Below are 144179 nucleotides of genomic sequence, written 5' to 3'. Positions count from 1 at the left end.
TGAGTACAGAATAAAAAAAGGTGAGAACAAAGGAGGTAAGGGGAATGGGGGAGGAATGGGATGTATTTAGGGAAGCAGTGATGGCTTGCGCAAAAGATGCTTGTGGCATGAGATGCGTGGGAGGTGGGTTGATTAGAAAGGGTAGTGAGTGGTGGGATGAAGAAGTAAGATTATTAGTGAAAGAGAAGAGAGAGGCATTTGGACGATTTTTGCAAGGAAAAAATGCAAACGAGTGGGAGATGTATAAAAGAAAGAGGCAGGAGGTCAAGAGAAAGGTGCAAGAAGTGAAAAAGAGGGCAAATGAGAGCTGGGGTGAGAGAGTATCATTAAATTTTAGGGAGAATAAAAAGATGTTTCGGAAGGAGGTAAATAAAGCGCGTAAGACTAGGGAACAAATGGGAACTTCAGTGAATGGGGCTAATGGGGAGGTGATAGAAAGTAGTGGTGATGTGAGAAGGAGATGGAGTGAGTATTTTGAAGGTTTGTTGAATGCGTTTGATGATAGAGTGGTAGATATAGGGTGTTTTGGTCTAGGTGGTGTGCAAAGTGAGAGGGTTAGGGAAAATGATTTGGTAAATAGAGAAGAGGTAGTAAAAGCTTTACGGAAGATGAAAGCCGGCAAGGCAACAGGTTTGGATGGTATTGCAGTGGAATATATTAAAAAAGGGGGTGACTGTATTGTTGACTAGTTGGTAAGGTTATTTAATGTTGGTATGATATATGGTGAGGTGCCTGAGGATTGGCTGAATGCTTGCATAGTGCCATTGTACAAAGGCAAAGGGAATAAGAGTGAGTGCTCCACTTACAGAGGTATAAGTTTGTTGAGTATTCCTGATAAATTATGTGGGAGGGTATTGATTGAGAGGGTGAAGGCATGTACAGACAATCAGACTGGGGAAGAGCAGTGTGGTTTCAGAAGTGGTAGAGGATGTGTGGATCAGGTGTTTGCTTTGAAGAATGTATGTGAGAAATACTTAGAAAAGCAAATGGATTTGTATGTAGCATTTATGGATCTGGAGAAGGCATATGATAGAGTTGATAGAGATGCTCTGTGGAAGGTATTAAGAATATATGGTGTGGGAGGCAAGTTGTTAGAAGCAGTGAAAAGTTTTTATCGAGGATGTAAGGCATGTGTACGTGTAGGAAGAGAGGAAAGTGACTGGTTCTCAGTGAATGTAGGTTTGCGGCAGGGATGTGTGATGTCTCCATAGTTGTTTAATTTGTTTATGGATGGGGTTGTTAGGGAGGTGAATGCAAGAGTTTTGGAAAGAGGGGCAAGTATGCAGTCTGTTGTGGATAAGAGAGCTTGGGAAGTGAGTCAGTTTTTGTTCGCTGATGATACAGCGCTGGTGGCTGATTCATGTGAGAAACTGCAGAAGCTGGTGACTGAGTTTGGTAAAGTGTGTGAAAGAAGAAAGCTAAGAGTAAATGTGAATAAATGCAAGGTTATTAGGTAGAGTAGGGTTCAGGGTCAAGTCAATTGGGATGTAAGTTTGAATGGAGAAAAACTGGAGGAAATAAAGTGTTTTAGATATCTGGGATTGGATCTGGCAACGGATGGAACCATGGAAGCGGAAGTGAATCATAGGGTGGGGGAGGGGGCGAAAATTCTGGGAGCCTTGAAAAATGTGTGGAAGTCGAGAACATTATCTCGGAAAGCAAAAATGGGTATGTTTGAAGGAATAGTGGTTCCAACAATATTGTATTGTTGCGAGGCGTTTGCTATGCATAGAGTTGTGCGCAGGAGGGTGGATGTGCTGGAAATGAGATGTTTGAGGACAATATGTGGTGTGAGGTGGTTTGATCGAGTAAGCAATGTAAGGGTAAGAGAGATGTGTGGAAATAAAAAGAGTGTGGTTGAGAGAGCAGAAAAGGGTGTTTTGAAATGGTTTGGTCACATGGAGAGAATGAGTGAGGAAAGATTGACCAAGAGGATATATGTGTCGGAGGTAGAGGGAACGAGGAGAAGTGGGAGACCAAATTGGAGGTGGAAAGATGGAGTGAAAAAGATTTTGAGTGATCGGGGCCTGAACATGCAGGAGGGTGAAAGGCGTGCAATAAATAGAGTGAATTGGAACGATGTGGTATACCGGGGTCGACGTGCTGTCAATGGATTGAACCAGGGCATGTGAAGCGTCTGGGGTAAACATGGAAAGTTCTGTGGGGCCTGGATGTGCAAAGGGAGCTGTGGTTTCGGTGCATTATTGCATGACAGCTAGAGACTGAGTGTGAACGAATGTGGCCTTTATTGTCTTTTCCTAGCGCTACCTCGCACACATGAGGGGGGAGGGGGTTGTTATTCCATGTGTGGCGAGGTGGCGATGGGAATAAACAAAGGCAGACAGTATGAATTACGTACATGTGTATATATGTCTATATCTTTGTGTGTATAGATATGTGTAAATTGAGATATATAGGTATGTATATTTGCGTGTGTGGACGTGTATGTATATACATGTGTGTGGGGGTGGGTTGGGCCATTTCTTTCGTCTGTTTCCTTGCGCTACCTCGCAAACGCGGGAGACAGCGACAAAGCAAAATAAATAAAAATATATATATATATATATATATATATATATATATATATATATATATATATATATATATGTATACACACACATGTACCTACTCATACTTGCTCACCTGGCGCTACCCCGTCCCACAGGAAACAGCATCGCTACACACTCACATGCAAAAACCTTATAAAGATAAGCCCTCCATCCCTTCCCAGGATTCTGTGTACATACACAGCAAGTGTTGCCTTAATGACGATCAGTCGACTGTCCCCTTAGTCGGACGACCCTCAGACGCTCATTTGACTGAAGCTTCGAATGGATCGAACTGAAGAGAGAGAGAGAGAGAGAGAGAGAGAGAGAGAGAGAGAGAGAGAGAGAGAGAGAGAGAGAGAGAGAGAGAGAGAGAGAGAGAGAGAGAGAGAGAGAGAGAGAGAGAGAGAGAGAGAGAGAGAGAGAGAGAGAGAGAGAGAGAGAGAGACTTCCGTTTCATGCGAGAGAAATGAACCTTTGACTGTCACCTGTTAATACCGAGTAACAGGGAAGGAATGGAACAGAAAAAACACAGGAGAGGGGACGAGAGTGAAAGACATGAAGGAAATGGAGTAAAGGGGAGAGGTGAAAAATGATAGGAACCAGAGTAGGAGGAGGAGGGGAGGAGGAGGAGGAGGAGAGGAGGAGGATGGGGAGAAGGAGGAGGAGGAGGAGGAGGTGAGGAGGAGGAGGAGGAGGAGGAGGAGGAGGAGGAGGAGGAGGAGGCAGGATATACAGAGAGAGCGGGAAGGTGAGGGAGGAGGGTGAATGACAGGGCGGGACGTGGTGCGCGAGGAGCCAGGAAGGAACGATGAGGGAGAGAGAGAGAGAGAGAGAGAGAGAGAGAGAGAGAGAGAGAGAGAGAGAGAGAGAGAGAGAGAGAGAGAGAGAGAGAGAGAGAGAGAGAGAGAGAGAGAGAGAGAGAGAGAGAGAAGAGAAACCCTTCCTCATGAAATGATTCCAGTGTTACTAACTCAGTTATCTTTACACGACAGTGACCAACTTAGAGAGAAATATATCTAACAGACAGACCATCAAGATAACAGCCAGACAAAGCTGATATCTTTTAGATAATCACAACACGGGCTATCGTATCTTCCATTATCTTCACCACAACATGGGCTATCGTATCATCCATTATCTTCACCACAACACGGGCTATCGTATCGTCCATTATCTTCACCACAACACGGGTTATCGCACATTGCTTTCCCTGTCATACAAGTTTATTCGTTTGTTGTTATGGTCGTGTTATGTTCCCTGTTCCTCCTGTACACTGTATACCACACGTTCCTGACACATTTCGAGATGATGCTGTGTTTCATTTTCCTTCACTACACTGTTCCTTGTTCCTCCACTACAATGTTTTTTGTCCCTTCACTACATTGTTCCGTGTTCCTCCTCTCCACTGTTACATGTTTCTTCTCTAAGTTGTTCCAATTTCCTCCTCTACATAGTCCCGTTTTTCTCCTCTATGTTGTTCTATGTTCCTCCTCTACACTGTTCCCGTGTTCTCCTCTACACCGTTCCGTGTTCCTCCTCTACACTGTTCCGTGTTTTCTCCTGTACACTGTTCCGTGTTCCTCCTGTACACTGTTCCATGTTCCTCCTCTCCACTGTTACCTGTTCCTCCTCTCCACTGTTACCTGTTCCTCCTCTATGTTGTTCCGTGTTCCTCCCGTACACTGTTCCATGTTCCTCCTTTCCATTGTTACCTGTTCCTCCTCTTTGTTGTTCCGTGTTCCTCCTGTACACTGTTCCGTGTTCCTCCTGTCCATTGTTCCGTGTTCCTCCTCTAACACAGTGTACCAGAGTTTTATAAAGATAATTTAAAGGTCCCAGTTGTAAATCGGCCAAGTGTTAAATTAGTTTGTGCTACATTTTACGGACGAGTTGCATATTCCATTCCACCATAGCCCAAGTTGATGCGCCTCGCCCATGTTGAAGACTGAGGGAAAATATTACGAAGACGGTAATTAGCAGGTGGACACAGCTGTTCAGTAATATATAACGAACAATAAAGAAGACATAACTGAAAATGGCAGAAAATGATAACTACAAGTTATTCAGATATGAATCTCTCATGACGAGTGATGGCAGTATGCAACAAGGACAATAGTAACAGGTTGATCAGTATATGCAAAAGAATGAATGCAAACAGTGATAGTTGAATTGATCATGTATGTTGACTTGAACGTGGAGAGGGAGTGTATAGAAGTAATTGATTATTAGCATATATATATATATATATATATATATATATATATATATATATATATATATATATATATATATATATATATATATATATATATATATATATATATAATACAAATATCCAACAGCCAGGATGGAACCCGGGACTCCTGTGCAACAGGCGGGAGCGTTACCGCTAAGCTATGATCGCCCCATGAATATTGATATGGCGCACTTTAGCACAGAATCATCGTCACTGATATATGTTAGAAAATGGGTTTGTCCTATTAAGCCTGATCCCTGTGGCACGCCACTTGTCGCATCTTACTTGTCTGAGGATTGGTCCGTAATGGCTAACCTTTCTTAACAAAAGGGTTCCTGCATCCAAAGAGAGATGACGTATCATATGTTCGGCAATATGCCCGCTACGGAAAACCTCACGGAACTACCACAGTCTTCACGGAGCTGCCACAATATTCAAGGACCTGCTACAGTTCTGACGGAGCTGCCACAGTCCTTAAGGAGCTGCCACAGTCCTTAGGGTGCTGACAGAGTCCTCAGGGAGTGGCCACAATCCTCAGGGAGCTGCCAAAGTCCTCACAGAACTAACAGAGTCCTCAGGGAGCTGCCTCAGTCCTCAAGGAGCTGTCAGAGTCTTTAGAGGGCTGCCATAGTCCTCAGGAAGCTGTCACAGTCCTCAGGAAGCCATCACAGTCCTAAGGAAGCCGTCACAGTCCTCCGGGGGATGCCACAGTCCTCCGGTAGCTGCCACTGTTCACAGTATCTTCAACGCTGGGGAACCAGAGGCCAAGGGTGCTGCAGATGGTCTGGCTCGTCACAGTAAAATGTCTCCGAGAATCTTTCTCCACTTGTGGCGTCTGTTGTTATGGGGTTTATCTCGACGATGGGCCAGTGGGTCTGAAGGATGTGAGGTTCCCTGGGGTTATGTGGCAAGTTAGATAAGGGGGAGGTAAAAGGCAAGGTAAGGGCAAGAATAGAGCAGATGACAAGTACTAGACTGGAAGAAGGAGAAGAGACAGAAGAGAAGAGAGTCAGAGGAGAGCAAAGGCGAGAAGATGGGGCAGCGTAGGAGGGAACAGAGTAAGGAGGAAGGGAATAGAGGTAAGGGAGATATGGGAAGAGATGATGAATGAAACGCAGTAGAGAGGTGGATGATGTTAGAGGACAGGGAAGGACCAGAGAGAGAGAGAGAGAGAGAGAGAGAGAGAGAGAGAGAGAGAGAGAGAGAGAGAGAGAGAGAGAGAGAGAGAGAGAGAGAGAGAGAGAGACCACGACCTGGCCACTGTCAGCAATGATCAGGCAACAGCCACCTGCACTGTCAGAATTGCTCCCCGTCAGTTTGTGCTGACAACAATGGCTATCAGCACCTGGAGAGCACGTGCTGACAACATCCACTGGCAACATTTGGACAACAGGTGAACACAACAGTTACTGACAACACCTAGATAGCCCTTGGTGACAGCAAACACTTGGAACACTTGCAAGAGCAGGTCCTCACAACAGACACTGTCAACATGACTTAGACAATACGTGTTGTCAGCTGTTGTAGTCTGCCATCACCAACAACATTGGGGGAGGTCATTTAAATATTCATATGGTAATCAATGAAGGAGCTGACCAGCTCCTGATGACGTCTTTCCAGGTCATATCCCGGGCGTCGATAGTGAGTGTAGGGGAGAGGGAGAGAGGGAAGGAGAGTTGAAGAGAGGTAGACATAAGAGGAAAGTACAGCTTGGATCTAGACTATATGCCCAGATGTACCATCCGTCTCTATATAACCTACATTACTTGATGGGGTAAATGTAAAGAAAGTCCTGGTTTGAAAAACTGACCTCATCTAGGGAACGACTGTGGCACAGACACGACCTACCACATGCCAATCTAACCATCCTTATCGTACGTGTACTGCAAGATGTCTCTTATCTCTGTCATCTAAGTTACGCTGATAAGAATTTTTCATGATTTACCTGCGCTGTGTATGAAATCTATCTTAATCCTTTTAAGGCAGTGCTTACTATAAAACGGTGATCATGTCTTCTGTCTGTAGACACATTGAGGAAATTGCTATACACACGATGACTAACCCCTCCTACCAAAATGTCGACAGTTTATCTATTTATATCGACAAGATGGAAATTTCTGCTTATAGAGGTGTACATGTTATCGGGCACATGTGTTAGTGCTGTACTGAAAGGTTGTCCAGGTAATATGGGAGGTATGGAGGTGGGAGGGCTCATGGTAGGGATGAGTAGTTATACCAGTGGACAATGCCATTTTGCCGTCCTCCGACGAAACACAACAGTGGAAGTTCGACTTCAGAGATCAATGGCTAGATGGTCACCAGCCCCCCATCCTTCTGCAGGAGCCAACATGCAAGGGCAAGACGGCTTGAAACTACTGGTGTTGACCAAAGTCCTGACCATTTGTGATGGTTTCTTCTCGAAGGTTTCCATTCTACAACTTGCTCGTTCAACCGAGCTGTGATAATCAAGTTGACTTCTTTCTGTCAATCTCTCTTTTGACTACTGTTTACTTTGATTTATCAGAACCCAAAGCACCAAAGTTATATAATTGGATATGAAGTTATATAATTGATTACTTGATGATGTTTGCCAGGTAAATTATTATGGATACTTCAGGTAACAATGTTAAGTACCAGTGCTGGCTGGAGGCTGGTGAGTTCGCGTGTGCCTCATTTCCCCCGAGTAGTGTTTGAGCTGTGAAATATGAAACTGGACAACAGCAGCAGCGGTCAATATTTACCGTGCCATCCACCTGAAAATTAATGATAAACACGTTTTCACGAGACGTGAGAGAGACCTCTTCACTGTCTCTTTTATAACTGTCTATATACTCGCTTTAATGGAATAGGTTGATGGTATTCAGTTGCAGTGTGTGTGATTGTTGACCACGTCTTTTGGAACAGTGTAAGTGGGACAGAGAGTGTGTGTGTTTACAACTGTGATGTGATATAGATGTTGTCTGTCTAATGGTATTGTTGAATATCGTCTCCATATTTCCAGTTCCAGCCTGACCTGGAGGAACTTCGTGGTTATGGTGGTGGTGTACAGTGGGTCATGGTTACAGTACTCTCGGTTCCAGTCTATGGTGAAGGGTAACAGTGGGTCATGCTTACAGCATTTTCAGTTCTCCAATGCAGGTGATGTTCAGCAAAGATGATGTTCTGTAAAGATAATGTTCAACGCAGGTGATGTTCAGCACAGGTTTACGTCCGACGCAGGCGACGTTCAATACGTGTGATGTTCAACACAGATGCTGTTTAACGTAAGTGACATAATCACACAAGATGACTTGCCCACCATTAGATAATGTTCACCAAGATGTTCAGCAAACACATGATGTCCACTAGAGATAACGCTCACCACAGATTATGTTCAGCACAGAGGGCATTCAACACAAGAAATACTAAACAAAATTGTTCAACAGAAGTGCTAAAGAACATTCAAGTTATTCATCGTGAGAAATGAACAGCATACGCATGGTTCACCACAGGTTATGTTCAACACAGGCCCATGTCGAATGAGGTAATGCCCATCTTTGTGTATAAAGAAATGTTCACTCCAGGTGATGTTCAATGCAGGCTAAGTTCATCTCTGGTACTTCGTGAGGGCAATCAATCCTCATCTCCATGGCTCCTTACCAACACCTCATCTTCGTGTTCTTCCTTTATTTCATTCTTCATCGTCATCGATAGAAAATGAACAATACGGTGAGTCACCTTCATTACAGAAGCATCAGTGTCAGTTGCCTTCTCCTCACCCAAGGGCGTTAACTAGCAACAACCACTTGTTAACATTATCTCCACACCTTAACAACACTGATGCGCTGATGCCATTTGCAGAAGATTACCGTCAATTTCCAGAGCTCAGCAGCACTAATGCGCGATACAACGTCGAACAGCATTATTGATCAAATCATCTCATGCTGAGCCAAGATGATTTGCCACAGTCATGATACTAATGCTCAAATGCATCTATGTTTTGAGTCCTTAGAAACACGTCTTACATCTTGTATCATCGTCCACACAATCTATTCTACAGACCCATCCACTCTAGCATCCTCGATGCGATCCCTATTCTACAGACCCATCCACTCTTGCATCCTCGATGCGATCCCTTTTCTTCCACAAAAACACATCTTACACATCTCACTATCGTCCACATAATTTGTTTAATATTTCCTCCTAGTGCCGTAAAATCTAGCTAGCCACAATGATGTATCCTCATCCCTATTCATTCCATATGTAATATTCCATATGTAATATAACTATCCACTTTAATAATATTCCATTTAGCCACAATAATATACCCATCCACTATCCTAGTATTCCAAATAGCCACAATAATATACCCATCCACTATCCTAGTATTCCAAATAGCCACAATAATATACCCATCCACTATCCTAGTATTCCAAATAGCCACAATAATATACCCATCCACTATCCTAGTATTCCAAATAGCCACAATAATATACCCATCCACTATATTAAAATTTCATCTAGCCTCAGTAAAATACCCATCCACTATCCTAATATTCCAACTAGCCACAATAGTATGCCCATCCACTATCCTAATATTCCAACTAGCCACAATAACATGCCCATCCACTATCCTAATATTCCAACTAGCCACAATGATATGCCCATCCACTATCCTAATATTCCAACTAGCCACAATAATATACCCATCCACTATCCCAGTATTCCAAATAGCCACAATAATATACCCATCCACTATATTAAAATTTCATCTAGCCTCAGTAATATACCCATCCACTATCCTAATATTCCAACTAGCCACAATGATTTGCCCATCCACTATCTTAATATTCCAACTAGCCACAATAATATACCCATCCACTATCCTAGTATTCCAAATAGCCATAATAATATACCCATCCACTATATTAAAATTTCATCTAGCCTCAGTAATATACCCATCCACTATCCTAATATTCCAACTAGCCACAATAATATGCCCATCCACTATCCTAATATTCCATCTAGCCACAATGATGCACCATACGCCTATTCTTTCCATAAAACAAATGGTTCCATCCCTCACAAGTTACCATGGGACAATATTCTTCAACTTCCGTGTGTGTTATCGTTACGTGAGGATTTACTTCAGTCCTCGTACTCCCAGTTTTTGGCCAGAGCATCGACCACTTCATTTTCTCTGGAGTCTTTCAAATACAGCAAACAAACATATGCGACGTATCTTCCCTTAAAGTTTTCATAAACTCCTAATTGCCTGATTGTCTTAGTAAGCATATATCTTCTTATATAATATCCTTTTTTAAGTTTAAAATGATCTCACAGTCTCTTATTACTCAAGGACTGATTTCAAACCTCCATCTCTTTCTCATCCATTTTAAGAACCTCATTTAATAGTTCAGTCTGTGTTGAGGACACTCCATCACTTAGTTAACCGTAATTCTTCTTTCTTTTCTTTATTTTTTTTCCATCCCAGACTTCATTTCCAGGCCACAGAATCCCATTACCACCGCTGTTCACCATGGTCAGGAAAGCTCCCCATATCAATGTTGTCGTTGGTGAGGTATGAAGGCGAGGGTATAGCCCGTGACCTCATGTTCCCCTGCCTGATGTACTGTACTGATGATACACCAGAGGAACGGCGTCGAAGGGCGTCTATCAACCGACGGGGAAATGTAATCCCTCAGTGGGGGGCAAGTCCTCACAGACCCCCGACGAACGGAGGTTTGGTCATGTACAGTGGATATCGATATAGTACAATACAGGTGGTAAGTACAACACAGGTGGTAAGTACGTACAAAACAGGTGGTAAGTACAAAACAGGTGGTGCATTTCATATAAACGTTGCAGGTCATCTGTTCTCGTGAGGTGGGGAGCGCATCAAGTCTACAGTCACTCTTCTGCAAATCCACAGGACATGGTATTCTTCTCTGCAGCCTCAAAAACAACGTTGCAGTTGTGTCTTAATAGTCGAGACACACGACCACTGACGGTAGAGTTTCCTTAGAATAAACCATACATTTCATATATAAATGGGAATCAGACTCTGGACAGATGACGGTGTGGACAATCGCGATTCAAAATAAAGACTCCAAGATTTCGTGGCGATGTTTGGCCTCCTGCATATTGCACGAGGGAGCCTGAGAACCCCAGGAACGTATAGACGAAAGACTAGACAGCCCACCCCCGAGGACACAGCCAGGTATGTCAACACTAACTGTTGACTGAATACCTTCCAGTCGTGACGAAAGACTGTCTCACGCTGGCTTCCCACAGGCCGTGTTATCATCATCAGCTCATCAAAGTGTAGGAACCAGAGGCTTGAATGGGCTTGAGCAACGCAAGACATAATGTGGTGTCTAATTGCTTGAAAGCTTCTTCAGATGATGGCAGTCCTGTGTGTGTACCACACTCTGCTCTCTCACTCGTAAACAATAATGACCCAGTGATGTCCTGTTGACTTGTAAGTGTTACTGAACATTGGACGATTGAGAAACCATGGCACATGTATCAGTAGCATCAAGTGAACATATCTACAAATATGACTGCACGAAAAAGGTGTCATACCTTGATATGGAAATCAGATGAAATGTAGGACTTGAGGTATGAAACATCCATCATGTTCTCCACCAGTGACCTGTCTCAACCGTTCCTCACTCCCTGGTCTGTCATCAGCAACTTTCGTGGTTGTGATCCCTTCACCTTATGACTTGGTCCTGAGCCAGGCGTCGGTGCTCTGTTGTCTTACAGACGTATTTTGATTTTTCCTTTTGCGCTTCGCTTGTCCCTCACCTTCTTCATCTGATGTTGCCATTTCTGGTCATAATGGATTGCTTAAATCTCTGTTTTCCATAGTCGTTCCTGTGTGTGTGTGTGTGTGTGTGTGTGTGTGTGTGTTTGTCTCCCTGTGTCCCACCTGCATGACTACATTTTCGACTGAACCATTCTTTCAATCCTTTCTCCAGTCCTCTCTCTCTCTCTCTCTCTCTCTCTCTCTCTCTCTCTCTCTCTCTCTCGTGGTATATTTCTCGCTACGTGTCTCTCCACGCCAACCTGGTTGTGGATCTCGCACCCAACATGACCCTGCACTACATTTAGTCCATAATGGAATTCGACCCATCTGTCTGCCTGAAGAAGGGGATTGGGGATGACGTCTTTACCTTCATTATATCATACGTAGCACTGACTTCCTGTCTATATGCGAGTCTTCCTTCTTTCTAACACTCCATCTCGAGCGCTGAGTGCTCGGCCTTCACCCTCATAGGGATTTAGAAGGTGAAATATTCCATCCTCTAAGCTACTGAGCTCGAATATTCAAATCCCACTTTGATAATGGTATTATCCGCCCTCCTAACACTGGAGGCACCACTACTACTTCCACTGTTATCATGCACTCAGTGGGCTACCACCACCACTACCACAGTCATCCAGCACCCACTGGGCCACCACCACCACCACTACCACAGTCATCCAGCACCCACTGGGCCACCACCACCACCACATCCACCGTCATCCAGCACCCACTGGGCCACCACCACCACTACCACAGTCATCCAGCACCCACTGGGCCACCACCACCACCACCACCACCACCACCACCACCACATCCACCGTCATCCAGCACCCACTGGGCTACCACCACTACTACCACAGTCATCCAGCACCCACTGGGCCACCACCACCACTACCACAGTCATCCAGCACCCACTGGGCCACCACCACCACCACATCCACCGTCATCCAGCACCCACTGGGCCACCACCACCACCACATCCACCGTCATCCAGCACCCACTGGGCCACCACCACCACTACCACAGTCATCCAGCACCCACTGGGCCACCACCACCACTACCACAGTCATCCAGCACCCACTGGGCCACCACCACTACCACCACATCCACTGTCATCCAGCACCCACTGGGCCACCACCACCACTACCACAGTCATCCAGCACCCACTGGGCCACCACCACCACCACATCCACCGTCATCCAGCACCCACTGGGCCACCACCACCACTACCACAGTCATCCAGCACCCACTGGGCCACCACCACCACTACCACAGTCATCCAGCACCCACTGGGCCACCACCACCACTACCACAGTCATCCAGCACCCACTGGGCCACCACCACCACTACCACAGTCATCCAGCACCCACTGGGCCACCACCACCACCACATCCACCGTCATCCAGCACCCACTGGGCCACCACCACCACTACCACAGTCATCCAGCACCCACTGGGCCACCACCACCACTACCACAGTCATCCAGCACCCACTGGGCCACCACCACCACTACCACAGTCATCCAGCACCCACTGGGCCACCACCACCACTACCACAGTCATCCAGCACCCACTGGGCCACCACCACCACTACCACAGTCATCCAGCACCCACTGGGCCACCACCACCACCACATCCACCGTCATCCAGCACCCACTGGGCCACCACCACCACCACATCCACCGTCATCCAGCACCCACTGGGCCACCACCACCACTACCACAGTCATCCAGCACCCACTGGGCCACCACCACCACTACCACAGTCATCCAGCACCCACTGGGCCACCACCACCACCACATCCACCGTCATCCAGCACCCACTGGGCCACCACCACCACTACCACAGTCATCCAGCACCCACTGGGCCACCACCACCACCACCACATCCACCGTCATCCAGCACCCACTGGGCCACCACCACCACCACATCCACCGTCATCCAGCACCCACTGGGCCACCACCACCACTACCACAGTCATCCAGCACCCACTGGGCCACCACCACCACTACCACAGTCATCCAGCACCCACTGGGCCACCACCACCACCACATCCACCGTCATCCAGCACCCACTGGGCCACCACCACCACCACATCCACCGTCATCCAGCACCCACTGGGCCACCACCACCACTACCACAGTCATCCAGCACCCACTGGGCCACCACCACCACTACCACAGTCATCCAGCACCCACTGGGCCACCACCACCACTACCACAGTCATCCAGCACCCACTGGGCCACCACCACCACTACCACAGTCATCCAGCACCCACTGGGCCACCACCACCACCACATCCACCGTCATCCAGCACCCACTGGGCCACCACCACCACTACCACAGTCATCCAGCACCCACTGGGCCACCACCACCACTACCACAGTCATCCAGCACCCACTGGGCCACCACCACCACCACCACCACCACCACATCCACCGTCATCCAGCACCCACTGGGCCACCACCACCACTACCACAGTCATCCAGCACCCACTGGGCCACCACCACCACTACCACAGTCATCCAGCACCCACTGGGCCACCACCACCACTACCACAGTCATCCAGCACCCACTGGGCCACCACCACCACTACCACAGTCATCCAGCACCCACTGGGCCACCACCACCACTACCACAGTCATCCAGCACCCACTGGGCCACCACCACCACTACCACAGTCATCCAGCACCCACTGGGCCACCACCACCACTACCACAGTCATCCAGCACCCACTGGGCCACCACCACCACCACATCCACCGTCATCCAGCACCCACTGGGCCACCACCACCACTACCACAGTCATCCAGCACCCACTGGGCCACCACCACCACCACCACATCCACCGTCATCCAGCACCCACTGGGCCACCACCACCACTACCACAGTCATCCAGCACCCACTGGGCCACCACCACCACCACATCCACCGTCATCCAGCACCCACTGGGCCACCACCACCACTACCACAGTCATCCAGCACCCACTGGGCCACCACCACCACTACCACAGTCATCCAGCACCCACTGGGCCACCACCACCACCACATCCACCGTCATCCAGCACCCACTGGGCCACCACCACCACTACCACAGTCATCCAGCACCCACTGGGCCACCACCACCACTACCACAGTCATCCAGCACCCACTGGGCCACCACCACCACTACCACAGTCATCCAGCACCCACTGGGCCACCACCACCACCACTACCACAGTCATCCAGCACCCACTGGGCCACCACCACCACCACATCCACCGTCATCCAGCACCCACTGGGCCACCACCACCACTACCACAGTCATCCAGCACCCACTGGGCCACCACCACCACTACCACAGTCATCCAGCACCCACTGGGCCACCACCACCACTACCACAGTCATCCAGCACCCACTGGGCCACCACCACCACTACCACAGTCATCCAGCACCCACTGGGCCACCACCACCACCACATCCACCGTCATCCAGCACCCACTGGGCCACCACCACCACCACATCCACCGTCATCCAGCACCCACTGGGCCACCATCACCACCACATCCACCGTCATCCACCACCCACTGGGCCACCACCACCACCACATCCACCGTCATCCAGCACCCACTGGGCCACCACCACCACCACCACATCCACCGTCAGCCACGGGACACCACATCTTCGTCAGCGAACCTCTGATTAAGAGCGACCTTGCCCGCCAGATTTACCTTTGAACGTGATCATATTTTTTCGTGACTTTTTTACCAGGTGATGAGATTTAACGAGACCATGTTTGTCTGGTGGAGTTTTATCTCGGGCAAGACGATGATCATAACATTGTCTGGTGCAGGGAATATTACGCGCCCCATCCACGAGGGTACAAACTGCTTAATGAACAGCAGACTCCTGTAACCAGACGCCAGGTTGTGTGGGGCTCCGGGTCCTGTATCCACCAGTCAGGGATTCTGGGGCTCCGGGTCCTGTATCCACCAGTCAGGGGTTGTGGTGCTCCGGGTCCTGTATCCACCACTCGGGGGTTGTGGGGCTCCGGGTCCTGTATCCACCAGTCAGGGGTTGTGGGGCTCCGGGTCCTGTATCCACCACTCGGGGGTTGTGGGGCTCCGGGTCCTGTATCCACCAGTCAGGGGTTGTGGGGCTCCGGGTCTTACCGTCACCTCGACTCTTCCCTTCATCAACGGCCGTAATTATGTTCCCGGTCGTTAAAGTCTTCATCAACAGCCAAGATCCTGTTCCCCACGTCGACGCGTCTTACACAAGCATCAACACCTCCCGCAAGGACGTCAACACATGTTTTACACGGACATCAATACATCTCTCACACGGACGTCAACACACATCTCACACGGACGTTATCACATCTGGCACACGGCACACACCTCCTCCAAAGAACAACATATCTTTAGCTTCACTCACTTCTCTCACTACCCGCAACCTCCTCTCCACCATATATATATACACACACACACATATATAATATATATATATATATATATATATATATATATATATATATATATATATATATATATATTCCCCCAGATCCATTTTCCGTGACAGGTATTGCTTCTAACCCCCTCCTGACCCCGGGACCCCTTCCCAACAGCACCAAAATATCCTACAGATTTATTAAGACCCGGTTGCTTCAGGATTGGTCATTCTGAGGTCAAAGGTCACAGAGGGATAGTCGACATTAGTGAGTTTCAAAAGAAAAAAAAGAATTGTTCTAAAGTCTTTAATTTTGTGTAGTTATGTGCATAGTTTCATATATTCATATGTATGTTATTACACACACACACACACACACACACACACACACACACATACACACACACACACACACACACACACACACACGTCACTGCCCTAGTGTTTTCCAGTGACAGTTAATCTTCTTGATCATTATGGAGGCATGGAATGCCTGCTTACGTTTGCAGATGATACAACAGTGATGAGAGAAGTGCAAAGCACAGAGGACTGCATCAGCTTACAAGGGGACCTAGACAGGCTCTAAAGCTGGTCTGATACATGGCTGGTGGCAAATGTAAGGTAATGAAAATGGGACAAGGTGAAGAAAGACCTCGATATGATTGTTACTTAAGGAAATAAACTTCAGGATTCTCTGTGTGAGAGAGACTTTGGAATTGACATTATCCCTAACCTTAAGTCAGAGTTCCTCGTTGGGAAAATAATAAAAGACAAATTGATTCCTAGTAACTGTCAGAATCTCCTTCAATATCATGAATAAGGAAATATTCAGAAAACTGTACGCCTTTTTCATGAGGGCAAAATTATGATATTCTTCTCATATTTGGTCACCTTACTACAGAAGCAGAGTGAGCTAACACGCAAGGTATGATGGCGGGGTTAAAGTTGGTACCAGAACCAAGAGAGATGAGTTACAGAGAAAGGTTATAAGCCTTAGATTTGCCCACTATGGAAGAAATGAAAGTGAGAGGTGACCTGATCACATCCTTTTAAGGTTCTGATAACACCAATGATGGTCGTGGCTCATAGATCCAACTCTCTACACAAACTGTTCCTCACCCTTCCTCCTCCCCATCTCCTAGTATCTTCCCTTGAACCAATCTTCCCTTACTCTTCTCCCTCATCCTGCACCTGCCTCACTCTCTTTCCATAACCTGCCTCCTCCTCAATATTCCTCATATTACGTGCCTCGATTTCTCACATAACAGTAAGATGACACCAGGTCGACATCCTCTCCTCAAAAAACGAAAAAAAGAAAAGGATCCAAAGACTTAGAACAGCAGTCCCCCACAGTACGTGGGTTGTGGGTATCCTCACGTCTTGTTTGCTGATGTGAAGTATACGTTAAACATAACTACTACTGATGTCTTGACCTACTGACCTCCACCTGAAGATATAGACTTGACCTTGGCTGCTTCTGTGTCATGACACACCTGTCCCTCCTGAGTAGATGACACACCTGCCCCTCCTGAGTAGATGACACAACTGTCCCTCCTGAGCAGATGACACACCTGCCCCTCCTGAGTAGATGACACACCTGCCCCTCCTGAGCAGATGACACACCTGCCCCTCCTGAGCAGATGACACACCTGCCCCTCCTGAGCAGATGACACACCTACCCCTCCTGAGCAGATGACACACCTGCCCCTCCTGAGCAGATGACACACCTGTCCCTCCTGAGCAGATGACACACCTACCCCTCCTGAGCAGATGACACACCTGCCCCTCCTGAGCAGATGACACACCTGTCCCTCCTGAGCAGATGACACACCTGCTCCTCCTGAGCAGATGACACACCTGCCCCTCCTGAGCAGATGACACACCTGTCCCTCCTGAGCAGATGACACACCTGCCCCTCCTGAGCAGATGACACACCTACCCCTCCTGAGTAGATGACACACCTGTCCCTCCTGAGTAGATGACACACCTGTCCCTCCTGAGCAGATGACACACCTGCTCCTCCTGAGCAGATCCTCCCCAGACCAAGCCTCAAACTTGCTACACACACACTTGTCTTTGTAGGTCTCAGATATCAGCAGACGTGTTTGTGATCTTTATGTAACCAGGTTACCTGCAAAGGCCGCCCACTTCTGTGGGCCCCGTGTGATCTGTGTGTGTTGCTGTATGTGTTTGGGTGAGAGGCTGGGACATGGATGTGTGTGTGCGTGTGTGTGTGTGTGTGTGTGTGTGTGTGTGTGTGTGTGTGTCTGTGGGTGAGAGGCTGGGACAAGGTTTCCCAGCTTGGGATCCTCAGATCTACAGGACATGACGACGTCAGACCTTCCCTTTAAGTCTTGGTTGTTCCTGCAGACTCTCTTGCCTGACGCTGGCTGACATCTTTGATCCCGTGCAATCTTTTCTTCAAACGCCAGCTATGTTATTAACTGGGCGACGGAGGGAGGCACGACGCTGGCATTAAACCATCTTCCCTCAGAAGGCGTCTTGCCTCACCATCTCCACCACCTGCACGACCAGACGGAGGTGGAGTGAGGAGGTGGTGGTGTGGTGAGGCGTCTGCCCATCCACCACCTCCCTCTGGCGACGTCCTTGGTCGTCAACGAGCCGGCCCCCACTCAGCAACAAAGCGGTCCCCCTCCCTTGTCAGGTGTCATTATTGGCCTGTGGGCCAGCTGGGCCACCAGTGGCGCGGAAGGCCAGGAACACCATGAGAGAGGGGGTGGGTGTGTGGAAGACGACCTCAGAGGCTGGATTACGGATTGAATTACGAGGGCGTCGTGCCTGACAGGCGGCCAAGCCAAGGACGATGACGGAAGGAGTTGGGCCAGAGAAGCAAGGGACGGGATCTGGGTCGTCACTAAGGAAGAAGTGGGACAAGAAGGAGGAGGAAGCTTCTACCCCCGTCTGTAGTGGTGTTGTAATGACCTGAGTGTACGGTGCACTGAGGCGCCCATATGGTGCACTGAGTAGACCATATGTGCGCCCATATGATGCACTGAGGCGCCCATATGGTGCACTGAGACGACCATATAGTGTACTGAGGCGCCCATTTGGTGCACTGAGACGACTGTATGGGGCACCTACAAAAAAAAAAGAAACAGAGTACGCCAGACTGGGGACTGATCCTGTACACGCCCACACTCTCCCATTTCATCATGAACCCACGGCTTAGAGTGAGACAGAACAGCGCATCAGTAAGGACATAACCCGAATTTCTTCTTGAAAATCTCACTTGTCCGTCCTTGGCCACTAAGGACCCACACACACACACACCATACTGGTATGAACACACACCCTTGATGCACTCGTGTCGATTTCAGTCGTTCTTTCTTCTAGACGTAACTTTACACATCGCAGAAGAGCCCATCACCTCAAGCCGCTTAAAATGCTTCACTACCAATGGTGTTCGAGCGTTCGAGACAAATGACTGAGACATGGGTGATTCGGTGAGTGTTTCGAGCTCACCCACATAACCCCACAGGGTGTGGCTTCTTCCTCATAGTTATATATATGGACTGACAAATCATGGATTTATTGTTAAGAGGCATGATAGCCTGCTATATCCATACCAGCTGAGAATATATGACCATTTCATGCATATAAACAGTTTAATATTCAAATATCATACATACATATGTTTATTCTTTTAATGTAAAATATCTATTTTCAGCCCCGAAAACAGAATGTAGATTGTTATGGCTAAAAATTCTTTAACAGAGAGGCAAACGTGGTTGCTGAACTGTGCCTGGCTCCGAGATCAAAGTGCACGTATTCCCAATAATTTGCATATCTTTTATGTTTCAAGCCTCCCCTCACACACTAATAAAAAAACATTGAGAGAACAATGACAAATATAAGGGCTTATGGTTATCACATGAAGTGTAGATAAGATAACCAAGGAACACGATACACGAATAGCTGTAGGTCAGATACACGAACAGGAGCACTTCAGATACACGAACAGGAGCACTTCAGATACACGAACAGGAGCACTTCAGATACAGGAACAGGAGCACTTCAGATACACGAACAGGAGCGCTTCAGATACAGGAACGACAGTAGTTCAGATATACGAACAGGAGTAGTTCCAATACACGAAAGACAGTAGCTCAAACACACGAACAGTAGTAGTTCAAACATACGAACGACAGTAGTTCAAACACACGAACAGTAGTAGTTCAAACATACGAACGACAGTAGTTCAAACACACGAACAGCAGTAGTTCAGATACACGAACGACAGTAGGTCAGATACACGAACAGGAGTAGCTCACGAATAGCAGCACTTGAGCCACACGAACAACAGGAGTTCAGAGACTACATTTGTCTCCAGCCTGTGTGGCTGCAGCGCCATATGTCTCCATAACCCCTTTATCTGTCGCAAGTCTCCTTAAAGTCCTGGCCAGCTGTTTTTATAATGTCTCTCCAGAGTGCCGTTTAAACCGTGGCCGTCCACCCGACACCCACTGGATTGGGTCTGTGCCCAGTGGTGGTGGTGGGGGTGTGTTACTCAGTGGTGGTGTGGTGGTGAGTCTCTCTTACAGTGGCAAGCGTCTCTCACGACTGCTGTCATAGTGCCACTAATCTCTTTTTACCACTACTTACAGTGACAGAGTCTCTCAGTCCTGCCTTTATGATGCCACTATCTCTACCTACCACTAGTTATAGTGACAGTGTCTCTTAATACTGCATTTATAAGGGCTCTATCTCTACTTACCACTGGGTATGGTGCCACTCTCTCTCACTGCTGCTATTATAGTGCCACTGTATTTCTATACCTCTGATTTTAGTGCCAATTTCTCTCATTTTAATCAATATTGTGCCACTATCTCTCCTAATATTTGGTTATAGTGCCACTAACTCTCATTAATGCCTTTATAATGCTACTATCTCACCATACCTCTGGTTATACTGCCATTATCTCTCATGAATGCAGTTATGGTGCGACTATCTCACCTTATCTCATCATATTGCCAGAATCTCTCATTTAACTAATGCTCTTCATCCTTGTCACGTCGGGCCATATCCATCACGACAGCAACACCTTAACCACACATTTCCCCTCACATCAGAGGGTCACTGTCCACCACATTAGCCACACAGGTCCCCTTACATCAGAGGACCACTGCCCACCACATCTGCCACCTCAGAGAGAGGTACGTACACATCCTTCCACCTCCTAACGAGCTACCGGTCATCACCAGTTCTGTAATTACCAGGTCAACCGTCGTCAGCAGCCGCCACCAGACGAAGATAGAAAAAAAAGATAACGAAACAAATTAAGCAACGAAGAAACTTTTCCACGTCAGGAACTATAACCAGAAGTTGTCTATATTGTCAGGAAGTTAGTCTCTACCAGCTGACGTTATTATTGTCTCTCCCAGCTGACGTTATTATTGTCTCTCCCAGCTGACGTTATTATTGTCTCTCCCAGCTGACGTTATTATTGTCTCTCCCAGCTGACGTTATCATTGTCTCTCCCAGCTGACGTTATTATTGTCTCTCCCAGCTGACGTTGATATTGTCTCTCCCAGCTGACGTTATCATTGTCTCTCCCAGCTGACGTTATTATTGTCTCTCCCAGCTGACGTTATTATTGTCTCTCCCAGCTGACGTTATTATTGTCTCTCCCAGCTGACGTTATTATTGTCTCTCCCAGTTGACGTTATCATTGTCTCTCCCAGCTGACGTTATTATTGTCTCTCCCAGCTGACGTTGATATTGTCTCTCCCAGCTGACGTTATTATTGTCTCTCCCAGCTGACGTTATCATCGTCTCTCCCAGCTGACGTTATCATTGTCTCTCCCAGCTGACGTTGATATTGTCTCTCCCAGCTGACGTTATTATTGTCTCTCCCAGCTGACGTTGATATTGTCTCTCCCAGCTGACGTTATCATTGTCTCTCCCAGCTGACGTTATCATCGTCTCTCCCAGCTGACGTTATCATTGTCTCTCCCAGCTGACGTTGATATTGTCTCTCCCAGCTGACGTTATTATTGTCTCTCCCAGCTGACGTTATTATTGTCTCTCCCAGCTGACGTTATTATTGTCTCTCCCAGCTGACGTTATTATTGTCTCTCCCAGCTGACGTTGATATTGTCTCTCCCAGCTGACGTTATTATTGTCTCTCTCAGCTGACGTTATTATTGTCTCTCGCAGCTGACGTTATCATTGTCTCTCCTAGCTGACGTTATTATTGACTCTCCCAGCTGACGTTATTATTCTCTCTCTTGTACCTCACCTTGTTCTATAATCATTACAAAGATATAATGGATGTGAAAGATATATTGTGCTAAGATGAACATAGACCAGTGGTTTTCATAGAGTAAATAATATTTTTATTGTATTTATTTATTTTGCTTTGTCGCTGTCTCCCGCGTTAGCGAGGTAGCGCAAGGAAACAGACGAAAGAATGGCCCAACCCACCCACATACACATGTATATACATACACATCCACACACGCAAATATACATACCTGTACATCTCAACGTATACATATATATGCACACACAGACATATACATATATACACATGTACATAATTCATACTGTCTGCCTTTATTCATTCCCATCGCCACCTCGCCACACATGAAATGACAACCCCCTCCCCCCTCATGTGTGCGAGGTAGCGCAAGGAAAAGACAACAAAGGCCACAATAGTTCACACTCAGTCTCTAGCTATCATGTAATTATGCACCGAAACCACAGCTCCCTTTCCACATCCAGGCCCCACAGAACTTTCCATGGTTTACCCCAGACGCTTCACATGCCCTGGTTCAATCCATTGACAGCACGTCGACCCCGGTATAAGACATCGTTCCAATTCACTCTATTCCTTGCACGCCTTTCACCCTCCTGCATTTTCAGGCCCCGATCACTCAAAATCTTTTTCACTCCATCTTTCCACCTCCAATTTGGTCTCCCACTTCTCCTCGTTCCCTCCACCTCTGACACATATAAGCTCTTGGTCAATATTTCCTCACTCATCCTCTCCATGTAACCAAACCATTTCAAAACACCCTCTTCTGCTTTCTCAACCATACTCTTTTTATTACCACACATCTCTCTTACCCTATTATTACTTACTCGATCAAACCACCTCGCATCACACACACACACACACACACACACACACACATATATATATATATATATATATATATATATATATATGTATATATATATATATATATATATATATATATATATATATATATATATATATATATATATATATATATATATATATATATATATATATATATATATATATATATATGTATATATATATAAATATATATATATATATATATATATATATATATATATATATATATATTCCTTCCTTCCTTCATACCATTCGCCATTTCCCGCGTCAGCGAGGTAGCGTTAAGAACAGAGGACTGGGCCTCAGGAAACATCCTCATCCAGCCCCCTTCTCTGTTCCTTCCTTTGGAAAAAAAAAAAGAAAAAAAAAGAGAGGGGAGGATTTCCAGCCCCCCGCTCCCTTCCCTTTTAGTCGCCTTCTACGACACGCAGGGAATACGTGGGAAGTATTCTTTCTCCCCTATCCCCAGGGAATATATATATATATATATATATATATATATATATATATGTATATATATATATATATATATATATATATATATATATATATATATATATATATATATATATATATATATTTTTTTTTTTTCTTTTTAATTATACTTTGTCGCTGTCTCCCGCGTTTGCGAGGTAGCGCAAGGAAACAGACGAAAGAAATGGCCCAACCCCCCCCCATACACATGTATATACATACGTCCACACATGCAAATATACATACCTACACAGCTTTCCATGGCTTACCCCAGACGCTTCAAATGCCTTGATTCAATCCACTGACAGCACGTCAACCCCTGTATACCACATCGCTCCAATTCACTCTATTCCTTGCCCTCCTTTCACCCTCCTGCATGTTCAGGCCCCGATCACACAAAATCTTTTTCACTCCATCTTTCCACCTCCAATTTGGTCTCCCTCTTCTCCTTGTTCCCTCCACCTCCGACACATATATCCTCTTGGTCAATCTTTCCTCACTCATCCTCTCCATGTGCCCAAACCACTTGAAAACACCCGGGGTTTGGGCCCCGATCACACAAAATCTTTTTCACTCCATCTTTCCACCTCCAATTTGGTCTCCCTCTTCTCCTTGTTCCCTCCACCTCCGACACATATATCCTCTTGGTCAATCTTTCCTCACTCATCCTCTCCATGTGCCCAAACCACTTGAAAACACCCTCTTCTGCTCTCTCAACCACGCTCTTTTTATTTCCACACATCTCTCTTACCCTTACGTTACTCACTCGATCAAACCACCTCACACCACACATTGTCCTGAAACATCTCATTTCCAGCACATCCATCCTCCTGCGCACAACTCTATCCATAGCCCACGCCTCGCAACCATACAACATTGTTGGAACCACTATTCCTTCAAACATACCCATTTTTGCTTTCCGAGATAATGTTTTCGACTTCCACACATTCTTCAAGGCCCCCAGAATTTTCGCCCCCTCCCCCACCCTATGATCCACTTCCGCTTCCATGGTTCCATCCGCTGCCAGATCCACTCCCAGATATCTAAAACACTTCACTTCCTCCAGTTTTTCTCCATTCAAACTCACCTCCCAATTGACTTGACCCTCAACCCTACTGTACCTAATAACCTTGCTCTTATTCACATTTACTCTTAACTTTCTTCTTCCACACACTGTACCAAACTCAGTCACCAGCTTCTGCAGTTTCTCACATGAATCAGCCACCAGCGCTGTATCATCAGCGAACAACAACTGACTCACTTCCCAAGCTCTCTCATCCCCAACAGACTTCATACTTGCCCCTCTTTCCAAAACTCTTGCATTTACCTCCCTAACAACCCCATCCATAAACAAATCAAACAACCATGGAGACATCACACACCCCTGCCGCAAACCTACATTCACTGAGAACCAATCACTTTCCTCTCTTCCTACACGTACACATGCCTTACATCCTCGATAAAAACTTTTCACTGCTTCTAACAACTTTCCTCCCACACCATATATTCTTAATACCTCCCACAGAGCATCTCTATCAACTCTATCATATGCCTTCTCCAGATCCATAAATGCTACATATATATATATATATATATATATATATATATATATATATATATATATATATATATATATATATATATATATATATATATATATATATATATGTATATATGGGAACTGTGGTTTCGGTACATTATTACATGACAGCTAGAGATTGAGTGTGAACGAATGGGGCCTTTGTTGTTTTTTCCTAGCGCTACCTCGCACACATGAGGGGGGAGGGGGCTGTTATTCCATGTGTGGCGAGGTGGCGATGGGAATGAATAAAGGCAGACAGTATGAATCATGTACATGTGTATATATGTATATGTCTGTGTGTGTATATATATGTATACATTGAGATGTATAGGTATGTATATTTGCGTGTGTGGACGTGTATGTATATACATGTGTATGTGGGTGGGTTGGGCCATTCTTTCGTCTGTTTCCTTGCGCTAACGCGGGAGACAGCGACAAAGCAAAATAAATAAATAAATAAAATATATATATATATATATATATATATATATATATATATATATATATATATATATATATATATATATATATATATATTTTTTTTTTTTTTTCTTTTTTTTCATACTATTCGCCATTTCCCGCATTAGCGAGGTAGCGTTAAGAACAGAGGACTGGGCCTTTGAGGGAATATCCTCATATGGCCCCCTTCTCTGTTCCTTCTTTTGGAAAATTTAAAAAAAAATGAGAGGGGAGGATTTCCAGCCCCCCGCTCCCATATATATATATACATATATATATATATATATATATATATATATATATATATTTATTTATATATATATATATATATATATATATATATATATATATATATATATATATATATATATATATATATATATATTTATTTATTTACATATATATATATATATATATATATATATATATATATATATATATATATATATATATATATATATATATATATATATATATTTATTTATTTACATGTATATATATATATATATATATATATATATATATATATATATATATATATATATATATATATATATATATATATATATATATATAAAGCAGTTAAAAGTGCTTTTTGCTCTTTGTTAAGCTGAAGGCTTCAGTCCGGGAGAAAAGAAGAATAATCTCTGAATTTTTTTTCATAAAGGCTGGAATCCCGTCTGTTTTTTTTGTGGAAGAAAAGGTCAGGTCACAGATATGCAGAGAAATATGAGGTTTGTATTTAGATGAAGAAGTGGAGAAAGAATGGGTGAGATTTGGAAGCGAAAAATGAGGAAGGCAAGTGCATGGTGGGTGGCGTTGTGTGTGTAGGCCAGTAGCTTAGTTTTAATGTGACAAATAACATCAATACTCTCACGTCAGGAGGGCAGTACTTCCCTGGGGCGACTGCTGGAGGGTAGTACTTCCCTGGACGGCTGCTGGAAGGTAGTACTTCCCTGGGGCGACTGGTGTCTACAACCTACTGACACGGAAGGTGTAAGATGGTTCCCGACTATCACTTCAACACTCCTATATACTTTCCAAATCTTCTCGGGTCATGGTCTCGTGTCTATGTCAATCATACGTTGCTCTGGCCTGACCAATTAAGACTTCTTACCCGCATATCCTGGACTTTGTGAGGTAAATCCTTAACATTGTTTGAGTCATGCCACCTCGGACTGGGTGGGACATTTGAATAGCCTTACAAACTGCAGCTCAGCAACAGTATCTCGTTTAAGAGGGGCTGGGAAAGGTACACAGATGCCTTACAGACGATATGATGCTCCTGAGCATTATCATAAGGACCGGAGGACAATGTCTTGGCGTCATCATCATTTCTACTGGACCTTCCAGGAAAGCACTCGCACAGCTCTGTTGGTAACACTGACTCACTCTCTCTCTCTCTCTCTCTCTCTCTCTCTCTCTCTCTCTCTCTCTCTCTCTCTCTCTCTTACCAGCACGTCTCACTCGTCGCCCAGCAAGGCCCCCTCCGGCTCCCGCTATGTGTGAACACAATATACCTGAGCCACATCAGCTGAGCCAGGGTTATGGTAGGCAAGTCATCCCCTGTGGCGTTGCTCTGTATGTCTTGGGCCCAACACAGCCACCACACGTCTGGCTAATGTCACACCCCAGCAACCCTCCCCACCAGATGACCAGCTTGAACCAGAGAATATTCTGTTATTGTTATCCTAGTATTTTGTTTGTCTCTGTCTCGCTATTACGAATTATCAGTTCGTGTGTCGTGCTCTGAGCTCCTTACGAATTATCAGTTCATGTGCTGTCCTCTGATCTTCCAGGTTCTGAGCCACATCATCCACCATCACATGCATTGCGTAATACAAATTTCCAGCTGCTCTACTGTTACTTCGCGTCTCATATCTACCAATTGTGACCCCCAGTTCTTCAGTTCAAACAGCTTATCTTGTACCATTACAATTATGGAAGTCGTGGTCATCAACTGCATGTCTTTCCCCTGATAACTGTCTGTTCATGATTGTTAACAGTCATCTGATGATAAATGCCTGTTTATGAATAGTCAGTCTGCAGCCACTAACCAAAAGCTTCATGATCACTCTCTGACATGTTCGTGGACTTCATCTCCCCATGACCACTAACCACCAGTTCAGGGCCACTACCCACCATCTTATGGCCACTGACTATCAGCAGACGCCTATCAACTCGCAGGTCACGGATAAAGGGGAAGAATGTATTGGAAACGTCCTGGGCATAAAGTCAGGGGTTGGTGAGAGGACAAAGGCTAAGGAAGGAGTAACACTACTCGTGAAGCAGGAGTTGTGGGAGTGTGTGATAGAGTATAAGGAAGTATATTCTGGATTGATGTGGGTAAAACTGAAAGTGGATGGAGAGAGATGGGTGATTATTAGTGCTTATGCACCTGGTCATGAGTAGAAAGAGGCAAGTGTCTTGGGAGCAGCTGAGTGAATGTGTCAGCAGTCTTGGCGCACGAGACTGGTTATTAGTGATGGGCGATTTAAATGCAAAGGTAAGTTTTGTGGCAGTGGAGAGTATATTTGGTTCGCACGGGGCATTCAGTGTTATGAATGGAAATGACGAAGATCTTATGGAGCTGTGTGCTGAGAAAAGACTGGTGATTGTGAATAACTGGTTTAAAAAGAGAGGTATACACAAGTATACGTATATGCATGGGATAGACGATCAACAGGCATTATCATATTAAGTATCAATTGACAGGCGTACAAAAGAGAGACTTTTGGATGTGAATGTGCTGAGAGGGGCAGTTGATGGGATGTCTGATCACCATCTTGTAGAAGCGAGGGTGAAGATTTGTAGAGGTTTTCCAAAAGAGAAAATGACGGGGAGAAGAGAATGGTGAGAGTAAGTGAGCTTGGAAAGGAGACTTATGTAAAGAAACATCAGCAAAGATTGATTGCCGAATGGCAAAAGGTGAGAGCAAAGGAAGTGAGGGGAGTGGGTGAGGAATGGGATGTATTTAGGGAAGCAGTAATGACATGTACAAGAGATGTATGTGCTATGCGAAAGGTGGGAGATGGGCAGTTTAGAAAGAGTAGCGAGTGGTGGGATGGAGAAGTAAAGTTGTTAGTGAAAGAGAAAAGAGAGAAGTTTGGACGATACAAGGAATGAGCGCAAATGACTGGGAGATGTATAAAAGAAAGTGGCGTGAGGTCAAGAGGAATGTGCAAGGGTTGAAAAAGAGAGCAAATGAGAGATGGGGTAAGAGAATTATCATTAGATTTTAGGAAAAATAAAAAGATGTTTAATGTTAATTGGTATTTGTTTGCTACCATCCCCCTGCTCTCATCCATTTCTTAAATATACATAAAGGGTAATGGATAATATGATGTACCTTCCTGCTGTACCTTGACTGTACCCGCAGCAGTCTATCATGTACCTTCCTTCTGTACCCTACTGTACCCGCAGCAGTCTATCATGTACCTTCCTGCTGTACCCTACTGTACCCGCAGCAGTCTATCGTGTACCTTCCTTCTGTACCCTACTGTACCTGCAGCAGTCTATCATGTACCTTCCTGCTGTACCCTACTGTACCTGCAGCAGTCTATCATGTACCTTCCTGCTGTACCCTACTGTACCTGCAGCAGTCTATCATGTACCTTCCTGCTGTACCCTACTGTACCTGCAGTAATCAATATATCGTGTGTCACCCACAGTCGGGGTTTTAATGTCAAAAACATTGGACAAAGTGGAATCCATATATATTTTTCATCCACAAAAATATGTTAATTAATTAATTACCTGCAGGTAATTCATGAAAGACAAAAAGTTCGATCATTAGTCAAGCTAATCAAGACTTCAATGGCGCCATTCATTAGCAATTCTAATTGGTAAAAGGCTTAATGACTCTACGGCACAGTAGGCAACCATATACAACACTCAGTATTATATGACACAATAGTCAGCATTGTATTATACAATAGTCAGCATTGTATTACACAATAGTCAGCATTGTATTACATAATGGTCAACATTGTATTACACAATGGTCAGCATTGTATTACACAATAGTCAGCATTGTATTACACAATAGTCAGCATTATCACACAATATTCAGCATTGTATTACACAATAGTCAGCATTATATTACACAATAGTTAGCATTGGATTACACAATAGTCAGCATTATATTACACAATATTCAGCATTGTATTACACAATAGTCAGCATTATATTACACAATATTCAGCATTGTATCACACAATAGTCAGCATTATATTACACAATAGTCAGCACTGTATTACACAATAGTCAGCAGTGTATTACACAATAGTCGGCATTGTATTGCACAATAATCAGTATTGTATTAACCAATAGTTGGCAATGTATTACACAATAATCAGCATTGTAACACAAGACAGTCAGCATTTGTATTACACAATGGGAAGCGATGTACCACACAACAATTAGCATTGTATCATACAGTAGTCAGCAATACACGACACAGAGGTCAGTCCCATATGACACAATAGTCAGCAGCGCATGACACAATGATTAACAACATATGACATAACACGAAGGTCAGCAACATATAACACGAAGGTCAGCAACATATAACACGAAGGTCAGCAACATATAACACGAAGGTCAGCAACATATAACACGAAGGTCAGCAACATATAACACGAATGTCAGCAACACAAAACACAACTGTCAACATTATATAAATGTCAGCAGTCTATAACATGAGTGTCAGCAACACATAACACGAATGTCAGCAACACAAAATACAACTGTCAACATTACATAAATGTCAGCAGTCTATAACATGAGTGTCAGCAACATATAACACGAATGTCAGCAACACAAAACACAATTGTAAGCAATATCATATCAATGTCAGCAGCCTATGAGTGTCAGCAACACATAACACGAATGTCAGCAACATATAACACGAAGGTCAGCAACATATAACACGAAGGTCAGCAACATATAACACGAAGGTCAGCAACACATACCACAACAGATAGCAACACAAAACACAACTATCAACAACATTATGTGAATGTCAGCTGTCTATAACATGAGTGTCAGCAACACATAACACGAATGTCAGCAACACAAAACACAACTGTCAATATTATATAAATGTCAGCAGTCTATAACATGAGTTTCAGCAACACATAACACGAATGTCAGCAACACAAAACACAACTGTCAACATTATATAAATGTCAGCAATCTATAACATGAGTGTCAGCAACACATACCACAACAGATAGCAACACAAAACACAATTGTAAGCAATATCATATAAATGTCAGCAGCCTATGAGTGTCAGCAACACATAACACGAATGTCAGCAACACAAAACACAACTGTAAGCAATATCATATCAATGTCAGCAGCCTATGAGTGTCAGCAACATATAACACATATCAATAACTTTCTCTGTCATGCTAGATTCGAGAGTTGCCTCCCACCTTGCTGAACCCAACAGCAGGGTTGCAGTGTGTGGTGTGATGCAGTGTTGTGTAGACGAACAACATGATAACTAAATCATTCCACTTAACCTCGTGAAATCCCATACTTACTTCACTTAAGTAAGTTGTGTGTGTGTGTTGAATTTCCTTCTTTCATTCCTTCCTTCCTGTGGCTGTTCGACTGTTGTAGCCAGAGAATACAGTAGAGGTTCTGAGGTGAAAGCCTTTCTTTCATTTCTATATATACTTTCTATAGATCAGCTGCAGATAGAACCAGAATTCTATGTACCCATATCATAACCAGGCTGGCCTCCTGTTTTCTGTTTGGACAATGTGCTCCTTATGTGTTGTTTTGACTGTTTCTCTTTGTATTCGCTCAATTTTTCAGATATTTGAATAGTTCTCTTGACCCCGGGATGCGTAATTTCTACGATATGAAAATGAATGATATTGTGCGTATATGTTTTGGCTACGCACTAATGTTAGATTCACCGTTGCGTATATGTTTTGTTTACGCACTAATGTTGATTCACAGTGACTGACGGTTGTTGTATGGGGAACAGTTAGGAAATTTCACGAATTATTAACCCTACATGATGACTCTGATGCATACATTTATCCTGATTATGTGAAAGATAAAGAATTGATGACACACACACCGGGCGAACGTCCATTATCTCGACTGATGGATGATAGTCCCAGGTATCATCTATGGTCGCTTGGGCCTTATGGTCACCCAGGTTTTTATGTCCCCAGATGAGTGGGGTTGTGTACGTAAGCCTTCGTTAACATCACACATGTTAAAAGTTAATTTATTGTACTTTCCCTACAGGATGTATGCACGTCTGATGTAGAGGAAGGAAACTGATGACCTTTCAGGTAATTATCTGTTCTGAAAACGTGTTACATTACAGAGACAAGTCTACAGAAAGATGTTGAAGTTGAGAAGCAGAGGGTAGAGATGGTGTGGCGCTGTGGAATAGGAGGGTGGAAGTGGTGTGGCAGCTGTGAAACAGGAGAGTGGAGGTGGTGTGGCAGCTGTAGACTAGGAGGGTGGAGGTGGTGTGGCAACTGTAGACTAGGAGGGTGGAGGTGGTGTGGCAGCTGTGACAGGAGGGTGGAGGTGGTGTGGCAGCTGTGGAACAGGAGGATGGAGGTGGTGTGGCAGCTGTGGAACAGGAGGATGGAGGTGGTGTGGCAGCTGTGGAACAGGAGGATGGAGGTGGTGTGGCAGCTGTGGAACAGGAGGATGGAGGTGGTGTGGCAGCTGTGGAACAGGAGGGTGGAGGTGGTGTGGCAGCTGTGGACCAGGAGAGTGGAGGTGGTGTGGCAGCTGTGGAACAGGAGGATGGAGGTGGTGTGGCAGCTGTGGAACAGGAATGTGGAGGTGGCTTAACAGCTGTGGAACAGTAGGGTGGAGTGAGGACGACGTGTGGAGGTGGGTCAGTCTCTGGTGGAGTCAAGGACGTTATGGGGAGGTGGAGCAGGCTCTGGTGGGGTCGAGGAGGGTGGGGTAATCAAGACGCCTCACAGTCTGGATGCCTCTTTCAAGACGTCCAATCACTTTTTAAGTCATTTCCTCTCACCTCAGGGGAAGGAAACACATTTCTCTAAGTGCTGAGGACCCATTCCGGACGCCTGGCTGCTGAAAAGCTTGAAGTGGAAGGACCAGAGGTTCTAGGAAGTACCCCATTGTGGCAATACGTAAAATGTGAGAAATACTTGTAGAACAAGACGATACATCTATCAGGAAACCCCTTGTTAACCAAGATGAAAAATGTGAAAAATGAGAGTAAAACAGGAAGATGAGCTTGAAAACATACATGCATGACCAAGCGATGAATACGAGAAATCCTTCTCTGGTAGAAGGATGGTCGAGTTAGTTCACCGTGAACTGATAACAGACGAAGTGAGATATGGAACCAAGTGAGGATATGTTGTTGAGCTGGACGCATACGGTGAGGAGAGGCGATTGTAAACTAGTGTAGGAAGGCTGTTGTCGAGGGTGGGGGAATGTGTGAGTACAGCTTGCTGAAGTGTGAGTTGGAAGCAAACTATTTGTACTTCAGGGTTGGCGGAGTGGGTATAGAGTGGTCGGGATGTAAAAAGGGTCTCGGGCTGTGGCACAGAAGTGAGTGCCGAATATATTGAGGTTAGATTTGACTGGGAATATTTTCGTTTGGCTGTCCAGGGTTCTGGATGCTTGTGGTTGCCAGGGAGATGGCGGTTGTGCAGAAGGGGGGTCCGTCTTCTTGTGTGGTTTGCGACTTGGTTGCATTTGCTCTTGACGTGGTGGATGGTATTCATGGTGGAGGGACTGAATCACTTGTGAGGGAGGGATACTGATGGATTCTTTACTTGTCCAGGTGAGGTACCTACAAGTGTTCTTAGGGCGGGTAGTGTGTATCTACTCTCTGTACTGATGTGTGTGGCGAAGTGGGGATGAATGTCGGTCGTGTGGCTTACCCACTGTGGCTGAGGTTCTGGTGGCTGACCAGGGTGACGGGAAGATCAGGGTGACGGGGAGACTAGTGTGAAGGGGAGACCAGTGTGACGGGAAGACCAGGGTGACGGGAAGACCAGGGTAACGGGAAGACAAGTGTGACGGAAAAACCAGGGTGAAGGGAAGACCAGGGTGACGGGGAGACTAGTGTGAAGGGGAGACCAGTGTGACGGGAAGACCAGGGTAACGGGAAGACCAGGGTGACGGGGAGACCAGGGTGACGGGAAGACCAGGGTGACGGGAAGACCAGTGTGAGGACCAGGGTGACGGGATGACCAGGGTGATAGAAAGACCAGGGTGACGGGAAGACCAGGGTGACGGGGAGACCAGGGTGACGGGATGACCAGGGTGACGGGAAGACCAGGGTGACGGAAAAACCAGGGTGAAGGGAAGACCAGGGTAACGGGAAGACCAGGGTGACGGGAAGACCAGGGTGACGGGGTCGGGTCGGATTCGTTGCGTATTGGGGGTTTAAAGTGTGACGGAAGATGGTTGTGGTGACGCAGATCTTGACGTTGAGCCAGTGTTCTGACACCCGTCATGTACGACGCGGGTTTGGTAGCGTCAGGCGACTACGATGTGATCGCCTGTGGGAGGTGATGGGAAGGTAGGTAGGTAGTTTAGGGAAGGGAGTGAAGAAGGTTGGAAGCAGGTGGATCCTCTTGTGAAGGACTCTTAGCATGATAGCCTTCGTGTGGAGAGCGGTATTGACTACCTTTTGTGTGAGGATTTACTTCGGGTGGAAGGAATCAAATGCTTTGCATAACCATCTCTTAACCTGCCTGTACTCCAGACACAGTCCTTATAAATGTCTTGGTGGCTGTAGAGTAAGTCCATGAAATCTCTCTTGATAGCAGATTAGAGGGAAAGGTTTTGGGAGTGGAGGAGTCTGGGAGGGGTTTGTTGGAGAGCTCGTGGGGCTGTGGGAAGGCGGGGAGGGAGAGAGAAAGATAGGGAAAGTGAAGGAAAGGAGATGAAGGGCAGCAGGTCCTGGGGCTCAACCAGAGGGTTCCACCGTGACGATCGAGGTGGAAATAATAAATCTAATGTGTCACAGTAACTTCGCCCAGGTGGGGATGAGCGAGACGTGTGTGCGTGTGTGTGTGTGTGTGTGTGTGTGTGTGTGTGTGTGTGTGTGTGTGTGTGTGTGTGTGAGTGTATGTGTGTGTGTGTGTGTGTGATGCTTCGTCAAGATTAAGCCTGGCACGGGACATTGTCAATAACAGGTTGTGTGTGTGTGTGTGTGTGTGTGTGTGTGTGTGTGTGTGTGAGTGTGTGTCTGTGTGTGCGTGTGCGTCTGTTTGGGGCGCTAGTACTGGCACAAGGTGGCCGCCCTCATATAACTGTAGTGTAGTAGGCATCTATGTGGGATATGTGTGTGTTGTGTACAATGTGAGAACTGCTTCCACTTAAATCAACTCAGACCATGTAAAAAAAAAAAAAACGACACGTAGATAGTTATTGGACAAACAAAAGAGTATTTTATAGATGACTTTTCTACAACTATATAATTTCTATTCCATTCAGCAATTTTCGGTAAATGTTTTTCTAAATACACATAAAAAGCAATGATTACTTTTTACACTGTGACTATGCGTTTTCTTTTGGCCATCGCTACATGATGAGTCTACTGACTCTATATTTCTTACGAAGTGAAGAAAACGGAGGAAAAAAATGATCCAGACATTAACTCCGTCTATAAATTAATTTCTTTGATTCTTTCTTCTTTTTTTCCCCGAGTGTTACAGCCATGTACAGCTGGTGCCAGCGAGGTTGGGCCTACCAATGAAGAAAACTTAAACAGGGAAAAAAATAGAATGAAAAGAAAATATATGAAAATCTGAACCGAACTTCTCTTAATGTTTCTATTGGGATGGTAAACTTGTTTCTAAAAAAGAAAACGGAGTTAAGTCATACAAATGATTAAGATACATAGATTTTGAACTGAATAGAAACGTTCAAAATGTCTGTCTTGTAATTCATTTTTATCAATAACTTTAACGAATAGCTTTGTTTCCCCTTTCTGTTATCTTTTATCTGACTGAACGTGACATGAACGTTATCAATGGCATAAGTATCTGATATTAATGTTTTCCCTGATGCATGAATACGTGTGTTTGTTTAGCATCATTAGCTTCTGTCATTATTCTTCACAGTTATCGAATTGTAATCAATTCTCATGTGTTCAGGTGAAGTGAACCAATGACTATCAGTTATCGCATAAATTATACGGTGTAAATATAACAAAAACTCAAACAAATGTTATTTTGCCTCGGGTTATAGAATGAATTATCCATTTTCGTTGACTAATGTAAAAAAAAAAAAAGATTAAAGGGGAGACTCCTGAAAGTAAACACATCCATTTTCCAAATTTTTCTGTGAAGTATTTCGGGGAAAAATATCATTTGATACATCACAATAACTCAAGCTCCCTCTTTGTATTAATCATGTGAGCATGTGTGTTAGTGAGACGGAAGCTGAGGTATTAATCCTTCGTGAAGTGATTAATGTTGTATTGTCTCTCGTCCATCACCTGCTACAATGATAATGACCAGCGTAGGAAACACGAGGTTCTTCTCTAGGTAAATGGCACACCAAAGCCAATAATGTTCCAAACAAGATTTCACAATACTTTTCGTAGAGAGTAATTGGGTTAACTGCCGGAAGTGGGGGTGTGAGGTCGTGTGTGTGTGTGTGTGTGTGTGTGTGTGTGTGTGTGTGGTGTAGTCTGTCAATCGCTCCTTTATGCTTTTTTTTGTGGCCAAGAGGTCGTTTGTGTATGTGTGTGTGTGTATGTGTGTGTGTGTGTGTGTGTGTGTGTGTGTGTGTGTGTGTGTGTGTGTGTGTGTGTGGTTTAATCTGCCATTCTTTCCCTTAATTTTTTTCTTGTGGCCAAGATCACATCTCCCTCCCTCCCTAAGGCAACATGATGCATGGTTCGCTTCTCCGTTGGTGACGGGTTGTGTGATCATGTGGATATGTCATCATGGTGTTCTTCTGCTGTTATCTTGGGTTATGAATGATCTGGGTGAATTTGTTATCTTAACACGACTGTGTCTTATCTCTCACATCATGGGTGAAGCTCTGCGTGTGTTATCGTGTTATCAGCGTGACTGATAATGCCATACGACTCTGCTGGTGTTATCAACGGGATCTCCGTGTTGTACATTAATCAATGATAGTGTCATATAAGTGTTGGTGTTATCTTGTCATCATGACTGATGATGATAGATTGATTTACAGGTTTTACCCTGTTATCATAACTGATAATCTTATATAACTGTGCAGTTGTTATCATAGTGGCGCCTGAGGTGATTACTATGAAAGTCAACTTCGAATGTAAAGCTCAGCTTGGCCATACAGGTTGGCCATACAGGTTGGCCATACAGGTTGGCCATACAGGTTGGCCATACAGGTTGGCCAGGCCACACAGGTTGCCACACAGGTTGGCCCAGGTTGGCCCAGGGTGGCCCAAGTTGGCACGCAGGTTGGCTCAGGTTGGCCCAGGTTGGCACACAGGTTGGGTCAGCTTGGCACACAGGTTGGCCCAAGTTGGCCCAGGTTGGCCCAAGTTGGCACTCAGGTTGGCCCAGGTTGGCACACAGGTTGGGTCAGCTTGGCACACAGGTTGGCCCAAGTTGGCCCAGGTTGGCCCAAGTTGGCACTCAGGTTGGCCCAAGTTGGCACTCAGGTTGGCCCAGGTTGGCCCAGGTTGGCCAAACAGGTTTTGTGATAGATTTCTGACAGGTTGCAGCAATACTAACTCCCAGTCTCTCTCTAATAACAACGACCCGACGTATCTGGTGTGTGGGGTGACAGATATGGATCAGTGGAGCGGCTGCTGCTCTGGGAGTGCCAGAAGTGACAAAACTAATATCAACTGGACAGTACGATGTCACCTTCGGCGAGGCTGAATAATCGTTAATCATTTCTCTGCTACTGATTGTAGAGCAGCTACGGAGCCCCATAAAAAAGAGCCAGTCGTACCTAGTGCCCTTGTAATGCAGGCGCCTCACTCTGTTGTGGCTGGGGTCCCCAGACTCTTGAGAAATGGATTTTTGAAAGGAGGAAATCCTGTTCCTCTGAAACTTTTTCGATCAAAGAATACGTGGTACATCCTCTTCCTTCGTGTCACCAGGGAGGCTGTGAAACGCGATACACACACACACACACACACACACACACACACACACACACACACACACACACACACACACACACACACCCACACACACACACACACACAAAGCAACAGCAGCAACAGCAGCAACCACAACTCAGAGACCATCCCTAATAGTTTCTAGACAATGATAATTATTCCACAGAACATTTTTGATAGCCTCCAGAGCACCCTAATTACTTAACAGAACATCCTTAACGACCTACACAATACGTCTCAACAGCCTCCAGCACGCCCTTAACAGCCTCCAAGACGCCCTTAACAGCCTCCAACACGCCCTTAACAGCCTCCAAAACAAACACATATACGCCCTCCGGACCGCACTTTAACAGCCTGCAGATCTAGGCCACCGCCAATCCAACATCACCATTAATTAAAGACCAGGACCACACTCAGTCCCACCCACCTCACTCCCATCCCGTCTCCCTCTGTGTACACCGTCTCACTACCTCCTATCTTCCGTCTCCCTGGCCCTCCATCCTTCCCCTAGTCTTCTCCTCCTCCAGCCCACCGGGCGTTGCACTGTCGCCCTGCAGGAGAGGCCAGAGTGAACAGGAAGCCGTCACCACCACCACCATCATCATCATCATCACATCCACCAACTATCGTGTCTAGAATTCGTCTCGTAAATTCGTGAAGGCCAGACTCCCCGCGTCTGAACTCCAGAACAGCCACAAGCCTAGCACTCGTCCTGAACCCACCTATTGCCTTCCCTGCCTGGCTCTTCTTCTTGTCCATCACAAAGCACGGTCAACTGGATACTACATCACTACCACTACTACTACTACCACTACTACTACTACTACTACTACTACTACTACTACTATCACTACTACTACCACTACTACTACTACTACCACTACTACTACTACTACTACTACTACTACTACTACTACTACTACTACCACTACTACTACTACCACTACTACTACTACTACTACTACTACTACCACTACTACTACTACCACTACTACTACTACCACTACTACTACTACTACTACTACTACTACTACTACTACTACTACTACTCTACTACTACTGCTACTATTACTAATGATACTACTACTACTACTATTACTACTGCTACTCTACTACTGCTACTACTACTACTATTACTACTATTACTACTTCTACTACCACTACTACTACTACTACTACTACTACTACTACCACTACTACTACCACACAGAATGTATACGGTCTAAGAGAGGTAGATAGACAGATATTAAGTCTATATATACACACGTATGGCTGAAGACTTCAGCTTTATGATAAATGGGTTCGCCCGGCTCTATAGACGGCATTGTGTTGCCTGAGGAAGACCTGCCGAGGGAAGACCCTAATGGAGGCCTCTTTTATCTTCACCACTGAGGCCTAGCGGGGGCCAGGCTCTGCCCCTGGTGAGGGCCATGTAGCAGATTGATCTGTGAGAAAGTAGTCTGGTGAGAATAGCGTGGGAGAATGACCTGTGTGTGTGTGTTAGTGGTGTATCAGAGCGTTCTAATGCATTGGTGTACAAGGGAGCTGGATTGTGAAAGTGGTGTCAGGCTGGTCTGTGAAAGTGGTTTGCGAAACTGTTCTGTGCGAAGGATGTGTCGAAGTGGTCTGCTAGAGCAGTGAGGTATACCGGTCTGTTAGTAGCTGTGTGTTGTGCTGGTCTGTGGGAACGTCGTGCCGTACTGGTCTGTGTGAGAGCGGAATGTGTAACTGGTCTATGAGAGTGGTCTGTCAAACTGGTCTGTGAGACGCCATCAGACCTACGTGGGAGGGAAAGTGGTGTCGTCAACGTCACCTCACAGCGCTAGGCGGGGCATCATACAGTGTAAGGGTTCCCCCGCTGCGTTGTTGTCCTGCCTGTAGACATGGTGGTCAAGATTGCGAATATAGACGACCTTGCAATGTCATATACGATCGTAATACATTGTCAAATGTGAGGCCTGGTGCTGGACTGTGGGCTAGATTTCAGTGCATTACACATGACAGTTAAAGAGTGGATGTGAGCGAATGGCGCCTTACTTCGTCTGTCCCTGGCGCTACCTCGCGGAAAAGGATGAGGCAAGAGAAATTTCCTCTTGCCTCGTTTTGGTTAACTTTTAAAGCTAGGGAGAGTGTGAGCCCATAACATCACTCTCCATATGATCGGAAGATAGATCATCATTGTCAGGTAATTCAGGACCATCTGCTTGGGCCTCTAAATCTAGCTAATAGCCATTTAATGTTTTTCCGATATGTGTATATAGATTTTGCGCGTGATCTAGTATTTGCTGATAACCACAAGGAAAATGAAACACGATAAGTTCTCAAGTGCACTTACGTATATTACTTACATCGTCAGGGGAGATATAAGAATGAGACAAAAGACGTAGAACACTTAGTTTATATACAAAGAAGAGTCGGAGCTAAGACGCCGTTGGTAGACAAGTGTTTCCGGGTGGTGGTGTTCGGGTCTGGCACTGCACCTCTTATCAGATTTTATCATGTGGACAAGACAGGGAACTGTATACAAATTCTTGACTACGATAAAGCTATCTGGTTTGTATAGACCTTCACTAATATTCATGTTACAATCCATTGTGTATTTAATAAGAAAAGATGAAATGGTATTTCTCTTGGTCAAGGGTTTTGTTATAAACTGATTTAACATTTTTATTCAGTTCAGTGGTCATAGATTTTAACATGATTACACAAATCATTTGATTCTTGTCCTGTTCTTATACTATATTAATGTTACTTAAGTCTGACATAGAGATCCCTACCAGTCTGCCCAATATTGAAAATATTACAGCTTTTACAAGGTATGCTGTAAACACAGCCCGTAGAATTTTCTGGCGAGTTCTTTATTAAGATATACTCAACAGTATTATCATTGCTGAAGGCTACATTTACATAGAATAATTCAAGCAAGCTGGGGAGTAATATAAGATTATCACTCAATTTGAGAACTAGAATATTCTTGGTATGAAGAGGAGGTTTCAGATTAACTCTATAAAATGATCTTTGCCAACTTAAGAAATTTATCAATGAAATATCTAGAATACTTCAACTTGGATCCAGTAGAATTTATCTTCTCAAACTCATCATTAATGAATTCTGGACTGCATATATGTAATGACCTATGAAACATAGACTGAAATTATGCTAATTTAACTCTCTCATGTTGAGCTGAGTAATAATGAATATATGAACAAACATTGGTAAGTTTTCTGTGTACGCTAAACTTATAAATTTTTCCAATCTAAAATGGTAACGTACAACTATCTTCCACTTCCACAGTATATTTGATAGAAGGAACTAAATTGTTTAGTAAAGGGAGAAATGTATGTAAATTTTCGCTTTGGCTAAACACAAAGAACATCATCTACATACGAGTATTAAGTATTTAGTAATCTTTTCATGGAATTCTTTGGAAGAAAATTACTGAGAGATATCTTACCCTCTAAGGCAATCTGGTTTAGGCATGTAGATGATGTTCTTTGTGTTTGGCCATTATTGCTCAACATGACAGAGTTAAGCAATTATCATTCCAGTCTTATGTTCCTCAGGGCATTACTTATATGCAGTCCAGAATCTATTGATGATGAGTTTGAGAAGATCAATTCTACTGGATCCAAGTTAAAGTGTCCTAGATCCTTCATTGATAAGTCGCTTAGTTGGTAAAGAAATAATTTTATAGAGTTAACCCCAAGAATCTTTTATATTTCCCATTTAGTGATAATATTATGTTGCTCCTCAGGTTGCTTAAATCCTTTAATGTGAATGTAGACTTCAGCAATAACAATATGTATAAAAATATCTTAATCAAAAAAGTCGTCAGAAGATTCTGCGGGCTGTGCTTACAGAGTACTTTGTAAAAGCTGTAATATGTTTTATATTGTGCAGACCGTTAAGGATCTATATATTAGACTTAATCAACATTAATACAGTATAGGAACAGAACAAGAATCAAATGCTTTGTTGAATCACGTTAAAAATCATGATCTTTGTATTGTCTGGAAAAACACTTATTCATCTAATAACTGTAACTCTTTAACCAAGAGAAATATCATTGAATCGTCTAAAATCAAATAGCACAAAGAACTGTAACATGAATGCTAGTGAAGGTCTATACAAACTGGACAGCTTTGTGGTACGCAAAAACTATACGACGGTCATAGTGCCAGACCCGACCTCCACCAACCGGAAACATTTGTGTAGCAACAGTGTCTCAGCTCCGCCTCTTCCTTGTATATAAACTGACAGTTGTAAGTCTTCAGCCTCATTCTTGAACATCCCCTGACGATGTAATCATTAAACGAAAGTATAAGTTTGTTGAGTATTCCTGGTAAATTATATGGGAGGGTATTGATTGAGAGGGTGAAGGCATGCACAGAGCATCAGATTGGGGAAGAGCAGTGTGGTTTCAGAAGTGGTAGAGGATGTGTGGATCAGGTGTTTGCTTTGAAGAATGTATGTGAGAAATACTTAGAAAAGCAAATGGATTTGTATGTAGCATTTATGGATCTGGAGAAGGCATATGATAGTGTTGATAGAGATGCTCTGTGGAAGGTATTAAGAATATATGGTGTGGGAGGCAAGTTGTTAGAAGCAGTGAAAAGTTTTTATCGAGGATGTAAGGCATGTGTACATGTAGGAAGAGAGGAAAGTGATTGGTTCTCAGTGAATGTAGGTTTGCGGCAGGGGTGTGTGATGTCTCCATGGTTGTTTAATTTGTTTATGGATGGGGTTGTTAGGGAGGTGAATGCAAGAGTTTTGGAAAGAGGGGCAAGTATGAAGTCTGTTGGGGATGAGAGAGCTTGGGAAGTGAGTCAGTTGTTGTTCGCTGATGATACAGCGCTGGTGGCTGATTCATGTGAGAAACTGCAGAAGCTGGTGACTGAGTTTGGTAAAGTGTGTGAAAGAAGAAAGTTAAGAGTAAATGTGAATAAGAGCAAGGTTATTAGGTACAGTAGGGTTGAGGGTCAAGTCAATTGGGAGGTGAGTTTGAATGGAGAAAAACTGGAGGAAGTGAAGTGTTTTAGATATCTGGGAGTGGATCTGGCAGCGGATGGAACCATGGAAGCGGAAGTGGATCATAGGGTGGGGGAGGGGGCGAAAATTCTGGGAGCCTTGAAGAATGTGTGGAAGTCGAGAACATTATCTCGGAAAGCAAAAATGGGTATGCTTGAAGGAATAGTGGTTCCAACAATGTTGTATGGTTGCGAGGCGTGGGCTATGGATAGAGTTGTGCGCAGGAGGATGGATGTGCTGGAAATGAGATGTTTGAGGACAATGTGTGGTGTGAGGTGGTTTGATCGCGTAAGTAACGTAAGGGTAAGAGAGATGTGTGGAAATAAAAAGAGCGTGGTTGAGAGAGCAGAAGAGGGTGTTTTGAAATGGTTTGGGCACATGGAGAGAATGAGTGAGGAAAGATTGACCAAGAGGATATATGTGTCGGAGGTGGAGGGAACGAGGAGAAGAGGGAGACCAAATTGGAGGTGGAAAGATGGAGTGAAAAAGATTTTGTGTGATCGGGGCCTGAACATGCAGGAGGGTGAAAGGAGGGCAAGGAATAGAGTGAATTGGAGCGATGTGGTATACCGGGGTTGACGTGCTGTCAGTGGATTGAATCAAGGCATGTGAAGCGTCTGGGGTAAACCATGGAAAGCTGTGTAGGTATGTATATTTGCGTGTGTGGACGTATGTATATACATGTGTATTGGGGTGGGTTGGGCCATTTCTTTCGTCTGTTTCCTTGCGCTACCTCGCAAACGCGGGAGACAGCGACGAGGTATAAAAAAAAAAAAAAAAATATATATATATATATATATATATATATATATATATATATGTGTGTGTGTGTGTGTGTATTTATCATACAAACCTACAACAACCAGGATCAAACCCGGGACCCCTGTCTAACAGGCGGGAATGCTATCGCAAGGCTATGGGCCTGGCTAATAGGAAATAACTATTCGAATACCATGTACTCGAATACACTTCATCTCACGTTGGTGAGCAACGGAGTCTACACCGGTCACCTCCCAACAGGCGCACATAGCCAGCAGATAGCATTTTACCGAACCTAACCGTACATAGTATTCGATTAGTTATTTCCCATTAGCCAGGCCCATAACCGAGCGGTAGCACTCCCGCCTGTTGCACAGGGGTCCCGAGTTCGATCCCGGCTGTTGGAGGTTTGTATGTTCTATGAAGGTGCGCGTTCCTATGCACTTTGTTCGTGTATATATATATATATATATATATATATATATATATATCCCTGGGGATAGGGGAGAAAGAATACTTCCCACGTATTCCCTGCGTGTCGTAGAAGGCGACTAAAACGGGAGGGAGCGGGGGTCTGGAAATCCTCCCCTCTCGTTTTTTTTTTTTTTTTTTTTCCAAAAGAGGGAACAGAGAAGGGGGCCAGGTGAGGGTATTCCCTCAAAGGCCCAGTCCTCTGCTCTTAACGCTACCTTGCTGACGCGGGAAATGGCGAATAGTATGAAAGAAAAAAGATATATATATATATATATATATATATATATATATATATGTGTACGTGTAGGAAGAGAGGAAAGTGATTGGTTCTCAGTGAATGTAGGTTTGCGGCAGGGGTGTGTGATGTCTCCATGGTTGTTTAATTTGTTTATGGATGGGGTTGTTAGGGAGGTAAATGCAAGAGTCCTGGAAAGAGGGGCAAGTATGAAGTCTGTTGGGGATGAGAGAGCTTGGGAAGTGAGTCAGTTGTTGTTCGCTGATGATACAGCGCTGGTGGCTGATTCATGTGAGAAACTGCAGAAGCTGGTGACTGAGTTTGGTAAAATGTGTGGAAGAAGAAAGTTAAGAGTAAATGTGAATAAGAGCAAGGTTATTAGGTACAGTAGGGTTGAGGGTCAAGTCAATTGGGAGGTGAGTTTGAATGGAGAAAAACTGGAGGAAGTGAAGTGTTTTAGATATCTGGGAGTGGATCTGTCAGCGGATGGAACCATGGAAGCGGAAGTGGATCATAGGGTGGGGGAGGGGGCGAAAATTTTGGGAGCCTTGAAAAATGTGTGGAAGTCGAGAACATTATCTCGGAAAGCAAAAATGGGTATGTTTGAAGGAATAGTGGTTCCAACAATGTTGTATGGTTGCGAGGCGTGGGCTATGGATAGAGTTGTGCGCAGGAGGATGGATGTGCTGGAAATGAGATGTTTGAGGACAATGTGTGGTGTGAGGTGGTTTGATCGAGTAAGTAACGTAAGGGTAAGAGAGATGTGTGGAAATAAAAAGAGCGTGGTTGAGAGAGCAGAAGAGGGTGTTTTGAAATGGTTTGGGCACATGGAGAGAATGAGTGAGGAAAGATTGACCAAGAGGATATATGTGTCGGAGGTGGAGGGAACGAGGAGAAGAGGGAGACCAAATTGGAGGTGGAAAGATGGAGTGAAAAAGATTTTGTGTGATCGGGGCCTGAACATGCAGGAGGGTGAAAGGAGGGCAAGGAATAGAGTGAATTGGAGCGATGTGGTATACAGGGTTTGACGTGCTGTCAGTGGATTGAATCAAGGCATGTGAAGCGTCTGGGGTAAACCATGGAAAGCTGTGTAGGTATGTATATTTGCGTGTGTGGACGTGTGTATGTACATGTGTATGGGGGGGGGGGGGTTGGGCCATTTCTTTCGTCTGTTTCCTTGCGCTACCTCGCAAACGCGGGAGACAGCGACAAAGTATAAAAAAAAAAAAAAAAAAAAAAAAAAATATATATATATATATATATATATATATATATATATATATATATATATATATATATATATATATATATATATATATATATATATAAACGCCCATTCACGTACATATACATATCAAGGTATACATGCATATACATACGCAGACATACATATATACTCAAGTACTTATTTAGTAGTTGCTGCCTTCATCTATTTCCGTCGCCACACCGCCATACAGGAAACAGCATTCCCCCTCCATATTTATATTTATTTATCTATTTTGCTTTGTCGCTGTCTCCCGCGTTAGCGAAGTAGCGCAAGGAAACAGACGAAAGAATGGCCCAACCCACCCACATACACATGTATATACATACACGTCCACACACGCAATGATACATACCTATACATCTCAATGTACACATATATATACACACACAGATATATACATATATACACATGTCCATAATTCATATTGTCTGCCTTTATTTATTCCCATCGCCACCCCGCCACACATGAAATAACAACCCCCTCCCCCTCATGTATGCGAGGTAGCGCTAGGAAAGACAACAAAGGCCCCATTCGTTCACACTCAGTCTCTAGCTGTCATGTAATAGTGCACCAAAACCACAGCTCCCTTTCCACATTCAGGCCCCACAGAAACTGTCCATGGTTTACCCCTGACGCTTAACATGCCCTGGTTCAATCCATTGGCAGCACGTCAACCCCGGTATACCACATCGCTCCAGTTCACTCTATTCCTTGCACGCCTTTCACCCTCCTGCATGTTCAGGCCCCGATCACTCACAATCTTTTTCACTCCATCTTTCCACCTCCAATTTGGTCTCCCACTTCTCGTTCCCTCCACCTCTGACACATATGTCCTCTTTGTCAATCTTTCCTCACTCATTCTCTCCATGTGACCAAACCATTTCAAAACACCCACTTCTGCGCTCTCAACCACACTCTTTTTATTTCCATACATCTCTCTTACCCTTTTATTACTTAGCCGATCAAACCACCTCACACCACATATTGTCCTCAAACATCACATTTCCAGCACATCCACCCACCTGCGCACAACTCTATCCATAGCCCACGCCTCGCAACCATACAACATTGTTGGAACCACTATTCCTTCAAATATACCTATTTTTGTTTTCCGAGATAATGTTCTCGACTTCCAAACATTCTTCAAGGCTCCCAGAATTTTCACCCCTTCCCCCACCCTATGATTCACTTCCGCTTCCATGGTTCCATCCGCTGCCAGATCCACTCCCAGATATCTAAAAGACTTTACTTCCTCCAGTTTTTCTCCATTCAAACTTACCTCCCAATTGACTTGACCCTCAACCCTACTGTACCTAATAACCTTGCTCTTATTCACATTTACTCTTAACTTTCTTCTTTCACACACTTTACCAAACTCAGTCACCAGCTTCTGCAGTTTCTCACATGAATCAGCCACCAGCGATGTATCATCAGCGAACAACAACTGACTCACTTCCCACGCTCTCTCATCCACAACAGACTGCATACTTGCCCCTCTTTCCAAAACTCTTGCATTCACCTCCCTAACAACCCCATCCGTAAACAAATTAAACAACCATGGAGACATCACACACCCCTGCCGCAAACCTACATTCACTGAGAACCAATCACTTTCCTCTCTTACTACACCTACACATGCCTTTCATCCTCGATAAAAACTTTTCACTGCTTCTAACAACTTGTCTCCCACACCATATATTCTTAATACCTTCCACAAAGCATCTCTATCAACTCTATCATATGCCTTCTCCAGATCCATAAATGCTACATACAAATCCATTTGCTTTTCTAAGTATTTCTCACATACATTCTTGAAAGCAAATACCTGATCCACACATCCTCTACCGCTTCTGAAACCACACTGCTCTTCCCCAATCTGATGCTCTGTACATGCCTTCACCCTCTTAATCAATACCCTCCCATGTAATTTACCAGGAATACTGAACAAACTTATACCTCTGTAATTTGAGCACTCACTCTTTTCCCCTTTGCCTTTGTACAATGGCACTATGCAAGCATCCCGCAAATCCTTAGGCACCTCATCATGAATCATACATACATTAAATAACCTTACCAACCAGTCAACAATACAGTCACCCCCTTTTTTGATAAATTCCACTGCAATACCATCCAAACCTGCTGCCTTGCCGGCTTTCATCTTCCGCAAAGCTTTTACTACCTCTTCTCTATTTACCCAATCATTTTTCCTAACCCTCTCACTTTGCACACCACCTCGACCAAAACACCCTATATCTGCCACTCTATCATCAAACACATTCAACAAACCTTCAAAATACTCACTCCATCTCCTTCTCATATCACCACTACTTGTTATCACCTCCCCATTAACCACCTTCAATGAAGTTCCCATTTGCTCCATTGTCTTACGCACTTTATTTACCTCCTTCCAAAACATCTTTTTATTCTCCCTAAAATTTAATGATACTCTCTCACCCCAACTCCCATTTGCCCTGTTTTTCACCTCTTGCACCTTTCTCATGACCTTCTGCCTCTTTCTTTTATACATCTCCCACTCATTTGCATTTTTTCCCTGCAAAAATCGTCCAAACGCCTCTTTCTTCTCTCTCACTGATAATCTTACTTCTTCATCCCTCCACTCACTACCCTTTCTAATCAACCAATCTCCCACGCTTCTCATGCCACAAGCATCTTTTGCGCAAGCCATCACTGCTTCCCTAAATACATCCCATTCCTCCCCCACTCCCCTTACCTCCTTTGTTCTCACCTTTTTCCATTCTGTACTCAGTCTCTCCTGGTACTTCCTCACACAAGTCTCCTTCCCAAGCTCACTTACTCTCACCCCTCTCTTCACCCCAACATTCTCTCTTCTTTTCTGAAAACCCCTACAAATCTTCACCTTCGCCTCCACAAGATAATGATCAGACATCCCTCCGGTTGCACCTCTCAGCACATTAACATCCAAAAGTCTCTCTTTCGCACGCCTATCAATTAACACGTAATCTGATAACGCTCTCTGGCCATCTCTCCTACTTACATACGTATATCTATATCTATATCTATATCTATATCTATATCTATATATATATATATATAGATAGGGGATAGGGGATTAAGAATACTTCCCACGTATTCCCTGCGTGTCGTAGAAGGCGACTAAAAGGGGAGGGAGCGGGGGGCTGGAAATCCTCCCCTCTCGGTTTTTTTTTCAATTTTCCAAAAGAAGGAACAGAGAATTGGGCCAGGTGAGGGTATTCCCTCAGAGGCCCAGTCCTCTGTTCTTAATGCTACCTCGCTAATGCGGGAAATGGCGAATAGTTTGAAAGAAAAAGAAAAGATATATATATATATATATATATATATATATATATATATATATATATATATATATATATATATATATTGCATGTCACAACAAGTGAATATTCGCCAAAAAAACATTTCAAATGATGTACAACAAACAACCATTTATTCCAGCCTTATCATGAAGGCTACAGATACGCTCGTTGATGTGATGAAACCTGGCAATTAAATCCCTGATCTCACCATAGATAGAGTCAGGGTGAGCGTCATTGTAACACAGTGGAGACTTTATCTGAGAGTTGCATCATGCCCTGAAATACTTGCAGGTGTGGCGAACAGGTCTCCCTGTGTCCAGTTGCAACACCTGTAGCTGCAGTGAGCAGTTTACCCCGTGTGACTACCTACATTTGTGGTAAGCATGTCTGTTAGTGCCTACCTGCAGCCACGACCACCTCCCTGGCATGCTCCTCGCCCGATGTTCCTCACTCGTGTCGGGTCGACCATCGCGCTGTAGCCGCCTTCACCTGTGTGGCAGGTCTGACGACCACATGGTTCAGGATCTGTTCTCGTTCACTTACTTCTCAAAAAGTACTTCACTCTTTCATGTTGTAAACACTACAGCACAGTAATGGGACCTTGACTACCTGATGTGTTGACCAGGTGAGTGATTGCGATTGGCGAGGAGATTTTTACGTCACGCGAAACCTGGTTTCTGATTGGTGTATGGAGCGTAAGAAGGGGGACGACGGGAGGTAAAGGGGCCAGATGTTGAGCCTGGTGGACAGTTGGTGTGTGGCCGCCGCGCGAGGCACGTCGACGGTGTGTTGCTCCTGCCAGACGGCTGACACGTGGCACCCAGTGCAAGACGAGGTGCCACCTTACTAACACACCTGCTAGTTGCCATGGCAGTGCTAACACAATGAGCCATATTGCCATACTGGAAGCCCATGAAACATGAAGTAACTGAACATAACTATTATTGTGAAGTGAATCTGGCCTCGTTGGTGAAGCGTCCCGCACACACCTCACCAGTTACCAGTACCTTACCTGGTGACACACCTGAAGACCATGACGAGCCATGCCGGGCACATGCTGCTGGTGCCTCCACCACCACACACTGTGCCGTAGAGCCCGGCTGCTGTGGCTGTGGTGGTAGAGGTTGGTGCTGTGTCAGGATGGGCGGCTTACTGTGCCGTGTGTGTGAGGCTGTGACCAGGAGGAAGACTGTCGACCCACCAGCCCCTGGCCTTCAACATCACCTCACCTTACTCGACCTGGCCGCTGTAGGTACGTTGACCCTTATAACCTCCCTATCCTCCGGATCTTGTCCTGTTACCAGGTACACACAACCTGGCTCTGAAAGATCATCCACCTTCACCACACTTAGAATTTGGGAAGTGAGGTGGTCCAGCCTCATCTCTCTTTGATAACTTATCAAAAAACACTTTATCTTTACGATTTTGATTATATTGACCGTATGGATTTGGCTGATATGTCGTAATTTTTGGAAAGAGTCAACACTCCGTTTGTTCTCATCCACGATAACTGAAATCAGACCCAAAAATTCAACTCTGTCGTGAAGTATTAGTTACCCTTTCGTTATAAGTGGCAGCACTCTGTCGCCACTGCTCCTTTAACTGTTGACAGGAAGGAAACTTCCTGATCTACTCCTGCAAGTATAAGTGTTGTGACATTGTTCCTTGATCCTCCTTGATCCCGTACCAATTGACAGCATCTATCCATTGTCTTTGATGATGACACTAAACTGGACACTGGCTACGAAAGAGAAAATATTACTTTATCATCTTTGTTTTTCAGGGTCATATTTACTATGATATCTGAATCTACAAATCAAATTGACTTTCTACCTCATAGCTCACAGAACGTCGATAAAATGTGGACTTCGTATGACCAATTATCCCTTCCAAGCTTGTCGTTTCATATCCCTTTGAATATCAACGATTTTTCAAGAAAATTGTCAAACACAGACATTTTATAAGACGGTAGGGAAGGTATACAGGTGAGGGACTGTATGGAGGCAGGGATGAAGGATGGCTGAGGGACAGTGTGGAGGCAGGGGTGAGGGACAGTGTGGAGGCAGGGGTGAGGGACAGTGTGGAGGCAGGGGTGAGGGATGGTTGAGGGACGGTGTGGAGGCAGGGGTGAGGGATAATTGAGGACCAGTGTGGAGGCAGGTGTGAGGGATGGTTGAAGGACATTGTGGAGGCAGGGATGAGGGATGGCTGAGGGACAGTGTGGAGGCAGGGGTGAGGGACAGTGTGGAGGCCTGGGTGAGGGATGGTTGAGGGAAGGTGTGGAGGCAGGGGTGAGGGATGGCTGAGGGACAGTGTGGAGGCAAGAGTGAGGGATGGTTGAGGGACAGTATGGAGGCAGGGGTGAGAGAGGAAAAGGAATGTAAACATGCAGCCATCCTGTATAGCCTTCTCGAAGCTGTTGGTGATGGTGGAAGAGATCAGAAGGATTAGTGTGCAGCTTTTTAGACCTAGAATGGAATGCCGTACCTCCGAAGCTTAATCAAATATTTTGGACTTTTCTTCAATAAAATTCAGTTGTCACCTGCGAGGCCTGTCTGTCAGTCTATCGAAGTCAGCATCACATTATAGATAATCACTTGCTGTAGTGGCTTTACTTACCACCTTATCATCGTCTGAGAATTTTCATATCTCCCAGCGCAACCCCTGTACCATTTACATTAACATATACCAGAAAAAAGACCGGGTCCCAAGACTGATCCCGGCGGCACGCCGCTTTTTACGTCTAACCATTCTGGGGCTCGGAAGTTAATAACTCTTCTTTGTGGGTAGGTTAGGTTAGGTTAGGTTAGGTTAGGTTAATCACTATACTCTTTGTGGTTAGTCAACCAGTTTTCTAACCAGTGAAGCATAATCTCATGAGGCTAAACTCTTTCCAGTACCCTTTTGATGCAGGACTTCACCTAATGCTTTCTGAAGATCATGCAAATAACGTCAACCACTTTGCTTCATCATACAATTCATTGCATAACTAAAAGAAACCAGACACATTAGTCATATAAGAAAGCTACGCCAGATGCCATGCTGCTGATTATAAGGCACTATGTGAAGGTTTGAGAGCGCATTTAGTCTTGGAATTGCCCTTAACACACACACACACACACACACACACACACACACACACACACACACACACACACACACACAAACACATAAAAAGACGATTTACAATCTATCTTATTATTTCTATTGTTCTGATTACCACAGTCATTAAGCCAGTTTGGCAATGATATCCGGGCAGGAATTGATAGCCTCTTTTAAATGACTATGTTCTATTGGCAAACACATGATCTTGCAGAACTCCCCTCTTAGTAAATGATTTACAGAAACTAGCAGATCCGGGTTCTCAGGGCCTTCGTCTGTTTGTTTCTGTTGTGGGCTAATATGCTACTGACTAGCTGGCTACTGACCTTTATATTCACACTTAAACTGAGCAGACGCTCCTACAACAACAAATGCTTGTTTTGTTTCGTCTGCAAACGGTGGAGTGGCATTGTTCTGTGGTGTAATCATTCACCTCCATTTTCTCCCTATTCATATCTGCCATATTGCCGACACAACCTTCTCCCTCAACACTAACATATTTACCTTTAAATTTTTCACCTCGGAGGCAAGCAATTTTCTTCCTGCTTAGAAATATATGAATTATTGGCAGTTGTCTATTGGGGGTTAGTCATCGCGCATCTTTCAGATTCCTCGTCTTGTATACAGACAGAAGACAGATGGGACAGGAGTTCTACAGTATATGATATACTGTATATTTTCCAGATAATACATCCCCCAGCAACCAGGAAAATTTATCCTGCCAAGGGAATAAATTAATAATGGTTATTGTTTATGGGATTTGGTCATCGTGCGTCTAACAGAAAACAGGTTTGCCTTTTTATAGTATACAAGAATAATAAGGGACTTAAATCTCTTATCTGTGAACAATAAAAGACTTAACTGTCTTATCTTTGAACAATAAAGGAGTTAACTGTTTTATCTTTGAACAATAAAGGAATTAATTGTCTTATCTTTGAACGGTAAAGGACTTAACTGTCTTATCTTTGAACAATAATGGACTTAAATGTCTTATCTTTGAACAATAAAGACTTAAATGTCTTATCTTTGAACGAGAAAGGACTTAACTGTCTTATCTTTGAACAATAAAGGACTTAACTGTCTTATCTTTGAACAATAAAGACTTAACAGTCTTATCTTTAACAGTAAAGTACTTAATAGTCTTTTCTTTGAACAGTAAAGTACTTAACTGTCTCATCTTTAAAAATTTTTATTTTTTCTCACATAGAGCATGTCACGACCCGTCGTTTTATTCACTTTCTCTTCATTTGATATTGAAGCATCTTTATCGTGTATACTGCTATTTGCCATAACACTGTCATCCACAAGCAATGGAGCTGGTGCACGAGTTGTGTCTTCAGTGATACATAGATATAAGAGAGAGATCAGTGAAGATCTTTGCCTCATCGTTTTTAGCCACGTTGACCTTTTCCATAAGCAATGAACCAGTCAACGTGTGTTGCTATAAAGTTCTGTAGGATTAGTTCCACCCTGTCCAGCAATATACACCTCATACTGATACTTGCTTTGATGTATATATATATTTTTCCAATCTACGTCTATATCGTATTCACCTCAGATGACATCCCAGTTTATTTCCTCGAGGACAATGAAAGACTGTTAGAGTTTGCGAGCCTGAGATATACATATATATTTTTCCACGACTATCTTGCTGACCAACATCTAAACTCGTATTGCCAGTTACCTCGATTGTCATTTGTCGTTCATCACATGAACCAATCGTTTCCCTAAACCACGACATTAAAGACGAACTCCTCCACATAAGCGAGAACATATCCTGATACATTCCCCGGATCGCGTGTTGGTTCCTGGACGATTTGTATTGTGGCACTACGATGCTTATAAGTTCAGATCTCCTATCATCATGGATTCATGTTTATTATGAAGTTCTGCTATTAGATCATTAAGCTTTTCGTCTACCTCGTGTGTGTGTGTGTGTGTGTGTGTGTGTGTGTGTGTGTGTGTGTATGGTGGAGGTGAGGGAGGCTGTAAACCAATCCTATTGATGTCTTCGTAAGGGGGTTTACTTCAGATCCGCACCACTGAAGCTCGAGGTTACACAGCGAGTGAAAAGTGACTTTTGGCGAGGCTGTCTCCCTGTGAGTACAGAGTCCTCGAAGGGCTTCTTACTCCAAAAGGAGATTACGGTTCCCTGCTGCTGAAAGTAGCGTAACCTTGGGCTGCAGGAGATAATAGAAAAGGTCTTGAGTAGCACCTAAATTCTGTCATAGAAACTGGTCTTAGGTAACTATAATGATCACATTTTTCTTGAATTAACAGCAAGAGACCACCACCTAACTCTGTTTCCTCTGGTGTTGGTAAAGTGACCCTGTACTTCTACAATTGTATATTTAGCATCATAATCTACATTACTGATATCTTACCATGTTTCAGGGATACCAGTTATATAATGCCTTTCTTCAGATACAGTTGTCTTCCTCTGAAAATTTGCTTCGTATACTGTATAATTACTTCGTATACTGTATATTTGATTCATATATTGTATATTTGCTTCGTATACTGTATAATTACTTCGTATACTGTATATTTGATTCATATATTGTATATTTGCTTCGTATACTGTATAATCACTTCGTATACTGTATATTTGATTCATATATTGTATATTTGCTTCGTATACTGTATAATTACTTCGTATACTGTGTATTTACTTCGTATACTGTATATTTGCTTCGTATACTCTATATTTACCTCGTATACTAAATATTTGTTTCGTATGCTGTACATTTACTTCATATACTGTATATTTGCTTCGTATACTGTATATTTAGTTCGTGTACTGCATATTTACTTCGTATACTGTATATTTACTTCGTATACTGTATATTTTCTTCGTATACTGTATATTTACTTCGTATACTGTATATTCACCTCGTATACTGTATATTTACCTCGTATACTTTATAAATGCTTGTATACTGTATATTTACTTCGTGTACTGCATATTTACTTCGTATACTGTATATTTACCTCGTATACTGTATATTTACCTCGTATACTGTATATTTGCTTTGTATACTGTATATTTGTTTCGTATACTGTATATTTGCTTTGTATACTAGATCAATACTTCGTATACTGTATATTTACTTCGTATACTGTATATTTGCTTTGTATACTAGATCAATACTTCGTATACTGTATATTTACTTCGTATACTGTATATTTGCTTCATATACTATATATTTCTTCTTATACTGTATATTTGCTTCGTGTACTGTATATTTGTTTCGTATACTGTATATTTACTTCGTATACTTTATATTTACTTCGTATACTGTATATTTACTTCGTATACTGTATATTTGCTTCGTATACTGTATATTTGTTTCATATACTGTACATTTGCTTCTTATACTGTACATTTACTTCGCATACTGTATATTTGCTTCGCATACTAGGATGTATTTGCTTTGTATAAAGTATATTTGCCAAGTATACTGTATATTTGCTACATGTACTGTATATTAGCTTCGCATACTGCACATTTACTCAGTACGCTGAACATTTGCTTCGTATACTTTACATTTGCTCAGTATACTGTATATTACTTTGTGTACTTTACGCCTGCTCAGTATACTGTATACTTGCTTCGAATAATGCATATCAGCTTCGAATAATATATATTTGCTTGGTATACGGTATATTTACTTCGTATACTGTACATTTGCTTGGTATACTGTATATCTAATTCGTATACCGAATACATGCTCATTATCCTGTACATTTGCCTCGTATAAGAAACGAGAGTGAGCTGTTGAGAGAACTTAAGGAGAGAGACGCACATGCTTCTTGCGGGCTGCCTATGATGACCAAAAATCTCTGGGTAAACACGAGGGGGAAGTCCGCCAAAACGGGCAACACCTTCACCTCTCAGAATCGTAGATTCGTCCTTCACGAACATGTCAGACTGTTCACGAGTATCTCAGGCCGTTCACGAAAACCCTGCCACAGGTTTACGAACATAATCGCCTCCTGACAGTCTTATGTAGTTATCCTGATATTGAAATACTGTTCACCTTACACACGAATCGTCTGAATGTGATGGCCATCATTTCTCCAGAAACTCCTCCGATCCCCCCATGCATGTGTCATGGGTACCTGCGTGGCAGACAAAACGAGCAGTATTGTCAGCACCATCACACACGTCCTCTACTGCAGCAGCTACATCGCTTACCAGGAAAGCAATATCGTTTACGCCAGGAAAGGTTCCAGGCGTGGAATTCCTCCAACTGACCCATGACGATTGAATCACCAGCCCGCCTCACTTTGTGCCCCTTGTCCACTGCGTCATCCAGAGCCAAACGAGGATTCTCTGTCTGTAACAGTACGGAGGCATGGGTGAGGGATGGCTGAGGCACAGTGTGGAGGCAGGGGTGAGGGATGGCTGAGGCACAGCGTGGCCTGGAGGTAGGGGTGAGGGATGGCTGAGGCACAGTGTGGAGGCAGGGGTGAGGGATGGCTGAGGGACAGTGTGGAGGCAGGGGTGATGGATGGCTGAGGGACAGTGCAGAGGCAGAGGTGAGGGATGGCTGAGGCACAGCGTGGCCTGGAGGCAGGGGTGAGGGATGGCTGAGGCACAGTGTGGAGGCAGGGGTGAGGGATGGCTGAGGCACAGCGTGGCCTGGAGGTAGGGGTGAGGGATGGCTGAGGGACAGTGTGGAGGCAGGGGTGAGGGATGGCTGAGGGACAGTGTGGAGGCAGGGGTGATGGATGGCTGAGGGACAGTGCAGAGGCAGAGGTGAGGGATGGCTGAGGCACAATGTGGAGGCAGGGGTGAGGGATGGCTGAGGTATAGTATGGAGGCAGGGGTGAGGGATGGCTGAGGGACAGTGTGGAGGCAGGGGTGAGGGATGGCTGAGGGACAGTGTGGAGGTAGGGGTGAGGGATGGCTGAGGGACAGTGTGGAGGCAGGGGTGAGGGATGACTGAGGCATAGTATGGAGGCAGGGGTGAGGGATGGCTGAGGTATAGTATGGAGGCAGGGGTGAGGGATGGCTGAGGGACAGTGTGGAGGCAGGGGTGAGGGATGACTGAGGCATAGTATGGAGGCAGGGGTGAGGGATGGCTGAGGTATAGTATGGAGGCAGGGGTGAGGGATGGCTGAGGTATAGTATGGAGGCAGGGGTGAGGGATGGCTGAGGGACAGTGTGGAGGCAGGGGTGATGGATGGCTGAGGGACAGTGTAGAGGCAGAGGTGAGGGATGACTGAGGCACAATGCTTTTCCCGCTTACCAAGATGGCATCAGGAACTAAAAAACATTGGTTCCATTAGCACACATCTGTTCTCTAGCTGTCATGCATAATGTATTGAATCCAAAGCCTAGAAACCACAGTACAAGCCTTACACACTGTCCCATGGTATACGTTGTTCGCTTCGTATGCAGTAGTCTAGCTCAGTGACAACACGTTCTCCATCATATGCTACGCTGATGCAATTCATTCTATCCCATGCACGCCTCCCACCCTCCTGAATGTTCAGGCACTGATACTCTAAAAGCCTCCTTCACTCCTGTCATCCTTCATCCTTCGTATACGTCCAAACCGTTGCAGCACAACATGGTCACCTTTCCCCTCCATCCAGACATTACTTGCCATCAGAACCTCGAAATCTGCTGACGACACAGTCATTACATGTAGGCAGTTCAAAGGATGATTGCCTGGAGATTCAGAGGGACAGAGATATGGCAGATGGATTCCAACGTAGACATATGCAAAGTTATTATGCCCTTTGGTGCCAAGAATATAGATCCAGATCACAAAATGCTTGCTAAGCCACACCTAGAGAAATAAGGAGGGACCTTAGAGTGATTATCAGTAATGGTCATAAACACGACAAACATTGTCTTGCTACATACAGTAGAGGCAATAGGATGTTTGATCTCATGAGAAATGATTAATCTATTCCATTTCATTCATGATTATTCCAGGACCAGTTTCTATGAAAGAGTCCTAGTGTTGCCCAGGATCTTTATCAAAGTCTCATGCAGCTCAAATATACACTGTTTTCAGTAGCAAGGAAGTGTAGTGCCCTTTGGAGTGAGAACTTCCTTCACAAGACTGCACTCCTGATGATACAGCTTCAAAGGTTGACTTGTCACTCGAGGTGTAACCTCGAGCCAGCGGAGTACGGTAACACCAAATGAGAAATATAAACTATACAGCAAAGGATATGGTACCTACACACGATACCTACACGATACAATATCCACAAGACACGATACCCAAACGATACGATACCCATACGTTACGATACCAACGCGATACGATATCAACACGATACGATACCCACTCGATATACTATACCCAAGCGGTACCCACACGACACAATACCCACATGATACGATACCCACACGACACGAAACCCACATGATGCGATACCTATACGATATGATACCCACATGCTACGATACCCCACATGATGCGATACCCACATGATACGATACCCACATGATATGATACCCACATGATACGATACCCCACACGATACGATACCCACATGATACGATACCCATATGATACGATACCCACATGATACGATACCCACACGATACGATATCCCACATGATACGATACCCCACATGATACGATACCCACACGATACGATATCCCACATGATACGATACCCCACATGATACGATACCCACACGATACGATACCCACATGATACGATACCCCACATGATACGATACCCCACATGATACGATACCCACATGATACGATACCCACATGATACGATACCCCACATGATACGATACCCACATGATACGATATCCCACATGTTACGATACCCACATGATACGATACCCACACGATACGATACCCACTTGATACGATACCCACACGATACGATACCCACTTGATACGATACCCACACGACACGATCCCACACAATACAATACGCCGTAAGTAGACCTCATTACAGATACAATGTTCAGTTCTAGTTACCAGAGCCAAATCAAAGCTGAAGACAAGCTAGAGCCAAAATCTAATATAGTTAATAAAGAAAATGCCACTTAAGGTGACTGTCTTCCTTCAAGTATTTCTCACTCAACATTTTCAGGGCAAACACCAATGTGGTTCACGCTTCCTGCATCTCTCCTGAAGAGACATTGCTCCTCCCTCGTTTACTCAGAATAGCAACTCTCCTACACACCTCACCATGTATGCTTTGACCGACTTGAATCTTTATAATTTGTAAGTAAATTTTCGCCCCCATTGCCATAATTACACTCTACTTCAAGTCCTCTCCTATGGACCATACATCCGTCAAGTGGCCTCACTAGACAACAACCTGCAATCCCATCCACTCCAGAAGCCTCACCAGATCACACATCTTGATCTTAGCTGCCACTTCACATCACCTTTCCACCACACCATAAGCCACGACACTCATTACGTACCCCAACGCGTCTAAAACCCACAGTATCTACCTCTGTCATATAACACTGAGATCTTTAACCTTTTTTCATTCTTCGTTACACTTGTAAATTTGTTTCCAGCTTTACGGTACGATTTCGCGTCAGACTGGGCGCAAAACATTGATCTAACACATTTCAAAACACTGTCTCCATATCCTTTTCATGTATTTTTCTCGCTGTCATCTCCCCATCCGCTGTTCTTACCGTTCTCCTCATTGGTTCTCCATTTCTCCTCACGCTCTTCACCTCCCTCCAAGGCATATCTCATTCTGTGTTTGATTGTTCAATGCTCGCTTTCCCCATTAGCTTATTACCTTTCTGTCTTCAAGGTTTCGTACATTGCATCCTGACTTCTCGTATCGTTTTGGTGTACGCCTCCCAATTGCTGGCAATCCTCCCTTGCTGATAACGTCCATAAACCTCCCTTTTTCCGTTTCACTGGCGATTTAACTTGTTCATTTCACCGTTCACTACCCTCTCTCTCTCTCTCCCTCCCTCCCTCCCTCCCTCTCTCTCTCTCTCTCTCTCTCTCTCTCTCTCTCTCTCTCTCTCTCTCTCTCTCTCTCTCTCTCTCTCTCTCTCTCTCTCTCTCCCATACTTCCACATCCTACCTTCTGCATGCCAGTTGCTTTACCAGACCACTTAAACGCTGTTTCCCTACATACCACCCATACTTCTACCACTCCCCTAGTTTCATTTACTTTTACCCTACGCCAGTATTCACTCAATCTTTCCCGTTATTGCAGATTAATTCTCCAAGCTCTTTCAATTTCGACACCACTGCACACATATGATTTCCTGTTTTCCTAAACTCACCGCCAACTTTTGCTCTCGCCTACACCAAGATATTACGAAACACCTCAGCTGCCCTTCTACTCTGCACATTCAGATCTCACAACCTCTTCTCTGCACATTTGTCAAGTAGCATATGATAGATGAACCCCCCCTTGACCTCCCAATAATTCACATATACACATTCGAATGCAACTCATCTTGAACTATGTATATCTGATCACTGCTACTCTATCGGCACGCTGCTCGACAATCTCTTCCTTGTTTTCACTTACTCCAAATATAATGTGTTCCCTGGTCATAGGCTCTGTTTCCACACCACTCACGCCGGCACTCCACACCCTCTAGCCCTGCGATTCAAACGAAGCTGCCAAAGCACTTATTCAGCTTCTCCCAGAACTCATTCCTTCCTTCTGCCCACCACTCACTTTTTAGCTCACAAATACTAAGAGTCATCCACCCCTCGTACAGTCTCCACTTTCATCCTAACCTTGAACTTACTTCCTTGAACTCTTTGCCACTGTCCCACAGCTCACTGCTCGTCAGATACGTTATCCTTTCTTTCGAATGTTATCTTCTCTCAAATCCCAGAATTCATCCCTTGGACATTGCCTTACCCCTCAGGTCATCTACTCATCAACTTTTGCTTTACTCACACTCAGAACGTACCTATCTTATCTCATTATTCTATCATGAGTGTAACCATATACAATCGTTCATAAATTGACGACGCAGGAGAGAATGACTTCCAGCCCCTGACTTCCGTTCCCGTTAGTCATCCCAGCATGCAGGAGATGCGTGGGTAATATTCTTTCTTCCCTTGAGAAATTCGACTGTAATACCATCTACTCCAGCTGCCTTGCCACGTTTCATCTTACGCAGGGTTTTCATTACTTTCTTTCATTTCACCAAACCACTTACCATAACTCTCTAACTTCGCATACCACAAATACCTTACATCCGCCACCCTACCATCAGACAATCAAAATCCTTCAAAATACTCACTCCATGTCCTCCTCATCTCATCATTACCTGTTACCGTTTTCATATTTGCCTCCTTCACCGCTGTTCAAATTTTGTTCTTTTTTCTTAAAACACACACACACACACACACACACACACACACACACACACACACACACACACACACACACACACACACACACACACACACACACACAAGCGCTACTGCTTCCTTGTCTCTTGACTTCCCACCAACACCTGACTACATTCTCATGGCGTTTCCAAACCATTCTCCCTCTGTACTCTTGAGCTTCGTTTCACTCAGAGTCAGAAGATCCAGAATTCTTTCCACAAACATACTACCTATCTCTCCTCTCTTCTCATCTTGGTTACTTCCACACATATTCAGACAACCCAATCTGAACCTTCGAGGAGGATGAGCGCTCCCCGCTTGACGCCTGTTTCCTCTTTTAGAAATTTGATTTGTATATATATATATATATATATATATATATATATATATATATATATATATATATATATATATATATATATATATATATATATATATATATATATATATATATTATCCCTGGGGATAGGGGAGAAAGAATACTTCCCACGTATTCCCTGCGTGTCGTAGAAGGCGACTAAAAGGGGAGGGAGCGGGGGGCTGGAAATCCTCCCCTCTCATTATTTTTTTTTTTAATTTTCCAAAAGAAGGAACAGAGAAGGGGGCCAGGTGAGCATATCCCCTCAATGGCCCAGTTCTCTGTTCTTAACGCTACCTCGCCAACGCGGGAAATGGCGAATAGTTTGAAAAAAAAAAAAAAGATATATATATATATATATATATATATATATATATATATATATATATATATATTTTCATATATATATATATATATATATATATATATATATATATATATATATATATATATATATATATATATATAGATGTATATATATATGTGTGTGTGTGTGTTTTGGAGAGAGGTATATAAAGTGCGTAAGACAAGGGAACAAATGGGAACTTCAGTGAAGGGGGCAAATGGGGAGGTGATAACAAGTAGTGGTGATGTGAGAAGGAGATGGAGTGAGTATTTTGAAGGTCTGTTGAATGTGTTTGATGATAGAGTGGCAGATATAGGGTGTTTTGGTCGAGGTGGTGTGCAAAATGAGAGGATTAGGGAAAATTATTTGGTAAACAGAGAAGAGGTGGTAAAAACTTTGCGGAAGATGAAACCCGGCAAGGCAGCAGGTTTGGATGGTATTGCAGTGGAATTTATTAAAAAAGGGGGTGACTGTATTGTTGACTGGTTGGTAAGGTTATTTAATGTATGTATGACTCATGGTGAGGTGCCTGAGGATTGGCGGAATGCTAGCATAGTGCCATTGTACAAAGGCAAAGGGGACAAAGGTGAGTGCTCAAATTACAGAGGTATAAGTTTGTCGAGTATTCCTGGGAAATTAAATGGGAGGGTATTGATTGAGAGGGTGAGGGCATGTACAGAGCATCAGATCTGGGAAGAGCAGTGTGGTTTCAGAAGTGGTAGAGGATGTGTGGATCAGGTGTTTGCTTTGAAGAATGTATGTGAGAAATACTTAAAAAAGCAAATGGATTTGTATGTAGCATTTATGGATCTGGAGAAGACATATGATAGAGTTGATAGAGATGCATGTGGAAGGTATTAAGAATATATGGTGTGGGAGGCAAGTTATTAGAAGCAGTGAAAAGTTTCTATCGAGGATGTAAGGCATGTGTACGTGTAGGAAGAGAGGAAAGTGATTGGTTCTCAGTGAATGTAGGTTTGCGGCAGGGGTGTGTGATGTCTCCATGGTTGTTTAATTTGTTCATGGATGGGGTTGTTGGGGAGGTGAATGCAAGAGTTTTGGAAAGAGGGGCAAGTACGCAGTGTGTTGTGGATGAGAGAGCTTGGGAAGTGAGTCAGTTGTTGTTCACTGATGATACAGGGCTGGTGACTGATTCATGTGAGAAACTGCAGAAGCTGGTGACTGAGTTTGGTAAAGTGTGTGAAAGAAGAAAGTTGAGAGTAAATGTGAATAAGAGTAAGGTTTTATTAGGTACAGTAGGGTTGAGGGTCAAGTCAATTGGGAGGTAAGTTTGAACGGAGAAAAACTGGAGGAAGTGAAGTGTTTTAGATATCTATGAGTGGATTTGGCAGCAGATGGAACCATGGAAGCGGAAGTGAATCATAGGGTGGGGGAGGGGGCGAAAATTCTGGGAGCCTTGAAGAATGTGTGGAAGTCGAGAACATTATCTCGGAAAGCAAAAATGGGTATGTTTGAAGGAATAATGGTTCCAACAATGTTGTATGGTTGCGAGTCGTGGGCTATGGATAGAGCTGTGCGGAGGAGGATGGATGTGCTGGAAATGAGATGTGTAAGGACAATATGTGGTGTGAGGTGGTTTGGTCGAGTAAGTAATAATAGGGTAAGAGAGATGTGTGGTAATAAAAAGAGTGTGGTTGAGAGAGAAGAAGAGGGTGTTTTGAAATGGTTTGGTCACATGGAGAGAATGAGTGAGGAAAGATTGGCAAAGAGGATATATGTGTCAGAGGTGGAGGGAACGAGGAGAAGTGGGAGACCAAATTGGAGGTGGAAAGATGGAGTGAAAAAGATTTTGAGTGATCGGGGCCTGAACATGCAGGAGGGTGAAAGGCGGGCAAGGAATAGAGTGAATTGGAACGATGTGGTATACTGGGGTCGACGTGTTGTCAATGGATTGAATCAGGGCATGTGAAGCGTCTGGGGTAAACCATGGAAAGCTGTGTGGGGCCTGGATGTGGAAAGGGAGCTGTGGTTTCGATGCATTATTACATGACAGCTAGAGACTGAGTGTGAACGAATGTGGCCTTTGTTGTCTTTCTTAGCGCTACCTCGCACACATGAGGGGGTGAAGGGGTTGTTATTTCATGTGTGGCGGGTGGCGATAGGAATGAATAAAGGCAGACAGTATGAATTATGTACATGTGGTTACATGTATATGTCTGCGTGTGTATATATATGTATACGTTGAGATGTATAGGTATGTATATTTGCGTGTGTGGACGTGTATGCATGTACATGTGGATGTAGGTGGGTTGGGCCATTCTTTCGTCTGATTCCTTGGGCTACCTAGCTAACGCGAGAGACAGCGACAAAGCAAAATAAATGAATAATATATATATATATATATATATATATAACATACAAACCTCCAACAGTCAGGATCGAACCCGGGACCCCTGTGCAACAGGCGGGAGCGCTACAGCTCGGCTATGATCGCCCCTAATAGAGAAATGACTATTCGAACACTATGTACTCGAATACCCTTCGTCTCACTTCCCATGCATTCCCTGCGTGTCGTAGAAGGCGACTAAAAGGGAAAGGAGCGGGGGGCTGGAAACCCTCCCCTTCAGTTTTTTACTTTTCCAAAAGAAGGAAGAGAGAAGAGGGCCAAGTAAGGATATTCCTTTTAAGGCTCAGTCCTCTGTTCTTAACGCTACCTCGCTAATGCGGGAACGGCGAATGTGAATGAAAAGAATACATATATACATATATATATATATATTATATATATATATATATATATATATATATATATATATATATATATACGAATAAAGTGCATATGAACGCGCACCTTCATAGAACATACAAACCTCCAACAGCCAGGATTGAATCCGGGACCCCTGTGCAAGAGGCAGGCATGCTAACCGCTAGGCTATGGGACTGGCTAATAGGAAATAACTCTTCGAATACTAAGTACTCGAATACCCTTCGTCTCACGTGAACTGGTGAGCAACGGGGTCTACACCGGTTATTTCCCAACAAGCGCCTATCGGTTAGCATTCCCGCCTCTTGCACAGGGGTCCCGGGTTCGATCCTGGCTGTTGGAGGCTTGTATGTTCTATGAAGGTGCGCGTTCATATGCACTTTGTTCGTATTCATGTACCTCCGCGTTGTACAGTTAGGTTCGGTAATATGCTACCTGCTCGCTATGTACGCCTGTTTGGAAATAACCGGTGTAGACCCCGTTGCTCACCAATGTGAGACGAAGGGTATTCGAGTACATAGTTTTTGAATAGTTATTTCCTATTAGCCAGGCCCATAGCTTAGCGGTTAGCATTCCCGCCTCTTGCACAGGGGTCCCGGGTTCGATCCTGGCTGTTGGAGGTTTGTATGTGATATATATATATATATATATATATATATATATATATATATATATATATATATACATATGAAGTCACATGAACAGCTGGGTTGACTTCGGACCGACTGCTGCAATAAGGATTCGAACGTATACGTTCGATCGCGGGTGGCTTGTGAATGCCTCACGGCCAACAACACTAACTCCCCCACCACGTGTAAGCATTACCACGTGAAAACTATTAAGATGAACTAATCTTTATGGACACTATTCTAACTGGTGTCAGTCACTGATCTCAACTGTGGTCTGTAGAGAGAAGGGTTAAGATGGTCTTCTCACTGAGGAGCGACCGGGAATACAGTCCACGTAAGTCTTGACGGGGTCACAGGTCCAGGTCACCTCAGGTGGCAGAAAGCTTAAGGTCATGTCCCATCTAAGCCCGGCACAAGAATGGGTCTGTCATCTCCGCTCTTCCCCTAACTTTTTTCCTCTTCTAATCTTAACTTGGCCGGATTTTTACCATGTTTTTATGCCATATTTTGCACAAAAGAAAATTTCCCCGCCTTCATTAAACCCTTCTCTTTTTTTTTTCGGCCTCTTTTTTTATCCCCTCTTCCCCTATTCACTGGATTACCATTGTCTGATGTGAAAAACGGGCTATTGTGTGCGGGTGAAAGGGATGGTGGACGAGTGGTGGGCATTGTCTTGCTATCTTGATATCGTGGGAGACAGAAGGTGGAGGGGCAGTGGCTGATGATATCATGAGGAAGAAGGAGGGTAGTCGACGGTGTGAGGGGATATTGTGAGGGGGGGCGGGCACAGTCAGGGGATCTTGTGAGGGGACAGATGATGGTGGGAATCGTGAGAGGGTATTGTGAGGGGTGACAGGCAACGTCTGAGGATATCATGAGGGGACAGATGATAGTGGGAGTCGTCAGAGGGTATTGTGAGGGGTGACAAGGCAACGTCTGTGGATATCGTCAAAGGGTTCTGCAAGACAACCGAGGGCCGTGTGTGTGTGTGTGTGTGTGTGTGTGTGTGTGTGTGTGTGTGTGTGTGTGTGTTGTATGGGGATATTGATGGGTAACAGATAGCGAGGTGAGTAACTACGTCATCCACAATACTTGCCGTCACTATGAGCCACTGGAGAGACCCTCCCTCTTGCTGGTGGTGGTGGTGATGACCTGCCTGCTGGAGGACATGATCAGCGGCCCAGGTGGTAGTGACGCCTGCACCAACGTATGCTCCTTTACACTATTGCAGGCTCCGGTCACGTCCAATACAAAAGTCCTCATCGAGGCCAGGTCGAAAAACATATATAAGAAAAGAGCCAAAAAGACAGAGATAAAGAGATAAGCGGGTAGATCACTTGAAAGGTTAGAAAAAATTGGATATCCTGCTTTCTAAAAACGACCAGATCGTATCTGTTTGGAAAAACTTGAGAAGGTAAAGAGTTCTAAAGCTTAGCGGTGTAGCAAAGGAAACAGACATCACAAGTCTCACTTTTGATTTGGTACAGTATCATCCTGTGTTCGGGAACAGAAACCAAAGCAATATCTATAGAAGAGGGAATGAGAAGCAACACTGCGGCATAGGTCAAGTGGGTCAAGGTTTAAGGTCAGACCGGACTGATCGACTCTATCAAGCAGCCTTGTAGAGCTCAAACTTCCCAGAGATGTGATAGCAGTATTCCATAATACATAGACGGACAGTTCCTTTGTGTAACTGGATCAACTGTTCAAAAGAGATGAACAATGCATCCAGTTTCTTATGAGAGACTCGACTGTCTTTGTGAGGTAGGGCTTCCAAGAAAGATTAGACATTACGATAATACCACGTATGTTTATTGTGTGGGATAGGGGAATCAAATAGCCATTAAAGGAAACGGGAAAGTTGTGAGGGTTTTTAAAAATAAGAGAAAAAGAGAAAAAGAAATAAGCTGCGTTTTAAGGGCATTAGATTTAGGTAGGTAACGACTGCTTCGCTGGGCAAGCGAGTATCTGGGGCGAGAAATGTCGGAGCTGAGCCGAAAGGAAAGGGAGAAATGCCGTGTCAAGACGTGAGCGCCTGGGTGCACTGAGTTATCTGTGGGAGAACAGAAATCCTTGATAAGAGTGAGGTGAGGGAGAGTGTGTGTTGGTGCCAGCAGGACGGGAGAGGAGAGTGTGACTCACCAGCAACAACAAGAGAGAGAGAGAGAGAGAGAGAGAGAGAGAGAGAGAGAGAGAGAGAGAGAGAGAGAGAGAGAGAGAGAGAGAGAGAGAGAGAGAGAGAGAGAGAGAGAGAGAGAGAGAGAGAGAGAGAGAGAGGGGGGGTGAGGATACTAGATATGAGATAACAGAGGGAGGAAGGAAGGTCACACCAAACCAATAGCTTCCAGTATATCGAGGGCAACAACATGTTCTCCCCAGCGTCTCCCTCAGAGAGGACGACCAGACGTTAGTAAGACAGGGAAGGATATCAATGGCAGACCTCGCCCTGCGGGAGCCACACTGACGATCATAGGGAACACTGAGATCGAAGATGATTGAGGAAACAGCAACTGGGACGAGACTCGAGGATTATGGAAACAGAGGATGTCGGAGTAACTGGGAGATAAGTGGAAAAGAATCGAAATGGTTACCATACTTTGTTTCCTCAGATACCACTTTGGTTTTTACGTAGAACAGAAGATGAGCAAATAAGGATGCATGTCCACGAGTTCTTCAATGTACGAAGGGAAATGCTATCTGACCCAGACGCTTCGTCTGTTTCCACAGAGTGAAAAAAACTTTTTTCTTTTATTTACTTATTTTGACAGAACATAAAGAGATTATAGGGAGGTGTTCGTCAAAGGATGAGGGAATGATCTAATCATCAGGGTCAATTTGGGAGGATATGAAAATGAGAACCAGAGTTACTTTTCCATTAGAAGGGACATTTATAGCTATGGCAACTACCTACATATCCGTATGACGGCCACAAACGTGTGTCATGTAGACTACAGTCGACTTCTCTAACACCAGTATGACCAAGTAAGATTTGAGAATGTCAAAAGGATGAAGTAGTCAGCAGTATAACATACCTCAAGTGTGGACGTTCCACCGTCTATCGAGAATGCTCACAACAAAAGATTAATGGAGAAAAACAGTTCGCGGTGTAGTAATCTCTTGTGAGTTAAGTAAGCATTGCATAGAAGCGGTAGAGAAGGTGAGAAACTCCATGATTCAGAGGTAAGACAGTCGACTTCAGATCTCGTCGCCTACAAACAAGGAGGGCATCCTTACTTGACGGGACCAGCTTTCTACAACTGCCCTACAACTACCCAATTTACAGGAGTGAAGTACTTCAGGTATACCTGGTCCTCCACCACAAGAAACTAACTGTCATACTCCAAAGTTCATCAGTACGTCAACCACAATGAACCCACCACATTGATGTTCGTCACCTTACTTGTGTAACGAGAAAAATTTGAGAGAGTTGATCATCGGGCTACCACGATGATTCCCAGTCTGAGAAGTAAGTCCTCTGACATCTGGCTGGACAACAGAAGCTGACTAAGCTTATAAAAGAGAAGGTTGAGTAATGATGTGATACAAGTCTTTAAAATCTTCGAAGGCTTCTACAACCTCGACCTAAGCAGCTGTCTAATGTTAGCTCTATCTGCTTTCCACAGTGGGAAAACGTTTTGTATTCGAAGAAGGAAAAATACGTTGTCTTCAACGCAATAGGATACTGTATGGCCTACTGAAGTGTGTAGTCGAAATCAGCGCCAGATATACGTTTAAGGACCAGACTTGACATATACTTCATTATTTGCTCCTCTCTAGTTATAAATCAAGTTTCTAGATACTCCTCCATAAGTAATCTGTTTACTTTTCAACTCTTTCAACACTAATGACTGAGTTTCTGATCATTTTCACTATGCACCAACAGCCTCGAAAGAAACAGGCAATCTGTTGCTATACATATTCTTATGTATTCCTTTGTATACCTTGAATATTCTACCACCATGTTAAGGTGATTCATCTGACGTGAAGCTTAACCTAACCTAACTAAAACTTGCCCAACCTGATTTAACCTAACATCCTAACTTAAACTAGGCCAACCTGATCTAATCTGACCTAACCTAACCTAACCTACCTTAAACCAGCCCAACCTGATCTAACCTAACAACCTAACTAAAACCAGCCCAACCTAATCTAACCTAACATCCTAACTTAAACCAGGCCAACTTGATCTAATCTGACCTAACCTAACCTAACCTTACTTAAACCAGCCCAACCTGATCTAACCTAACCTAACCTAACCCAACCTGACCTTACCTCATCCAACCTAACCTAACCTAACCTAAACTAACCCAACCTGACCTAATAAAGGAACTTTCAAGATATTTCTTACCATTCATTTCTTTGTTATCTTCTCTTCCTTTTGCCCCGTTTTCTCTCGTCTTCACTTTCGTGGCTTTGATGTGGACATGTATCTGTGACAAGAGACAAGGCGACGAGATATTATGAAGAGCCAGGGCCAGCATGTAGGAATAAGACATGAGTCGAGTTTTATCAATGTTGCGCTGGTTTTGGGGTGGATTTCTGTCGCTTCGATCACTTTCTGTCGGCGGTCAGCAGCAAGGAGAACTTCTCTCTAATTCAGCAGAATGGTAGATTTTGTTCCCGGTGTCTATGAACTCCAGTCTGGGGTTCTGGTAGATAGATCTACCCAGAGTCAAATACCCTCTTCACTTCAAGAGCTAGATGCACCGAGCAGAGGCGACGAAACATTGTCACTTTCGTATCTATGAGATCATCCAAGAAACAGAAGAGGAGGTGAGACTTCATTTGAAGTGCAACACAGCCACAGTGTGTGGTGGAGAAACCATGGTACAGGATGTCCTGGGTGTTCACTCAGGATGAGACACTTCATGTGTCGAGGTCCTTCGAGGTACCGGAGGCTACACCAGTGACAACGAAGATGATCGAACGTTGAAGATGATGGATGAAGAAACTGAGAGAATGGGGACGGAATTGAATGAATATAATGCATACCCATGAAGAATGAAATGAAGGATTGGAATTCTATACTCATGAAGATTGAAATGAAGCTATATGATTGTATACTCATGAAGAATGAAATGAATGAAAATAATGCATACTCATGAAGAATGAAATGAATGAATATAATGCATACTCATGAAGAATGAAATGAAGGAATGGAATTCTATACTCATGACGATTGAAATGAAGCAGTATAATTGTATACTCATGAAGAATGAAATGTAGGAAAAATAATTTGTATACTCATGAAGAATGAAATGAAGGAATATAATATACCTCAGGAATGAAATGAAGGAATATTTCTGTATACTCGTGAATCAAATGAAGGAATATAATTGTATAGAATGACATAAAGGAATAGAATTGCGTACTCATGAAAAATTAAATGAAGAAAACTGATTATAACTCATGAAGAATGAAATGAAGGAGTATTATTGTATATTCTTGAATGAAATGATGGAACATATTAGTATACTCGTTAGTTAGATGAAACAATATAATTGTATACGCATGAATGAAAAAAGAACTACATTTGTAAACTCATGAAGAATGATATGAAGTAATATAATTGTATACCCATGAATCAAATGAAGAAATATGATTGTATACTCATGAATGAAACGAAGGAATGTAATTGCATACTCATGAATGAAACGAAGCAATATAATTGCATACTCATGAATGAAACAAGCAATGTAATTGTATACTCATGAATGAAATGAAGGAATGAAATTGTATAATCATGAATGAAGTGAAGGAATGTAATTATATACTCATGAATGAAACGAAGGAATGTAATTGTATAATCATGAATGAAACGAAGTCATGCATTTCTATACTCAAAGAGCTTACGGGAACTAAGGAAGGAGACAGTAAGAGAAATGAGACTTTAAGCAGCTGTAGTGATGATAATGTGCTGAAAATAGATTCAGGCTGGTTCACTTTGAGAAAATGGCATAAATCACTGTAAGGAGAGTTCCCAGAGCAGATGTGCAGAGGACAAAGACTGTTGAAGGGGACAGAGAAAAGAAATCTTAGCCATCTTTCCAGAGCGAGACAAAGGATGTTGACTGCACTAAAGGAACACAGATCCGAAGACAGTGATATAACAGAAGCCATAATGATGAAGGGATCGTATTTATGCTCCCGCTACAGAAGACATGATCAGGGATAGATGTCGTCGACTTAATGATGATAATGGTAGGTTTAGTGAGGTATGTATATCCATTCCTACTCACACCTCCCTATAAGACTTCTGTGGGGTGTGATCACTCTCTCTCTCTCTCTCTCTCTCTCTCTCTCTCTCTCTCTCTCTCTCTCCTCTCTCTCTCTCTCTCTCTCTCCATATATATTGCAAGGTTTGCCTTCATAGCATTCTTCCAGCCGACTGTTTTGCCATAGAGAGAGAGAGAGAGAGAGAGAGAGAGAGAGAGAGAGAGAGAGAGAGAGAGAGAGAGAGAGAGAGAGAGAGAGAGAGAGAGAGAGAGAGAGAGAGAGAGAGAGAGGTGAGTAGTGGAGTTGTCTTCAGAGATTTATCATCCTCTATTTCACATGGGATTGAGGAGTTCAGGGTACTACTACTGTCTTGCAGGAGAGAGCTTCTTCCAATACCATCGGGTCTCCTGTCATCTGTCCTTTCCATGCCCCCCCACCATGACTGGGGAGTGTTGGACGCACATGTAGGTGGAGACTCATGGAGGAACAAATCGTCATTATGTGGTAGTGTGTGGTGGCATGTCGCACTGTGGACTGGATGTCGGAGGGACTGACTTGCCACACATTGTCAGCACCATCTTTACGTATCACAATACTGATATGTGGGAGATAGATACATAGATAGATAAATGGAGAGAGAGAGAGAGAGAGAGAGAGAGAGAGAGAGAGAGAGAGAGAGAGAGAGAGAGAGAGAGAGAGAGAGAGAGAGAGAGAGAGAGAGAGAGAGAGAGAGAGAGAGAGAGAGAGAGAGAGAGAGAGAGAGAGAGAGAGAGAGAGAGAGAGAGAGAGAGAGAGAGAGACCTGTATACCTGATGGTAGTAGCTATGAAAGCATTGTTTACCTCCATCGTTTCATTTCCATTCACCAATTTCCTTCATCTTTATAGTAACACAGTATGAAATGCACTGAGGTAAACAGGTGTGGCTCATAAGGCCGGCTCCAGCTTTGCAGTCCTCCAACACCATGGAAACAAGATGCAGGCTTATTGGATCCTTTGTAGCCTTGATCAGAGGGTGAGATCAAGAGGATCATGAACACAGTGGAAGAAAATCCAAAGTCTTGACAATTCAGATCCAAATTGAGATAAAATATACTTTACCAAACTCTCCCAAGGAGGGAGTCAGACTGGCTGGCTTCTGTCATTCGGGCCCAACTCCATCAACAGTGGAGATGTGGAATCAACACTTCCAAGAGAAAGTATTACAATGAGGTGGCCTTCGTCAGGAACTTCCATGGGTCTGTCTCGTCCACGCAGGTACAATGTTGCTCATGGCTGTTGCCGGAATGTTTTGCTCCTTTACTTTAACTTCTGAATGTACGAAGATTACAGAGGTACAGTCCTGATATTCTCTTATGGGAATTCTTGTCTCCTTTATCTGTTTCACATGATGCATCGTTATCGTGAGTCAGAGATAAAGTTTAGAAGAATTTCTCTTGAAGTTACTTGTGTCCTTATTTACTCGTACTGATCCCTTCTCTTGTCACAGGCAGCATCGAGAGTCTGATCCTACTTGACTTCCTTTGTATTTCTTTGTATCATCTTCAATACGTCTTTGTATCTCACCTCCCCTCGTTCACTTGCTGTCTAGTTCCCTGCTTCCTCCACAGATGGTCTTCCTCGACCGCCTGGTGGGTCCCTTAACTTTTCCTAACTCTCTCTCTCTCTCTCTCTCTCTCTCTCTCTCTCTCTCTCTCTCTCTCTCTCTCTCTCTCTCTCTCTCTCTCTCTCTCTCTATTCATCATCCTCCAACACATCAGCTGCAGGACAAGTGCCGAGGGAACCTGGTTGTCGAAGACAATAAACATGTCAAGATGGCACGTTTCTGGCTCTGCTTGTGATTAGCAGAGGATAAGATGGCATGTCTCTGGCCCTGCTTATGACAAGCACAGGCAAAACTGGTACGTCTTATGTCCCTACCTGTTACAAGCAGAGGTCAAGCTGCATGTCTCTCACCCTGCCTTTGACAAGCATAGGTGGAGCTGGCACGTCTCTCACCCTGCCGGTGACAAGCAGAGATCAAGATTACTCTTCTCTTATCCTCCTCCTGATAAGCATAGGCCAAGCTGGCACCTCTCTATCCGTGCCTGTGACCAGCATTGACCACTGACTGATATAACCTAACATGACAACAGTGACAAGACTGTGGTGATCTCTTACGCTGAAGTCATAATCACTGACACGAAGAAAACATGTCAGAATAGTTAATGATCGTCTGTCATTCGGAAAGGCGCCTCTTCGACCAGCCTGATCCTTCAAGTGGGCATTTCATTTCAAGAAACAGAGTTAAGAAGACGTCATATTCATGGTCATTCTTTATAGGTTTTTTCGGTGATTTGTGCAACACTGTGTTGTATGGTTTTACTATCATAAAGGATTGGATTCGAGAAAGTAAAATGATCCTGGGAAGGAAACATCTTCAGTCCCTCTGCTTAAACAGGAACATGTTGACAAATGTGATCAGATGACTGATGTACAAAGGGGAATGTTGACCTGTCTCGCTTTCTCTGTCTATCTGTTGACTGATAGATTGTGCTTCAGTATGATTGTAGAAGTTCGTAATCATCATTATGAGATTCACCATCACATCTGTCACTATCAGTCATCCTTTCTACACAAGAGGCCTGTCATCATCATCATGATCCTCACTATCCCCATCATTGTATCCCTAAACATCACTATCTCCCTAAACATCAATCATTCTCTTCATCATCGTCATCATAATGATGATCATCATCCACCTTCACTATCTTCTTCACTGTCTCCCTAAACATCCTGCTCACCGCCATCATTATCATCATCATTTACCTCACAATCATCCTCACTCTCTCCTTCACCATCAACATCACCATCATTATCATCATTACCACCATCAAAGTAATCCTCATTGCCTCCCTTTTCGTCAACGTCACTATCATCATCATCATCATCATCGTTTTCCATCGCCCTCACAATCACCCTCACCATCAACGTCACCATCAATGAACCATTAGCCTGACCGACAGATTGGGCTACCCGGGAGCAGCTGTATGTACATCATGGCTCAGTACACCAACAGATAATTGATGATTCAGTTTCGCTCACTCTTGTTCCACTCACTAGTCGTGCTGACAAACGTGGATTTTGTTCACGTTACATTGTGAACAAAACATGGGATATATATATATATATATATATATATATATATATATATATATATATATATATATATATATATATATATATATATATATATATATATATTTATATATATATATATACATATATATATATATATATATATATATATATATATATATCCCTGGGGATAGGGGAGAAAGAATACTTCCCACGTATTCCCTGCGTGTCGCAGAAGGCGACTAAAAGGGGAGGGAGCAAGTGGCTGGAAATCCTCCCCTCTCGCTTTTTTTTTAATTTTCCAAAAGAGGGAACAGAGATGGGGGCCAGGTGAGGATATTCCCTCAAAGGCCCAGTCCTCTGTTCTCAACGCTACCTCGCTAATGCGGGAAATGGCGAATAGTATGAAAGAAATATATATATATATATATATATATATATATATATATATATATATATATATATATATATATATATATATATATATATATATATATATATATATCCCTGAGGTAGGAGAGAAAGAATTCCACCTAAGTACTCCCCACATGTCGTACAAGGCAACTTAAAGGGGCGGTTGTAGGGTGATGGAAACCTCCCCTGGTATTTCAGTTCTTAAAAGAGGAAACAGAAGTCAACCACCGACTGCTCATCCTCCTCGAAGGCTCAGACTCGGGTATCTGAATGTATGTTGATGTAAACAAGATGAGAAGAGAGGAGAGATTGGTGGTATGTTTGAGGTAAGAAACCTGGATGTTCTGGTTCTGAGTGAAACGAAGCTCAAGGGTAAAGGTGAAAAATGGTTTGGAAACGTCTTAGCAGTAAAGTCAGGGGTTGGTGCGAGGACAAGAGCTAAGGAAGGAGTGGCACCACTTCTGCTGCAGGAGTTCTGGGAGTGAGTGATAGAGTGCAAGGAAGTAAACCCTGGATTGATGTGAGTAAAACTGAGAGTGGATGGAGAGAGATGGGTGATTTTCGGTGCTTGTGCACCATAAGAAGAAAGGTCACGAGAGGCAGGTGTTTTTGGAACAGATGAGTGAGTGTGTCAGCAGTTTTGGTGCAAGAGACCGGGTATTAGTGATGGTGATTTAAATGCAAAGGTAAGCAATGTGGCAATTGAGAGTATAATTGGTGCACATAGGATATTCAGTGTTATTAATGGAAATGGTGAAGAACTTGTGGAGTTGTGTGCTGAAAAAAAATATTGGTGATTGGGAATAGTTGGTTTAAACAGAGATATATACACAAGCATACGTATGTTAGAGGGAGAGATGATGAAAGGTAATTGTCAGATTACTTATTAATTGACGGACGTGTAAAAGAGACTTTTGGATGTAAGTATGCTGAGAGGGGCAGCTGATCACTCTCTTGTGTAGGCGAGAGTAAAGATTTGTAGAGGTTTTCCGGAAAGAGGAAACAATGTTGGGAAGAAGAGAGTAGTGAGAGTAAGTGAGCTTGGAGAGGAGACTTGTGTGAAGAAATACTAGTAAAGAATGAGTGTAAAATGGCAAATGGCTAGAGCAAATGAAGTGAAGAGGAGTGGGTGAAGAATGGAATGTATTTAGGGAAGCTGTGATGTGCAAGAGATGCATGTGGCATGTGGGCGGTGGGGAAATTAAAAAGGGTAGTGAGTGGTCAGATGAAGAATTAAAGTTACTAGTGTAAGAGAAAAGAGAAGTGTTTGAGTGGCGCGCTTATATGGAAGGAGTGCAAATGATTCAGAGATGTATAAAAGAAAGTGGCAAGTGGTCAAGAGGAAAGTGCAGGGGTTGTAAAAGAGGGCAAATTAGAGTTTGGGTGAGAGGGAACATTAAATTTTGGGGGGAATAAAATGATGTTTTGGAAGATGGTAGATAATGTGCGAAAGACGAGAGAACAAATGGGATCGTCGGTGAAGTGGGCAAGAGGGGAAATGATATCGGGTATTGATTGAGTGAGCAGAAGATGGAGTGCATATTTTGAAGGATTGATGAAAGTGCTTAATGATAGAGTGGCAGATGTAAGGTGCTTACTTTGAAGAATGTATGTGAGAAATACTTAGAAAAACAGATGGATTTATATGTAGCATTTATGGATCTGGAGAGGGCATATGATAAGGTCGGTAGAAATACTTAGTGGAGGGTATTAAGAATATATGGTGTGGGAGGAAAGTTCCTAGAAGCAGTGAAAAGTTTTTACCAAGGATGTAAAGCATGTGTACGAGTAGGAAGAGAGGAAAGTAATTGGTTCCCAGTTAAGGTCGGTCTGCCGCAGGGGAAATGATATCACCATGGTTGTTTAAGTTGTTTATGGTAGGGATGGTGAGGGGTGGGTAAATGCAAGTGTTTTGGGGAGAGGGACGAGTATGGAGTCTGGTGGGGATGAGAAGGCCCGGAAAGTGAATTAGTTGTTCGCCGATGATACAGCACTGGTGGCTGATTTGAGTGAGAAACTGATGAAGTTGGTGACTGAGTCCGGAAAATGTGTGAACTGGGAAAGTTGAGAGTAGATGTGAATTAAAGCAAGGTTATTGCGTTCAGTAGGGCTGAGGGACAAGTTTGTTGGGAAGTAAGTTTGAATGGAAAAAAAATGGAAATGAAATTTTTTAGATAGTGAACTTGGTAGCAAATGGAACCATAGAAGCAAAAAGGAGTCATAGGACGGAGGGAGGGGCGAAGGTTCTGGCAGCGATGAAGAATGTGTGGAAGGAGAGGACGTTGTCTCGGAGAGCAAAAATAGATATGTTTGAAGGAATAGTGGTTCCAACAATGTTCTATGGTTGCCAGGCATGGGCTATAGTAGATAAGGATGTGCAGAGTAGGATGGATATGTTGGAAATGAGATGTTTGAGGACAATATGTGGTGTGAGGTTGTTTGATCGAGTAAGTAATGAAAGGGTAGGAGAAATGTGTGGTAATGAAAAGAGTGTGGTTGAGAGAACAGAAAAGGAAGCGTTGAAATGGTTTCAACATATGGAGCGAATGAGTGAGGAAAGACTGGCAAAAAGGATATGTGTGTCAGAAGTGGAGGGAACAAGGAGAAGCGGGAGACCAAATTGGAGGTGGAAAGATAGGAGTGAAAATATTTTATATATATATATATATATATATATATATATATTCATTTATTTATTCCTGGAACTTTTGTGAAAAGTGAGGAAACATCAAAGCTAACTGGTCTGAAATCAAACTTTTCACAAAAGTTCCAGTTGAAGACCTTTTAGAATATTTGTTTGATGTCTTGGATGACATTCATTTACCTGATTCAAAGTCTGTTTTCAATGAACTGATAAAATTGTGCATAAAAGACTGTGTATTACAATTCAATGGAGATTATTTTGCTCAAAACTTTGGTATGGCAATGGGTAACCCTCTTTCACCTTTACTAAGTAATTTTTACAAGGAATTTTTTTAAATAGAATTACGAAAGGATATCTTACCTTCTAATGCAACTTGGTTGAGATATGTAAATGATGTTCTTTGTGTTTGGCCAACAAATAAGAATTTACAAATATTTCTTCCCTTACTTAACAATTTAGTACTTTTCCATCAAATTTAATGTAGAAAATGAAAATAATGGTATGTTACCATTTTTAGATTGCACGATCCATAGGCAAGGAAACAAGTTTAAGTTTAACATATGCAGAAAAACTACCAATGTATGCTCATATATCCATTACATATGGATATGACAGAGTTAAATTATCATGATTTCAATCTATGTTCCTTAGGGCATTATAGATATATTGATGATGGGTTTGAGAAGATATTTTCTATTAGATCTAAGTTAAAGTACCCTAGATCTTTCACTTAGAAATCCCTTAAGTTAGCAAAGAAATCATTTCATAGAGTTGGGCCCAAACCTCCTATTGACACCAAGAAACTTTTAGTTCTCCCTTTTGATAATGATTGCACTTTACTTCCCATGTTGCTTAAATCCTTTAATATATATGTTGCCTTCAGCAACAATGATACTATAAAGAATATCTTAACCAGGAATTCACCAGAAAATTCTCCTGGATGCATCTATAAAGTGCCATGCAGAAATTGTGATAAGTTTCATGTTGGGCAGACTGGTAAGGATCTTTCTGTTGGACTTAAGCAACATAAATATAGTATAAGAACGGGACAAGAATCAAATGCCTTGCTTAACCACGTTAAAAACTATGATCATTGTATTGACTAGAGCAATGCCATCTCAGTTGTTAACTCTAACTCTATTACCACGAGAAATATCATTGAATCTTCTATTATCAAATACACAAAGAATTATAATCTTAATGTTAGTGATGGTCTATACAAACTAGATAACTTTATTGTTGATAAGATTTGTAAAATAATAAGTTTATGAACGCTCGTTGTCTGTCTTGGACAATTGCATGTTTAGCAAATGGCGTCCTAGCTTCGTCTCTTCGATGTATACCAACTGAATGTTGTATTTCTCTCTTGTGTCTTCCCCTGATGATGTGATTATTACACGAAAGTGCACTTGGGAGCTTATCGTGTTTCATTTTCCCCGTGGACTCTTAGGAATGTACTTGATCACGCGCAAAATTGTGATCCTTTCCAACACACACACACACACACACATATATATATATATATATATATATATATATATATATATATATATATATATATATATATATATATATATATATATATATATATATTTTCCTTTGGTCTTATATAAGCGCCCATCTCAACAACGAACTGTCATCACATATTTCATCACATGCTTTTTGTGTAGATAATGATGACATGCAAACAGTGTGAAGATGATCATAGTCTCGTCGCTCTTGTCATGTTAAGGTGATATCCATCAGTGACCCGTGTTTGTTGCAGGGAGGGCCAGCTAAGGACGCGACAGACTAACCTCTGCTTGACGCATGCAGGGCCAACGACGCCCTAGCTTGGCTTCTGCTTGCCACAGGCAGGCTCAAACACGCGTGAGCTCGATCCCTGTTTGATTGCCATCGACAACAACGTTCCCTCCACACTTGTCCTTCAGCTGATGTGACTCACGATAACGATACAACATAAAAAACAAAAAGAAAAGATAAGAATTCCCATAAGAGAATATCAGGACTGTACGTCTGTAATCTACGTACATTCAAAAGTTAAAGTAAAGGAGCAAAACATTCCGGCAGCAGCCATTAGCAACATTGTGCCTGGGTGGACGAGACAGACCCATGGAAGTTCCTGACGCAGGCCACCTCATTGTAATACTTTCTCTTGGAAGTGTTGATTCCAGATCTCCACTGTTGATGGAGTTGGGCTCGAATGACAGAAGCCAGCCAGTCTGACTCCCTCCTTGGGAGAGTTTGGTAAAGTATATTTTCTCTCAATTTGGATCTAGATTGTCAAGACTTTGGATTTTCTTCCACTGTGTTCATGATCCTCTTGATCTCACTCTCTGATCAAGGCTACAAAGGATCCAATAAGCCTGCATCTTGTTTCCATGGTGTTGGAGGACTGCAAAGCTGGAGCCGGCCTTATGAGCCACACCTGTTTACCTCAGTGCATTTCATACTGTGTTACTATAAAGATGAAGGAAATTGGTGAATGGAAATGAAACGATCGAGGTAAACAATGCTTTCATAGCTACTACCATCAGGTACATAGGTCTCTCTCTCTCTCTCTCTCTCTCTCTCTCTCTCTCTCTCTCTCTCTCTCTCTCTCTCTCTCTCTCTCTCTCTCTCTCTCCCTTGATCTCTTGAGAAAATTAGTAGTAAAAAGAATGAAATGAATGTGAGTCAAGATAATAATGATAAAAAGAATGATTATGATAATGATAACAATGATGATTATGATAATGATAATTATGATGATAATGATAATGACAATAATAATAATAGCAATTGCAATCATTATCATTGTAATAATAATGATAATAATAATGATAATAATAATAATAATAATAATGATAATAATAATAATAATAATAATAATAATAATAATAATGATAATAATAATATTAATAATAATGATAGTAATAATAATAATAATAGTAATAATTTTATTAATAATGAAAATGATAATGCTAATGATAATAATAAATGATGATAATAATAAAAAATGATAATAATAATAATGATAATGATAATAATAATAATAATAATAATAATAATAATGATAATAATAATAATAATAATAATAATAATAATAATAATAATAATAATAATAATAATAATGATAATGATAATAATGTTAATGATAATAATAATAATAATAATAATAATAATAATAATGATAATAATAATGATAATGATGATAATAACAATAATAATGATAATGATAATAATGATAATAATAATAATAATAATAATAATAATAATAATAATAATAATAATGATAATAATAATGATAATAATAATAATAATAATAATGATAATAATAATAATAATAATAATAATAATAATAATAATGATAATAATAATATTAATAATAATGATAGTAATAATAATAATAATAGTAATAATTTTATTAATAATGAAAATGATAATGCTAATGATAATAATAAATGATGATAATAATAAAAAATGATAATAATAATAATGATAATGATAATAATAATAATAATAATAATAATAATAATAATGATAATAATAATAATAATAATAATAATAATAATAATAATAATAATAATAATAATAATAATAATGATAATGATAATAATGTTAATGATAATAATAATAATAATAATAATAATAATAATGATAATAATAATGATAATGATGATAATAACAATAATAATGATAATGATGATAATGATAACAATAATGATAATGATAACAATAATAATAATAATAATAATAATGATAATAATAATGATAATAATAATAATAATAATAATAATAATAATAATAATAATAATGATAATAATGATAACAATAATAATAATAATAATAATAATAATAATAATAATAATAATAATAATAATAATGATAATAATAATAATAATAATAATAATAATAATGATAATGATAATAATAATAATGATAATAATGATAATGATGATAATGTTAATGATAATAATTATAATAAAAATGATAATAATAATGATAATAATGATAATAACAATAGTAATGATAATGATGATAATGATAACAATAATGATAATAATAATGATAATGATGATGATAATAATAATAATGATAATAATGATAATGATGATGATAATAATAATGATAATAGTAATGACAATGGTAATAATAATAGGAATGATAACGGTAATAAGAATCATAATTACAATAATGATAATGATAAATCAATAACTATCATTATCTTTTTTTCCCTCTGTAGTCTTCCGCACATTTGCCAGGTAGCATCAGTAACAACAGATTATAGCCTCACTTCCCCATATCTAGTCTCCAGCTGTATGGTATAACGTGATGTAAACATAGCCCACCATCCACAGCCAAGCCCCACAAACTGATCCATGGTTTACCTTGAAGTCTCGTATGTCTCGTTCAGCCCAGTAACGCCTCCTGTATACCACATTGTTCCAATTCTTTCTATCCAGTGTATTTCCCTCACACTCCTGAATATTCAGATCCCAAGACCAGAACGCTTTCAATTCTCCATCCATCCGCCTCCTCCTTATATTAGTCTTTGCATTTTGGCACACTCTTCTCTTGTGTACTCGTACGTAGGCTTGTATTCTTCTTGCTTCCTGTACTCTTACACTTAGATCCTCTTCATCAGTCTCTCCTCACTTATCCTTTCCATTTGCCCGAACTTTTTCATCACACTCGAGTGTGTTCACCACAAACACTTTCTCTGACGTTGTCGTTTTCTAACATGATCAACCTGCCTCACGTCACATGTCCTCAAGCATTCCATCTCCAGCAGAGCCACGAGCTGCCTCCTCCACCAGACATACACTTCTCTGTATTCTCGCCTGCATTCCAGACACCGACCATCCCATCTACATTACAAACACCGTTACAGCATCACACCAGACCCGTCATGCCAAGATGTAACTTTCATGTTGAAGATACAGATACTTTTTACCCCCGAGCAAGGAGAGAATCATAAGGTATTTGTATCTCTAGTCGCATGTAGGGACGACTATCTTTTGTCTCACTGTAGTGACTATACGCTGAGTACTAGCTAGAGTGCACGTAGGACTACCTCACGGATGCGGTACTAGGCTAAAAGACCGCTAAATGGAGACCTTCGCTGCGTCACTGTAGAGAGTCACACAGTACAGTGAGTCAGGATACATTATCAAAGAGGGTGTAGAGCTATGTATATCTTGGTCTGTGAGGAGGGTAAAGTATGGTACATAAAACCATATATATCTACTGTTTCCTACACCACACACATAGTGTGGCATCTATTATAATTCCTCACTTTACGTGTATATCTGGTGATCTGGTGTTCGTCGTTCTCTGTGGTGTGTGTGACCAGAGAAGGAAACTTCATTATGAGATAAAGGAGGTCCCAGTTTCTTAGGGGAAAATCATGTATCATAACTTTGCAAACTTTTCGGGATGGAAGGTTCCTGAGGAGGCAGGGAAAGAGGAAGTTCATCCATAAATTGATGGGAGGGACGAAGCGTTCGAAAAAAAAAAAAAAAGGTTTTATAAACAAAAGATTAGATCTGAGTTACTGTATCGGGAATGGCAACATCCTTCATATAACATAAGAATAAACAACGGTGTAATCTGAAGATCTGAAGTGCTTCATGGGGGTTCCAAGTCATAGTTTAAGGAGAATTAACGACAGACATTGTTAAGCTCTGGTCTTCAAGGCATCTGTGAAACTACTCGAGTGTGTCCCATACGCCGAGATGCATTGATGACTGCGTTGATGACTACATTGATGACTGCGTTGATGTCTGCATTGATGACTGCGTTGATGACTACATTGATGACTGCGTTGATGTCTGCATTGATGACTGCGTTGATGACTGCGTTGATGTCTGCGTTGATGTCTGCATTGATGATGCGTTGATGTTTTGCGTTGAGGGACGGCGTTGAGGGACTGCTTTGGGATGACGGGCTTTGGGAGGACGGCGTTGATGTCTGGCTGATGTTTGCTTTGATGTCTCATTGATGACTGCGTCGTGACTGCATTGGGGGATGCTTTGTTGACTCATTGTAAATTTTGGTTGATGCTGCATTGATGACTGCTTTGGGATTACTTCATTGTTTAAATTTCCCATTGTGATGCGTTGATAAACTACATTGATGAGTGCGTTGATGAAATTGATGAGTGGGGTTGATGACTGCGTTGATGACTGCATTGATGAGTGCGTTGATGACTCCCATTGATGATTTGCGTTGATGCCCTTCGTTGTTGACTGCATTAAATGACTGTTTGATGACTGCGTTTATGACTACATTGAGGGAGGGCTTTGGGGACTGCGTTGATGACGCATTATGACGCGTTGATGACTCCCATTGATGGGGTGCGTTGTAAATGCTTTGATGACGGGCATTGGGACTGCTTTGAACTGCATTGATGAGTGCGTTGATGACTGCGTTGATGACTGCATTGATAAAGTGGTTGATGACTGCGTTGATGATTTGCGTTGAGGGGTTGCGTTGATGAGGGCTTGAAAACTGGGGTTGAGACGCGCTGAGGGAATTTTATGGGAAAAGTTTATAGATCGTTTTTTTGAAAAAAGGGAAATATAGGGGAAGAAGGAAATTATCGGGGAAAACTGGGTATGGGAAGTCAAAGGATTCCCCTTACCCCGTGGGCCTGGTCAAAGGGTTTTTCCCTCGATTTCTACTTTCCCTTAGACGGGAAAAATTTAAATGGTCCTTCGGGAAACCCAAAACCCAACGCGGTGCAAAAAAAACACTTTAAACCCAGGGAAATACGGGGGGCAGATGGATCCTTTAAGGGAAACCATTACCGTTTTAAGAAAAAAAATTCATTTCAAAAATTCTTTTTTGGGGAAAATTATGTTTTGAGATAAAAATCTTTTTGAACATATGAGGTCCTTCATTAGAAAACGATAATGCATTTACTATTTTTTTCCTTTCCTTTTTTAATAAAAAAAAAAAAAATTGATCCATAAGTGATTTGGCTGGTTTTTTCCCTTGTTCATCAACGGGGAAAAATTTGATTAATTTTATTTTCCGGGGAGGTCCTCGACGCACACGCCAGCCAGGCGTTGATCCACGTAATGCGTATTACTCTCACGACTCAACCCAGGAGGGAAGCATGGGTTCTCCCTAACCCACACACTCCACCAGCTCGAGCTTGGTTAGTATTACTGATACGATTTATCTGGGAGCGAGCCTCCCGGTGCCCCAGGGGGTTGGGCCTGGGTGATGGTATACACCTTGGGAACCCGACACCTGTTTTTTTAAGGGGAAAGGGGAGGCCCCCTTTTCACCTTTAATCACTTTGGTGTACTAATTTATCCTCTCCAGTGTCTAGGAATGGCCATACATACATATACATGTACATAACAATATATATACACATATACATACATATACATGTACATAACAATATATATACACATATACATACATATACATGTACATAACAATATATATACACATATACATACATATACATGTACATAACAATATATATACACATATACATACATATACATGTACATAACAATATATATACACATATACATACATATACATGTACATAACAATATATATACACATATACATACATATACATGTACATAACAATATATATACACATATACATACATATACATGTACATAACAATATATATACACATATACATACATATACATGTACATAACAATATATATACACATATACATACATATACATGTACATAACAATATATATACACATATACATACATATACATGTACATAACAATATATATACACATATACATACATATACATGTACATAACAATATATATACACATATACATACATATACATGTACATAACAATATATATACACATATACATACATATACATGTACATAACAATATATATACACATATACATACATATACATGTACATAACAATATATATACACATATACATACATATACATGTACATAACAATATATATACACATATACATACATATACATGTACATAACAATATATATACACATATACATACATATACATGTACATAACAATATATATACACATATACATACATATACATGTACATAACAATATATATACACATATACATACATATACATGTACATAACAATATATATACACATATACATACATATACATGTACATAACAATATATATACACATATACATACATATACATGTACATAACAATATATATACACATATACATACATATACATGTACATAACAATATATATACACATATACATACATATACATGTACATAACAATATATATACACATATACATACATATACATGTACATAACAATATATATACACATATACATACATATACATGTACATAACAATATATATACACATATACATACATATACATGTACATAACAATATATATACACATATACATACATATACATGTACATAACAATATATATACACATATACATACATATACATGTACATAACAATATATATACACATATACATACATATACATGTACATAACAATATATATACACATATACATACATATACATGTACATAACAATATATATACACATATACATACATATACATGTACATAACAATATATATACACATATACATACATATACATGTACATAACAATATATATACACATATACATACATATACATGTACATAACAATATATATACACATATACATACATATACATGTACATAACAATATATATACACATATACATACATATACATGTACATAACAATATATATACACATATACATACATATACATGTACATAACAATATATATACACATATACATACATATACATGTACATAACAATATATATACACATATACATACATATACATGTACATAACAATATATATACACATATACATACATATACATGTACATAACAATATATATACACATATACATACATATACATGTACATAACAATATATATACACATATACATACATATACATGTACATAACAATATATATACACATATACATACATATACATGTACATAACAATATATATACACATATACATACATATACATGTACATAACAATATATATACACATATACATACATATACATGTACATAACAATATATATACACATATACATACATATACATGTACATAACAATATATATACACATATACATACATATACATGTACATAACAATATATATACACATATACATACATATACATGTACATAACAATATATATACACATATACATACATATACATGTACATAACAATATATATACACATATACATACATATACATGTACATAACAATATATATACACATATACATACATATACATGTACATAACAATATATATACACATATACATACATATACATGTACATAACAATATATATACACATATACATACATATACATGTACATAACAATATATATACACATATACATACATATACATGTACATAACAATATATATACACATATACATACATATACATGTACATAACAATATATATACACATATACATACATATACATGTACATAACAATATATATACACATATACATACATATACATGTACATAACAATATATATACACATATACATACATATACATGTACATAACAATATATATACACATATACATACATATACATGTACATAACAATATATATACACATATACATACATATACATGTACATAACAATATATATACACATATACATACATATACATGTACATAACAATATATATACACATATACATACATATACATGTACATAACAATATATATACACATATACATACATATACATGTACATAACAATATATATACACATATACATACATATACATGTACATAACAATATATATACACATATACATACATATACATGTACATAACAATATATATACACATATACATACATATACATGTACATAACAATATATATACACATATACATACATATACATGTACATAACAATATATATACACATATACATACATATACATGTACATAACAATATATATACACATATACATACATATACATGTACATAACAATATATATACACATATACATACATATACATGTACATAACAATATATATACACATATACATACATATACATGTACATAACAATATATATACACATATACATACATATACATGTACATAACAATATATATACACATATACATACATATACATGTACATAACAATATATATACACATATACATACATATACATGTACATAACAATATATATACACATATACATACATATACATGTACATAACAATATATATACACATATACATACATATACATGTACATAACAATATATATACACATATACATACATATACATGTACATAACAATATATATACACATATACATACATATACATGTACATAACAATATATATACACATATACATACATATACATGTACATAACAATATATATACACATATACATACATATACATGTACATAACAATATATATACACATATACATACATATACATGTACATAACAATATATATACACATATACATACATATACATGTACATAACAATATATATACACATATACATACATATACATGTACATAACAATATATATACACATATACATACATATACATGTACATAACAATATATATACACATATACATACATATACATGTACATAACAATATATATACACATATACATACATATACATGTACATAACAATATATATACACATATACATACATATACATGTACATAACAATATATATACACATATACATACATATACATGTACATAACAATATATATACACATATACATACATATACATGTACATAACAATATATATACACATATACATACATATACATGTACATAACAATATATATACACATATACATACATATACATGTACATAACAATATATATACACATATACATACATATACATGTACATAACAATATATATACACATATACATACATATACATGTACATAACAATATATATACACATATACATACATATACATGTACATAACAATATATATACACATATACATACATATACATGTACATAACAATATATATACACATATACATACATATACATGTACATAACAATATATATACACATATACATACATATACATGTACATAACAATATATATACACATATACATACATATACATGTACATAACAATATATATACACATATACATACATATACATGTACATAACAATATATATACACATATACATACATATACATGTACATAACAATATATATACACATATACATACATATACATGTACATAACAATATATATACACATATACATACATATACATGTACATAACAATATATATACACATATACATACATATACATGTACATAACAATATATATACACATATACATACATATACATGTACATAACAATATATATACACATATACATACATATACATGTACATAACAATATATATACACATATACATACATATACATGTACATAACAATATATATACACATATACATACATATACATGTACATAACAATATATATACACATATACATACATATACATGTACATAACAATATATATACACATATACATACATATACATGTACATAACAATATATATACACATATACATACATATACATGTACATAACAATATATATACACATATACATACATATACATGTACATAACAATATATATACACATATACATACATATACATGTACATAACAATATATATACACATATACATACATATACATGTACATAACAATATATATACACATATACATACATATACATGTACATAACAATATATATACACATATACATACATATACATGTACATAACAATATATATACACATATACATACATATACATGTACATAACAATATATATACACATATACATACATATACATGTACATAACAATATATATACACATATACATACATATACATGTACATAACAATATATATACACATATACATACATATACATGTACATAACAATATATATACACATATACATACATATACATGTACATAACAATATATATACACATATACATACATATACATGTACATAACAATATATATACACATATACATACATATACATGTACATAACAATATATATACACATATACATACATATACATGTACATAACAATATATATACACATATACATACATATACATGTACATAACAATATATATACACATATACATACATATACATGTACATAACAATATATATACACATATACATACATATACATGTACATAACAATATATATACACATATACATACATATACATGTACATAACAATATATATACACATATACATACATATACATGTACATAACAATATATATACACATATACATACATATACATGTACATAACAATATATATACACATATACATACATATACATGTACATAACAATATATATACACATATACATACATATACATGTACATAACAATATATATACACATATACATACATATACATGTACATAACAATATATATACACATATACATACATATACATGTACATAACAATATATATACACATATACATACATATACATGTACATAACAATATATATACACATATACATACATATACATGTACATAACAATATATATACACATATACATACATATACATGTACATAACAATATATATACACATATACATACATATACATGTACATAACAATATATATACACATATACATACATATACATGTACATAACAATATATATACACATATACATACATATACATGTACATAACAATATATATACACATATACATACATATACATGTACATAACAATATATATACACATATACATACATATACATGTACATAACAATATATATACACATATACATACATATACATGTACATAACAATATATATACACATATACATACATATACATGTACATAACAATATATATACACATATACATACATATACATGTACATAACAATATATATACACATATACATACATATACATGTACATAACAATATATATACACATATCATACACATACATACACATCATATATATATATATATATATATATATATATATTATATATATATATATATATATATATATATTATATATATATATATATATATATATATATATATTTCATAATTTCTCGACTACATCCAGTCCTGATGCCACCACTCCCATAGGAAACAGCATAGCTAACCCCCCCTCGCTTCAGCGAGGTAGCGCCAGGAAAACCGGCAAAAAATGCCACATTCGTTCACGCTCAGTCTCTAGCAGTCATGTGTAATGCACCGAAACCACAGCTCCCTATCCACATCCACGCCCCGCAGACCTTTCCATGGTTTACTCCAGACGTTTCACATGTCCTGGCTCAGTCCACTGACAGCACGTCGAGCCTGGTATACCACATCGTTCCAGTTCATTCTATTCCTTGCAGCTTCTCACTTTCCTGTATGTTCAGGCCCCGATCGCTCAAAATCTTTTTCACTCCATCCTTCCACCTCCAATCTGGTCTCCCGCTTTTCGTTCCTTTCACCTCTGACGCATATATCCTCTTTATCAATCTCTCCTCACTCATTCTCTCCATGTGACCAAACCATTTAAATACACCCTTTTCTGCTCTCTCAACCACACTCTTTTTATTTCCGCACACCTCTCTTACCCTTTCATTATTTACTTGATCAAGCCACCTTACACCTCCGAGCAACACTTTCTATAACCCATGCCTCCCACCCATATGATATCGTTGGAACTACGAATCCTTCAAACATACCCATTTTTGCTCTCCGAGATAGCGTTCTCTCTTTTCACACATTCTTCATCGCTCCCAGAAGCTTCGCTCCCTCCCCAACCCTGTGACTCATCTCCGCTTCCACGGCTCCTTCCACTGCCAAGTCTACTCCCAGATATCTAAAACAATTCACTTCTTACAATTTTTCTCCATTCAAACTTACATCCCAATCAACTTGTCCCTCAACCCTACTGAACGTAATAATCTTCCTCTTACTGACATTTACTCTCAATTTTCTCCTTTCAGACACTTTTCAAAACTCAGACACCAACTTCTGCAGTTTCTCACACGTATCAGCCACTAGAGCTGTATCATCAGCAAACAACAGCTGACTTACTTCCCAGGCTCTCTCATCCACAACAGACTGCAAACTCACCCATCTCTCCAAAACTCTAGCACTTACCTGCTTAACCACCCCATCCATAAACAAATTAAACAGCCATGGGGACATCACACACCAGAGCAGCAGACCGACATTCACTGGGAACCAATCACTCTCCTCTCTTCCTACTCGTACACATGCCTTTCATCCTCAGTAAAAACTTTCAACTGCTTCTAGCAACTTACCTCCCACAGTTGGAATGACTGTGGTCTGACTGCTCATGCTGCGACCAAGATTCGAACCGGTATAGTTCTTCCATCTGTGTCATCTCGCATCTTTTCGGAGTATGATAAGGAACTCCTGCCTCCATCAACAGGAAATCAATTAGATCTGTTATGGACCACTGAGACAAAAAGGATTCTTTGTAGCTCAAATTAAGAATTGATGACCTCATTTTACAACCCAACTTTAAGGAGCCAGGCAATATCAGAACATCGGAGATATGATCGTCTTATATCACTCATCTAACGAGGAATTCTTTGATTAATTGGTCCTTACCGTCGAATCAGATGATGTCTAAAACACTTATGATATAGATCTTTTTATTCGAAAATCTTGAACTGATTTTTTAGGGACATTCAATATTGTGGTGTTGGTTGAGGCGGATCATTCGTCGTCGCGCATGATGTCTGAGGCTGAGCCATGTCCTCAGCTGTTCTTCCCGCTGCTTATGTTCCTGCTCCAAATATTCATTATCACCATACAACTGATCCATCACTTTTACTTTGTATTTATGTTTACATACCACGGCCAGGAGCAGTAGTAGATTTCAATCTGGTCACATCAACCGCCAAGGTCTTCCTTCGCTGCTGCTGAACACATTTGTCTTGCGAACAATCAGGCAAGTGACAGCGCTGCTCAAGGCAAGGCAGAGGAGATTCATGGGAAAGAATAAGGCGCTAAAGGAAGCTTAAGGATAGCCACGGGAAAGGTACGGGTTTTAACGTTACTACTGCGTACACGGGACGTGCGATCTGTAGTTTTTGTAGAATGTTGAGCTTCTTAGAACACTGTAGAGTTAAGGGTATTTCCTAGACCGAGCAGGTATGACTTATAGATTTGTAGGAAGGTTTTAGTAGCCACCCACAATCAGGTCACGCAACGATGGAGAAGGGCAGTGAGGCCACGGTGGTAACTATAGGGGAAGCTCAGTCAGACCCCGAGGACTAGATCAGAGGAAGTCGGTCAAGCCGCGCGGGGAGAGAGAGAGAGAGAGAGAGAGAGAGAGAGAGAGAGAGAGAGAGAGAGAGAGAGAGAGAGAGAGAGAGAGAGAGAGAGAGAGAGAGAGAGATCAGAGAACCATTTTCAAAATAATTTGTAAAAAATCTGGAAAATCCTACCTGAAGCTCATCACTTTTACCTACGTACCATTATTATTATAGTTTTCTATACCAACACCAGGTGCTCAGATTGAAAGCAAAATGAACTTAGACTGGCAGGAAAGTCAAATATCACTGTTATATCAGAAGCCTCGATAAAACCTTTATTTAAACATTCACTGGTAGAGTTCACAATGTCATAATGTAAAAGATTCAAGCAATATACACTGTCTTTTGTCTCTGAGTGCCTGAAGATAAACAGGTTCTACAGAGCTGATGTCAGTGCGTACCACTCACAGTGTATCGAACTGATGAATAGATGGCCGAGGTAATAGTTAGATTAATACATAGTCCCCCACTCCCTACTCCCCTTCCCCTAGTATGATGCATGGAAAATCTGCATCAGTCTATACAGGAAAATTTCCATGAAAAGCAAGGGAACAATAACTGAAGGGGAGGAGATTAATCAGTCTGACGGAAGATTGCTTTTCAAATCCAGTGGATCATATAACCCAGCACCAGGTAACACTGTGTTACATTTCGTTATAAGCAAGCACAGTGATCTGATTACCTTTGATGTGTGGCATTGACCACAGCATCGCCAGATAGACTGTGAATGATTATCTGATCTTAAAGAAAAGACATGATATCACCAAATCTAAGATTACCAAACTTTGAAAGAAAAAAAAGAATAAGATGAGATATCTAGTAAAGCAGAGCTGATTAAGCTCTTAAATATCGATGTTTAGAAAATGGTGCAAACTTAGACTACATCCTGAGAGACGATATTCCTATAAAGTATAATAAGAAAGAAGAAATAACGAGAGAAATTCCAAACTGAATGAAATGAAAATTTGAATTAAATGTTAGAGTAATTCATTCAGAAATATGAGTTAGCAGCAATCCACACACTATCATGGAATGTATACTCCAGTCAGCCCAGACACCTCAGCACCTCCGGTGGAGTAACTTCAGAAAAAATTCTTTTGACGTAAGACGGAGAAGTTACTGTGTCCCCGTGTATGATGCTTTTGTTTCTGGTGAGCTTACGGCACAGGTTATTGGTGCTGGAATGGAGGCATTTATCTGCTTCCTCTAAGGCTATATATATATATATATATTGTTTTCTTCTTCCAATCTTTGATTCAGCTATTCGTATTCTGAGGCCATTCGGACCAGGGTTGTGGCATATCGGACTTGGAAAGGCTTATCTCATCTCAGATTCTCAGACATCCTTCATCTCCATCCAAAATCATTACAGATAAGTCGTTTATCAGGAAGGATGAGAGAAAGCTCTATTCTTTCTGTTCTTTAGCCAAAGTATCTCTGACAGCTATCTTTTTCATATCACCTTTTCTTTTGCCTCATCGAGCTGATGACCCTAATACAGCTGTCTCTTCTAATGACAAAGGAAATAAGTTTATCTCTTGCTTTCTCCTCGAACTCCACCTTGTGATGAGTCTACCATTCCCTCACCTCTTGACGCACCTAGGTGCCTCAACCCCTCTCTATCACATACTGACTTTTTATTTTTCCCTAAAGTCCATTAGCAAGTACGTAAGAGCACATCTTTCTCTTGGAGTTTCTCCCTTTAACCTCATGCTTAAACCATCCTGCCTCACCCTCCTGCTACAACTTATCATCCTTATTTTTCTTCGCACGTACATTAAACTTCGTTCTTTGCACATGCTCTCTCAAACTCTCGTCACCATTCTCTGGTGTTTTTCTATAGACTTCTGCCACCAGGTCGGTGTCATCCGCAAACAACTGATTCAGCCCCACTCCAGCATACTCCAGACTCGCCACTTACCCCAAGACCCCTCACAATTTCCTCCCTCACCAATTTTTCCATAAACAGATTAAACAGCCACGGTGATATCACACATCCTTCACTTCGTTCAGACTCACCATCACTGGGAACCGCTCATTCTCCTCCCTTCCTAGACCGCGCAAACATTCCTAGCTTCGAACTCATCTCTACACTTAGAAAATTTCCATTTGTCCCATTTATCAATAGCATTTTGTATAAATTTTCTCTCTCATCCATATCATACGCTTTCTTCAAATCCATAAACAACACATACAAACCACTCTTCATCAAGTATCTGTCACACATTCTTCAAAGAAAATACCTGCTTCATACACCTTCGACCATTTCTGAAACCACAGTGGTCCTCCCAGAAAGGGTTATTTGTTTTTGTACGACACCAAACACTCTCTCAATTGCCACTTTCAAATACACATTACCAAGTATATTCGCCCATTCATGTTTGCCCTCTTGCCTTAATACTTGGGCACCAGTCATCAGGCACTTCACCTTGCTCCATATATACACCGAACAGGCTGAGTAACCAAACGAGATTACCTTCACCTCCCCTCTCCTGGGAAACGGATTTGTAATCCCATCCACACCCGATGCTTTTCTGCATCTCGTCCTCCACAAAGCTTTCGTTATTTCTTGTCTTTTTCACCAGTCCATTCGCCACGACTGGCTCACTTCACATGCCACCTCGTCCCACACAAACCACGACCTCCACCTCATCATCTGATGACGTTTCGCTGAGCATCGACAGACTACACGCGAGACTTCCAGGAGGATATTTGAGGGACGTTGTGATACAGTGCCCCGCAGGATGGCGCCTCTGGCAAGGAGTAACTGATCTACAAAAAGTGAATCCAGCACTTCGTCAAAATACTCACTCCATCTTGGCAATCGCCACGTCTCACCGTTTTCCCGTTTTCCGTTCATTCGTTGGAACTCGAGTACCTTCTGTGCACCATATAGTCTTCTCCAGCGGCGTTGTCCTATGGAACATTGTGTCAAAATCCTCTGGCAACGCTTCTCGCTTGTGGGGATGTCGAAGCTCAAAGACACGTCATCAACCTCCTCTTTCATGACGATGGAAGGGAAGGCGATGGATGGGATGACGATGGATGAGATGATGATGGAAGGAATGATGATGGAAGGTTGGTGAGGGGAGGGAGTCTCGTCCCTCATCCTGGTTGAGCCTGAGCTTGGTCTGACGATCATGGAAATAATATATTAAGGTCTCGTAACTGTGTAGGGGTCAACCACTGCTAATCTTGCAACATAGATTTCGTGTGTCTCTCTTAGAGCTCTCGTCAAATGAATCTGAAGTTGAATTACGGGAAATCAGAGAGAATTTTTTTTGAAGTTATGCAAAATGGGTACAAAGTACGGATATTGATAGTTATATACACATGTATATGATTATTGTGATTTTTTTTTATATTTTGTTATAATATCTGAAGATTAGAAATAACCTGATCTATTCATGAGGTTGTCTTTTGAATCGAAGCTTTTGATGTGTCACACCGTCTCTCGCGTCATGTGTTGATGACTAGTGTGTGTCCCATGTTGCTGCCTTGTGTCATGTGTTGATGACTGGTGTGTGTCACATGTTGCCGCCTTGTGTCATGTGTTGATGATTGGTGGTGTCCCATGTTGCTGCCTTGTGTCATGTGTTGTTGACTGCTGTGTGTTCCATGTTGCTGCCTGTGTCATGTGTTGATGACTTGTGTGTGTCCCATGTTGCTGCCTTGTGTCATGTGTTGATGACTGGTGTGTGTCCCATGTTGCTGTCTGTGTCATGTGTTGATGACTTGTGTGTGTCCCATGTTGCCGCCCTGTGTCATGTGTTGATGACTGGTGTGTGTCCCATGTTGCTGCCTTGTGTCATGTGTTGATGACTGGTGTGTGTCACATGTTGCCGCCTTGTGTCATGTGTTGATGACTGGTGTGTGTCACATGTTGCCGCCTTGTGTCATGTGTTGATGACTGGTGTGTGTCCCATGTTGCTGCCTTGTGTCATGTGTTGATGACTGGTGTGTGTTACATGTTGCCGCCTTGTGTCATGTGTTGATGACTTGTGTGTGTCCCATGTTGCTGCCTGTGTCATGTATTGATGACTAGTGTGTGTCCCATGTTGCTGCCTTGTGTCATGTGTTGATGACTGGTGTGTGTCCCATGTGCTGCCTGTGTCATGTGTTGATGACTTGTGTGTGTTCCATGTTGCTGCCTTGTGTCATGTGTTGATGACTGGTGTGTCACATATTGCTGAATGATATTTCACGTGTTGCTGACCGCTGGGATATGTTGCTGATAATTGTGTTGCTGATCGTTGTATCATTTAATCAAGGCTGTACGAAGGCGGTCTGTGTTGTTTTTGTTTATGTTGTTATCGTTATACGTTGATGAGACACAATGATGATGCAGTTGTTCCGTCCTGTGTGTTGTGGCACGTCTGACCAACTGCTTTACTGTACGAGGTGACCTGACGGTGACCTGGAATCAGCAGGTGTGTTCCGTGTTGCTGTTGTGTGTGTGTGTGTGTGTGTGTGTGTGTGTGACTCCTGTGTTTCACTGGCTTTGATGGGTATTTCACTGCCATGTTATATGTTTATGACTATCGTGTGTTGCGTCGAAAGTATTGCTTAACTGTCGGCTGCATAAGAGCGACTAATTCATTTGCTGCCATAAAATCGTAAACATTCTGTTACCTTTGGAAACGCTGTATAGTCCATCCGTAACATGGATTACGGATTGCTTCAGTTCATGCGAACGAAGCTCCCACCCTTAATGTGTATATGATATGCTGGTGGCCACAAGGGAAATGAACCATGAAGATCCGAGCGCTTTCGTGTTGATTCACATCCTCAGAGATACGGAAATTATCCCCGAATCCCTGAAGATGTGAATTAACACGAGAATGCTCAAATCTTCGCGTTTCATTTTCCCTGTGTCCTCCAGCATACTCCAGAATCACATGTTCTTTAGTGATTCATATGATACTGGCAGACGTCAGCCTCTTTGACGAGCACATAACAATCTAAGAGTCTTTGTCTCAACGCCTCACGTCGGTTCACAGCTGGATAATGTTCAGTCTTGGCGTGTTTCAAGTTCCAGGGGCAGAGACGTGGCGAGGGTGTACGTAGCCATCGAGTTATCCTTCATACCTGAAGAAGGTGCTGGAAGACTAGACATTTCGGGTGGTGAGTGTACGTAGGCAGCTTGACACTTGACGGCCTTACTGACCCAACCGTCCAAGCTGATTAGCTCACCAAGATAACAGAAAACATTGAATCGAACCAAATGCAACTTCAAAGCCAAATTTGTAAGTTTAGACATGGATTTATAATTTGTTTAGAAATCTATTTTTCCTATACACATCAGGAAGAAAACGACGGAACCAAATGATGCTCTACACTTGAGCGGTAACTTCCCTAATTGGCTATGAAGGACATGACTCTTCATTTGTTACTGGCGTAAGCACGTTTGCACTGGTGCCTCCAGGAGTGTGTTCAACCCGAGGTCCACAATCCGTAAAGCGTTATGTTCAGAATGACAAAAAGGCGAGAACTGATTTGAATTAGGTCAGATGTACGGAAAATCATATCGCTTTCTTCATGTCGATGATGAAGATGAAAAGCTAAATCATATCACTTTCTTCATGTCGATGATGAAGATGAAAAGCTAAATCATATCGCTTTCTTCATGTCGATGATGAAGATGAAAAGCTAAATCATATCGCTCTCTTCATGTCGATGATGAAGATGAAAAGCTAAATCATATCGCTTTCTTCATGTCGATGATGAAGATGAAAAGCTAAATTGAAAAAAAAAGAAAAAAACCCCTTGACGACGACCTGAACGAAATGATGGGTATTATGGACGTCTGTATAACCTGAGTCTGCTGGATGCATCAGCGGAGGTCCATCACACACCAGGCGGCTCTGCCTTCCAACGTTACCCCAACATCACATCAAAGGCGTCAGCTTGGTGCATAGTCAAATCCTCTTATAACGAATCTATCCTCATGACCAGTCCATCGTGTGTGTGTGTGTGTGTGTGTGTGTGTGTGTGTGTGTGTGTGTGTAAAGCTTCGTCAAGATTAGGCCTGGCTCAGGATCTTGTCAATGACGGCCCGTTGTCGGGTGTGCCATTACTGGCACGGGTCAGGTGTGTGTTCTCGGGTGTGCCATTACTGGCACAGGTCAGGTGTGTGTTCTCGGGTGTGCCATTACTGGCACAGGTCAGGTGTGTGTTCTCGGGTGTGCCATTACTGGCACATGTCGGCCCGTGTGTAACTGTAGTGTCCTGCAGACACTGGCGGATTTGTATGTTGTGTATAATGTGGTCCACATCCCGTGCATTAGACTTAATAGCTATGTGCGAGCCACGTTCAATATCTTGGAACCGTTTTGTGACATATATGAATCTGTTGTGCTTCATCTTCCTCTCGAGATACGATGATATTCAACATTTTTCTTCTCCTTCATATTGACAAACTTTGCCACAAGCTATAACTAAGATAAATGGTTAAATCACATTGATATAATGTTCACTCTTTCTTTCTTTCAAACTATTCGCCATTTCCCGCATTAGTGAGGTAGCGTTAAGAACAGAGGACTGGGCCTTGAGGGAATACCCTCACCTGGCCCAATTCTCTGTTCCTTCTTTTGGAAAATTAAAAAAAAAAATGAGAGGGGAGGATTTCCAGCCCCCCGCTCCCTCCCCTTTTAGTCGCCTTCTACGACACGCAGGGAATACGTGGGAAGTATTCTTTCTCCCCTATCCCCAGGGATATAATTGTATATAATTCCCTTTAATCTAGATATTGTGAACTCTGTAGAGAACACACACGCACACACACACACACACACACACACACACACACACACACACACACACACACAGTGCATAGTGGTGGTGATGGTGTATAATCCTATCAGAGTTGGGGAATTTCAGTTATAAAGGGTTGAATCCTTTATCTCATTATGACGGAGAGTCATAGAGACACAAGTTTTCAGTGTTGACGGAAGTAATTCCTATACCAACATGTCGGCCAACACACTAGGATAAGAAAGACTTATGCACCATCGTCATTAGATCATACCCTCACACGTTCTACCATGGGTATTAATATCTTAGACTGTGATTAATGAGGACGCAAAAAGAACAGAGATGAGACGATAGTTAAATAAGAGACGGAACCGCGAAAACTACACAAGACACCAGCAGTCTATATGGTAATGGAACCAGGAACCAGGATCTCGTGGTGGAAAGTTCCTCGGAATTCACAGGGAAGGACGAGAAACATGGCGAGCCTAAAATGCAGAGGGAAGTTTAAAGTGAGGCGGCACTGGCTCAGTGAAAGATGTTGAAGAGAAAATGAGCTTCAGTGTGTTAAAGAGCGTAGAAGCTTTGAGGTGTTATGGAGCAAATGAGCTTCAAGGTGTTAAAGAATAAAAGAGCTTCGAGTTGTGAAAGAGCAAAGGAGATTCAAGATGCTATGAAGGAAAAGAGCTTCCAGATGTGTTGTGACGAAGATAAGGTGACTCATTACCCAGCCAGCGTTTCACAGGTATATGAGAACAACGAGCGCTTACAATAGGATATGACAGGAGGAGGAGGAGGAAAGAAATTTTTGAAAAGAATATTATAGGCAAGACAGGGAGAAAAAGATATCCCTAAACTTTCCCATAAATTCATCAAGAAAAAAGTGCCAGTTAAAAAACTGCTAATAAAAGCTAAGGGATTGAGGGGGAAGATTTGTGTAGGATTGTTGATGGATGGATGTACGTGAGATGAATGAATAGTTCTAAAGTGTTATCACAGTGGCAAATGTTACAACCTCAACACCAGTGAGATGGGAGTAGGGAGGAGGTTTGAGAACACTGGCATAGCCAGAAAAGACATCGACTGATAACTACGACGTCTTGACCCGTTTAAGGCTTATGTCCCTGATGAGATTTCACCGTGTGTGTGCTGATGATGTTTGTAGACACACTTGACACACGTCTTCAACTACCGTCCAAGATGTCGCTGGAGAAGGGACAAAGAGCCGAGAGAGAGAGAGAGAGAGAGAGAGAGAGAGAGAGAGAGAGAGAGAGAGAGAGAGAGAGAGAGAGAGAGAGAGAGAGAGAGAGAGAGAGAGAGAGAGAGAGAGAGAGAGAGAGAGAGAGAGAGAGAGAGAGAGAGAGAGAGAGAGAGAGAGACCAAATATCATACCTGTCTATAGGAAAAAGACCGAGAGGAGTCGCTGAACTACAGACAAGTGTCTCTGAGGAGTGAGGTCTGAACGCTGCTGGAAAGGTGAATCAGGAACAAATGGATGATTTTCTACAGAGGGAGAATTACTTTGAGAGACAACACTATTATAGTGAAATTAAGACATGAGTATGGGACTTATAGATCGCTAGGAGAGATTGAACTCAGATTTAGAGAAAAGGGAATGATGAGTGAAAAGTTTGTACGAGGACTGCCAATTAAGCATTTGACACTGTGCCACATGGATGGCTGGTTGAGAGGATGAATCACCAGGAAGGAATAAGGGAGAAGATCTCTCGATGGATGGAAGGTTATCTTACTGAAAGGGAGCATACACACACACCCCTCCATCATGTATTTCTATGCTTCATAACAAAGAAAATTTATTGAGGAAAAGTAATAAACACTGACGCTGCCAGCCCCCTCCAGCCTGTCCTCCAAGCCCCCTCCAGCCTGTCCTCCAAGCCCCCTCCAGCCTGTCCTCCAAGCCCCCTCCAGCCTGTCCTCCAAGCCTTTCACCCTAAGACCAGACGGTCACACGCACTCTGGCAAAGCTCTCCACTACATCTACTAAGTCTTTTATGTTAGCTGAGGCGGCGCCGGCAACTCAATACCCTGATCAAGGCCATCGCACTAACGCTTTCTCTCTCTCTCTCTCTCTCTCTCTCTCTCTCTCTCTCTCTCTCTCTCTCTCTCTCTCTCTCTCTCTCGCCTAAGCCAGGTGCCCATTCTATCAACTATGTCCTAGGGAAAGATGAACAAATGAGTTAACTGTGGACAGTCTTCCACAACCAGGATCTGAACCTATGCACTCGACTCCAGAATGCCCATACGTGCGTCACGATCTCCTAGGAACGCTAACCTCTACCTCACTGGGGTCAATAATTACCTACGAATCTCTACGAGGGATTCCCTCCACCACCTGAGCTAACCTCACGGCCACCAGCTTTGATCCATCACCAACGACGCTTCTCGCCAGCGATCAAAAAATGCCCCGTTGATTACCAGAGTCTTCATCTGTTTACCCGATACCAAACGTCAACAAACCCACAGCTTCTAGTGGGTTACGACCCGATGTCATCGACCCGACGCCCAGCTTACAGCGTGAGGGGCTTGGGTCTGATTGCACTTACACAGACATGTCAACCTTCATGGATTGTTTGGTACTATGATGACCTCGTCTACCATCCACTGTCTGGTTAGCTTCTTCAACTTCGAGAACGTAAATGATACTACTTTCTTTCTTTTACTTTTACAAGAGCGTATGTATCTCTGTAATCAAACTTACTCCCCGAAGGGTTCCAGTGTTTTGCTGCTGTTTGCTTTCCTATGTATTCCTTTGTATTTACTGGGTTTATCAACTACACCGAGAGAGACATAAGCGTTCTGTGGCTTTCTCCTTGGCCTGCGGAGAAGTCCCAGCTCATGACTTTGCAAGCTTCATCTGTGAGGCATCTCCACCTTCCACCCCATTCTTGGTCATGCCCCGTAGACAATAGAGATGGGACGCTTCTGCTTCCCTCAATCATATGTGACGCCCTGATGAACGCATCGGGTGAAATGGTCGATTCTACGACCATTACCAACGTTGACGTGAACTCTGTTGACCATATCACCCTCTACAGTGCCTCCATAATATTCCAGAACTGGTCCACTGCCAACCACATCACAAGACCGTGGTCATGCAAGTCCCACCCACTACTCCCTCAATAATCTCGTCTCCTCCGGGTTTCTTAGTCCATCCTTCTCGGCGCAACTTTCCACGGCAACACTAAGCAGAAAGGAACAGGTCGGTACCATTCATCTCATCTTCTAGATATCGTCTCTGCGCTGCCCGTCGACTCCAAGATATTAGGACGACCAGCACCTCAGCTCAAGAACACCGACACAGCTTCCAGTCTCTCTCTAGACTCACCTTTGTCTCCCATACCAGACCTTCCTCTTGATCCACCACACGAGAGTGACCGCAGGACTGGAGTCTCATCCAAAACCAGTAAGGTCATAATCGTCAGATAAATCATACCTTTATGACCCATTGTAGTAAATCGAGATCTAAGACGTTCGGTGATACACAAGGTGGAAGAAGAGCCAGGTTAGTACAGCCAGCTACTGAAGACACTTGGGAACGACTGGCGTACACAAGGGCTGCAGTCCACAGGTGGTGAGCCTCCAGGGTCTCCGGGATGTCCTGGTCTTCATCATCCGTCATTTCCTCACCACAGATCAAGCACTAAAAGAGACACATAATCTTTACCTTATTGTTGGGGGTATTGACCTGATGCTGCTTACGACACGCACGGCCGAGGGCTTTCCTTAAGCCTCCCAGGTCATGAGATGTGACTAAGGGATCTCATGGATCTCATGGTCTGAGGTGGAAAGCTTTTATCGCCTCATGGCCCAGCGGTTAGCTTACCGGCCCGCACGAGGTAGGACCAGGGTTCGAATGCAGCGGTAAAGCGTTGTCAAGTGTTATCAAGTTACAGCGCTTGGATCTGGAGGCTTATATTGTGGTCTTCCATCAGTATCATATGTGCACCAATGTGTCAGTGGAATGATTAAACGTAACACAAACTAAACCTGAAATATTACATGTTACCGAAGCTATGTTAACAGTGTTGGGTGACTGTTAACTTTGCTTTTAACTGAAGTTTTTCCAGATGATGAGAGGCTGGGATGTTACCTATGATTCTAACTGATTAATACAGATGATGAGAGGCTGGTATGTTACCTATGATTCTAACTGATTAATACAGATGATGAGAGGCTGGGATGTTACCTATGATTCTAACTGATTAATACAGATGATGAGAGACTGGTATGTTACCTATGATTCTAACTGATTAATACAGATGATGAGAGGCTGGTATGTTACCTATGATTCTAACTGATTAATACAGATGATGAGAGACTGGTATTATTATTATTTTTATACGAACAACAACGACTCAAAATCCTTACTACTTGTTCAGGTGTTGAGATCTCTTAGTTCAAAAGTTGGCTTGAAATAGATATTTCTGTATATCTTCATCACCTGGAAAGGGAGCTGTGGTTTCGGTGCATTATATATGACAGCTAGAGACTGAGAGTGAACGAATGTTGGCGGTTTTTTTTTGTCTGTTTTCCTGGCGCTACCTCGCTGAAGTAGGGAGTGGCGATGCTGTTTCCTGTGGGCCGGGGTGGTGAGAGGAATGGATTGAAGGCAAGCAAGTATAAATCTTTACATGTGCGTATATGTATATGTCTGTGTATGTGTATGTATATGTACGTATACGTCAATATGTATATATGCGTGTATGGGTGTTTATGTATCTGTATGTGTATATGAGGGGATGGGCCATCCTTCGTCTTTATCCTGGCGCTACCTCGCTGACATGGGAAACCGATAAAGTATAATATATATATATATATATATATATATATATATATATATATATATATATATATATATATATATATATATATATATATATATATATATATATATATATTTTTTTTTTTTTTTTTTGCTTTGTCGCTGTCTCCCGCGTTTGCGAGGTAGCGCAAGGAAACAGACGAAAGAAATGGCCCAACCCACCCCCATACACATGTATATACATACGTCCACACACGCAAATATACATACCTACACAGCTTTCCATGGTTTACCCCAGACGCTTCACATGCCTTGATTCAATCCACTGACAGCACGTCAACCCCGGTATACCACATCGATCCAATTCACTCTATTCCTTGCCCTCCTTTCACCCTCCTGCATGTTCAGGCCCCGATCACACAAAATCTTTTTCACTCCATCTTTCCACCTCCAATTTGGTCTCCCTCTTCTCCTCGTTCCCTCCACCTCCGACACATATATCCTCTTGGTCAATCTTTCCTCACTCATTCTCTCCATGTGCCCAAACCATTTCAAAACACCCTCTTCTGCTCTCTCAACCACGCTCTTTTTATTTCCACACATCTCTCTTACCCTTACATTACTTACTCGATCAAACCACCTCACACCACACATTGTCCTCAAACATCTCATTTCCAGCATATCCATCCTCCTGCGCACAACTCTATCCATAGCCCACGCCTCGCAACCATACAACATTGTTGGAACCACTATTCCTTCAAACATACCCATTTTTGCTTTCCGAGATAATGTTCTCGACTTCCACACATTCTTCAAGGCTCCCAGAATTTTCGCCCCCTCCCCCACCCTATGATCCACTTCCGCTTCCATGGTTCCATCCGCTGCCAGATCCACTCCCAGATATCTAAAACACTTCACTTCCTCCAGTTTTTCTCCATATATATCCAAAAAATATCCTACTGTCCCCTCCACACCCCCACACCCACCCCACCGACCCCTCGATACACTGTGGATAAGGAGGGGCTTCAGATCAACTAGCCTAGACCAGGTTGTGGACCAGGTTGTGAGCCAGGTTGTGCGCCAGGTTGTGGACCAGGTTGTGAGCCAGGTTGTGGAGCAAAATGAACCAACAAGGACCGCTACATCAAACTATAACGAAAAGTACACACTGCCCTTACCCCCTTTCCACCCAGCCACCCTGGTGGCGCCCCAGCCCCTACTCCTCCCAGCCCTCCATCCCTCATCCATCCCTAGCCCTTCACCCCTTCTCTAGCCCTCCAACCCTCATCTGGCCTCAGCCCTCCAACTCTCATCTGGCCTCAGCCATTCTCTCCACCCCCCCCCCCAACCCACCTTAGCCCTCTACACCTCTCATCCCATCCTACCCGTGAGAGAGAGAGAGAGAGAGAGAGAGAGAGAGAGAGAGAGAGAGAGAGAGAGAGAGAGAGAGAGAGAGAGAGAGAGAGAGAGAGAGAGAGAGAGAGAGAGAGAGAGAGAGAGAGAGAGAGAGAGAGAGAGAGAGAGAGAGAGAGAGAGAGATAAATGGTCGCTCACCTCGGGAATGTGTGCTCCACTCTCGTGGATGGCACGTCTCCATCCTGTATTGGCCTATTAGACAAGGTTGAGAACCGAGCAACATGGATTCATCTCGGAGCTGGGCCACTCTCCGGCCCAGCAGGGATGGGTCAGCGGAACCTACAACACAACAGACAAGTTCTGCCCGTCTCGTACAGTGCCCTTCCTTCCCCTTCTCCGAGATCGAGGTGTACAAAAGAGGGGAGGCTGGAGGGCTATACAGACCCTTCAAGAAGTACGAGGGACAATAGCTTCACTCAGGCTCTACATGACCCTTGAAGAACATCATGAACGAACCATGTTTCCCCTAAGTTTTCCCCCTTAGATAAAATAATTCGTACTTGAGACTCGTTTACGTCACAGATGAACGTGAAATAGGTCATCTGATCAGATCAATTTCCATGTTGACAGATGGCTCCAAGGAAAGCCGTCTCGAAACTTGTTTCCCCTGTGAGAATGGAAGGGAAGAAAAGGACTCAGCTTCCAAAAGGTTAGTCAGAAATTGGTCCACACTGTTGAAAGATGCCATCCATTGCGCTACATAAGGAGTACCTTGATGGCTGAGGATCACACGTTGGATGTGAGGGTGATCATCCAAGATTCAGCTGCTGTTGGACGTCGATCTTTTTGATTCAGAAATTGTGGTGCGGCGACACGTACTCTCCGTTACCTGCTCTGCCCTTTGACCGAGAGAGAGAGAGAGAGAGAGAGAGAGAGAGAGAGAGAGAGAGAGAGAGAGAGAGAGAGAGAGAGAGAGAGAGAGAGAGAGAGAGAGAGAGAGAGAGAGAGAGAGAGAGAGAGAGAGAGAGAGAGAGAGAGAGAGAGAGAGAGAGCGTGGACGGTGTGCAACGCGAGACTTGCCACACTACACACACTGCCAGTGGTCTTCACTGGACGGTGCCACACACAAGCGCTGGCCCTCAGGCTACAGTGATCAAGTCAGGTGTTTGTGATGTTATCTTCCTTAACGCACAAGAAAAATATAAATCTAATCCCCACAGAAACCCTTTTCTATTTTCCCTCTCTCAGTCTCCCACTTCACTTCTGGTCCCAAGTCTCTCAATCATCAATTAGACCACTATACCCTCGCTTCTCTACGGGCTCTCAAACCCTCAGGACAATTACTGTTGAACCTGTGAACTACAATGAATACACACAAAGGCCGAGCAGGCGTGTGGGGGAAAGAGAGTTTCAGTATCTCACAGGGGCAGCATGAAGTGGGAGAAATTCTAAATATCTTTGTTAACCTATGGTGTCGAGAGGAAGACAAGGTATGAGCAAGATGATCTTAATAAAAACGAAACGATTGAGAGAAGTGAGATTAGCTGAAGGGAAGGAGGAGAGTAAGAATAAACACGAGCTGGAGAAAGAGACAGCAAGAGTCTTACACAGAGTTACATATATTGAGAAATCACACAGACACCCTAAGGTCAAAGAGCGGTTGTCTGGACCAAACACGACTGAAAAAGATGCAGTCTCCCTTGAAAAACAATGTATGAAAACGATAGCAAAGCAAAGGCTCTCTCTCTCTCTCTCTCTCTCTCTCTCTCTCTCTCTCTCTCTCTCTCTCTCTCTCTCCGGCAACACGCTTGACGGGAAACAGACAGATAAAATAAAAGTAACTTACAGAACTAAAATGTCTGAGGGAGGTTTCTGGTAGAAAGTCAGAAATTTGGGTGGATGTGAATGTGTCAGGCATCCCTTCACCAAGCAACGGCTCCAGTCTCGCGACCTAAGAGCTTTCAGAAACAGATGCAAACAATAAAGTAATGAGGATTTCATCCTTGACGGGAAGGCAGACTCAGGTAACATGTGAGGTGTGTAGGTGACACATGTCAGGTGAGGATCGCAAGTGACTATTCGTCTGTTACCTGCACCTGATATCTGACTATGACTTATGGCCATGGTTTCATGTGTGACAGTTTACATATATATATCTATATCTATATGTCTATCTATCTATGTATCTATCTATCTATCTATGTATGTATCTATCTATCTATATCTATATATATATATATATATATATATATATATATATATATATATATATATATATATATTTATGGATGGGGTTGTAAGGGAGGTAAATGCAAGAGTCCTGGAAAGAGGGGCAAGTATGAAGTCTGTTGGGGATGAGAGAGCTTGGGAAGTGAGTCAGTTGTTGTTCGCTGATGATACAGCGCTGGTGGCTGATTCATGTGAGAAACTGCAGAAGCTGGTGACTGAGTTTGGTAAAGTGTGTGGAAGAAGAAAGTTGAGAGTAAATGTGAATAAGAGCAAGGTTATTAGGTACAGTGGGGGTGAGGGTCAAGTCAATTGGGAGGTGAGTTTGAATGGAGAAAAACTGGAGGAAGTGAAGTGTTTTAGATATCTGGGAGTGGATCTGTCAGCGGATGGAACCATGGAAGCGGAAGTGGATCATAGGGTGGGGGAGGGGGCGAAAATTTTGGGAGCCTTGAAAAATGTGTGGAAGTCGAGAACATTATCTCGGAAAGCAAAAATGGGTATGTTTGAGGGAATAGTGGTTCCAACAATGTTGTATGGTTGCGAGGCGTGGGCTATGGATAGAGATGTGCGCAGGAGGATGGATGTGCTGGAAATGAGATGTTTGAGGACAATGTGTGGTGTGAGGTGGTTTGATCGAGTAAGTAACGTAAGGGTAAGAGAGATGTGTGGAAATAAAAAGAGCGTGGTTGAGAGAGCAGAAGAGGGTGTTTTGAAATGGTTTGGGCACATGGAGAGAATGAGTGAGGAGAGATTGACCAAGAGGATATATGTGTCGGAGGTGGAGGGAACGAGGAGAAGAGGGAGACCAAATTGGAGGTGGAAAGATGGAGTGAAAAAGATTTTGTGTGATCGGGGCCTGAACATGCAGGAGGGTGAAAGGAGGGCAAGAAATAGAGTGAATTGGAGTCATGTGGTATACAGGGGTTGACGTGCTGTCAGTGGATTGAAGCAAGGCATGTGAAGCGTCTGGGGTAAACCATGGAAAGCTGTGTAGGTATGTATATTTGCGTGTGTGGACGTGTGTATGTACATGTGTATGGGGGGGGGGGTTGGGCCATTTCTTTAGTCTGTTTCCTTGCGCTACCTCGCAAACGCGGGAGACAGCGACAAAGTATAAAAAAAAAAAAATATATATATATATATATATATACACAGGTATCTACGGCAGGATCGGGCCTGCCGGCAGACGCAAATCTTATCTAACAAATGACAACAAATTCAGGATTTTAGAGAGAAAATATTATAAGATAAGGAGCGCCAGAGTCTAAGTGTGGGTGGAAGGAAGAGAGTTCTTCAGTCCGCGAGTTGCCAATACTCACATAGTATCAAAGGGATGTGCTGGCTTATCGGGTATTGCATGACCCAACCAAAGGAGGTAGAATGCAAAGAGCCAGCTGCCGGGAACAGTAGGCGACGCAACATCTGTTAACGAGAGATAGTTGGACGAACTACTCTAAATGAGCTCTGCGAGGTGGGAGTGTGTCAGAAGAGTAGGATCCTGAACAGCTGGCGAGCCTGAGGCAAAGTGATCTTCGGTACTGACTGAGTCGCTGTGTTGAGGAGAGATCTTGCGAAGCTACTAAAATATCGCCATCTTCAAATCAGTTTGTAGCTATTTCAGTGATGTGCAGTTATCAGGGAAAGACCAGATGATACAATACTGCCAGTATACTGATGGAGTGTTCAAAAAATGCAACTCACTGAAGAGCGATATTATAGGGAGGGACAAATGAAAAAAACAAAAAAACTAGCTTTTGGAACATACGTGCAAATTCGGTCCCTCTGGGGGCCTCGTCTGCTCGAGTGTTAGCACACCCGACCTCACCACCACTACTACCACGACTTCCAACCCTGTCCATCGCATCCTCCCTCTCCACCACCTCTCACTCCCTCCCTGGCTATCACATCTTCCATACCCATGATCGGTCCCTCCCTCCTTGGCCACTACACCCTTCTTCACCGTTACCACTCCCTTCCTCCCTCCATGGCTACCACCACTCCCTCTCACCCTGTCCACCACACCCTCCTTCACCACCATTACTCCCTCTTCCTTCCTGGTCCCCAAACCCTGAACGGCGAAATGCATTGGTCATTGGAATAACCACTCACTCCAGCCATTTTTCCTCTTCTACATCTCATACTGCCGGCACAACCACTCCACTCAACAATAGAAAATTGTCTTAAGAATATATCACCCCGACAACCAAGCAATTTCTGAGTTGAAATGATGATAAATGGAATTACTGGCGACTTAGTACGGGGGTTTGTCATCGTGCGTCTAAACCTTGGCCTTTCTAAAGAGAGGAGACATACAGGAAGGACCACCTACAGAGGAACGTTTTTCGAACTCAAACAGACAGGAAGAGCCGAGAATCACGTTAACAGCAGATATACGTAGACGTAGATAGGGTTGCTGATCCAAAAAGTCAAAGACCATTGCTAAAGAGGAGTCAGGAGGGTTGGAGAGAGTGTAGAGCCATAAGGAATGCCGTTGTTGGTGTGACAGGAGAAAGAGAGAGAGAGAGAGAGAGAGAGAGAGAGAGAGAGAGAGAGAGAGAGAGAGAGAGAGAGAGAGAGAGAGAGAGAGAGAGAGAGAGAGAGAGAGAGAGAGAGAGAGAGAGAGAGAGAGAGAGAGAGAGAGAGAGAGAGAGAGAGAGGTCAGCTGTTACCGAGATGAACCAGTATGAAAAAATAATTGAAAACAAATATTTCAGACCAAAAGAGAAATGCTGATGGATGGATGTGGGATTTGTCACTGCCTGTGTGGGACGTGTTGACGTCCCTGTGAGACGAGCTGACGTCCATGTGAAACGAGCTGACGTCCATGTGAAACGAGCTGACGTCCATGTGAAACGAGCCGACGTCCATGTGAGACGAGCTGACGTCCATGTGAGACGAGCTGACGTCCATGTGAGACGAGCTGACGTCCTTGAGAGCTGTAGTGTCGACTGTGAGAGATGTGTCACCGTCCGTGTGAGATGTGCTGACCTGGGTGCAAGAGCCGTGACCGTGGGAGATAATGGAAGTAGCAGGAGCGGCTGATCAGCTTCTGTCCGCCTCACATAAGCTGTTCCTCATCATTCTCTGCTAAAGTCTTTTCTTCTTCGTTTCTCTCCCACAGAATATCATCTAACGAGCCGGAGCTGGAAAGCTGCGAACAAACGTTTACTCGTTAAATCTCTTCATGTCTAGAGTACAAAAGAGATGACATTCATGGATACTTCAGTGCTGGGGAAAACGTTTCTTCATCAAGACACCAGCAAAGAATTGTGGTGCAAATGAGACACACTCGACTGAAGTATCTAAAGTACATAAAGCCAGTCCTTTTCATCCTGATAGAGTGATAGACTTAATCAACCGTTCGCATCATACTTTATTGATAAAGACGTATATTCACTACAAAAGAAATCAGGAATGATTTACTAACAGCGATGGAAGTAAGCGAGAGAGTAAAATAAGGCCACTAGGGTAAAACAAGCGATGCAGAACTTCACGAGGTTATCCTGCAAAAGCCTTGGTCATCCAGGGAGGGATGTGAGGTGAAGCCTCGCCAAGCGAGGTGGTGCAGACGGACGGTCGAGAGAAAGAATTGGGAAACAGGGAGCAGGGGGACTAGAGAGGTCCTGGATTGGTTGACAGGACGCTGGACACGGGGCGGGGCGAGTGAAAAGTTGTTCTAAAACTGGAAAGAGGGAGCCGGGAGGGGGGGGGGGGGAGGGGGAGACCCTCAAAGCTAGCTGGAAGAACATGACAGGGAAGATACAGTTGGATCACTTTGGAAGAGGATTATGTACGTTTGATGTCGTGATGTGCAGAGCAGACGAACAATGATGAAGAAACGAAGGAGAGAGAGAGAGAGAGAGAGAGAGAGAGAGAGAGAGAGAGAGAGAGAGAGAGAGAGAGAGAGAGAGAGAGAGAGAGAGAGAGAGAGAGAGAGAGAGAGAGAGAGAGAGAGAGAGAGAGAGAGAGAGTACTTACGACAAGATTTCGCCAAATGGCGTGGATAGCGCGTACCGCCCACTGCAGGAGAGTCTAAAAGTCTCGAAGAACGAATCGGATGAGTTAACGTGTCGTCATGTGTTATGGACGTGAGGTGGAGGGGTACAGTATGTCTGTCGACAGCGGTCCACGTAGAGTGTGTGAAGCAGGAAGGAAGAGACACTTATATGGGCAGAAGTTAAATTTGACAGCCACTGAAGTCCTTGCTCACTTGCGCAGCCATCACTGACCCTCCCGATGCCTAAGAGGTAGTCATTGCATGTACATACCTCCCTGGTCGATGGCTAGATGGCTGGCTACTTACCTTAAGGGGTACCTACGAGGTAATCTTGTTATGAAGGTAGGGCTAGCTAGTAGTCCTCACTACTCGTTGTTGTGCACTGAATACCTCCGTGCCTCTCGATCGCCTCCGCCTCCCCTCTCCTCACCGCTTGACCTGCATCACCTAGACGTCATTGCCCTCATCAGCTGCTGCGCCACTGATGTGGTTGTCAACTCGAGATCCATCCGGTACTGTCGTCAACCATGAGACTAATATTCTTTTGAACGTCACTGTAAGTCACCCCGTGTGTGTGTGTGTGTGTGTGTGTGTGTGTGTGTGTGTGTGTGTGTGTGTGTGTGTGTGTGTTTCATCCTTCTCCTGCCACTGTATCAAACAATCGTTCTAGTTTCCTTGCGGGGCATTTGTGCATTTTTGTATCATATCTTTTCGTATATTTCCAGGAGTTAAAGTCGACGCTGATTTTCTGGAATATTGTCCAAGGTTTACACTCGACCCCTGATATCTTTCTGGAATATTGTCCAAGATTTACACTCGACCTCTGATATCTTTCTGGAATATTGTCCAAGGTTTACACTCGACTCCTGATATCTTTCTCGAATATTGTCCAAGGATTACACTTGACCCCCTGATATCTTTCTGTAATATTGTCCAAGGTTTACACTCGACCCCTGATATCTTTCTGGAATATTGTCCAAGGTTTACACTCGACCCCTGATATCTTTCTAGAATATTGTCCAAGGTTTACACTCGACCCCTGATATCTTTCTAGAATATTGTCCAAGGTTTACACTCGACCCCTGATATCTTTCTGGAATATTGTCCAAGGTTTACACTTGACTCCTGATATCTTTCTGGAATAATGTCCAAGATTTACACTTGGCAGTTATTCTGTATCTAACTGGCTGGATTGCTTCCGGGTTTATGATATTATTCTTTTGCTTTCAATCACACTGGAAGGCGTAGGTTACGAGACGCCTCCTTACCTCCTCCTTCCAGATTTCATAACGGGTAGTTCCAGTTCCTCCTCACCTCCTCGTTCCAGACTTCATAGCAGGTAGTTCCAGTTCTTTCAGATCTGTTCGAGGTAGTACCTATATGCGCCAGCCCGTTGACTGAACGTGTGAAATGTGTCTGTATCCCTTATTGTGGATGTTAGGGGTGGGGAGGGAGGAAGAGAGGCTCAGAGAGAGAGAGAGAGAGAGAGATAGAGAGAGAGAGAGAGAGAGAGAGAGAGAGAGAGAGAGAGAGAGAGAGAGAGAGAGAGAGAGAGAGAGAGAGAGAGAGAGAGAGAGAGAGAGAGAGAGAGAGAGAGAGAGAGAGAGAGAGAGAGAGAGAGTGTTAGACGGGGATCGCCTGAAGCTGTGTGACCTCACCATCTGGTCATCACGACTCTAGGGCACACACGTGGTCGGACAACCCACCATCCTTACGACCACGTGACACAAGGGAGGAACCTGTCGTACACTGGCATAGATCCCTCATGGCCCAGGAACCTGTCGTGTACAGGCGAAGACCTCTAGTGACCCAGGAACCTGTCGTATACCGGTATTAACAAATCACTCTCGTGTCCAGTGATCACTGAACACCCGTACGGCACAACTTCGTAAAATTTACAAAGGTTTTATGTCATTCAGATCCTGTGATAATAAAAACTAACATACTACATCCATTTTTTGTCACGATATTTACGGAAAACCATTTCAAATGCAATGAAAAAAAAGTACTATGAACATAACGAAGAAGTATGTCTAAACTAGAGTGATGCCCTTTCAGATTTATATCATCATCTGGTTTGGTATTTCCCATTATTCTAATTTCCTGTTTATTGTGCGTTATATAAACACCTTCTCCCTCTCTTGCCATGTTCATTGATTCAAATCGTTGAAATAGATGTCGATGATGATCATGAAAAGAAAACGGTAAGATAGTAATAGGGTTGACTATAATGTTTTAGAAAATTTCTCATATATCTTTTAGCTTGGGGGGGGAATGTTTCTACAGGGAGACACAGAAATATACCTATTATTAGGACAGTTTCATTCCACTCATGAAGGAATTATCAAAGCAATGAATGATAATTTTCCTTCAGTCGCAATATTATAGAACACAAACACCGACAGATGATCATGAGACACCAGCAATAGCCTCGCAGTGGTGTAGGGGTTTCTATTGGCGCCGTCGATCCGCCACCGAGCGCATATAGAAAAAGAGAGAGACATCATACGCAACGAGACCAATATGCAATGGCTCTTGAGTTTCAGTAATGTGACGCACATTCGAACATTCTTCCGTCGTCGTACATTCTTCACTCTAATTTGAATATTCTTGTTTTTTTCTAATGTATGTATTACATGTATTCAGGATATTTGCATAAGAAATACGTTGGATTTCAATATAACACACAGCAGACCCCCAGGACCATAAATGTATGTAGTTATTCCATTCAGGGAAGTTCCTTCGCCCCTCCTATTGCACCCGATAGCTTTCCTATCTTGTGGTGTCACCGCTGAATGAGGACAGCAGACAGACGAGACGAGATCCAGGAGAGTAGTATATCAGAACTTTTCGTCCTGTATTCCAAATTATGAGGGAGAGCAAATGTGTCGAGAATTTTTTTTTGCTGACTTTACATCACCTCTGGTAAATGCTACCTCTGATGGCCATCGCCTACAGTGAGTGAATATTCCCTCCACGTTCTGTAAACCTGTTTGGAACATGACCTGTGGTTAACGAGTGCGACCAGTGCAGCACATCACCAAAGATAATGGTGTTATGGGACGAATAACATGTGTGATGAGCATTCCTTTACTGAACATGACATATACCGAAGGCACCAGCGTTGAACGTGACGTGTCTTAGAGGCACAAGTGTTGGACGTTCCCTGTCGTGGAGGCAAGAGTGTTGAACATGCCCCTTCTTGGAGGCACTAGTGTTGAACGTGCCCTCTCTTGGAGGCACTAGTGTTCAACGTGCCCTGTCTTAGAGGCACTAGTGTTCAACCCCTGTCTTGGAGGCACTAATGCTTACAGTGATCTATCTTGGAGGCTTTAGTATTGAACATGACCTGTCTGGGAGGCACTAGTATTGAACATGACCTGTCTGGGAGGCACTAATGCTTACAGTGATCTATCTTGGAGGCTTTAGTATTGAACATGACCTGTCTGGGAGGTACTAGTGTTTACAGTGATCTGTCTTGGAGGCACTAGTGTAGAACATGACCTGTCTTGGAGGCACTAGTGTTTACCGTGACCTGTCTTGGAGGCACTAGTATTGAACATGCCCTGTCTTGAAGGCACAAGTGTTTACAGTGATCTGTCTTGGAGGCACTGCAGCACTGGTGTTCAACATACCAGCGCTGAACATGACCTGCCCTTAAAGGCATTGGAGCTGAGGGTTATATACATTCAACATAACTTGTGTTGTTCACCAAGTTCATGATGAACAACACATATATTTAGGATTACGTAGGATGTTCATTATTTGAGTTGAAGGAGAACACAACTGAAATGTTGCATGTTGGCACCATTCACCACAATATGTGTGTCCTTCTTACACACACACACACACACACACACACACACACACACACACACACACACACACACACACACACAAAGTTGGACTACTACACAAGTGAGGAAAGTTGTACAGAGAAAAGTTATCAAACATGAATCCCTGATGATCATCTGGCTGGAAGAGGAACCCCGTACCGAACTAGGAGGAGAGGAAGCTAGTGCAGGGGAAGGTCGTCTACATCAAAAAAAAAAGAAAGCTACTTTATGCACTGGACTTGTCAACTGCGGATCTGGAACTAAAAGACGTCTGGTGAATCAGTAAAATGTCGGCAGAACACCAAGGGGAATGACACCCAGGATTATCTTTGGCAGAGGGAAGTGTGGTGTTACGGTAGCCAGGTGGTGGCGCTTAAGCAGAGCGAATAAACTTGGCCGATGAAAGGAATGGCGAGGACTGCCTGTCCAGAGAGAGAGAGAGAGAGAGAGAGAGAGAGAGAGAGAGAGAGAGAGAGAGAGAGAGAGAGAGAGAGAGAGAGAGAGAGAGAGAGAGAGAGAGAGAGAGAGAGAGAGAGAGAAATCGGATGAGGCTAGAAGGGAGCACCAACACCCAAACCCTCCCCCTACTTCAGGCTCAGGAAGGACGAGGGAACTGATCAGCAGTACGTGCCTCTGGCTGAGGATTTTGTGTACAAGTGCAGCCGGCTGATGGTAAGTGGAGAGGAGAACTAGAGTTTAAGGAGTGTATCAGGAGTAACAACCCCAGCATTGTTAGAGCCGTGGATATAAAACTCACAAGAGAGCTAAAGCCAAGTCTGATCTGGCCAGAGTGGTGACCAGCGGCAAGGAGAGATTGAGAGAAAGGGTGGAGGGGTGGAGCCATTCACTCTCTAGTTGCTGGAAGTCATTAAATTCTAAGATATGTCAAATATTGACATATTCAGACAATACATAATAAGCAAAAGTGCTGCGGGAAGGAAGTACATAGAAGCTTTATTTGGTTATAACTCTCCAAACATCTGCAGTGACCCAGAGCAGGTGTACTGATGACGAAGGGAGAGTCAGGATGATGAGAGAGGAGGTTAACTGTCCCTTCTCGTTGATGACATTCTGACAACGGAGGATTTCAGCAGCAAACAGAATGGTCATATATATATATATATATATATATATATATATATATATATATATATATATATATATATATATATATATATATATATATATATATATATATATATATATATATATATATATATATATATATATATATATATTGTAAAAGATCACACTTGAGCGCGTGATCAACTGAATTTCTTTCATACCGCAGTGAAATGAAACAGGATAAGTTCCCAAGTGCACTTTCGTGCAACGGTCACATCATCAGGGGGTGAGGCAAGAAAGAAATATAGCAGTAACTTGATATACAACGAAGAGACGTAGCTAGGACGCCATCTGGTAAACAAGTGACTACCAGAATGGAGGTCGGGTGCGTCCAAGTCTGGCAACATGCTTATCATAAAATTCATCATGTAGAGATGAAGGGATCCGTTTACAAATTTCATCAACAGTAAAGCTGAACATTCTGCTGTTTATACCCCGTTATACCCCTCTACTGTTTATGCCACACACAACGTCATCAAATCTGTCTTAACTGCTAATACTGAGAACTTTAATTAATCCCCAGGCAATTCTAAATCCCATTCAACCTTTAACCAAACCATTATGAGAGAATAGACAAAACACGAAAAAAGACACACCCACCAACCAAGACACCCCACCCCCCCCACACACACACACACAACACCACCATGTTTATGGATGGGGTTGTTAGGGAGGTGAATGCAAGAGTTTTGGAAAGAGGGGCAAGTATGAAGTCTGTTGGGGATGAGAGAGCTTGGGAAGTGAGTCAGTTGTTGTTCGCTGATGATACAGCGCTGGTGGCTGATTCATGTGAGAAACTGCAGAAGCTGGTGACTGAGTTTGGTAAAGTGTGTGAAAGAAGAAAGTTAAGAGTAAATGTGAATAAGAGCAAGGTTATTAGGTACAGTAGGGTTGAGGGTCAAGTCAATTGGGAGGTAAGTTTGAATGGAGAAAAACTGGAGGAAATAAAGTGTTTTAGATATCTGGGAGTGGATCTGGCAGCGGATGGAACCATGGAAGCGGAAGTGAATCATAGTGTGGGGAGGGGGCAAAAATCCTGGGATATATTTGCCTTGAAGAATGTGTGGAAGTCGAGAACATTATCTCCGAAAGCAAAAATGGGTATGTTTGAAGGAATAGTGGTTCCAACAATGTTGTATGGTTGCGAGGCGTGGGCTATGGATAGAGTTGTGCACAGGAGAGTGGATGTGCTGGAAATGAGATGTTTGAGGATAATATGTGGTGTGAGGTGGTTTGATCGAGTAAGTAATGTAAGGGTAAGAGAGATGTGTGGAAATAAAAAGAGCGTGGTTGAGAGAGCAGAAGAGGGTGTTTTGAAATGGTTTGGTCACATGGAGAGAACGAGTGAGGAAAGATTGACCAAGAGGATATATGTGTCGGAGGTGGAGGGAACGAGGAGAAGTGGGAGACCAAATTGGAAGTGGAAAGATGGAGTGAAAAAGATTTTGAGTGATCGGGGCCTGAACATTCAGGAGGGTGAAAGGCGGGCAAGGAATAGAGTGAATTGGATCGATGTAGTATACCGGGGTCGACGTGCTGTCAATGGAGAGAATCAGGGCATGTGAAGCGTCAGGGGTAAACCATGGAAAGTTCTGTGGGGCCTGGATGTGGAAAGGGAGCTTTGGTTTCGGGCATTATTGCATGCTAGCTATAGACTGAGTGTGAACGAATGGAGTCTTTGTTGTCTTTTCCTAGCGCAACCTCGTACACATGAGGGGGGAGGGGGATGTTATTCCATGTGTGGTGAGGTGGCGATGGGAATGAATAAAGGCAGACAGTATGAATTATGTACATGTGCATATATGTATATGTCTGTGTGTGTATATATATGTATACATTGAGATGTATAGGCATGCATATTTGCGTGTGTGGACGTGTATGTTTATACATGTGTATGTGGGTGGGTTTGGCCATTCCCTCGTCTGTTTTCTTACGCTACGTCGCTAACGCGGGAGACAGCGACAAAGCAATATATATATATATATATATATATATATATATATATATATATATGAGTTGCATTAATGAGATGGTCTCAGTCGCCTATGCCGTCTCAGCTAACATTAGGAATCAGTTTTCTCTCCAGTCTTCCTTGTTAGATTTCCTTGGAGTATTGTCTCGTTATGCTCCTGCTGGCTGATGTTCACAGGGGCGTGGCGGGTGGGGACGAGACCTGGCTATACTGTTCCCTCTCCATCTGGGGAGGTTAGGACATCAGGATCGTATCACTGTCCTCCTTGCAGATGGCCTCCCCAGAGGCCTCCAGGTCTCCTGCTTCCTGAACACTGCAGACTCTCTCTCTCTCTCTCTCTCTCTCTCTCTCTCTCTCTCTCTCTCTCTCTCTCTCTCTCTCTCTCTCTCTCTCTCTCTCTCTCTCTCTCTAATTCTGTAGACGGAGGATGGAGCAGCTGTTATTTCCAACGAGAAAACTCATTGAAATACGGTGCAGTCAGCGTTGAGAATGTTGCCAGAGCTTATTGTGTGAGTCGTGTTGACGGTGTTGCCAGCGCGTACTGTCTGAGTACTGCTGACAGTGTTGCCAGCGCGCACTGCCTGAGTATTGCTGACAGCGTTGCCAGCAGGTATCGTGTGAGCAGTGTTAACATCCGTCACAGTCAGCGCGTTTGATTTGAGCAGTGCTGACAATGCCAGCAATACAATACCTGAGCAGAGTTGCCAGTGACCAGGTGAGAGAATATGAGGACTGAGTCGTTACGCTCCAACAGAGGATTTAGGTGACATTACATATCATGCTAACATTATGTGTGTTGTCCTGCAGGAGCCGTATGTGTCCCCCCCACATACTATTACACCATGTGTCCTAACACACTACCTCACCATGTGTACCCACACACTACCTCACCATGTGTCCCCACACACTACCACACCATGTGTCCCCACACACTACACACAATGTGTTCCCACACACTACCAAACCATGTGTCCCCACACACTACCTCACCATGTGTCCCCACACACTACCACACCATGTGTCCCCACACACTACCTCACCATGTATCCCCACACACTACCACACCATATGTCCCCAAACACTACCTCACCATGTGTCCCCACACACTACCACACCATGTGTCCCCACACACTACCACACCATATGTCCCCACACACTACCTCACCATGTGTCCCCACACACTACCTCACCATGTGTCCTCACACACTACCACACCATATGTCCCCACACACTACACACAATGTGTCCCCACACACTACCTCACCATGTGTCCCCACACACTACCTCACCATGTGTCCCCACACACTACCTCACCATGTGTCCCCACACACTACCACACCATATGTCCCCACACACTACCACACCATGTGTCCCCACACACTACCTCACCATGTGTCCCCACACACTACCTCACCATGTGTCCCCACACACAACCTCACCATGTGTCCCCACACACTACCACACCATGTATCCCCACACACAACCTCACCATGTGTCCCCACACACAACCTCACCATGTGTCCCCACACAACTAACATCATGTGTGGTGGCCGGCAGGAGCCGTGTGCGCGGAACTAGGGGTTCGAATCCCTCGTGGTGGTGGCATCTTCACTCATGTGTACGTCTGGCTGGGGGAGCTGCCGGCAGTCCTCGTCGCCTCAACACTGATGCTCGACCTCCTCCTTATGACGGCCATCGGTAGGTCATCCTCCACAACCTGGTAGGTATAACTGCAGAGGTTGATATTCCCGCTTGTATGGCGTGATGAGGTTCAGTTACGAGTCTTCGTAGGTCGGGCTTTAGGGCTAGAGTATACATGTTCACAGACAGACAGACAGACAGACAGACAGACAGACAGACACACACACACACACACACACACACACAGTCACATATACACACGTGTTAAAGTAAGCTTGTATATTTCTAAGAAAGAGTGAGCTCTGTAGAAGACTGGTGGAAGGCTAGATGCAATGCTTGTATCTTGACTGCCAGAAAGCATTTGACACTGTGCCACATGGGAGGCTGATTAAGAAAGTGGATAATCAGGCATAAGTAAGGAGGAAACTTCTTCACTAGATAAAAGATTATCTCAGTGGAAGGGAACAAAGGACTCATGTCAAAGGAGCCTTCTCCAGTCAGGTTGAGGCGACCAGCGGAGTGCCACAAAGTTCTGTTCTGGGACAATTACTCTTCCTGATTTATGTAAATGATCTGCCTGAAGGCATGAATATGTTTTCAGGTGATACAAAGATCAAGTGGGAAGTGAGAAAAAAGTAATATCACATCAACTGACAAGTGGACCTAAATAAACTTGAAAATTGACATTATACATATGGTTGACGAAATTCAACCCAAGCAAGCATAAAGTAGAGAGGGTGGGACAAAGTGAAAGGCCTCAGTATGATTGTCATCTGGTAAAGAATAAGTCTTAGGATTCTGTGTGAGACAAACTTGAGAGTCAATATCATTTCTGACTTGTCGCCAGAGTCCTATATTAAGAGAATAGTTGAAGAGACAAACTGTCACATGGGAAATGTCGGAAAAGGTTTCAAGTATATGTGTAAGGAAGTATTTATCAAGCCGTTCCTGCCCTACATAAGGCCAGAACTAGAATATGCTTCTCAAGTTTGGTCCTCGCACTTAAAGAATCACAAAGAGGTAATAGAGGATGTCCAGAGGAGGGCAATGAAGTTGGTACCAGAATTAAGAGGGGTGACCTAATCACAACCTTTAAGTTCTTAGAACAGATCGACGACGTGGACAGTGAAGGGTTCGTGAGACGAGGGGATAGAGCAACTAGAGGACGTAAAAAGAGATTAAGAAGCTTCTTAAAAAAGATGTAAAGACGTATCTTTATAGTATAATAAGAGTGGTGAATAAATGGAGTGGAATCACTGAGGTTAATGCAGACAGCATACGTAGATTTAAGACATTCAGTGATAATAGAGAATGTTGAAGGGGTGAGACTAGTAACGTAGGTAATACCTTGAACTGGGGATCACGTTCCTTCGAAGTTCGTGCGTGGCAATTTGGTCAGCAGGGGTCAAACTTGGTGCGTGCGTGGCAGTGTGGTCAGCAGGGTCAAACTTGGTGCGTGCGTGGCAGTGTGGTCAGTAGGGGTCAAACTTGGTGCGTCAGCGGGTGCGGGACTTGTTTCAGGTTTCTGGACCTGGGGAAGTCGCGTGGAGGTAGAGAGCTGGGTCATCTGGGAGGCAGTTGTGAATAATCGTGGGACTCTAGATTTCCCTGAACTTTCGTGAAGGGACGACATTCTCCTGAGTACATGGCTTGTGTTATCTGTGTCTTGTAGGGTCGTGGTAATGTTTCCAGTACTCTGGTGTCTCCGTTTTGTAGTTAGAGTATTGAGCGTCGTCTGTGTGATGTGGTCGTCAACTCGATGTAGTTCGCGCTGTTTTGATTGTAAACCACAATGGTAGACTGCAGTGGGTTATTGCTCTGTGTGAGGTTGTTTCTCGTGGTGTCGTCACTAGTTTTCTTGTTCTTGTGTTAAATACTGATGTTGAGAAGATCTCCAGGAATATTGTAGATCATAATATTTCTATTCATTATCTCCATCAGGATACGTTCGTCCGGCCGATAGACAGGAGACATCTGGTTCTTGTTGGAGACTCAATGGACACTTCCAAGTTGTTGTTGGAGGTGATTATTGGGCGAAGTCTGGAGGAACACACTTGTCTCTTTATGAATTATTTCATTCAAAAACAATGTTAACTAGAATTTGCCTTAGTCTGATGATTTCATGGAAGAAGAGGTCCCATGATGAACAGTTTTTGTAAGGCCGACTTAAATAGACTGTGATAACACTTTGAATTTGTACGTCTGAAGGCACTTACCTCCAGTGTTCAGACACCTGTCGAAGTCAATAGACTTACGGTGGATATTAGATTGGTATTTCCCTTTAGAAGCCCAGATGTATGCCTTGTTGTTGTCTCCACCCAACTCGTAAGTGAATCTCGGGACAAATGTCTCTTCCATAACCCTCCGTAGTTTCTCTAGGTATTCTTCGTTAATTATGAGGACATATGTGTCATCATTGTATTCTGCTTAATCCCTACTGACACTCTGGCTATGAATGCGAAGTGAGTTTTCTAAATTTCCACAATTTCTCCTACACGGGAATAGTTACACCTTTCTGTAACCGCAAATACAGTGTTTACTCAGAGACTAAAACTCAAGACAATATGAACGACACCAAACACAGCAGCCTAAAATCTAATGGATTACATAATACATGATAAAGAATAAATGAAATCTGTATCAGTCACAAGGTGACAGGTGCCTACAGACAGGTGGTTACAGAGATCAACGTGAAGGTTCAAGATGTGGTCAGGAACCATCGAAAATCTGAAGTGGTAGAGTGAAAACCCCTGCAAACAGAGCTACACTATTGAGTGAGAACAAGAGAAAATTTTGAAGGGTTAAAACTTGGAGAGAATTTGGATGAGGAGGAGATTTAAGGCTCATTAGGCTTCAGGAGAATTTAGGGATGCAGTGCAAGAGACAAAAGCTTTCTGATAAAAAAGAAAGGAATTAATACTCAGAAGTAAAGAAGCTTATTGAAGCCGGCAAGGCAGCATGTTTGGATGGTATTGCAGTGGAATTTATTAAAAAAGGGGGTGACTGTGTTGTTGACTGGTTGGTAAGGTTATTTAATGTATGTATGATTCATGGTGAGGTGCCTGAGGACTGGCGGAATGCTTGCATAGTGCCATTGTACAAAGGCAAAGGGGATAAGAGTGAGTGTTCAAATTACAGAGGTATAAGTTTGTTGAGTATTTCTGGTAAATTATATGAGAGGGTATTGATTGAGAGGGTGAAGGCATGTACAGAGCATCAGATTGGGGAAGAGCGGTGTGGTTTCAGAAGTGGTAGAGGATGTGTGGATCAGGTGTTTGCTTTGAAGAATGTATGTGAGAAATACTTAGAAAAGCAAATGGATTTGCATGTAGCATTTATGGATCTGGAGAAGGCATATGATTGAGTTGATAGAGATGCTCTGTGGAAGGTACTAAGAATATATGGTGTGGGAGGCAAGTTATTGGAAGCAGTGAAAAGTTTTTATCGAGAATGTAAGGCATGTGTACGTGTAGGAAGAGAGGAAAGTGATTGGTTCTCAGTGAATGTAGGTTTGCGGCAGGGGTGTGTGATGTCTCCATGCTTGTTTAATTTGTTTATGGATGGGGTTGTTAGGGAGGTGAATGCAAGAGTTTTGGAAAGAGGGGCAAGTATGAAGTCTGTTGTGGATGAGAGAGCTTGGGAAGTGAGTCAGTTGTTGTTCGCTGATGATACAGCGCTGGTGGCTGATTCATGTGAGAAACTGCAGAAGCTGGTGACTGAGTTTGGCAAAGTGTGTGAAAGAAGAAAGTTAAGAGTAAATGTGAATAAGAGCAAGGTTATTAGGTACAGTAGGGTTGAGGGTCAAGTCAATTGGGAGGTAAGTTTGAATGGAGAAAAACTGGAGGAAGTAAAGTGTTTTAGATATCTAGGAGTGGATCTGGCAGGGACGGAACCATGGAAGCGGAAGTGAATCATAGGGTGGGGGAGGGGGCGAAAATCCTTGGAGCCTTAAAGAACGTTTGGAAGTCGAGAACATTATCTCAGAAAGCAAAAATGGGTATGTTTGAAGGAATAGTGGTTCCAACAATGTTGTATGGTTGCGAGGCGTGGGCTATGGATAAAGTTGTGCGCAGGAGGGTGGATGTGCTGGAAATGAGATGTTTGAGGACAATATATGGTGTGAGGTGGTTTGATCGAGTAAGTAATGTAAGGGTAAGAGAGATGTGTGGAAATAAAAAGAGCGTGGTTGAGAGAGCAGAGGAGGGTGTTTTGAAATGGTTTGGGCACATGGAGAGAATGAGTGAGGAAAGATTGACCAAGAGGATATATGTGTCGGAGGTGGAGGGAACGAGGAGAAGTGGGAGACCAAATTGGAGATGGAAAGATGGAGTGAAAAAGATTTTGAGTGATTGGGGCCTGAATATGCAGGAGGGTGAAAGGCGGGCAAGGAATAGAGTGAATTGGAACGATGTGGTATACCGGGGTCGACGTGCTGTCAATGGATTGAATTAGGGCATGTGAAGCGTCTGGGGTAAACCATGGAAAGTTGTGTGGGGCCTGATGTAGAAAGGGAGCTGTGGTTTCGGGCATTATTACATGACAGCTAGAGACTGAGTGTGAACGAATGGGGCCTTTGTTGTCTTTTCCTAGCGCTACCTCGCACAAATGAGGGGGGAGGGGGATGTTATTCCATGTGTGGCGAGGTGGCGATAGATATAAATAAAGGCAGACAGTATGAATTATGTACATGTTTATATATGTATATGTCTGCGTGTGTATATATATGTGTACATTGAGATGTATAGGTATGTATATTTGCGTGTGTGGACGTGTATGTATGTACATGTGTATTGGGGTGGGTTGGGCCATTTCTTTCGTCTGTTTCCTTGCGCTACCTCGCAAACGGGAGAGACAGTGACAAAGCAAAAAAAAAAAAAAAGATATATATATATATATATATATATATATATATATATATATATATATATATATATATATATATATATACCTGCTTAATTAATGAAGGAAGTTAATCATAAAGGCCAGAAAATATCCTGGTAGGGTTTGGATAAACACTGGAATGGACCGTTTATGGACATGTGAATTGCTGGAATGAACCAGTTTAATGTTGTGACACCACGTATCCTAACGTTTCGTATGAAGGATAACTAAGATATAATCTTTAATTGAGTTTAATCACTTTAGTCAGTCATTCACCAAGTTCTAGTCCAGAAATGGTCTCTATTTATTTTAGGACAAGAGTTTTGCCGGATTTGAAAAAGATTATTTTCAACAATTCCATTCAGATGATTATCCAATTGAAAAGAATTATGCAATTACATTCTGCAATTTTTGTGCATCAAATATTTATATCTTGTTATCTCATCACGAATATGTCCATTTCTGAGCTAAAGCTTGTTGAATAATGATTAAAGTGATAATTTAGATATTATTATCTATAATAAAAGATATCATTAACTAGTTTGATTCCGACATCTGTTGTCCATTTCGGTGTTTACCCCTAACGTTTCAGGTGCACTTAGTGCCTGGAGTGGAGTATATACGCGGATCATTCAGACTGTGATCAATATTAGATTAATCAGACGTGTGCTAATCATTAGATTAATCAGGCGTGTGCTAATCATTAGATTAATCAGGCGTGTGCTAATCATTAGATTAATCAGGCGTGTGCTAATCATTAGATGAATCAGACGTGTGCTAATCATTAGATTAATCAGACGTGTGCTCATCATTAGGTTAATTAGACGTGTGCTAATCATTAGATTAATCAGACGCGTGCTCATCATTAGGTTAATCAGACGTGTGCTAATCATTAGGTTAATCAGACATGTGCTAATCATTAGGTTAATCAGACGTGTGCTAATCATTAGGTTAATCAGACGTGTGCTAATCATTAAGTTAATCAGACATGTGCTAATCATTAAGAAAGACTCACTGGACGACGTTTGCTGTGTAGAATCCCGGTCTTTGGTCACACACTCTATTAATCACTAACTCTAAAGCCCTGTAGGCTCGCTGCCACTCACCCTACACTAACGTCCCACGCACCCTACCACTCCTTCTAATACAGACGCGCCACACACTCTACCGTTCCCCCCTGCACTGAGACGCTGCACCTCCAGCCTCTCACACTCTCCGTCTCCCACAGCGGCCAGGAGCAGCAGTGAGTACCTGTCGGCGGCGACCAACCACTCAGTGAGCGCTGCGTTACACGCCCGTCTGCCACTCCTGCAGGAGTCCCGCTACCTGGCTCCCCACCCAGACCTGCTGGCCGCCGCCCTTGTTCTCCTCACCACCTTCATGGTCGTCGCTGGCACTAAGGTAAGGTCACCACGTGAGGTTCGAAAGGTAAGGCAACAATATATATATATATATATACGAACATAGTGCACAGAAATGCGCACCTTCATAGAACATACAAACCTCCAACAGCTAGGATCGAACCCGGGACCCCTGTGCAAGAAGCGGGAATGCTAACCACTAGGCTATGGGCCCATAGCCTAGTGGTTATAGCATTTCCACCTCTTGCAGAGGGTCCCATAGTCAGGCCCATAGCCTAAAGGTTAGCATTTCTGCCTCGCGCACAGGGGTCCCGGGTTCGATCCTGGCTGTTGGAGGTTTTTATGTTATATATATATATATATATATATATATATATATATATATATATATATATATATATATATATATATATGTTTTTTTTCTCTGGGGATATGGGAGAAAGAACACTTCCTACGTATTCCCTGCGTGTCGTAAAAGGCGACTTAAAAGGGAAGGGAGCGAGGGGCTGGAAATCCTACCCTCTCGTTTTTAAATTTTCCAGAAGAGGAACAGAGAAGAGGGTCAAGTGAGGATATTCCCTCAAAGACTCGGTCCTCTGTTCTTAACGCTACCTTGCTAAAGCGGGAATGGCGAATAGCATGAAAAAAAATTATATATATATATATATGTATATATATATATATATATATATATATATATATATATATATATATATATATATATATATATATATATATATATATATATATATATATATATATATATATATATATATATATATATATATATATATATATATATATATATATATATAAAACCTGTGTCTTCTCTCACTATATTTGTTTAACCTGAACACTCGTATCGCTGTGCTCTTAACGGTAAAATTCAATTAACTTATTCAAATACTGTTCTGTAGCAACATGTACTTTGAAAACACAAGATCACAAGACACTCATAGGATCCGAATTTCCTCTCTTTTTTTTTTTTATATCATTTGGTGAACTCTTTGCCAGAATGGGTTCGAGTAAGCATCAGGTTAACACTAGGAAAAAAGGTTTCAACTCCTTTCCTAAGTGGCTGTTGGCGACACAAACAGATTTCCCTGATGACCCACCTCAGGTCTGCCTGTCGCGTAAGCCAACAAATAACAAGAGGTGAGTACCATCTTGCCTGAAATATATATACACACACACACACACACACACACACACACACACACTGTATATATATATATATATATATATATATATATATATATATATGAGGGACACTTGAAACTTTCTGAATGGGTAAATCTTTCATAAGAATTCTGGAGGCTTTCTGGTCAAGTTGGCTCAGGGTTCTCAGAGAGAGAATTTGGGTCGAGCAGGACTTGATACACAGAGGCGTTGAGAATGGAGGTCGACAGGTATTGTACATTTCTTGTCCGTCTAAGTCTCGTCCAAGAGAAAGGAATACATAAGCAGCTCACATATTCCGTTCAGAGTTTACAATAGCTGTAAAAGTTCAAAAAGATATAATGAAAATGTTCACAATCATTCGCTTGGTGAGGTCTTGGTCGATTCATTTCACTGTACAGTTGCAATACTTTCCCGTCCTCATAACTTTCGAATATTCCAGGGTCGAATATCATTAGAAATGTTGCGTAGTCCCCTCACTCTCTTGCCTGGCGCACCTGTAGTTTCTGCATCACTGGCAATACATACTCATTCATGATTCTGGTTGATCTGGCAGGTCGTTCACATGGGTCAGAAATAGTACCTGTCACAGCGCTGAGCCCAGAGGGATCCCGCATTTCACGCTGGCCCATCTTGTCAGTCCGTCATGAAACCTATCTCAACACACACTCGAGTGTCTAGCGTCACCATCGGTCATTTATGGGATGTAACATCGGATGCTTTGTAGTACTCCACGAGTATCTACATACATACGTAGCCCACCTGTCATCATCTCTACCTTCTTTTATTTCTTCTAAAATGTTGTGTCCTTTAACAAAAGTTCCACAGATGCTGCGTCGCCTACCATTCTAGTAGTCTGTACGTTCGCGATCCCCAGATCACTGCATACGATACCTTACATGAAAATCCAGTTCTGTCTGAAAATTGTGATCGTCCGTCGCATTTTTGCACAGCTAATTGGTACTGAAGTTATTAATATTAAAGCTCTAGAACCTGCAAATTTCTGCCATCTACTCATCTAAATTTCGTCAGAGTCGCTGTCATCTTAGAATTAATCTGAGGGTATTCTTGCGAGGATGGATCCATTTATCCCCTCTTCTCCAAGACGACCTCTTCATTCAGCCCATGGTTCAACCGTCCCTGTTCTAAGGCCTTCCTCTGCCTCCCATTCAGCTTGTTATCACTGTCCGTAATCACTGTAAGCACGTTATCTGTCAAGTAAAGGGTTCCTTTATTCAAAGGAAGTGCGATAACCTCTTCACGTCATCCATTGATAAGTCTTTCTGGTCTGTAACTAAGGGCGCCTCTAACAAATTCTGTCGCTCTACCTTCCCTTCACTTTATCATTCTGTCGATACTATAGCTGTCTCTTCGTAGACAAAGCAACTCTCATTGGTTCCTGTTTCTCCTCTAACACCACCTTGGATAACTCTAACATTTCTTCACCTCCTGATGCTCCTCGTACTTATCCTATGCCTCTCCGCGTAATATATTTTCGGACTCTCTGAAAACACTTCTCTCTCGGACACAAGCAAGGCTTGTGGTTCCGATGACATCCATCCCCGTGTAATGAAGGAGTGTGCATCTGAACCTGCACCTGTGCTTACTCTTCTGTTCCGTTTCTGTTTAGAAACCAAAACCTTTCCTTCTCCTGGGAAGCATGCGTTCATACATCCCATCTCTAAGAAGGGTGACCGTTCCGACCCCTCTAACTGTAGTCCTATTACTTTGACATCTACTGTTTCCAAAGTCTTTGAATCCTTCTTCATCTCTCATATCCTTAGACACCTCCAAACTCAGTCTTCTCTCTGATCACTAGCATGGCTTCTGTCTGGTCATCATCCCTGAAAGATTTTGGGGAGTCATGTGTAGTTGCCCTTGACATATCCAAAGCTTTTGATTGAGTGTTTGCATCGGAGTTTCATTTCAAAGCTTCCCTCTTGGCTTCCTTTCCTCACTTTGCTCCTTAATATCTAGCCTCCTCTCCGGCCATCAACAGCGGTGTCCTTCAAGGGTTCGTCTTGTACCCTACACCTTTTTTTCCTTTTCTTTAACGATTTCCTCTTTCAAAGATAATCAAATGTACTCAGTTGCTGACGATTCAACACTACATTCAACCACATCCATCAATTTTGCTTCTCCTTTCACTCGATCTGCATCTCGTCTTGACTCAGCTTCCTCAATAAACTCAGACTTGTAAAGAATATCTCAGTGGCGTACACAAAATCTTGTTAAGGGAAATGCCTCCAAGACCCAGTTTCCTACCATTTCTTTATCGAAAACTTCTCACAACTCTCGCCTCTCCTCAAACGGTTCTGTAATTTCAACACCTGACTCAATCTTGAACATACTTGGTGTTACTGTAACATCCACTCTTTCCTGGAAGCCCCACATTACGGGAATAGCTAAGTCTGCCTCCAAGAAAATTATCTTGTTTAGGTGCCGACTTCTGTACTTTTGAACATTTGCTTCGTTTATACAAAGGATTGATTCGTCCTTGTATGGAGTACTGCTCCCACATTTGGTGTGATTCTAGCTCTGCATCCTTACTTGACAGAATTGAGTCAAAAGCGGTTCATCTTATAAACTCTCCCAAGCTAACTTCCATACTTGACCTTCTTGACCTACGCCGCAATGTTGGGTCACTTTCCGTCTATTGTAAGTATTACTTTGGTTTTTGCTCCTGAGAGTTGGCTGCTTGTGTGCCCCCACCACTTGCTAGACCACGCAATATTCGGTAGGCTGCTGCGTCACATGATTACTGCGTGGTCGTTAGCAACTCAAGGGTGTGCCGTTATGACATGTGTTCCTTTACCTACATGTCGAAGCTTAGGAACTCTCTACCTTCTCATGTTTTTCTCATAACTATGACATGGCACATTTTAAAAGACAGGTTTTTCACTTCCTCCAAAATTTGTAAATAACCTTCCCTTGTCTTCTCTTTTCTCCTTTCATGATCCTTTCTATATTTTCATTAAAGTCCGGCTTTGTTGTGAGTTTGGTCTATAACTGGAGCCTTCAACATTAAAAAAAGGTTGGTTAAAGATCGAAACTTTCGAATCAGGTTCATATACAGTCGCTGTTGGTCTGTGATTAGATAACGACTTTTAATATAGGTAAACCGTCTTTACTGAGAATCAGTTGTAGTAAAGGCTATTATTTCAGGAATCTCTAATCATCTAGCGACTTTACTGAGTCTCTCTTTCCTTTGCTGAGTATCTCCTTCCTTACAATACTGCACTGGGTCTGGGAGCTTCACTGAGTCGAGCTTCGAACTAGGTAGGTGTTCATGAATCTCAAGGAATCGTGTTTCGGTAGAAGGTTCATATGAAGGACACTGGTTCACATAATGACCCCAGATCTCTATAATTATTCTTACTTTAGGAGATATTGAAATATATCATTTGCCTCCATGGAGGATCTGTTTCTAACTGTAGGTTTTCAACAAAAGGGTTCCCATTCCCACTCCACATGTGTGGTGAGTAAGTGTGGATCTGCTGACAACATGAAGATTAACATCTGCTTACTCTAAAGAGTATTTGACTTGAACTTTATCCTCTGCGTACTTGATTCCTTTTGGGTAAAGCGCCAATAGCATGAGAACATGAGCGAACCGTTCTCACGTTTCTGTCTTCGCTCAACATTACTCTTTTCATCGTGAGTTTGGGAAAGTCATTTTTAAGTGTTGAGCCTGTGAAGTCAACACTTTAATTGGGAGACGTGTTTCCAGTGTCCTATACGTATATCTTCACACGTAGCAATATTCCATTTCCACACAGTAGCCAACAGCGATGGGTTTGTTCTTATTTCCTTCATCACAATAACTTTAAAGTTACGTAAAACAAAATCTTAATCACTGTACGAGTCTCTGTAGCATTTAGGGCACCACAGAGACTGGGAATAATCCATGTCTACTTGAAGAGCAAAGGCTACGAAGGACTGCATCAAACATCCCTAATGTTTTGTACTTGAGCTCTCTGTAAAATCTCTCGCTTCGTCAGGGAGTAAGACTTGCGTAACCTCCGTTGACAGTACTCTTAAAGAATTTTATATGGACCCGCTCATCTCCAGGATGAGCACCTTTGCTCATTCTTGAACGACCTGACGTTATGTGTATCCAGTGCTCTGGAAGTGACGACAATGAGTCGTCTTTCATCCGACATTCAGGTGTCAGGCATCTGTTATCAAATCACTTCAAGCTTTGGTAATCCAAACACCCTGGTCCGTTACCTGACTGGTGTTTACCAGTTCCACTCCCAGCGAAGTAAGAAATATCAAAAAATTCTTTGTAATCTGTCCCGCTTCTCCTCTCTTTTCCAGTTTTGTCGCCAGTGGATCTTAATGAGCTCCTTTGATCTGAATTGTTCAATAGGACTCGATTGTTGTTGTCACTGGCGTCTGGCTGTGACGTAGTGGTGCACTCGTCGCGCAGGTGAACTGGAAAGTTGGTGGAGCTAATGATGGCCACATACGTCTGCTCGACTATAGCACTGTCTGAAATAGTGACCTTAACACGCTCGTTTCGTAAGTAAACCCAGCCTGCCTGGCCTCCACCTGGACCCCAGGCTGCCTGGCCTCTACCTGTACCCTAGGCTACCTGGCCTCCACTTGTACCCTCGGCTGCCTGGCCTCCACCTGTACCCTAGGCTACCTGGCCTCCACCTGTACCCTCGGCCTCCACCTGGATCCCAGGCTGCCTGGCCTCCACCTGGATCCCAGCCTGGCAGCTGTTTGCTGCTGTCTGGGTTTGAAAATCAAGATCATGTATGCCATAAAAGGTTGACGAGTTTGTAAGGAAGTAATCAGAAAGTTACCAGCTCAAAGGTGGTGCTGACACTCTTGGGACTGTGCCAGTATTAATGTCCGGTAATGAACTGTAGTCAGGGGTTATAGCAAACATATGGTCCTTAGTCAGGAGTTGTAAAAGCTTATGGACTTTTGTTAGGGGTTGTGGCAAACTTCTGGGCTTCAGCCAGGAGATGTGGCATTCTTATGGGATTTTGTTAGAGGTTGTGTCAAGCTTGTGGGCTTTGGTCAGGGGTTGTGGTAAGTCTGTGGGCTTTATTTAGGGGTTGTGGTAAGCCGGTGGGCTTTAGTCAGGGTTGTGGTAAGCCTGTCGGCTTTAGTCAGAGGTTGTGGCGAGCTTTTGAGCCTTTAGTCAGGGATCATGGTAAGCCTGTGGGTCACAGTTGGGTTATGACAAGCTTGTGGGCCGAAGTCAGGGGTTGTGGCTAGGTTGTGGTCCCTTGTTACAGCCGATGGCAGACTTCTCTTGCCCACACGGCTGCTTGTGTCAGCCGTTCTTTCCTCTTCAAGGCATTAAAACATCATTGATAACATTACCCAAGATACAGCCAGATTTTTGACGGGTTCAGTCACTCATTCCCTTCCTCAAACACCACCGATGAGCCGCCCTTCATGAATGATGCAGGTTGCACTTACACAGAGGCTCTCGTCTCGTCCAACCAACTCTCAAGCTGAGCTGACTTGCCTCAGACTGAAGACTCGTGTGTCAGCATTTGATCAGCTTTCTGCCTCTACGTCGCCTCTGTGCCATCCCTCGGCGGTATTACACAGTCATTCTGAGCCAACCATGGCTTCCCACATCAGATGTCCGTCTGTAGAAGTAGTGTGAATATATATTACTATATGCAACGCATGAACATATTCCTCCTCCCTCCTTCCCTCCACTTTTTTTATCAAATATATCTTTTCTTTCTTTCATACTATTCGCCATTTCCCGCATTAGCGAGGACGCGTTAAGAACAGAGAACTGGGCCTTTGAGGAAATATCCTCACCTGGCCCCCTTCTCTGTTCCTTCTTTTGGAAAATCAGAAAAAAAAGACGAAAGGGGAGGATTTCCAGCCGCCCCCCCGCTCCCTCCCCTTTTAGTCGCCTAAAAGAGAGCAGTTTTTAATTTTCTAAAAGAAGGAACAGAGAAGGGGGCCAGGTAACGATATTCCCTCAAAGGCTCAGTCCTCTGTTCTTAGCGCTACCTCGCCAACGCGGGAAATAGCGAATAGTATGAAAAAAAATATATATATACATATATATATACGGGCATAGGGTATAGAAACGCGCACCTTCATAGAACATACAAACCTCCAACAGCCAGGATCGAACCCGGGACCCCTCTGCAAGAGGCAGGCATGCTAACCGCTTGGCTATGGGCCCATAGCCTAGTGGTTAGCATTCCCACCTCTTGCACAGGAATCCCGGGTTCGATCCTAGCTGTTGGAGGTTTGTATGATATATATGTTTATTTTTTTTTTCATCTTGCTTTGTCGCTGTCTCCCGCGTTAGCGAGGTAGCGCAAGGAAACAGACGAAAGAATGGCCCAACCCACCCACATACACATGTATATGCATACACGCCCACACACGCAAATATACATACCTATACATCTCAATGTACACATGTATATACACACACACAGACATATAAATATATACACATGTACATAATTCATACTGTTTGCCTTTATTTATTCCCATCGCCACCTCGCCACACAAGGAATAACAACCCCCTTCCCCCTCATGTATGCGAGGTAGCGCTAGGGAAAGACAACAAAGGCCACATTCGTTCACACCGTCTCTAGCTGTCATGTAATAATGCACCGAAACCACAGATCCCTTTCCACATCCAAGCCCCACAGAACTTTCCATGGTTTACCCCAGACGCTTCACATGCCCTGGTTCAATCCATTGACAGCACGTCGACCCCGGTATACCACATCGTTCCAATTCACTCTATTCGTTGCATCGCCTTTCACCCTCCTGCATGTTCAGGCCCCGATCACTCAAAATCTTTTTCACTCCATCTTTCCACCTCCAATTTGGTCTCCCACTTCTCCTCGTTCCCTCCACCTCTTCCGCATACATCCTCTTGGTCAATCTTTCCTCACTCATTCTCTCCATGTGACCAAACCATTTCAAAACACCCTCTTCTGCTCTCTCAACCACACCCTTTTTATTTCCACATATCTCTCTTACCCTTACATTACTTACTCGATCAAACCACCTCACACCACATATTGTCCTCAAACATCTCATTTCCAGCACATCCACCCTCCTGCGCACAACTCTATCCATAGCCCACGCCTCGCAGCCATACAACATTGTTGGAACCGCTATTCCTTCAAACATACCCATTTTTGCTTTCCGAGATAATGTTCTCGACTTCCACACATTCTTCAAGGCTCCCAGAATTTTCGCCCCCTTCCCCACCCTATGATTCACTTCCGCTTCCATGGTTCCATCCGCTGCCAGATCCACTCCCAGATATCTAAAACACTTTACTTCCTCCAGTTTTTCTCCATTCAAACTTACCTCCCAATTGACTTAACCCTTGACCCTACTGTACCTAATAACCTTGCTCTTATCATATATACATATATATACATATATATATATATATATATATATATATATATATATACATATATATATATATATATATATATATATATATATATATATATATATATATATATATATATATATATATATATATATATATATATATATATATCGTGTTCATGAGATGACTTAGTATGGTAAAGACAAATGTAAAGGAGACGGTGGTCAGTCATAGGGCGCCACCAGTTTGAGGGCTTCGAAAATTCTTAGTCGCTGTACTGATAGCTAACTGCCCCAAACCTTATCTCGGACAGATGCAGCTTTAGTTTTGTAAAGCTGTCACCACCAGACGAATCTAGGGAAACTCTAGAACACCAATTAACATGTCTATAGGCGACTGAAGATAAGCTGAAACTCTCGCTTGTTGCTTAAGATGAGAAATTTATCTTAGTCTAAGCATGATTGCCTCAAGAAGCCATCACTGAAGGGGTCCGAATGTTGATATAGGATCCCAGGAGCTCTTGCGTCTCTAAAACTGTGCTACTTCCAGGAGCAGGGATTTAATGGTCTCCTTTCGACGAGACTTATACTACTCATTATCTTGAGCAGACGATGATACAGCCTCGCTGAAGGTGACGTCTTTCCATTCGCGGTGTTACCCCAGGCAGGCGGTACCTGGCAACCTCTGACACACAAAATGATCGTAACGAACACGATGAAGGGGATGTCATGTGTACATGGACAACAGTCCCCAAGAAAACGTGGTTTTGAAAGAGGTGTTAGACCTCAGCAGTCCCATCGCTGTAGTTTTACCATACCCTAGAGCACTTCCAGTGCCCTCCTGGATCAGTTCCAGTTCCAGTTCGATCACTTTTTTTTTCTGCATTCGTTATTTCTTCCACCATCTTCCACTTCCACAGTATATTACTACTGGAAGATGCCCCAACTCACGTGGTCAGCAGGTGGATCAAGGGACGTAGGAGACTGACAGACACACCACCTCCTGACCGTCCAGCTCCTTAGATCCCGCGTCCAGGAGATTCTGCTTTCACTGTGCAATATTTTCCTGGCAGAATCTATCTCAGGAGCTTCTCGTGAGGCAGGCTGGAGATCACCTGGCAACCAGGGAGGGTCACTCATAATTTCCGCGGCCGAGGCTCATGCCATCAGTACTGGATCGCCTCAATGAACTCCCAGGATGTTGTAATCTCCAGGATGTGATAGTGTACACTGCATTCTCTGCCTACATATTAGTGCAGATTCAGTGCATATATATATATATATATATATATATATATATATATATATATATATATATATATATATATATATATATATATATATATATATATATATATATATATATATATATATATATTGGAAAGAATCACAATTTTGCGCGTGATCAAGATATTCGTATGAGTCAACGGGGAAAATGAAACACGAAAAGTTCCCAAGTGCACTTTCGTGTAATAATCACATCATCAGGGAAGACACAAGAGAGAAATATAACAGTCAGTTGATATACATCGAAGAGACGAAGCTAGGACGCCATTTGGCGTCCTAGCTTCGTCTCTTACACGAAAGTGCACTTGGAAACTTTTCGTGTTTCATTTTCCCCGTGGACTCATAGGAATATATATATATATATATATATATATATATATATATATATATATATATATATATATATATATGTATATAATGTAGATATGATGATAGTATCAAGGTGAAATCGCACATCAGTGGGAGTTCATACAATATTATTTAACATATAATTTTTCTATACATGTGGCACTTCATGCTTAGTGGAGACAATCAGGTGCCAGTACTTAAACTTATTTAGATCCCAACATCACGCTTGAGTCCTGCTGTCCAGCACCAATCTGTGCAGACTAACCACTGTCCGCCTTGTCCGGCAATAAACGTTCTAAGATAGAGTGATTAATGGGGGTCACGTGGCCGGGGTTGACCTGGGCTGGGTGTGTCTTGACCAACTTTTTTTTTTTTCATGTTTTCGTGTTTTGTCAATTCTCTCATGATGATGTGGTTAATGCTAGGATGGGCTTTAAGAGTGCTTGGGAACAAATCAAAGTTCTTAGTATTAGCAATAAAGACAGATTCAGTGACGTTGTGTGTGGCATATTCAGCAGAGTGGTATGCCATGAATAACCGGATTTTCAAGCTCTATGGGGTGATCATTTTCATGACAATGTTTAGCTATCGCATTTTTGTGGTCATTCCTGGGTACTGCATGACCGTGCCAATAACACCTCTCCGTTACAGTTTTTCTGGTCTGGCCCTACATATACATATCTTTATGTGCCTCGCATTTGGAGGATATTCAGCTTTTTAAAGAAAACATCACAATCTAGGGAGGATGGCCACAAGGACCACACATCATCCACGTATCTAAACCAGATTTTCGGATGAATATTGATTGAAGTTAGAAATTCAGTCCCAAAATATTCCATAGATAAGTTACTAAGAATTGGACTACGAGGGTTTCCCATGGTAAGATCAAATTTCTGTTTATGAAAATTACCTTCATCATCTTGGGAAAACATCATTAGAAAAACAAAGCTAAACCAAGTCAATGAAAGTTTTTATGGGCAATAGCAAGACAAGACTGAGATCAGGCAATTTCCCCCTTAGATATGTGATGGTTTCATTAATGGGGACGAGTGAAAATGAAATTCTCATCAAAACTAATGAGTTTATGATAGGGCAAATTAATGTTTCTTTGTTTACAAAATCTAAGCTATTAATAACATGCGAAGATGAGATATTTCCTTGAACATCGCTAAGGAGTTTTGCTAACCATTTAGATAACTTATAACTTGATATTTCTATAAAAATGTCTATGTTTTCAGAGCACTACGGATGTGTGATCCCAAAGACCTGGCAGACGAATGCAGTCATATAAGGCGTATCTTTAGGCAGTTATATTATCCCAATTGGTTTGTGAACCAAGCTTACTGGAAAGATAGAAAGACATTTTATGCTTCTTGTAGCAAAATGTGAAAAATAAGGACGAGTCTAAATGTTTTGTGTCGCCCTATTCTCCCAACCTAGCTAATCTAAGACATGTTCTAAAAAAACAGTGCTTGCAATGTTGCTTTCCAGTAAATAACACCATCAGTCAGATTTTAATGAATAGTAGGCCAAATCATGCAACAATCGGGAGTTATATATATATATATATATATATATATATATATATATATATATATATATATATATATATTTATATTTTTTTTTTTTTTTTTTTTTTTTTGCTTTGTCGCTGTCTCCCGCGTTTGCGAGGTAGCGCAAGGAAACAGACGAAAGAAATGGCCCAACCCACCCCCATACACATGTATATACATACGTCCACACACGCAAATATACATACCTACACAGCTTTCCATGGTTTACCCCAGACGCTTCACATGCCCCGATTCAATCCACTGACAGCACGTCAACCCCGGTATACCACATCGCTCCAATTCACTCTATTCCTTGCCCTCCTTTCACCCTCCTGCATGTTCAGGCCCCGATCACTCAAAATCTTTTTCACTCCATCTTTCCACTTCCAATCTGGTCTCCCACTTCTCCTCGTCCCCTCCACCTCTGACACATATATCCTCTTGGTTAATCTTTCCTCACTCACTCTCTCCATATATATATATATATATATATATATATATATATATATATATATATATATATATATATATATATATATATATATATATATATATATATATATATATATATATATATATATATATATATATATAATATATATATATATATATACTAACCTATGCTAGGAGTTGTCAGCAGCGCGCTAAGCCTCCGTCCTCCCCAACAGCTGGTGTGTCAGGTGGGCATCGCCAGCACTGGCGTGTCCTTACTGGTGCTGACGGCCACCGTGTCGGCCGCCTCCTTCACCGCTGACACCACCCACTGGACGCACCCGCCGGGTTTCCTCCCCTATGGTCTACACGGCGTGAGTCTCCACCACCTACCTAGGTGTTCCTCGCCCCATCAGTGTTACCTCGTCCCCCTGGGTGTTGCATGATTCAAGACTGTGTTCCCTAGTCCAGCCCGCCTCTTGTGTGTGTTGTACCTGGTACCTGGCGCACCGACGTGTCTCTCAGCTCACCTGGTCCGTCCTGTGTGGTACCTGGTTCCCATGCCTGGTCATCTAGTGTTACCCTTGTGTTGCTTGGTCACCTCATGTTACCATTGTGCTGGCTGGTCAGCTAATATTACTCTATATTGCCTGGTTGGCTGATGTTAACCTTGTGTTGCCCGGTCAGCTAATGTTAACCTTGTGTTGCCTGGTAACCTAATACTACCACCATCTTGCCTGGTCACCTAGTGTTAACACTGTGTTTTCTGTCAGCTTATGTTAACCTTGTATTACCCGGACAGCTAAGGTTACCTTTAGGTTGTCTAGTAAGCTGATGTTAACCTTGTGTTGCTTGTTCAACTAGTTTTGCCTTTGTGATGTCTGGTCTGCTGATTTTACCCTTGTGTTGTTCGATCAGATATTATCACCCTTGGGTTGTCTAGTGAGCTAATGATAACCTTGTCTTGCCCAGTCAGCTAATTTAACTATGTGTTGCCTGGCCAGCATGTATCTACCCCTTTCCCGACCTATGCAGTACGGGGGAAGGAGCGTTATACTCAGTCCCTTCAACATTTCCTATGTCAAATGACCTTTCAAAGATCTTCCAGGACCTCATCGTCTCCTTGTTAAGCCGACCAACCTTATACTATACCAGTACTGCTTTCCGTTCTCTCTAACCAGCTTTCTTGTCCATCTCTGGTCGTGGTACAACACCTCATGAGGAAGAGTTTGCTATCGTCCAGCGCTATCGTCCAGTTGCTTGACACACCAAAGGAACTGTTATCAGGTCACCCAATCTCGCCTTCTCTGTTCTACTCTACGGTGAACAGCTGTGTTTTGTAAGGCCCGTAGCCTCTCGTTGTAGCTCACATTTCTTAATTCTCTAGTGTCTTGCTGGTTCATTTGATCGGTTAATCCTCTTCCCTTTACTGATGCATCCAATCTACATTCTTTCTGCATGGTAGCTAACGGCCTAACTGAACTGTAGTACAACTAGTTGATGAGTGTTAACGGTCTGGCACGTACCCATGTATGTTTCGTCTGTATTTTGTTTTTGTACGTGTTATATAGCACGCCTGTGTCTCATGTGTTCCCTTACTTGCCCCAAGCTGTGTGTAAACTGCTTCACGTGTAAGTTATCTGGTAGGTGTTAATTTGCTGTGTGTATAATCGTGAGCTACTGACAGTGTAAGGTGTATGTCGTGGCTCGCTTCTGTATACCAGTTGTACCATAAGTAATCTCTTTCTTTTCCTAAACAACAAAACATACAAGTACGAGGATTATCACTTACAATGTCCCAGTGAGTTACGTAAATACACAGACTACACAGTTCCAAGCGAGGTGGTCTGGCCTTAACACCACAGAAAAAGATGTAGTCCCGCCTGAAAGCAGGGAAGGATTACAAAGCAGACTCCTTCCTCACCGTAATGGATGGTCAGATATATATGTTCTTTGTGAGGTAAGTCAGTTGGTACATATACTGCAGAGGGAGCATGAGTTCTGTGACGACTAGATTGACGTGAGGACATGTTACCTGCCCGCAGGTTGTGGCTGGGGCCGCCGTGTTGAGCGTGGCCGTTGGAGGCGCCCACCATGCCGGGCTACTGGCCGGGGAGTGCAGCCGCTACAGGAGTGTGGCCGCCCGTGTGGGTGTGGGTGTGGGCGTGGCGGCCCTGCTGGTGCTCTTCCCTGCCGCTATTGCCGCTACCTTGGCCTCTTCAAGTCTCACCTCGGCAGCTCCCCTCACCCAACTGTTTCCAGGGGCGTCTCTGGTTGGTATGAGGGCCTTGGTGGGCGTGGGTGGGGTGCTGGGGCTGGTGGCGGCCATGGTGGGCGGGCTGGTGGGCGGGTCTCGCCTGGCCCACCGCCTGGCCTGTGATGGCCTGGCCCCAAGGTGTCTGGCCCAGGTGTCCCGCCACACAGCAACGCCCTGGGTCGCCGCGCTCCTCTGCGGCACCGCTGCGACCCTCACTGCCGCAGTCTGCTCCTCGTGGGTGCTGGTGCGGACGGCGGGTGCCGGGGGCGTGAGCGCGGGCGTGGCAGGGGCGGCAGCAGTGCTGGCCCGCAGGTACCGCCCACAGACCACCCACCACCCACTGGAGTCGGCCCCGTGCGACACGCCCCCGGCTCTCTCACGCAGCGCCAGCACACTGGCCGACATCACGCCTGCCTCCCTGGACGACACCGAGCCCTACCAGGTGGCTGTGGAGTGGACGGGCGGCAGGTGGGTGTCCGCCATCTTTGACCCACCCATGCCGCCCACCTGGGCGTCCTGGAGAACCTCCAGGTTCCTGATGGTGACCTTCACAGTGAACTGCCTGGCGGGAGTGGGCGTGGTGCGAGGCGCTAGGGAGTTGGATATAGGCATGTGGGCGTGGGCGGGTGTGGCGCTGTGTGTGTGTGGGTGTCTGGTGTGTGGGGTGGGGCTGTGGCTGCAGCCGCGCCACCCACCGCCCACAGCCACCCAGCAGGAGGCCGCTCCGCTCCTACCACTGCTGGCCATTCTGACAAATATCCTCCTTCTGCTTCACCTCCCGCCCACCGCCCTCACCGCCGCATGCGGCGTGTGGGCGGCGGCTGCGGCAGTGTGGCTACTGCAGGGGCGGACGGCTAGCATGGAGGCCGTCCTCAGCCGCGCCCTCCTGACCCACAGTGGCCACCAGTCTCCTGCTGACCTGCTGTAGCCCCTCCCTCTTGACCCACAGTGGCCACCAGTCTCTCCTGCTGACCAGGTGTCATCATTGGCTCACATCCCTTCTGAAGTGAACATATCGCCTTAACATGTGTTAACATACATACATGACTGTTTCATGACAGTCGCGGAATGAAATCTAAATATACATACATATATATATATATATATATATATATATATATATATATATATATATATATATATATATATATATATATATATATATATATATATATATAGTGTGTGTGCGTGTGTCTGCGTGTGTGCATCTTTATGTTCATGTATATATTCGATGAATGACACTACCTTAGAGTTACATGATGTTCTTTGGAGATTTCGTCGGGTAGATCTATCAGCATATATATATATATATATATATATATATATATATATATATATATATATATATATATATATATATATATATATATATATATATATATATATATCATAAGGAAGTATATTTGAAGGAATAAAATGATATTGGAAAAAGAATCTCTGGTTTACTTTTCCTGAATTATCCATAGGAATAAATAACAAATTGAGACTTACATTTGTGTCCCATTATCAAAAGCATAAAAGCCACACTTAAGGGAAAGGATGTCATGTAAGCTAAGCCTAGCTCGTCGCTGCTTGGTAGAAGTGAACATTGGACATGACTCTCCTTGCCGTTGCTGATCACCACACTAGAGTAGTTACCTCAGTCAGTCACAGAACCAACTACCACTTGACCATGTGAGCTACGCCCCACAGAACTTTTCATCATTTACCCCGAATGTTCACTTGCCCTGGTTCAGTCCATTGACAGTACGTCGACCCCTGTATACCATTTTGTTCAACCTCACTTTATTCCGTGCACGCCTCTCATTCTCCTGCATGTTCAGGACCCGAACGCTTAAAGTCTTTATCACATCATCCTTCCAACACCAATTAGGTCTACGCCTCCTCCTTGTTCCCTCCACTTCTAGACACATAGATCCCCTTTGTCAGTCTGTCCTCCCTCATTCTCTCAACATGTCCAAACCATTTTAGCACACCGTCTTCACCTCCTTCAATCACAATCTTCTTATCACCCCACCTCTCTCTTACCCATTTACTCACTGATCAAACCACCTCATTCAACATATTTACCTTAGATATTTCACTTTGAACACCTCCAGGCTCCTCCGCATATCCTCATCTATAGCATATGCCTCGCAACCATACAACGTTGCTGGGACTGCTATACCTTCAAAAATATCAATTTTCGCCCTCCCAGATAATGACCTTTATTTCCGCACATTCAACAATGCACCCAAAACCATCGCCCCCTCACCCGTCCTATGACTCACTTCCTCTTCCACAGTTCCACACGCTGCTGTGGCCACTCCCAGGTATGTAAGACACTTTCCTTCCTCCAAACTGTCTCCGTTCGCACTCGCGCCCAAACTAACCTGTCCTCTTCCTCGCTAAATGTAATAACATTACTCTTATTCATATTCATTATCATCATTATTGTTATCAACGTTATATATATATATATATATATATATATATATATATATATATATATATATATATATATATATATATATATATATATATATATATATATATATATATACATATATATATATATATATATATATATATATATATATATATATATATATATATATATATATATATATATATATATATATATATATATATATATATATATA

At 42.5% G+C, this 144179-nt stretch overlaps 1 protein-coding gene across 2 annotated transcripts; it reads left to right on the top strand.

Moving 5' to 3' along the window:
- The first annotated feature begins 49572 nt into the window (after positions 1-49572).
- Positions 49573-142822, top strand: LOC139757972 (cationic amino acid transporter 3-like). Of its 2 annotated transcripts, XM_071678908.1 has the most exons (5): positions 49573-50074; positions 120797-120937; positions 126990-127162; positions 139517-139654; positions 141326-142822. In XM_071678908.1, exons 1-5 carry the CDS (start codon positions 49735-49737, stop codon positions 142463-142465), a joined length of 1932 nt encoding a protein of 643 aa, XP_071535009.1. In that variant the 5' UTR covers positions 49573-49734; the 3' UTR covers positions 142466-142822. The 2 variants fall into 2 exon arrangements, with proteins under 2 accessions (XP_071535009.1, XP_071535010.1); XM_071678909.1 differs by lacking the exon at positions 139517-139654.
- The last annotated feature ends 1357 nt before the right edge of the window (positions 142823-144179 follow it).

The sequence above is a fragment of the Panulirus ornatus genome, chromosome 29 (genome assembly GCF_036320965.1).
Source record: "Panulirus ornatus isolate Po-2019 chromosome 29, ASM3632096v1, whole genome shotgun sequence".
Lineage (NCBI taxonomy): Eukaryota > Metazoa > Arthropoda > Malacostraca > Decapoda > Palinuridae > Panulirus > Panulirus ornatus.
This window is presented reverse-complemented; position numbering and strand designations above follow the sequence as displayed.

Coding starts and splice junctions, on each gene's coding strand:
- LOC139757972 (XM_071678908.1), top strand. CDS start 49,735: ATGAAACATGAAGTAACTGAACATAACTATTATTGTGAAGTGAATCTG. Junction 50,075..120,796: donor ACTCGACCTGGCCGCTGTAG/GTACGTTGACCC, acceptor GGTGGCCGGCAG/GAGCCGTGTGCGCGGAACTA. Junction 127,163..139,516: donor TGGTCGTCGCTGGCACTAAG/GTAAGGTCACCA, acceptor CCTCCCCAACAG/CTGGTGTGTCAGGTGGGCAT.